The 144179-nt window shown below is 47.0% G+C and overlaps 3 protein-coding genes across 3 annotated transcripts; 2 read left to right on the forward strand and 1 right to left on the reverse strand.

The window, feature by feature from the left end:
* Positions 1-22188: 22188 nt before the first annotated feature.
* On the reverse strand, positions 22189-22593 carry LOC147971056 (uncharacterized). The gene has a single exon (XM_087523802.1). The coding sequence runs from the start codon at positions 22591-22593 to the stop codon at positions 22189-22191; it is 405 nt and encodes a 134-aa protein (XP_087379928.1).
* A 2497-nt stretch (positions 22594-25090) lies between these two features.
* LOC125555795 (uncharacterized) lies at positions 25091-27401 on the forward strand. The gene is made up of 5 exons (XM_048718639.2): positions 25091-25480; positions 25562-25639; positions 25740-25805; positions 25900-25965; positions 26545-27401. The coding sequence occupies exons 1-5, from the start codon at positions 25145-25147 to the stop codon at positions 27139-27141; spliced, it is 1143 nt and encodes a 380-aa protein (XP_048574596.2). The 5' UTR covers positions 25091-25144; the 3' UTR covers positions 27142-27401.
* A 7826-nt stretch (positions 27402-35227) lies between these two features.
* LOC147971057 (uncharacterized) lies at positions 35228-103167 on the forward strand. Its single transcript, XM_087523803.1, has 3 exons — positions 35228-36162; positions 41736-42084; positions 102928-103167. The coding sequence occupies exons 1-3, from the start codon at positions 35228-35230 to the stop codon at positions 103165-103167; spliced, it is 1524 nt and encodes a 507-aa protein (XP_087379929.1).
* The last annotated feature ends 41012 nt before the right edge of the window (positions 103168-144179 follow it).

Consider the following 144179-nt stretch of genomic DNA (forward strand, 5'->3'; position numbering starts at 1 on the left):
TCGCGGTCGCGGCTCCGGCGAACTCCGGCACTTCCGGCCCTCCTCTGCTGCTGGTGAGCACCGGGGAGGCCCCGGCCGCCCACGCTCCACCGCCCGTCGCCGGCCCCTCCGCCACCACGTCCCAGCCCCCTGCGGTCCCGCCGCTCCCCTACTGCCCCTCCTCAGTGAGCTCCCCTGCCACCCTGCCGCTCCCCCCACTGATGCCTTGATCCCCTGTCGCTACTGTGTTGCTGTGCTGCTAGATGAATGGATGGATAGATAGTTAGATAAATAAATTTTGTTTGTATGTTTTTTATTCTTATTGCTACTGTTTTTAGGTGGATGGATGTATGGATTAATTTTTGTTAGATGGATGCATAGATGTTGTTAGAATCATAGATGGTGGATGGATGGAATGTCGGTGAATTTTTTAGAAACTTTGTTTGTCATAAGTTTAATGTTAGGTCATGTTGATGAATGGATGTTGGTCAAGTTAATGATATATGAATGGATGGATGGATGTTGGACAAAATTTTGACACTTGACTGAGATGTGATGATCTTGCTATTTTTTTATACTCGTAATGATCTTGATAAAATAATTGAAGACAAAATTTTGAGACTTACTAAGATGTGATGATCTTTCTAAAAAATGATACTCATGATGATCTTGCTAAAAGAATAGAAGACAAAAGTTTGACACTTGACTGAGATGTGATGATCTAAGTTGTTCTTTTGGTGGAATTTGCAGGCTTTGTGGTGTCGCATTTCACCGGAATGGCCATTGTCCAACGCGTTGGTCCCTAAGCATCCCTTCGATGTTTGACTACTTCCTCTACAGCCGAGGGTGAGCTACAAATCCATCACCTCCTTTTTCACATGACTAGATTTCATTCTCAAGTCAAGTCACGTAACCTAGGCGTCTCCCATCCGAAAGGGTTGCATCGATAAATATGCATTCAATTGCATATTTATCACCGCAGCTCTTTCGGATTGTCCAGTGTTTTCCACGGACAGCCCGAGGATGTGTAGATTGGGTATGTTTCTCCATGCTCTACCCCGTTCTGAGAAAGGATTTCGGTGGTGCCTCCCCGTTGTTCTCCGGAGCACATTCTCTTGGATATTAGCTGAGACGTGTATCTAGAGAACAGCGGGGAGGTGCTGCCAAAATTTTGTCTCGGAACGGGGTAGAGCATGGAGAACATACTCAATCTACACATCCTCGGGTGTGATTTCGTTCAAGAGGAATGGACGGGGATGAATCCTCCTACTGAGGCGGAGGCACTTACTCTTCTCCGTCATGGAAACCCTGGACGTAAAAAAATTGTTGCTTGGTTCATGGAGAAAGTAATTTTCCACATTCCCCTATTAAATACCTAGTTCAACATTTATTAGTTAACCTAACTAATGCACGCAGCAATTTCAATTATACTTGTAGGGAAAAGATTCGAACATATCTATGGATGATGAATTGAGATGGGTTTCCATGGGTTTTGACCCTGCCGTCATGACATGTAAAAAGTATGATGTGAATGGGTATCGCTTCCATACAGAGGAGCACCAGAATAGCCGGCCTGATCGCAAAACTATAAATACCGGAGTGTACACCCCCGGTCAAAATTCAGTAGACTACTACGGAAGGGTACAAAATATATATATGCAATTAAATTCCGCTAGGGGCGTGAGACCCTAAGTCTGCCTGTGTTCAAATGCCGATGGTTTGATCTGCGGGAGGGGGTAAAACATAAGCCTTCCATTGGTTTGGTCGAAGTTAAACAATCAACCGTCCATGCCGGAGCCGATATCTTCATTGCGGCTACCCAAGATACACAAGTATATTATCTGCCTTGCCCATGCCAGAAAGAGTATCTAAAGGGTTGGGAAGTTGTGTTCAAGGTTTCGCCACATGGTAAGCTACCAGACCCGAATGAAGACGATTACTACAACATTAACCCCATGACATACGAGGGAGTGTTCTATCAAGAGCAACATGATGATGATGATGTGATTAGAAATGATGACACTAGAGCATTGGGTGATGATGATGTGGATTCAAACGGCGATGATGCACGGATCGACCCGAGCCTGAGCCAGCGCACGAGCACGCCCATGACCAGTGCACAGTCACAGTCCCTCTTTCAGGAGTGGCAATCCGTAAGTATTTTCCCTCTTATCTTCATTGCTCACTTTATTTTCCGCATTTAGTAGTTTTATGAGTTCCATCATGTCATACCGTAGGCCTACATGGAGTACACACGCCAGGAGACCATGGCGTGGCACGAGAGCCTTTATGCATACCATGAGCAGAACAATCACCAGATGTAGTATGCTCTTCAGGAAATGGTGGCCGGCAGGGTTCCTTAATTGCAACCAGCACCATCTCCTCCACCACAACCAAGGTTGCTTACCTTTGAGGAGTTTGTGGCACAGAACGATGGCCCCTCGCCGGTTAGTTCATCCCCAATCTATTCACCCAAAGCATATCATGCCTTTTAACACAGTCATATGTCCCGTTAATATGTCTTTTCAACATCCAGGGAACTGATGGATCAACCGTTGGTGGTGGTCTTCGCAGCACTCTCGAGTCACGGAGCCCGACCACTCCGATCCACGGAGGCAGAGGTGGAGGTGGTCTTGGCGGTAGCACTACCGCTAGCAGTGACGACCTGGGCTTCGGTGGACTTGGCGGTGACGACCTCCGCGGTACTCGACGTCCTGGCGCTTAAGCCTTTGGATTACTTGGATGTGGTGATGATGATAAACTTGTGGTCTTTGATGGTCCTTTAGATGACTTGTGTGCTTCTTTATATGCTTATGCTTTGTGATGATGGTTATGCTTATGTTTATGTTGATTGTGATGATGCTTATGCATATATTGTTATGACGGTGCCGGATGATACTTTGTGTTCTATGTGTCTATTTCCATCATATATATTTGTTGATATATGTTGTATATTTGAATTGAATTGACCTGAAAACAAACAGAAAAAAGAAAAAAAATAGATAAATACTATGCCGACGGCTAGGCCGTCGGCATAGAGCTGGCGTTAGCACCCAGTGGTTGACATGTGGCAGCTATGCCGACGGCCTAGCCGTCGTCATAGTTTTAAACTAAGCCGACGGCTAGGCCGTCGGCATAGCTGCCACGTGCCAGCCACTGGGCACTCCTGGGGTAGGGCTATGCCGACGGCCTAGCCATCGACATAGGTTAAAACTACGCCGACGGCCAGGCCATCGGCATAGCCCTGCTCCAGGAGTAACAACTACACGCCATGTGGCACCTCTATATATGTGGCTATTTGAATGTGTGGACTCCAAAAAATTGAGTCAGTTGTATGCGGACAGTGTTGGATGGCCGTCTTCCACATCAATCTTCATGGACTGCTCCATCTGTTCGTGGATAGACGCTGGAGAAAATTTATGTGTCGTCGTTGGAGATGCCCCTATAAATCATCGGATGGAAATGCTACGGACACACACCAATCAGTGTGTTGAGAAAAATAACATATCGTGATCGGGAAAAGTCTAGGCTTCCCCTGCCTCCTGCCGGCGCCACCGTCGGTTTGCCTCATCTCCATTGGTCTTAAGGCCATAGCGGCATGGTAGATCTCGACCCTTGCGGGCAGGCGGACTCTGTTTTCAGTTGTTGCTTCGCATTTTGTTAGGGTTGTATCCTACTCAAAAAGACGAGACGATGACGGCTCCCTGAAGATGGAAAAAGGTTCTCCCCGCCTAGCCCCTGTCTCAATGGTGTGTCTAGCATTATCGGTGGGCGTGAGAAGATTTGTGTCCAGTGGATCTGTAGTTGGTGGTTTTGCTCGGCTCTGGTTGCAGTTCGTCTACATTCATATGTTTTCAGGTTGGATTTTTCCGATCTACGCTATTTTCATTGACGGCGATTGTTGTTCTGCTGCGCTGGTCCTATGGGGCCTTAGCATGAAGACTTCCATACTACAACCAATTTTGCCTGGCTCTGACGAGGGAGGGATGAAGGAAATATTCCCTAGAGGCAATAATAAATTTGTTATTAATATTTCCTTATATCATGATAAATGTTTATTATTCATGCTAGAATTGTATTAACCGAAAACTTAGTACATGTGTGAATACATAGACAAACAGAATGTCACTAGTATGCCTCTACTTAACTAGCTCGTTGAATCAATGATGGTTATGTTTCCTAACCATAGACATGAGTTGTAATTTGATTAACGGGATCACATCATTAGAGAATGATGTGATTGACTTGACACATCCGTTAGCTTAGCACGATGATTATTTAGTTTATTGCTATTGCTTTCTCCATAACTTATACATGTTCCTATGACTATGAGATCATGCAACTCCTGAATACCGGAGGAACACTTTGTGTGCTACCAAATGTCACAACATAACTGGGTGGTTATAAAGGTGCTCTACAGGTGTCTTCGATGGTGTCTGTTGAGTTGGCATAGATCGAGATTAGGATTTGTCACTCTGATTGTCGGAGAGGTATCTCTGGGCCCTCTCAGTAATGCACATCAATATAAGCCTTGCAAGCAATGTGACTAATCGTTTAGTTGCGGGATGATGCTTTACGGAACGAGTAAAGAGACTTGACGGTAATGAGATTGAACTAGGTATTGAGATACCGACGATCGAATCTCGGGCAAGTAACATACCGATGACAAAGGGAACAACGTATCTTGTTAGTGGTTTGACCGATAAAGATCCTCGTAGAATATGTGGGAGCCAATATGAACATTCAGGTTCCGCTATTGGTTATTGACCGGAGACATTTCTCGGTCATGTCTACATAGTTCTCAAACCCGTAGGGTCCGCACGCTTAATGTTCGGTGACTATCGGTATTATGAGTTTATGTGTTTTGATGTACCGAAGGTAGTTCGGAGTCCCGGATGTGATCACGGACATGACGAGGAGTCTCAAAATGGTCGAGACATAAAGATCGATATATTGGATGACTATGTTTGGACATCAGAAATGTTTCAAGAGAATTCGGGCATATACTGGAGTACCGGGGGGTTACCGGAACCCCCCGGGGAGTCAATGGGCCTTAATGGGCCATAGTGGAAAGGAGGAGGAGGTGGCCAAGGTGGGGGCGCCCCCCCCCCAAGCCCAATCCGAATTGGGAGGGGGCCCGGCCCCCCTTTCCTTCTCTCCTTCTCCCCCTTCCTTCCCTCTCCTACTCCAACTAGGGAAGGGGGAATCCTACTCCCACCGGGAGTAGGACTCCCAACTTGGGCGTGCCTAGGAGACCGGCCCTCCCCCCTCCTCCACTCCTTCTTATACAGGGGGGAGGGGGCACCCCATAGACACACAAGTTGATCATTGATCTCTTTGACGTGTGTGGTGTGCCCCTCCACCATAATCCACCTCGGTCATATCGTAGCGGTGCTTAGGCGAAGCCCTCTTCCGGTAGCATCATCATCACCGTCATCACGCCGTCGTGCTGATGAAGCTCTCCCTCGACACTCTACTTGATCGTGAGTTCGTGGGACGTCACCGAGCCGAACGTGTGCAGATCATGGAGGTGCCGTACTTTCAGTACTAGGATCGGTCGATAGTGAAGACGTATGACTACATCAACCGTTTTGTCATAACGCTTCCGCTTACAGTCTATGAGGGTACCTAGACAATACTCTCCCCTCTCGTTGCTATGCATCACCATGATCTTGCGTGTGCGTATGATTTTTTTTGAAATTATTGCGTTCCCCAACAGTGGCATCCGAGCCAGGTTTATGCGTAGATATTATATGCACCAGTAGAACACAAAGGAGTTGTGGGCGTGGGTATATACATATTGCTTGCCGTCACTAGTTGATTCTTGATTCAGCGGTATTGTTGGATGAAGCGGCCCAAACCGACACTATGCGTACGCTTACACGAGACTGGTTCTACCGACGTGCTTCGCACATAGGTGGCTGGTGGGTGTCAGTTTCTCCAATTTTAGTTGAATCGGATTCAATTAATAGGGTTCTTTCTGGAGATCAAAAAGCAATCACTATACCGCGTTGTGGTTTTTGATGCGTAGGTAAGAACGGTTCTTGCTCAACCCGTAGCAGCCACGTAAAACTTGCAACAACAAAGTAGAGGACGTCTAACTTGTTTTTGCAGGGCATGTTGTGATGTGATATGGTCAAGACATGATGCTAAATTTTATTGTATGAGATGATCATGTTTTGTAACACAGTTATCGGCAACTGGCAGGAGCCATATGGTTGTCGCTTTATTGTATGAAATGCAACCGCCATGTAATTGCTTTACTTTATCACTAAGCGGTAGCGATAGTCGTAGAAGTAATAGTTGGCGAGACGACAACGATGCTTCGATGGAGATCAAGGTGTCAAGACGGTGACGATGGTGATCATGACGGTGCTTTGGAGATGGAGATCAAAGGCACAAGATGATGATGGCCATATCATATCACTTATATTGATTGCATGTGATGTTTATCCTTTATGCATCTTATTTTTCTTAGTTTGGTGGTAGCATTATAAGATGATCTCTCACTAAATTTCAAGGTATAAGTGTTCTCCCTGAGTATGCACCGTTGCTATAGTTCATCGTGCTGAGACACCACGTGATGATCGGGTGTGATAAGCTCTACGTTCACATACAACGGGTGCAAGCCAGTTTTGCACATGCAGAATACTCGGGTTAAACTTGACGAGCCTAGCATATGCAGATATGGCCTCAGAACACCGAGACCAAAAGGTCGAGTGTGAATCATATAGTAGATATGATCAACATAGTGATGTTCACCATTGAAAACTACTCCATCTCACGTGATGATCGGACATGGTTTAGTTGATATGGATCACATGATCACTTAGATGATTAGAGAGATATCTATCTAAGTGGGAGTTATTAAGTAATTTGATTAATTGAACTTTAATTTATCATGAACTTAGTACCTGATAGTATTTTGCAAGTCTATGTTGTTGTAGATAAATGGCCCGTGATGTCGTTCCGTTGAATTTTAATGCATTCCTAGAGAAAGCTAAGTTGAAAGATGATGGTAGAAACTACATGGACTGGGTCCGTAACTTGAGGATTATCCTCATTGCTGCACAGAAGAATTACGTCCTGGAAGCACCGCTAGGTGACAAACCCGCTGTAGGAGCAACGCCAGATGTTGTGAACACCTGGCAGAGCAAAGCTGATGACTACTCGATAGTTCAGTGTGCCATGCTTTACGGCTTAGAACCGGGACTTCAACGACATTTTGAACGTCATGGAGCATATGAGATGTTCCAGGAGTTTAAGTTAATATTTCAAGCAAATGCCAAGATTGAGAGATATGAAGTCTCGAATAAGTTCTATAGTTGTAAGATGGAGGAGAATAGTTCTGTCAGTGAACATATACTCAGAATGTCTGGGTACCACAACCACTTGACTCAGCTGGGAGTTAATCTTCCTGATGATAGTGTCATTGACAGAGTGTTCTTCAATCACTGCCACCAAGCTACAAGAGCTTCGTGATGAACTATAATATGCAAGGGATGGATAAGACGATTCCTGAGCTCTTCGCAATGCTAAAGGCTGCGGAGGTAGAAATCAAGAAGGAGCATCAAGTGTTGATGGTCAACAAGACCACCAGTTTCAAGAAAAAGGGTAAAGGGAAGAAAGGGAACTTCAAGAAGAACAGCAAACCAGTTGCTGCTCAAGTGAAGAAACCCAAGTCTGAACCTAAGCCTGAGACTGAGTGCTTCTACTGCAAAGGGACTGGTCACTGGAAGCGGAACTGCCCCCAAGTATTTGGCAGAGAAGAAGGATGGCAAAGTGGAAGATATATTTGATATACATGTTATTGATGTGTACCTTACTAATGCTCGCAGTAGTGCCTGGGTATTTGATACTGGTTCTATTGCTAACATTTGCAACTCGAAACAGGGACTACGGATTAAGCGAAGATTGGCTAAGGATGAGGTGACGATGCGCGTGGGAAATGGTTCCAAAGTCAATGTGATCGCCGTCAGCACGCTACCTCTACATCTACCTTCGGGATTAGTTTTAGACCTAAATAATTTTTATTTAGTGCCAGCGTTGAGCATGAACATTATATCTGGATCTTGTTTGATGCGAGACGGTTATTCATTTAAATCACAAAATAATGGTTGTTCTATTTATATGAGTAATATCTTTTATGGCCATGCACCCATGATGAGTGGTCTATTTTTACTAAATCTTGATAGTAGTGATACACATGTTCATAGTATTGAAGCCAAAAGATGAAGAGTTGATAATGATAGTGCAACTTATTTGTGGCACTGCTGTTTGGGTCATATTGGTGTAAAGCGCATGAAGAAACTCCATTCTGATGGACTTCTAGAATCACTTGATTATGAATCACTTGGTACTTGCAAACCATGCCTCATGGGCAAGATGACTAAAACTTCGTTCTCCGGAATAATGGAGCGAGCAACAGAGTTATTGGAAATCATACATACTGATGTATGTGGTCCAATGAACATTGAGGCTTGCGGCGGATATCGTTATTTTCTCACCTTCACAGATGATTTAAGCAGATATGGGTATATCTACTTAATGAAACATAAGTCTGAAACATTTGAAAAGTTCAAAGAATTTCAGAGTGAAGTGGAAAATCATCATAACAAGAAAATAAAGTTTTTATGATCTAATCATGGAGGAGAATATTTGAGTTGCGAGTTTGGTCTTCATTTGAAACAATGTGGAATAGTTTCGCAACTCACACCACTCGGAACACCACAGCGTAATGGTGTGTCCGAATGTCGTAATCGTACTTTACTAGATATGGTGCGATCTATGATGTCTCTTACTGATTTACCGCTATCATTTTGGGGTTATGCTTTAGAGAGGGCTACATTCATGTTAATAGGGCACCATCTAAATCCATTGAGACGACACCTTATGAACTATGGTTTGGCAAGAAACCCAAGTTGTCATTTCTTAAAGTTTGGGGTCGCGATGCTTATGTGAAAAAGTTTCAACCTGATAAGCTCGAACCCAAATCGGAGAAATGTGTCTTCATAGGATACCCAAAGGAGACTGTTGGGTACACCTTCTATCATAGATCCGAAGGCAAGATATTCGTTGCTAAAAATGGATCCTTTCTAAAGGAGTTTCTCGAAAGAAGTGAGTGGGAGGAAAGTAGAACTTGATGAGGTAATTGTACCTGCTCCCTTATAGGAAAGTAGTTCATCACTGAAATCAGTTCCAGTGATTCTTACACGAGTAAGTGAGGAAGCTAATGATGATGATCATGAAACTTCTAATCAAGTTACTACCGAACCTCGTAGGTCAATCAGAGTAAGATCCGCACTAGAATGGTACGGTAACCCTGTTCTGGAGGTCATGTTACTTGACCATAATGAACCTACGAACTATGAGGAAGCGATGATGCGCCCAGATTCCGCAAAATGGCTTGAGGCCATGAAACTTGAGATGGGATCCATGTATGAGAACAAAGTATGGACTTTGGTTGACTTGCCCGATGATCGGCAGGCCATAGAGAATAAATGGATCTTCAAGAAGAAGACTGACGCTGACGGTAATGTTACTGTCTACAAAGCTCAACTTGTTGCAAAAAGGTTTTCGACAAGTTCAAGGAGTTGACTACGATGAGACCTTCTCACCCGTAGTGATGCTTAAGTTCGTCCGAATCATGTTACCAATTGCCGCATTTTATGATTATGAAATTTGGGAAATGGATGTCAAAACTGCATTCCTTAATGGATATCTTAAAGAAGAGTTGTATATGATGCAACCAGAAGGTTTTGTCGATCCAAACGGTGCTAACAAAGTGTGCATGCTCTAGCGATCCATTTATGGACTGGTGCAAGCCTCTCGGAGTTGGAATATATGCTTTATAGTGTGATCAAAGCATATGGTTTTATACAGACTTTTGGAGAAGCCTGTATTTACAAGAAAGTGAGTGGGAGCTCCGTAGCATTTCTGATATTATATGTAGATGACATATTGTTGATCGGAAATGATACCGAATTTCTGAATAGCATAAAAGGATACTTGAATAAGAATTTTTCAATGAAAGACCTCGGTGAAGCTGCTTATATATTGGGCACCAAGATCTATAGAGATAGATCAAGACGCTTAATTAGACTTTCACAAAGCACATACCTTGATAAAGTTTTGAAGAAGTTCAAAATGGATCAGGCAAAGAAAGGGTTCTTGCCTTTATTACAAGGTGTGAAGTTGAGTATCCTTTTATGCCCGACCACTGCAGAAGATAGAGAGAAAATGAAAGGTGTTCCCTATGCTTCAGCCATATGATCTATCATGTATGCAGTGTTGTGTACCAAACCTGATGTGTGCCTTGCTATCAGTTTAGCAGGGAGGTACCAAAGTAATCTAGGAGTGGATCACTGGACAGCGGTCAAGAACATCCTGAAATACCTGAATAGTACTAAGGATATGTTTCTCGTATATGGAGGTGACAAAGAGCTCGTCGTAAACGGTTACGTCGATGCAAGCTTTGACACTGATCCGAATGACTATAAGTCACAAACCGGATACATGTTTTTATTAAATGGTGGAGCCTTCAGTTGGTGCAGTTCCAGGCAGAGTGTTGTGGTAGGATCTACGTGTGAAGCGGAGTACATAGCTGCTTCAGAAGCAACAAATGAAGGAGTCTGGATGAAGGAGTTCATATCCGATCTAGGTGTCATACCTAGTGCATCGGGTCCAATGAAAATCTTTTGTGACAGTACTGGTGCAGTTTCCTTGGCAAAGGAATCCAGATTTCACAAGAGAACCAAGCACATCAAGAGACGCTTCAATTCCATCCGCGATCAAGTCAAGGAGGGAGACATAGAGATTTGCAAGATACATACGGATCTGAATGTTGCAAACCCGTTGACTAAGCCTCTCTCACGAGCAAAACATGATCAACACCAAGACTCCATGGGTGTTGGAGTCATTACATGTAATCTAGATTATTGACTCTAGTGCAAGTGGGTTACTGAAGGAAATATGCCCTAGAGGCAATAATAAAGTTGTTATTTATATTTCCTTATATCATGATAAATGTTTATTATTCATGCTAGAATTGTATTAACTGAAAACTTAGTACATGTGTGAATACATAGACAAACAAAATGTCACTAGTATGCCTCTACTTAACTAGCTCATTGAATCAATGCTGGTTATGTTTCCTAACCATAGAAATGAGTTGTCATTTGATTAATGGGATCACATCATTAGAGAATGATGTGATTGACTTAACCCATCCGTTAGCTTAGCACGATGATCATTTAGTTTATTGCTATTGCTTTCTCCATAACTTATACATGTTCCTATGACTATGAGATCATGCAACTCCCGAATACCGGAGGAACACTTTGTGTGCTACCAAACGTCACAACGTAACTGGGTGATTATAAAGGTGCTCTACATGTGTCTCCGATGGTGTTTGTTGAGTTGGCATAGATCAAGATTAGGATTTGTCACTCCGATTGTCGAAGAGGTATCTCTGGGCCCTCTCAGTAATGCACATTAATATAAGCCTTGCAAGCAATGTGACTAATTGTTTAGCATTACGGAACGAGTAAAGAGACTTGCCAGTAACGAGATTGAACTAGGTATTGAGATACCGACGATCGAATCTCGGGCAAGTAACATACCGATGACAAAGGGAACAACATATCTTGTTATGCGGTTTGACCAATAAAGATCTTCGTAGAATATGTGGGAGCCAATATGAACATCCAGGTTCCGCTATTGGTTATTGATCGGAGACATGTCTCGGTCATGTCTACATAGTTCTCGAACTCGTAGGGTCCGCACGCTTAACGTTCGGTGACGATCGGTATTATGAGTTTATGTGTTTTGATGTACCGAAGGTAGTTCAGAGTCCTGGATGTGATCACGGACATGACGAGGAGTCTCGAAATGGTCAAGACATAAAGATCAATATATTGGATGACTATGTTTGGACATCGGAAAGGTTTCAAGAGAGTTCGAGCATATACCGGAGTACCGGGGGGTTACCGGAACCCCCCGGGGAGTCAATGGGCCTTAATGGGCCATAGTGGGAAGGAGAAGGCGGCCAAGGTGGGTCCCCCAAGCCCAATCCAAATTGAGAGGGGGGCCGGCCCCCCTTTCCTTCTCACCTTCTTCCCCTTCCTTCCCTCTCATACTCAAACTAGGGAAGGGGGAATCCTACTCCCACCGGGAGTAGGACTCCCCCCTTAGGCACGCCTAGGAGGCCGGCCCTCTCCCCCTCCTCCACTCATTTATATACGGGGGGAGGGGGCACCCCATAGACACACAAGTTGATCATTGATCTCTTTGCCATGTGCGGTGCCCCCCTCCACCATAATCCACCTCGGTCATATCGTAGCGGTGCTTAGGCAAAGCCCTGTTCCGGTAGCATCATCATCACCATCATCACTCCGTCGTGCTGACGAGGCTCTCCCTCGACAATTTGCTAGATCATGAGTTCGTGGGATGTCACCGAGCCGAACGTGTGCAGATCGCGGAGGTGTCGTACTTTCGATACTAGGATCGGTCGATCGTAAAGACGTATGACTACATCAACCGCGTTGTCATAACGCTTCCGCTTACGGTCTATGAGGGTACATAGACAATACTCTCCCCTCTCATTGCTATGCATCACCATGATCTTGCGTGTGCGTAGGAATTTTTTTGAAATTACCGCGTTCCCCAACAAGGGGCAATAACGGCAGCAGTCTTCGGCTCACTTCAACGCTTGTAGTCGTCGCTAGGTGGTCTACGGATCTAGATGTAATTTTATTATTTCTAATGTTCCTCGTACTGCCATGATTGAAAATGAATAGGAAGTTTTTTCACACAATAAAAAAATCAGCAGTCCTCACTCACGACCAAGTTAGGCCAACTCCAGCGCACGACCCCAAACAGACATCCGGTTTGGCCTGTTTTCGTCCATTTGGGACGGCAATGGGTTCGCCCATGTCCGCTTGGTGCCATTGGGTTGTCGGTGCGCCCAACGCGCGGCCGCACCCCAAATCATATCCGGGGTGGACGTGATTTAAAAAGAACACAAAAACTAAAATGAAATGCAGAAAAAAATATAAAAACGCAAACATAAACCATAAAACATAACTTAACCATCATGGCCACAAAACGGCCTAGTTCCACGGTCCAAATAGACATAATTAACATAAAAAGAAAAGAAAACCGCCGCCGGCGTGCTCCTGCCGTGGCAGTCACCGTCTTCAGTGGCCGGTGTTGTCGTCGTCGTCGTTGACGAGGTCGACGTAGTCCGGCGGCGTCCAGAGGTTGGACGGAGGTGCGGGGTAAACGTGGGCGGGCTGGAAGCCAGGAGGTGCCTACATCACCTCCTCCCATGGCGACGCCTCCTGCTCCGATGACCGCGGCGGCGTGGGGCATCTGTTCACGCCCCCCACGGCGTCGGCCATCTCCAGAGCCATGCAAGACCAGCTCCACTGCTGGTCCACGAGGCCCAGATAGAACGCAGCCACGTGCTCCTCCTCCATCACCTCCTCCGTCCTCGCCATCTCCAGCTCAGGGATGGCGACGTCGCCGTCCGTAGATAGGGCCATCATCTCCTCGATGCCCGCCCATTGCCGCTCATCATGCCTCTTCATGGATTCCTCCATGACGCATTGCATGAGCCGAGCCTCCTCTTCTGCTGTCATGCGAGGAGGTGGTGGTGGTGTTGGGGAACGTAGTAATTTCAAAAATTTCCTACACACACGCAAGATCATGGTGATGCATAGTAACGACAGGGGAGAGTGTTGTCTACGTACCCTCGTAGACCATTCGCAGAAGCGTTATATCAACGCGATTTATGTAATCGTACGTCTTCACGATCCGACTGATCCAAGTACCGAAAGCACAGCACCTCCGAGTTCTGCACACGTCCGGCTCGGTGACGTCCTCGCCTTGTCGATCCAGCAAGAGGGGCGAAGTAGTAGATGAGTTCCAGCAGCACGACAGCGTGGTGATGGTGTTGGTGAAGAACAATCTCCGCAGGGCTTCGCCTAAGCACTACAAAAACTACGACGGAGGATAAACTAGAGGGGACGGGGTTGTCGGCACACGACTTGGTGTTTCTTGATGTGTCTTTGGTGCTAGCGCTGCCCCTCTATTTATATGTTGAGCCCTGGGGTCGAAACTTGAAGCAAAAGCCTCTTCAAAGTCGGTTTTTCCCGAAATGCAAGAGTCCCACTCGGACTCCAGGACCAAACGCCACAATCGTTGGCATCTGGCCCAGACGCCATGGGCCTCGGCGTATGACCCAGGGCCAGACGTCAGGGTCTCCGGCATTTGGCCCCCTGGCCTCCGCAAAAATCCTTTTGCACTGACTTATAGCCATGTGCGCTTGACCCCTTGGCCTAACCATATCATCCGATATATGAATCTTTACCTCCGGACCATTCCGGAGCTCCTCGTCATGTCGGTGATCTCATCCGGGACTCCGAACAACATTCCGTTACCAACATACATAACTCATAAATACTATATCGTCAACGAACGTTAAGCGTGCGGAGCCAACGGGTTCGAGAACTATGTAGACATGACCGAGACACCTTTCTGGTCAATAACCAATAGCGGGACCTAGATGCCCATATTGGCTCCTACATATTCTACGAAGATCTTTATCGGTCAGACCGCATAACAACATACATTGTTCCCTTTGTCATCGGTATGTTACTTGCCCGAGATTCGATCGTCAGTATCTCAATACCTAATTCAATCTCGTTACCGGCAAGTCTCTTTACTCGTTCTGTAATACATCATCCCGCAACTAACTCATTAGTTGCAATGCTTGCAAGGCTTAAGTGATGTGCATTACCGAGAGGGCCCAGAGATACCTCTCCGACAATCGGAGTGACAAATCCTAATCTCAAAATACGCCAACCCAACAAGTACCTTTGGAGACACCTGTAGAGCACCTTTATAATCACCCAGTTACGTTGTGACGTTTGGTAGCACACAAAGTGTTCCTCCGGTAAACGGGAGTTGCGTAATCTCATAGTCATAGGAACATGTATAAGTCATGAAGAAAGCAATAGCAACAAACTAAACGATCAAGTGCTATGCTAATAGAATGGGTCAAGTCAATCACATCATTCTCTAATGATGTGACCCCGTTAATCAAATGACAACTCATGTCTATGGCTAGGAAACTTAACCATCTTTGATTCAACGAGCTAGTCAAGTAGAGGCATACTAGTGACACTCTGTTTGTCTATGTATTCACACATGTATTATGTTTCCGGTTAATACAATTCTAGCATGAATAATAAACATTTATCATGAAGTAAGGAAATAAACAATAACTTTATTATTGCCTCTAGGGCATATTTCCTTCGGACTCCCACTTGCACTAGAGTCAATAATCTAGTTCACATCACCATGTGATTTGACATCAATAGTTCACATCACCATGTGATTAACACCCACAGTTCACATCGTCATGTGACCAACACTCGAAGGGTTTACTAGAGTCAATAATCTAGTTCACATCGCTATGTGATTAATACCCAAAGAGTACTAAGGTGTGATCATGTTTTTCTTGTGAGGGAAGTTTAGTCAACGGTTCTTCCACATTCAGATCCATATGTATTTTGCAAATTTCTATGTCAACAATGCTCTGCACGGAGCTACTCTATCTAATTGCTCCCACTTTCAATATGTATCCAGATTGAGACTTTGATTCATCTGGATCAGTGTCAAAACTTGCATCGACGTAACCCTTTACGACGAACCTTTTGTCACCTCCATAATCGAGAAACATATCCTTACTCCACTAAGGATAATTTTGACCAATGTCCAGTGATCTACTCCTAGATCACTATTGTACTACTTTGCCAAACTCAGGGCAGGGTATACAATAGGTCTAGTACACAACATGGCATACTTTATAGAACCTATGGCTGAGGCATAGGGAATGACTTTCATTCTCTCTCTATCTTCTGCCGTGGTCGGGTTTTGAGTCTTACTCAACTTCACTCCTTGTAACACAGGCAAGAACTCCTTCTTTGACTGTTCCATTTTGAACTACTTCAAAATCTTGTCAAGGTATGTACTCATTGAAAAACTCATCAAGCATCTTGATCTATTTCTATATATCTTGATGCTCAATATGTAAGAAGCTTTACCGAGGTCTTTCTTTGAAAAACTCCTTTCAAACATTCCTTTATGCTTTGCAGAATAATTCTACATTATCTCCGATCAACAATATGTCATTCACATATACTTATCAGAAATGTTGTAGTGCTCCCACTCACTTTCTTGTAAATACAGGCTTCACCGCAAGTCTATATAAAACTATATGCTTTGATCAACTTATCAAAGCGTATATTCCAACTCCGAGATGCTTGCACCAGTCCATAGATGGATCGGTGGAGCTTGCATATTTTGTTAGTACCTTTAGGATTGACAAAACCTTCTGGTTGCATCATATACAACTCTTCTTTAAATAATCCACTAAGGAATGCAGTTTTGTTTATCCATTTTCCATATTTCATAAAATGTGGCAATTGCTAACATGATTTGGACAGACTTAAGCATAGATACGAGTGAGAAACTCTCATCGTAGTCAACACCTTGAACTTGTCGAAAACCTTTTTGCAACAATTCTAGCTTTGTAGATAGTAACACTACTATCAGCGTCCGTTTTCCTTTTGAAGATCCATTTGATCTCAATGGCTCGCCGATCATTGGGCAAGTCAATCAAAGTCCATACTTTGTTCTCATACATGGATCTTATCTCAGATTTCATGGCCTCAAGCCATTTCACAGAATCTGGGATCATCATCGCTTCCTCGTAGTTCGTAGGTTTGTCATGGTCAAGTAACATGACCTCCAGAACAGGATTACCGTAACACTCTGGTGCGGATCTCACTCTGGTTTACCTACGAGGTTCGGTAGTAACTTGATCTAAAGTTACATGATCATCATCATTAGCTTCCTCACTAATTGGTGTAGTAGTCATAGGAACAGATTTCTGTGATGAACTACTTTCCAATAAGGGAGCAGATATAGTTACCTCATCAAGTTCTACTTTCCTCCCACTCACTCATTCTCTAGAAAGGATCCATTCTTAGCAATGAATATCTTGCCTTCGGATCTGTGATAGAAGGTGTACCCAACATTTTCTTTTGGGTATCCTATGAAGACGCACTTCTCCGATTTGGGTTTGAGCTTATCAGGTTGGAACTTTTTCACATAAGCATTGCAACCTCAAACTTTAAGAAACGACAACTTAGGTTTCTTGCCAAACCATAGTTCATACGATGTCGTCTCAACGGATTTAGATGGTGCCCTATTTAACATGAATGTAGCTGTCTCTAATGCATAACCCCAAAACGATAGTGGTAAATCGGTAAGAGACATCATAGATCGCACTATATCTAATAAAGTACGGTTATGACGTTCGGACACACCATTACACTGTGGTGTTCCAGGTGGCGTGAGTAGTGAAACTATTTCACATTGTTTTAACTGAAGGCCAAACTCGTAACTCAAATATTTTACTTCTGCGATCATATCGTAGAAACTTTTATTTTTGTTACGATGATTCTCCACTTCACTATGAAATTCTTTGAACTTTTCAAATGTTTCGGACTTGTGTTTCATCAAGTAGATATACTCATATCTGCTCAAATCATTTGTGAAGATCAGAAAATAATGATACCTGCCACGAGCCTCAATATTCATCGAACGACATACATCAGTATGTATGATTTCCAACAAATCTGTTGCTCATTCCATTGTTCCGGAGAACAAAGTCTTAGTCATCTTACCCATGAGGCATGGTTCGCAAGCATCAACTGATTCATAATCAAGTGATTCCAAATGACCATGAGCATGGATTTTCTTCATGCGTTTTACACCAATATGACCTAAACGACAGTGCCACAAATAAGTTGCACTATCATTATTAACTTTGCATCTTTTGGCTTCAATATTATGAAAATGTATATCACCATGATCGAGATCCAACAAACCATTTTCATTGGGTGTATGACCATAGAAGGTCTTATTCATGTAAACAGAACAACAATTATTCTCTAACTTACATGAATAACCGTATTGCAATAAACATGATCCAATCATATTCATGCTCAACGCAAACACTAAATAACATTTATTTAGGTTTAACACTAATCCCGAAAGTATAGGGAGTGTGCGATGATGATCATATCAATCTTGAAACCATTTCCAATACACATCGCCACTTCACCCTTAACTAGTCTCTGTTCATTCTGCAACTCTTGTTTCGAGTTACTATTCTTAGCAAAACCAGTATCAAATACTGAGGGGTTGCTATAAACACTAGTAAAGTACACATTAATAACATGTATATCAAATATAGCTTGTTCACTTTGACATCCTTCTTACCCGCCAAATACTTGGGGTAGTTCTGTTTCCAGTGACCAGTCCTTTGCAGTAGAAGCACATGGTCTCAGGCTTAGGTCCAGACTTGGGCTTCTTCACTTGAGCAGCAACTTGCTTGCCGTTCTTCTTGAAGTTCCCCTTCTTCCCTTTGCTGTTTCTCTTGAAACTAGTGGTCTTGTCAACCATCATCACTTGATGTTTTTCTTGATTTCTACCTTCGCCGATTTGGCATCGCGAAGAGCTTGGGAATTGTTTACGTCCTCATTCCTTGCATATTATAGTTTATCACGAAGTTCTACTAACTTGGTGATGGTGACTAGAGAATTCTGTCAATCACTGTTTTATCTGGAAGATTAACTCCCACTTGATTCAAGCGATTGTAGTACCCAGACAATCTGAGCACATGCTCAATGCTTGAGCTATTCTCCTCCATCTCTTAGCTATAGAACTTGTTGGAGACTTCATATCTCCCAACTCGGGTATTTGCTTGAAATATTAACTTCAACTCCTGGAACATCTCATATGGTCCATGACATTCAAAACGTCTTTGAAGTCCCGATTCTAAGCCGTTAAGGATGGTGCACTAAACTATCAAGTAGTCATCATACCGAGCTTTGCCAAACGTTCATAACGTTTGCATATGCTCCTGCAATAGGTCCGTCACCTAGCGGTGCATCAAGGACATAATTATTCTGTGCAGCAATGAGGATAATCCTCAGATCACAGATCCAATCCGCATCATTGCTACTAACATCCTTCAACTTAGTTTTCTCTAGGAACATATCAAAAAATAAAACAGGGGAGCTTAATGCGAGCTATTGATCTACAACATAGATATGCTCATACTACCAGGACTAAGTTCGTGATAAATTTAAGTTCAATTAATCATATTACTTAAGAACTCCCACTTAGATAGACATCCCTCTAATCCTCTAAGTGATCACGCGATCCAAATCAACTAAACCATAACCGATCATCACGTGAAATGGAGTAGTTTTCAATGGTGAACATCACTATGTTGATCATATCTACTATATGATTCACGCTTGACCTTTCGGTCTCAGTGTTCCGATGCCATATCTGCATATGCTAGGCTCGTCAAGTTTAACCTGAGTATTCTGCGTGTGCAAAACTAGCTTGCACCCGTTGTAGATGGACGTAGAGCTTATCACACCCGATCATCACGTGGTGTCTGGGCACGACGAACTTTGGCAATGGTGCATACTCAGGGAGAACACTTTTATCTTGAAATTTAGTGATAGATCATCTTATAATGCTACCATCAATCAAAGCAAGATAAGATGCATAAAAGATAAACATCACATGCAATCTATATAAGTGATATGATATGGCCATCATCATCTTGTGCTTGTGATCTCCATCTCCGAAGCACCGTCATGATCACCATCATCACCGGCACGACACCTTGATCTCCATCGTAGCATCGTTGTCGTCTCGCCAATCTTATGCTTCTACGACTATTGCTACCGCTTAGTGATAAAGTAAAGCATTACAGGGCGATTGCATTGCATACAATAAAGCGACAACCATATGGCTCCTGCCAGTTGCCGATAACTCGGTTACAAAACATGATCATCTCATACAATAAAATTTAGCATCATGTCTTGACCATATCACATCACAACATGCCATGCAAAAACAAGTTAGACGTCCTCTACTTTGTTGTTGCAAGTTTTACGTGGCTGCTACTGGGCTTAGCAAGAACCGTTCTTACCTACGCATCAAAACCACAACGATAGTTCGTCAAGTTGGTGTTGTTTTAACCTTCGCAAGGACCGGGCGTAGCCACACTCGGTTCAACTAAAGTTGGAGAAACTGACACCCGCCAGCCACCTGTGTGCAAAAGCACGTCGGTAGAACCAGCCTCGTGTAAGCGTACGCGTAATGTCGGTCCGGGCCGCTTCATCCAACAATACCGCCGAACCAAAGTATGACATGCTGGTAAGCAGTATGACTTATATCGCCCACAACTCACTTGTGTTCTACTCGTGCATATGACATCTACGCATAAAACCTGGCTCAGATGCCACTGTTGGGGAACGTAGTAATTTCAAAAAATTCCTACGCACACGCAGGATCATGGTGATGCATAGCAACGAGAGGGGAGAGTGTTGTCTACGTACCCTCATAGACCGTTCGCGGAAGCGTTATATCAACGCGGTTTATGTAGTCGTACGTCTTCACGATCCGACCGATCCAAGTACCGAAAGCACGGCACCTCCGAGTTCTGCACACGTTTGGCTCGGTGACGTCCTCGCCTTCTTGATCCAGCAAGAGGGGCGAAGTAGTAGATGAGTTCCGGCAGCACGACGGCGTGGTGACGGTGTTGGTGAAGAACAATCTCCGCAGGGCTTCGCCTAAGCACTATGAAAACTATGACGGAGGATAAATTAGAGGGACGAGGTTGCCAGCACACGGCTTGGTGTTTCTTGATGTGTCTTTGGTGCTAGCCCTGCCCCTCTATTTATATGTTGAGCCCTGGGGTCGAAACTTGGAGCAAAAGCCTCTTCAAAGTCGGTTTTGCCCGAAAGGCAAGAGTCCCACTCGGACTCCAGGACCAAACGCCACAATCCTTGGCATCTGGCCCAGACGCCATGGGCCTCGGCGTCTGGCCCAGGGTCAGACGCCAGGGTCTCCGGCGTTTGGCCCCCTGGCCTCCGCAAAACTCCTTTTGCACCGACTTATAGCCCCGTGGGCTTGACCCCTTGGCCTAACCATATCATCCAATATATGAATCTTTACCTCCGGACCATTCCGGAGCTCCTCGTCATGTCCGTGATCTCATCCGGGACTCCGAACAACATTCGGTTACCAACATACATAACTCATAAATACTATATCGTCAACGAATGTTAAGCGTGCGGACCCTACGGGTTCGAGAACTATGTAGACATGACCGAGACACCTTTCTGGTCAATAACCAATAGCGGGACCTGGATGCCCCTATTGGATCCTACATATTCTATGAAGATCTTTATCAGTCAGACCGCATAACAACATACGTTGTTCCCTTTGTCATCAGTATGTTACTTGCCCGAGATTCGATCGTCGGTATCTCAATACCTAGTTCAATCTCGTTATTGGCAAGTCTCTTTACTCGTTCCGTAATACATCATCCCGCAACTAACTCATTAGTTGCAATGCTTGCAAGGCTTAAGTGATGTGCATTACCGAGAGGGCCCAGAGATACCTCTCCGACAATCGGAGTGACAAATCCTAATCTCAAAATACGCCAACCCAACAAGTAACTTTGGAGACACCTGTAGAGCACCTTTATAATCACCCAGTTATATTGTGACGTTTGGTAGCACACAAAGTGTTCCTCCGGTAAACGGGAGTTGCATAATCTCATAGTCATAGGAACATGTATAAGTCATGAAGAAAGCAATAGCAATAAACTAAACGATCAAGTGCTATGCTAATGGAATGGGTCAAGTCAATCACATCATTCTCTAATGATGTGATCCCGTTAATCAAATGACAACTCATGTCTATGGCTAGGAAATTTAACCATCTTTGATTCAACGAGTTAGTCAAGTAGAGGCATACTAATGACACTCTGTTTGTCTATGTATTCACACATGTATTATGTTTCCGGTTAATACAATTCTAGCATGAATAATAAACATTTATCATGAAATAAGGAAATAAATAATAACTTTATTATTGCCTCTAGGACATATTTCCTTCAGGTGGCGACGGAGATAGTGAAGGCGATGGCGTGGGCGTGAGGCTGCGCACCTGGGGAGCAGCCACTCCGCGCTCTCGACGTGGCCGCCGTGGCCCCGACGAGGTGCCGGCGAAGAAGAAGGCGCGTGCGCATGTCGTGCTCATCCCTTAACCACGTGTCCCAGAGCCCGGAGTCGGGGCGTACCTGGGGTCGTAGAAGATGTCGTCGGGGATGAGGCGGCGACGCTCGATCTCCTGGCGGCGGGTACATCCGCTCGTCGGGACCGGCGGGACCGGCACCCAGTCGGCGGAGAGGTGCCAGTTATTGGGGAGGTGCAAGTCGCTCCACGGAAGCGGCGTCCTCGTCTCCCAATAACGCCGACATATATCCGTGCTGATGTACTGCCGGCCGCGCTCGTCGCCGGCCGTAGGGCCGATGGTGAATGGGGCAGGCGCGGGGGCCCGACACGGTGGTGATGCGGGCTCCTCTTTCAAGGAACCGCGGCGGTGGCCCGAGGACGAGCCAGCATCGCGGTCGTGCTTCCCCTTGCGGCCGGAGTTCCAGAACCTCATGGCTGCGAGGCGGCCGGCCGGCAAGATCGAGAACGGGGAGAGGGAGAGCTAGGGTTTGGGGCGTGTCGGGTTTTGAGGGGGCAAAGAGGGCTGGAGTAGGGAGTGTAGACGACGACCGGTCCACGGCTTCCCGTTTAAGAAGGACGACGACCGTTCGCTGGGCGGATGACAGGTGGGGCTGGCCGCGCGTGCGCTTTGATGTTGGCATGTGGGAGGTAGGTGGGCGCCTGCCATGCGGCTCCGACTTGGACAAGCGACGCGTCCGTTTGCTATCCACCGCGACTTAAACCCGACGCATGTTTGCATTCGAAATAGATCGGCTCGCACACAAAACAACTCAGATGAGTTCAGACCATCGTGCGTTGGGCCATGGGGTCTGTCTGTTTTGCCCTAAACAGACGGGTCCGGAGGGGAAGGGGCCGCGCGAGTTGGCCTTAGAGCATCTCCAACAGGCGTGGCAAAAGGCGCGCCCGCGCCGTAAAGTTTGGTTTTAGCACGCGCCGGCTGGTTCCGCGCGCTCCAGCGGTGGCGGGAACTTACCGCGCGCGGGAAGCGTTTGCGCGCGCGCGGAAGAAAGCGGCACACGGCGCGATAGATTTGGCGCGCCGCTTCGCGCACGCCTATAAAATCCCGCGTTCACCACGCGCACAGAACACTGCCACGCGCCCTCCCCTCGCAACCTCACCGCTTCGCCACCTCGCCGCTTCGCCGCTTTCCGCGCCACCATGCCGCCGCGCCGCCGGGGTTGTTCGGGCTACCGCGGCGTCCGCAAGCGTCCCAACGGCTGGTACTCCACCGAGATCCGGTCCGGCGACGTCCGACTCGGTCTCGGGTCGTTCCGGAGCACGCACGAGGCGGCCCGCGCATACAACGCGACGGCGTGGCGCTTGGAGAGGCCCCGGTCGCAGATGAACTTCCGAGACATCTTCACGGTGAGGAGGCGTAGCGCGTCGCCCCTCCGCCGCGTCTCATCACCGACATGGACCGTGCCGACCACGCTCGGCGGCTGCGCCGCCTCGTCATCGCCGAGGAGGACGAGCGTGCCTACTGGGCGGAGATGAGGCAAGGCGCCGCGCGAAGCGGGCGGACCGGCGTCGGCGGAAGGCATTGGCGAATGCGCAGTCGGATATCGTTGCAGCAGGTGGGAGGTCGATCTTCATGGCAGACGATGAACGTTGGTTCGACATGTGGCTCGATACCTCGGACGACACCGACGAGGATGATGATGGTGATGATGGTAGCGACTTGGAGTAGTTTCTATCTATGTATGCCGTGGTAGTTTCTATCTAGTTGCACCGTAGTTTTATCTATCTATGCTTTCAAACTAAATATCTAGTTGCACCGATGTAAAATACCTTTGCATCGTTTTTTATTTATGCAATCTATCATTTTTTTATCTATGCTTCCGATGTAAAAATGTTGTAGAATGAGCGCGCGCTGCTGGAGCGGCGCGCGCTGCATTTTAACGCGGCTACTGTAGCCAGCGCTGGGCGCCGCACTAAATCAGACGATGGATGCGCGGCAAAGCAGTTTTTAGCGCGTGGCGCGTTGGGCGCCTGTTGGAGATGCTCTTAGGCTGCTTGTAATGGGCAGTTTTTAGCGCGTGGCGCGTGGCGCGTTGGGTACCTTAGTATCATGCACATGATACTAAGGTATGATACTACCTCCGTAATGCACAGTATCATATACTAGTACTGTCGGTAGCCTTATTTATTGCCATGCATGACACATATTAGCATAGTATTTAATATGATACGGTATCATAATATGATACTCAACGCTTTTTTTCATTTAATTTTATGCCACCTCAGCAAAATAGTCTAGTTGGCATGCATGATACTAGCTATGATACTACCATTACGACCAGCCTTAGCAGCCAGGTAACTTCTCCGACTCGGTGATACTCAGGGGGTGTTTAGTTTCAGGGACTTTTTTGTGTTGGGACTATAAAAAGTCCCAAATAAATCAAACAGGTTGGGATTTTTTTAAGACTTTTTGCTAAAAATCCTTATAAGCACCTCTTTAAGAGTTTTTTTTTCAAAAAATCCTACAAACTAAGAAGGCATAGGACTAGAGAACCAAACATCACCTCAACCGACTGAGCCAAGCGTGGTCTTCCAGGCCGTTGCCCCCCCGCCCGCAGCCTGTCATGTCCCGTTCACACGCGGCACCGTTTACTCCTCCTACTGACCGCGCGGCCCCATCTTTGCCCTTTGGGTCCCACACCCGTGGAGGGCACCGAGCTTCCACTGCTCCTCCTGGCTGTTCAGCGGTCCATGTGTAAGTCCGATGCGGCCATACTACCACACGGCGCCACATCCCACTGACGCCAATGGCCCACCGGGAGGAAGCGAGCGGACGGCTGACGCATGTCCGCCACGTGTCCGTGCTACCTACGTGACGTCCTGTGGCGTGGAGACGTGGCGGCCGGGCACGGGCCAGGGCAAGGTGTGTACTTGAGCAGGGCACCGGCCGCCGCCCTTCCCTTCGCCTTGGCATCAACTCCCACCCCGTGTCTGCTGCAGATGCCAAGATTGTCCCGGTTGCTCCCATGTCTGATCGTAGCGGCCAGCGGCAATGCCGCCGAGGCGTCTCGGGCGACGTCGAGCTCGACGCGGCCATGGCACTGGCCAACATGGCCGGCGTTTCGGGGCCAGCAGCTCTTCCCGCCGCGCACCCGGCGGCGCCGCAGCATGGCGCCAGCCGCGAGGAGGAGGAGGAGCTGGCGAGCACGAGGCTGAGCCTGGAGCTGGGCAAGGTCGGCATCCAGGCGTCGTCGTGCTCCAGCAGCTCCAGCGCCGGGTGTCCCTCGCAGCAGGCGCGGGTGGCCGCGGCGGCTCCAGGTGGAGGCGGCTACGGCCCAAGGCCCCGGCATACGCTCACCGAGGTAACTCAGCGGCTATGTCGCGTGGATGCAAACCTGTGCCGGCTCTCACTTGACCCCTAGTTTCTTGTGCGGATCCAACAGGCTGAGAAGGAGGCAAAGCGGCTGCGGCGCGTGCTCGCGAACCGGGAGTCTGCGCGCCAAACCATACTCCGCCGTCAGGTTATAATATCTTGGCTTTCACAGCGTTGGTATAAAACCATCTCTCTGTATACAATTCATGCGAGCTACTCCAGCTTTATATAGTGTTGTCTTAATTTAGGCGATCCGAGACGAACTGGCGAGGAAAGTTGCGGACTTGTCGTCACAAAACGAGAGCATGAAGAAGGTAATACCGATAGGTTTATGTAGCAGCAAGAATGGCAATTAGCAGGAACAAACATTAGGCTTAACCTATGTTAATTCTCCCTTTGTTTGCGCAGGAGAAGGAGACGGTGATGCAAGAGTATCTCACACTCCAGGAGACGAACAAGCAGCTGAAAGAACAGGCACGACATCATCTGCCGCTTCCATTATTTTAGTGATCTTTATTAGTAGGAGTAATTACTAGAGTCAGGGCAGAGAGAATCTAGCATGTTCGGAGCCTCCAGTTGTTCCCCTGAAAGCGAGCCACATGACTGCACTTTACTACTGTAGTACCCCAGTCCAGTAGTAGTCGCTAGGTAGGCCATCAAGCAGTCATCGGAAATACAAGTACAAGTCATAGTCGAATTGGAACCCAAGTACCGAGCTGGAGTACGTAGTTCTTGATGCCATATGTATGGATAAAACGACATCGGTGTTTTCTATATTTGGCTTTCTGCCAAGATTGCTTTCTTCTTTAATTTGTGGCCCAAAGTTGCCGCACACGCTTCTGCTGTTCTACCGCTCATGCCGACAAGAGACGTAGGAGTAGCTAGGTAGGTTGCCCTGCTTGTTGAGACGAGCTTTTTGCCAGCTTGTCCAGGTCTTTGGAGCTTTACCAATGGCGTTTTTGAATCGTCCTTCTGTGTGAAACCAGAACCAAACACCTGGAGCGAAAGCTTGCTGTGATCCTGACTATCGTGAATGCTTTTCTCCATCTACAGGTTATTGCGAAGACGGCAGAGAAGGCGCCGCCGCCGGTGGTAACGTCCATGGACACGACGCCACCAGCGGAGCAGCGGGCAGAAGCCACGCTGTCCACGGCGGCCCCGCTGGACGCACCCCCTGGGCCGGGCTTCCTTTACGCAACAGCTGGGCCCTCAGCCGTGCCGGTGCCGTATGTCTGGGGCTCTTGGCCGGGGTACAATCCGAACGCCAGCAACCCGGGCGGCGCCATCAGCACTGGACATGCCCCGCCGCTCTGCTTTCCGCCCTGCGCGTGGTACTACCCCGTCGTCACCGACCCACATGGTTCGCCGGCGACATCTTACGCGCAGCCGCTCCATGAGACAACGAGCGGGGGCGCCAGCCAGGGTACCTGCGGCGGAACGGCCGATGAGGACACCGACGACGACCCGTGCTCGCTCACGCTGGGGCTTGACGTCGACAGGAAGTGTGCGACGAGCGCCGAGAGCGGCGGCAGCCGTGCTGTGGCGGGAGACAGAGAGAGGGCGGTGATGGCAGCGGAGGCGAGAAAGAGGAGGAAGGAGCTGACGAAGATGAAGCAGACGCATCTCGGCGGCCGTCCTGGAGACGAGTAGGTCTCTGCGCCATTGACGGGGGGTGAGTGGGTGACACTTGTTGTTTTTTTAACTTTCTAGCTGGTCGTTTCATTTTGGTTGTTATACGTTGTTATATCTGGTTTTGTTTAGCCTTTTGCTCGTCCAAATGATTTCAGTTTTCAAATTATTTTGTGGTGCAATCTGTATACAAAAGATTAGTAGGTTTGATGACGTGCAACAAGAGTCATGTACTCCCTCCGGTTTTTTCTTCATATATGTATATATAAGACCATACATAAGATTTGTCTGATGTCAAACTTCGTATTTACCTCGCAAAAGAAACTTCACAAAGTTTGACATATTTGTATGAAAAATATTGAATCTACCCTAATAAATTATATAATATAAAATTAAATTCATAACGCATCTAATAATATTCATTTCATATTGTGAATGTTGATATTTTCATACAAATATGATCAAACTTCATGAAGTTTGAACGAAGTTTTATTTTAGCCAAATTTTATGTGCAGAATAAAATTGATCAAAGAGAGTACTAATAATGTTTAATGTAGCAATTGTACGATGCATTTTTTGAAGAAAATACTTAAACATAGTAAATCTTTTTAGGAGAACCTAGCTAGTATCTGCCCCAAGCTTTGTAGTATAAGATTTCCCTGAGTTATTGTGCAAAGGATGTTCAATCTTTTCACTAATAGAAAACCGGGTTTTGATTGAGGCCCGAGTAAGGTCATTAATCCCGATTCACTCATGAACCGGGACCAAAGCGTAACGCATGGATAATTATGCAACAGTAATCATGCTAATGGTGCCATCTCATCGATTTTTACTTTTTTAAGCTCACGTTGATTCGAAGTCGGTTCCAAATTCAAATTTAAAATAAAGAAAAAAGAAAAATCAAAAGTAAATAAAAGAAAGGGAGAAGCCAAAAAAAGGGGAGAGGCCCCATCCCCCACTTGGCATCGGCCCAGGTAACCCCCAGGCCAGCCCAATGGCCCACTCCCCCACCCCATCGGTTGTCTCGGTCGACCGTGCCGCTACAGGGGCATGGTCGCCACCGAGCCAGCTCGTCGTCGCCAGTGAGGGGATAAGGAACCCCCCTCGCCCCCTCGATTCCCTCTCTCGTTCTCATCCACTCAGCCTCCCCCTCTCTCCCTCGTCGCTCTCTCTCTCTCCTTAGATCCACCCGCGTCGTCGTCGCCATGGCCGAGCTCGCCCTCGCGCCCTTCGGCCTCCCCGCGGTCTAGCTGCGTGTCCGTACGCATCGCCGTTGTCGGCTACGTCGACCGCGTGGACCTCTTCGACCTCGGAGCCCCCTCTGCCTCGCCGGATCGCCATCTTCCTCCGCTTCGGTTGCCGCTGTGTGACGCCCGGGTAATTAAGCTACAGTAATCCTCACTAATGATGCCACGTCACCTCTGTCACTGTACTTAATCTCGGGTTAAATCAAAACGGTTTCGAAATTCAATTCAAAATTATGATGGTAATAAAAGTTTTCAAAAAAATAATCAAACTAAAATGTTCGGGGGTTGTCAAATATTACAAGGTTAATTATGGTGGGGTGCACACATTTTTATAAAGTATCTGAATATTTTAAAATGAAATAAAACAGAAGAGAAAATAAATTAAGAAAAGAAAAATAAAACAAAGGAGAGGAAAAAAACCCCCCTCTGGCCAAACTGGGCCAAGCCCACCTGGCCCAGCCGGCCAGCCCCTGGCCCGGCCCACCCCCCTCACTCCCATAACCCCCCCGGTCGGCGGAAACCCTAGCCGACACCCCATTCCCCCCCGATCCCCTTCTCCTCCCTCCCCCGCCGATCTGGATCGGGATCCGCCCGATCCCGTCGCCCCCGACGCCGGCGCCCCACCCCACCGGCGCTCGTCCTCCTCCCCTCCTCCCCGACCGGCCGCGCAGGACGCCCGAACCCCCCCCCCCCTCGTCGCCTCGGGACCGTCCCCGACTCCCACCTCGCCGGATCCGCATCGCCGGACGGCCGCCGCCTCGACCTCCTCCTCGCCGGTCTTCCCCGACCGCCCCCGAGTCCACTGCCCCGTCCCCTACGGCCCCAGTGAGCAGCGCCTCGCTCCCCCCTCTCTCTCGCGCGCTCGCGCTTGTCGCCGCCGCCCCCGTCCCCTTGCTGTACGCCGTTGCTCGCCATGGCCACCGGCCCGTGCTGCCACACCCCCACCCCCGCCTGCCTCTGCTCGTGGCCGACGCCCTGCTGCTGCTCGCCCGCGCCCCTGCCGTGCATCGCCACCACTCCGCATCGCCGCGCTCCGCCTACGAGGTCGCCGGCGCCTCCCCACTCCCTCTGACCACCGCACCCGTGGCGCTCTTGCCTGCGTCGACGAGCCCCTGCTCGGGTCGTCCTGGTCCGGCCGCACCGCCCACGGCCTCGGCAAGCCCCAGCCCTCCTCTTGCCGTGCTGCCGCGGCTCTGCCGCCCCCCCAACCGCGCTGCTGGCCCGCGCCGCGGCCAACCCCTCGCCGTACCGTCCAGCTCCGGCCACGGTCGCCGGCGATGGGTCACGTGCCGGCCCCCTTCCCCGCTGGCCACATCGCCCTGTTGGGTGGGCTGTCGCCCGCCTCCGCGCTGCGCTGAGAACCACTACCCGTATGCCCGTTAAGGGCCTTGGCCCTATGACAAGGGGGCCCCGCCCCAGAACGATTAAAAAAAGGAACTTAAAATTAAATAAATAAATAAATAAGTAAATAAAAATGTTAATTAATTAATTGACTTAATTAACTTAATCAATCATGTTTAATTAAACTAATTAAACATTAGGTACCTAATTAAGTAATTAAACTGATTAATAGATTAATTAGGTTATTGTACCTATGACATACGGGACCCACCTGCAGGGTTGACCTGGTCAACCTTTGGTCCTGCTGACATCATGCTGATGTCATGCTGACATCATAAATGCAATTTCTAAATTAATTTAATTATGCTAATTCTAGAAAATGATTTAAAATCTTTAAAAATTAATATAAAATAATCCGTAGCTCGGATGAAAATACTTTGTACATGAAAGTTGCTCAGAACGATGAGACGAATCTGGATACGCAGTCCGTTCGTCCGGCACGCATCCCTAACCTATCAAACTCGCAACTTTCCCCCTCCGGTTCACCGGTCCGAAAACGCGAAACACCGGGGATACTTTCCCGGATGTTATCCCCCTTCACCGGTATCACCTACTACCGCGTTAGGGCACCTCTAGCGCCGTAACTTGTCATGTCATGCATCACTATGCATATGCTTGCATTATATTTATTGTTTCTTCCCCCTCTTCTTTCTCTAGACACCGAGACCGACGCCGCTGCTACCCCGTACGACTACGGTGTTGACGACCCCTCTCTCTTGCCAGAGCAACCAGGCAAGCCCCCCCTTTTGATCACCAGATATCGCCTACTCTTCTCTTACTGCTTGCATTAGAGTAGTGTAGCATGTTATTGTTTCCCGTTAATCCTATACTGATGCATAGCCTGTCCTTGCTACTACTGTTGTTACCTTTACCTGCACTCCTAATGCTTAGTATAGGATGCTAGTTTATCATCAGTGGCCCTACATCCTTGTCCGTCTGCCATGCTATACTATCGGGCCGTGTTCACTCGGGAGTTGATCACGGGTAAATACTATATACTTTATACATGATACATGTGGTGACTAAAGACGGGTCGGCTTGAGGAGCACCCGCGAGTGGAGTTTTGAGGCGGAGCGACAGGGCAGGTTCCGACCACCTAGGAGAGAGGTGGGCCTGGCCCTGGTCGGCGTTCGCGGATACTTAACACGCTTAACGAGATCTGGGTATTTGATCTGAGTCTGGCCATTTGGTCTATACGCACTAACCATCTACGCGGGAGTAGTTATGGGTATCCCGGCGTTGTGGTATCAGCCGAAGCCTTCTTGACGTCAGCGACGGAGCGGCGCGTGCTGGATTGGACTGGAACGCCACTAGGCTAGGTCTGCTTCCGGCCGCCCACGCAACGTGCAGGTGTGCTAAGGGCGATGGGCCCAGACCCCTGGGCGCTTAGGTTTAGACCGGCGTGCTGACCTCTCTGTTGGTCTAGGTGGGGCTGCGACGTGTTGATCTTCCGAGGCCGGGCATGACCCAGGAAAGTGTGTCCGGCCAAATGGGATCGAGCGTGTTGGGGTATGTGGTGCACCCCTGCAGGGAAGTTAATCTATTCGAATAGCCATGATCTTCGGTAACAGGACGACTTGGAGTTGTACCTTGACCTTATGACAACTAGAACCGGATACTTAATAAAACACACCCTTCCAAGTGCCAGATACAACCGGTGGTCGCTCTCTCACAGGGCGACGAGGGGAGGATCATCGGTTAGGATTATGCTATGCGATGTTACTGGGTGAACTTACCTTTTCCTCTCTTCTGCATGCTGCAAGATGGAGGTGGCCAGAAGCGTAGCCTTCGATAGGACTAGCTATCCCCCTCTTATTCCGGCATTCTGCAGTTCAGTCCACATATGATACCCTTACTCCATTTGATACCCATGCATATGTAGTGTAGCTCCTTGCTTGCGAGTACTTTGGATGAGTACTCACGGTTGCTTTCTCCCCCTTTTCCCCCTTTCCTTTCATTCTGGTTGTCACAACCAGATGCTGGAGTCCAGGAGCCAGACGCCACCGTCGACGACGACTCCTACTACACCGGAGGTGCCTACTACTACGTGGTGCCCGCTGACGACGACCAGGAGTAGTTAGGAGGATCCCAGGCAGGAGGCCTGCGCCTCTTTCGATCTGTATCCCAGTTTGTGCTAGCCTTCTTAAGGCAAACTTGTTTAACTTATGTCTGTACTCAGATATTGTTGCTTCCGCTGACTCGTCTATGATCGAGCTCTTGTATTCGAGCCCTCGAGGCCCCTGGCTTGTAATATGATGCTTGTATGACTTATTTTAATTGTAGAGTTGCGTTGTGATATCTTCCCGTGAGTCCTTGATCTTGATCGTACACATTTGCGTGCATGATTAGTGTACGGTTGAATCAGGGGCGTCACACGCTGTCTTCTTCAACGCCGACGCCCACTGCAGCTCCTAAACCCACTGTCGGGCCCTCGTGCGCCCTCTCGGTGAGCCGCACCGATTCCCCACTCTCCCCTCTTTCGTCCGTCGCCATAGCCGCCACTCCCGCACTCGTCGTTGCCACGACCGAACTCCGCTCCCACTCCCACTAGCCGCTGCTGCTGCCTGCGCCACCCTCGGCTCCGCTGCTTGTGCCCTGGCTGGGCCTCGTGCGCGCGCGCCTATGCCCGCGGGCCTGCTGCCGCGTCGCTGGGAGTTGCTTTACTGCTACGGGCCTGCTGCTCGCCTGCTGATGTCTCAAAGTGCAGAGGTTTGTAGGACAGTAGCAAATTTCCCTCAAGTGGATGACCTAAGATATATCAATCCGTGGGAGGCGTAAGTTGAAGATGGTCTCTCTCAAACAACCCTGCAACCAAATAACAAAGAGTCTCTTGTGTCCCCAACACACCGAATACAATGGTAAATTGTATAGGTGCACTAATTCGGCAAAGAGATGGTGATACAAGTACAATATTGATGGTAGATATAGGTTTTTGTAATCTGAAAATATAAAAACAACAAGGTAGCAAGTGGTAAAAGTGAGCGTAAACGGTATTGCAATGATAGGAAACAAGGCCTAGGGTTCATACTTTCACTAGTGCAAGTTCTCTCAACAATAATAACATAATTGGATCATATAACTATCCCTCAACATGCAACAAAGAGTCACTTCAAAGTCACTAATAACGGGGAACAAACGAAGAGATTATTGTAGGGTACGAAACCATCTCAAAGTTATCCTTTCTGATCAATTTATTCAAGAGTCCGTAGTAAAATAACATGAAGCTATTCTTTCCGTTCAATCTATCCTAGAGTTCGTACTAGAATAACACCTTAAGACGCAAATCAACCCACACCCTAATGTCACCTAGATACTCCAATGTCACCTCAAGTATCCGTGGGTATGATTATACGATATGCATCACACAATCTCAGATTTATCTATTCAACTAACATGTAAGTGCATCTAGTGCCCCTTAGTGATTTTGGTGTATTGAAGACTTATAGGTTAAGGGACTAATGTGTTTTTGAGTGTACACAGGTCTATAAGTCTATGAGGAGTTTGATATTTACAGAGAAAGTCGACACCTAAAAATGAAGTTCTTCGACTGAAGACTTTGGATTTCTGAAGACTTTCTGAAGACTTTGAAAGTGAAGAAATTGGTGCAATCCTGAAGACTTGATATTCATTCGAGGAACATAAAGCATGAAGACTTTTGTTTTCGTAGTTTCATTTTCTCTTTCTTGAGTCATAGGAAACACCGTACTGTTAAAGGGGGTCGAGGAAATACTAAGGAAAAATTTCCATGTGATTCTCAACTCAAAATCCTACACCTACCAATCCCTTCGAGTGAAGCCATTGGAAATCTCATACAGTTCACTCATATTCTTCAGTGATAGAGACGAAGTTCTTCTGGTCTCTGAGGAATTTGTTCTGACTGAGGAGTTAGGAATTCGCCAGTGCGGATTGCCTACACAGTGAGTAACATGATAGCCCTGAGGAATTTGATACTCAAATTTCCAACCGTTGTTGTGCCATGCGCCAGCTGTCCCAAACTATCTACCCACCTAACAGTCATATCATTGAAGGACATTTATGTCTTATCATGTCGGGTTGCTCCGTATACTATAAATAGCCGCCCCCTCCAACCACTAGCTAGTTGGCTGTTCCGAGAGAAACTGACACTTGTCATTTGAGAGCATCCCATCCTCCGAGGACTTTGAGCGAAAATCATCAAGTGAGGAAAACCCAAACCCAAACACTTACAAACCCCAAGTGATTGAGCATCACTGAAGTGATTGATCCTTCGTGGATCCGATGCTTGTTATATTTGAAGATTGTGCTTCTTCCTGACGGTTAGGCGTCAAGGTCTAGAGCATCCAAGATGAATTGTGGATCGCCGAGTGACCAAGTTTGTGAAGGTTCAGAAGTCACCTAAAGACTTACCATGAGTGATTGGGTGAGGACTGTGTGTCCGGAACTGTGTGTCCTCAGGTTTAAATACCTAGCCACTCCAACTAGATGTACAACTGAGACAGCAGTTGGAACTGGTCTACCAAATCATTGTCTTCACCAAGCTCACTGGTTCTATTTCCTCAACTCTTTCATTTCCTCATAACTGTGTTGAGTGCTTGCTCGTATGTATGTTTGAAGACTTTGACTGAAGACTTTCTCAATTTCCTCAGTTCAATTTCTTCAGTCTGTTTGTCTTCATCTTGTGTTATCCTGTGTTTACGCTTTCTGTACTCTGTGCTTGTCTTCATTTCATCATGATGACTATGCTTGTGTTCTGTTATGTTTACTTTTGAGTACTTATTCTACTGCTAGTAGTTCTCCGCTAAGGAATTTCCTCACCTACAAATTCGTTAGTGAATAATTCATAAAAATCGCCTATTCACTCCCCTCTAATCGATATAACGCACTTTCAATTGGTATCAGAGCAAGATACTCCCTTGTTCTGTGTAATTTTGGTTTAACCTCCTGGAGTTTTAGTTATGTCAACCGCAGGTATGATCAAGGTCTTTGCTGGGTGTCCTACCTTCGATGGGACGGACTACCCCTACTGGAAGAATAAGATGTGAATGCATCTTGAGGCAATTGATAACGATCTCTGGTATGTTGTGAAAAATGGTGTTCCCTCAGTCACACCTTCTCTGAATGCTGCTGATGTGAAGAGATTCAAGCAACTCGACTCTCAAGCGAAGAATATCATATGTGGCCATCTGAGCAAAGGACAGTATGGAAGAGTGAGTGCATTGGAAACAGCTAAACTTATCTGGGATAGGCTTTCCAAGGTCAATGAAGCAGTCTCAACCCAGCGTGACTCTCGAGTTAATGTTCTTCGCAACCTCTTCAACCGCTTCAAAAGTCTCGACAATGAAAATGTTCACCAAACCTTCGATCGCCTCACTGACATCTCAAATGAGCTTCAAGCACTTGGTGCCACTCACATCACCGACCATGAGGTGGTGAAGAAATTGCTGAGATCGCTTGATTCCTCATTTGATACTCTAGCATTGATGATACAAGAACGTGCTGATTACAAGTCACTTGATCCTGCTGATATCCTCGAAAGGCTAAATACTCATGAGTTCCAGCTTGCTGAGAAGAGAGATCTCTATGGTTTGAGCTATGGCAGATCACGTGCCCTGAAGGCCAAGGCAGCGTCTGAATCTAAAGATGAAGATTCTGGTAGCAGCCTTGGTGATCCTGAAGAACTGAGCCATGAGCTAGCACTGCTCGTGAAGAAATTCCAGAAGTTCTCAAGACGTGGTCACTTTGGAAAATTCTCAAGGAGCAATGATTCCTCATCCAGTGACTACAAGAAGAGGCTTTGTCACAAATGCAAGAAACCCGAACACTACATTCAAGATTGTCCTCAGCGGGAAAAGGAATCAAATAAGAAGAAATACAAGAATTACAGTTCTGATGATGCGAAGAAAATGAAGAAATCCTCAAAATCTTCATCATCAAAATCCTCGAAGTCTTCATCTTACAAGAAGAGCAGCTCCAAGAAGGCTCGGGCGTTCATTGGCAAGGAAATGGACTCTGAGACTGAATCTGAGGAACATGAGGAAGAGGAGGCATCTGAGGAGTCTGAGTCTGGTGTGGCGAGCCTAGCTCTCGCTACTGCTTTCGTCAGCAAGTCCATCTTCAACTATGAAGAAAATGGCTTCACCAACATGGCTGATGGACACAATGACAACTACGCACCCACCTATTGCTTCATGGCAAAAGGTGCCAAGGTACTCAAATACCCCTCCTCTAAATCAAGTGAGAATGAATCTGATGAAAACCTCAAACCCAGCTACTCCAAACTTGCTAAGATTGCTGTAAAACAACAAAAGGCTTTTGAAAAGGTTCAAAACATGCTTGACAAAAGTGATGATATGTTGGGTGAAGAAATGGATCACACTAAAACCTTGACTGAGAATCTTCAGAGACTTCAGTCTAGGTTTGACAACCTTCAAGGTCATCATAACACTCTCTTATCTGATCATGAGAAGCTTTCATATGAATTTCTTCAAAGAAAGCAAGATCTTGAAAAGTTAAGAGTGAGTTATGAAGATCTTCAGAAGGAGCGCGATTCATTACTTGCTCAACAAACCAGCGATTCTCAGGAAGAATTTGTTCCTCCATGCTTGAAGTGCATTGAACGTGAATCTGCTAATTCTTCACCTGAATGTTCAAATGCTGCTAATGTTTCAAATTCTTCACTTGCCTCTGCTATCACTAATTCCTCATCTGAGGACATTGTTAGTATCACTGACGATGCAGAGCTGAAGGAATTGTACATGACAGGCATGTACAAAAGCCTCAAAAGGCATCAGACTCTTTGTGATGTGCTTAAAAAGCAGATCCTCAACAGGAACCCTAGGAAAGAGGGTATTGCCTTTGAGAGGAAACTCAATACTGATGGTACATATTGGAAGCCTGAGCAGTACCCCAAAACCTCATGGTTGCTGCAAAGGGACCTCCAGTTGATCCATCTAACTTATCTGGCTTTGCATGTGAATCTCCTCGTTCTTATGATGAGTCATTTGACTCCAACTATAAACTGTTCAAAAATCAGAATGGTGAAATATTTGCTAGATATGTTGGCACTAATTGCAGGAACGGTCCTCCTGTGAAGAAAATCTGGGTTCCCAAAAGGTGCCTTGAAAGTCTTCAGGTGAATGTCCTCAGGACACCACCTGTGAAAAATAGGAACCTCAGATCAAATTCTTCATATGGACCAAATTCCTCAAAAGGATCAAAGTCCTCATATGAATATCATCGTGCTAACTACTCTGTTTCGCAGGGAAGAGCTAAAGGCTATGAATATAAGCATTATTCTTCTAATCATTATGTTCATAAGTCCTCGAAGAATTTCTCTGCTTATTCATATGCTTATCCTAACCCCTCTTATGTGAAACAAAATGGACTGGCTTCTATGCCACCTTTCTCGTATGGAGCTCGCAGAGTGATGAACTCTTTGCCACCCCTTCAGATGTGGGTGGTGAAGAAAAAGAACTAATCTCTTCTACAGGGTCAGGTCTCCAGACGTACGTAATCGTCTGAAGAATTTGCTAGAGACCTGAATGTGCCTGAAAGGACGAATGCTAATCATGAAGAAATGAACTTCCATTTCTCACGTCCTCATACTGCTTTATCTGTTCTCTTGCTTGATGAAATTGATGTCATATTCTTCACTAATGAAGTATATGAGTTCATAAGTTGCACTAATTCATCAGCAGGATGATCAACCCAAAGCCACTGAGTGGGTCCTCGATAGTGGATGTACAAATCACATGACTGGTGACAAGAATCTATTGATGGTTGCTCCCTTATAACCATCGCATCTGAAGCATATCATCTTCGCTGACAAAGGCAAAAGTCAGAATGGCGTCGTGGAGCGCAAGAACAGAACTCTTGTTGAGATGGCTCGCACTATGCTTGATGAATACAAGACACCTCGTCGTTGCTGGATTGATGCAATTGATACTGCGTGCCACAGCATCAACAGAGTATATCTTCACAAATTTTTCAAAAAGACTGCCTATGAACTCCTCACTGACAAGAAACCCAATAGAGCACCTACCTTCTGTGATAGATGAACCAGCACCTGAGGAAACTATCAAGTTCAAGGCTACTGAGGATGTCATTCCTACTAAAGAATCTGCTGAAGAATTCATTCCAAAACATGAAGAACGTCGAGCTAATGCACATGAAGAAAATACTGAAGAAAATGGTGCTGAAGAAAATGCTGATCAAATTCCTCAATGACAACCAGCTCATCCTCGCATTGCAAAAGAAGTGCAAGTTGAAAAGATCATCAATGCCATTAAAGTGCCAGGTCCTCTCACACGCTCAAAAGCTTCACATTTATCTAACTTTTGTGGGCACTATGCTTTTGTCTCTATCACAGAGCCCACTAAGGTAGATGAAGCATTTCTGAAGCCTGAGTGGATTCAGGCCATGCAAAAAGAATTACATCAGTTCGAGCTCAACAACGTCCGGGAACTGGTCAAACGTCCAGATCCTCGCAAGCATAATATCATTGGCACAAAATGGATCTATCTCAACAAGCAAGACGAAAATGGCCTTGTGGTAAGAAATAAGGCACGACTTGTAGCTCAGGGCTACACACAGGTTGAAGGAATTGATTTCGATGAAACTTTTGCACCTGTTGCTAGACTTGAGGCTATTCACATCTTACTTGGTTATGCTAACCATCATGATATCACTCTATATCAAATGGATGTGAAAAGTGCATTCCTCAATGGTAAGCTTGAGGAAGAAGTATATGTTGCTCAACCCCCAGGTTTGGAAGATCCAAAGCATCCTGACAAAGTCTTCAGACTCAATAAGGCCCTCTATGGCCTCAAGCAGGCCCCACGGGCGTGTGATGAATTTGCCTATATGATGAGTGAAGAATATCAAATGTCTATGATGGGAGAATTGAAATTCTTCTTAGGTCTTCAAATTCGTCAATAACGCAATGACATATTCATATCTCAAGAGAAATACCTCAAGGATGTACTGAGGAAATTCGGCATGCAAGATTGCAAAGGCGTCAAAATTCCTATGCCCACAAATGGCCATCTGTGCACTGATGAAAATGGTATCGACTTCGATCATAAGGTATACCGCTCCATGATTGGTTCTTTATTGTACTTATGTGCATCTAGGCCAGATATTATGCTTAGTGTTTGCTTGTATGCCCGATTTCAGGCTACACCGAAGGAATCACACCATAAGGCTGTGAAGTATATTCTTCGATATCTAGCTGACACACCAACACTTGGATTATGGTACCCCAAGGGCTCGGCTTTTGATCTCATTGGATATTCTGACTCTAACTATGCTGGTGATCGTGTGGACCGCAAGTCAACATCTGGTACATGTCATTTCCTCGGACGATCTTTGGTCTGTTGGTCCTCAAAGAAACAGAACTGCGTATCACTATCTACTGCTGAAGCTGAGTACATTGCCACTGGTTCTTGTTGTGCTCAATTGCTATGGATGAAGCAAACTCTCAAGGACTATGGCGTCAACATGAAGAATGTGCCTCTCTACTGTGACAATGAGAGTGCCATCAAGATTTCTCATAACCCAGTTCAGCACTCGAAGGGCGACATTTCTATTGAGCATGTGAATACTGAAGAACAGCTAGCCGATATCTTCACAAAGCCCTTGGATGAGAAGAGATTTAGCATGTTGCGATGTGAGCTAAATATCTTAAAATCTTCGAATGTTCTTTGAAAAGGACACTCATCCTAACACTTGTGCAAAATTGATGACTTAGATGTGCAACACATGAAGAAACGTTTTTCTTCAATCAATGAAGAATAACACTCTTAGTGTGAAGAAATTAACGAAGAATTTGATTCTCAGAACCCTACGACAATTGTACGCGGTGTCTGAAATCATCATTCTTATATGGTGGGTCACGCCACCACCAAAAGTTGAAAATCCTCAATCTGAGTTTTTTTTTTGTGTTTTATTGAATTTCCTCGGTTGTTCAAATTCTTCAACTTTGCATTGTCTTCACTGTTTCCATCGTTTTTCTTCATTGGCTATATATATATATATATATATGAGTTCATGTCCTCTACAACATTCACTTATGGCTATTTCTTTAAGTTGGTTTTTCTGCTAAGTGAATGTGATCGGACCCTTCCCCCTCTATGCTATACTCAACCTAATCTGTTTATAAATTCTTCATGTGCGTTCTATTTGAAACTCGTTCAAAATCTTCACTGTGTCCTTATCAGCTGAAGAAATTGCGAACAGAACTTTAAAACCTGTCTTATCTAAATTTTCGGCTTTACCGCTCAAACCATTCCGCATCCCACGATATACTTATCCATTCACCCACGATCGCACACGATCTTCACCTCTCAGCATGTGGGTGACACATGTCAAGCGAATGAGAAGGGTCAGGGGCACGTTCGTCCAATTTCTTCGAGCGAACAATTTTCACCATGGCTAGAAATACTCCCCTTCCCCTTCCTCACTTTCTTTACTCCGCTCGACCTCTCTCCAGCTCGAGCTTCTCAAACCCTAGCGCCGTTGCTACATCATCATCGCTTGTGAGGAAAAGCTTCACTACCTCGACCTCATCGCTGTCGTACTCGCGCCGGCCGCGGAAATCTTCACTCCGCCGCCGCCATAGCTATCTTCCTCGGCCAAGTTAGGGCGTGGAAGATCTGCACTGACGAACTTCACATCTCCACATTTCAGTTCGTCGTGTTCTTCGTCCAGGGTAATTAAAAGTTACTTTTACTGCCCTCTTTGATTCAAATGTTTTCTACAAAATCATCAAAGGTGTTTTCCTTCATATCTTCACACACTAAAACACCTCACATGTCATCTGCTCTTGATTAGTTTCTCTAAGCTATGTTTTTCTTCAAGATTCCTCAAATGTGTGGATTTTCGATCTATACATCTCTGGAACCTAAGACAAAGAACGCTTAGTGAAATTCTTCAAGACTTATCTGGTCAAATTACTCAAACTTGTTCTTTATAAAAAGCTTCTGAGAACGCATATGACCTCTTCAAATTCCTCGCAACTATACTCTGTTCACAAGTACTCATGTCAGCTGCTGAATCACAAGGTTCTCATCAACTTAACTCATTTGCAGTGTTCCTCGAAGAAAAGTTGCATACCTCTTCAGAGAATTCAATTGTTCAAATTCCTCAACTGAAGAAAATGGCTGATGGTAAGAAGCCACAGAAAGGAGAAAAGAGGCCTGAGGTCAACACTGCCTTTGAAATCCCTGAGGACATCTATGTTGGGTACTGCACACCCCCTGAGGAAGATAAAAATCAGCGCAAGGTGCGCATTCAAAAGATTGAGAGGAGATGGGCAAGAGAGTGGACGGAGTACAGATATATCACTCCCAGATATATGAAGAAATTTGCACTAAATCCTCCATGCCCAAGACCTCCGTTGGCACATGGTCAAATAGCTGATCCCACCAGCCTCAAGCGTGGTGAGGATTATCCTGATGAATGGGCCAAGCGCCAGGCCAAGTTAGCCAAACAAGCAAAAGATGCAGTGAGGAAATTCAATGAAGACTCTGCTGCTGCTGCTACTGTTGAGGCCTCTGTAAAGCCGAAGAAGGCCATGCCAAAGAAGCCTGCTCACAAGCCCAGTGCTTCACCAGCAATGCCTTCACGGCCAAGTTCCTTAGCTATGCCCTCACGGCCAGATTCCTCAAAGCCCTCACGGCCAATTCCTCATGCTGCTCCTGCTTCTACAAAATCCTCACCTCCTCCGCCAAAGTCTTTGGCTGCTCCGACCAAATCCTCAGCACCTGTGCATCTCGCCACATGCCAAAGGACCACAATCATATCTATTGCCTTAGGAGCCTCTACAAGCTCCTCAGCTGGTCCAAGTTCCTCAGCTGCTCCCACTCTTCTGAAGAAGAAGACCACTGCTGGACGAGGTCCTCGACCAAGTCCTCACAAGAAACAAGTTGCTTTCCAAGTGCCCTATGATGATGCTGATGCTGATGATGAAGAACTTGCTGAAATCATCAGGGACATGCAACTCAGGGCCGCTAGAGCCAAAGGCAGTAATGTGCCATTAATGCTGGATCCAAAGTTGATCCTAGACTTCACTGACTTGTGGCACAAGGACCCGAACACACCTCTGTCTGAGCTGAGCCTCACTCCTGGTCAAAGTCATGTACTGACTCACTTCATTGATGAAGAGAAATGGAAATTTGAACAGGGAAGGAGGGTGAAGAAAGCGCAGTACAAGAAAGAGCGCTTTCTGAAGCAAAATGTTCTGAAGCTTTCACCTGAAGAACTTGTTGCTCTTCAATCTGAAATCAAGAAACTGAGTGATGAATTTGATCGCTATTATGCTGACTGGCTAGGAGCCAAAGTCAGATTTGTAAAGAAACTAAATAGTTCACTTCCAATGTTGCAGCCCCAATGCAACAGGAAATTCCTCAGGCTGAAGCATCTGCTCAGCCGACTGAAGAAAATGCCAGCACCGCTGATGACAATCAGGCTGCTGAAGAAAATGTGAGTTCCAGGGCTGATGACTGCATTCCAGCCGCTGAAGAAATTGCCAGGGCACCCACTAGTGGTGCGCTTGAAGAAAATGAAGAAGTCAGGGCAACTGCATCAGTTGTACCTGAAGAAATTCAACCAAATTCCTTTGCTCCTCCTGCACCTACACCAAATCCTATCCTTCCATCTGCATCAGATGTGAAGAAGACCAAGGCTGCAGAGCGTGTAGCGGTGAAGAAAAGGAAGGCATCAACTGCATCAGATTCTTCAGCTCAGAAGAAGATGAAGCCATTGACTAGCTCGTTTGCAAACCCCATTGATGTTGTTCCTATCTCAACCATGCCATCAAAGGACCTTGTTCCTTTTGATGAAGAATATGTGATTCCAAGTGAATCTGATAAAGAATCCCTCTTCTGCTTCGTCAGAGCAGATGGATGAAGAAATTGAAGTGGATACAATCCCTTCAACACCAGTTGTCTCCTTGCCTATGCCTCAGTTTATTGCTGAAGAGGCCGGCGTTGAAGAAATGGGAGATGAAGATGTGGACATTGGCTGTACCACACCCGTGCTAAGTGATGAATTTTGGGAAAGTCAGCACCCCAACTCTCCACTCTTCACACCATTGCAGCAAATTTCTCAGTCCCCAGTAACTACTGGACAAATGGGATCTGATGAATCACATGCCACACCGTCTGTCCATGAAGAAATTCCAGCCACTAGTGCTGAAGATCATGTAGATGAAGAATTGAAGTCCCAGGCTACCACTAAAGCATCACCTGAAATTCCTCAGCCTGTGGAACCTGAGATCGAGATCCCGAAGGTTGGGATGCAATTGACTGACACTCCTCACCCCAAGCCAAAGGATCCATTCTCAAAGAAGCAGAAATTCAAGGCTGATGATTTCTTCGGCGAGCACGTGTTCTTCACTAACTGCAATCCTTATGACTCTGCTCGTCTAAGGATGAAGCGTTTCTGGACTGCAAGCCAGGACAACTTCTATTCTTCACTGCTTTTCAACAAAGACAAAATCTTCTACCATGAGCATATTCCTCACGTGGACATGGAATCATTACCTTGCTTCTCTCCTGTGCTCAGTGTTCTTCATGATGTAGGCCTCCTCAACTTTTGCTCTGACATCGTTGATTGGAATGAAGAACTTATTCTTTAGTTCTACGCTACATTGCATATCACAGGTGATCCTGAAGATATCAACACCTGGGTCTTGGACTGGATGACCGAAAATACTCACTATAAGGCACCGGCCTCTGAATTGCTTCATGCCCTACCCATCAGTCCACCCAGTGAAGGAGCTCGCTGCCTGTATCATGAACCAGAACTCACAGCTCATTACATGCAAGTGTTAATGAAGCCTTTGAAGCCCGGTCAAGCCCCAAGGACCAAATTCCTCGTGAAGGATTTACTCTATGTGCCCAGAACCGTCTATCGCATTCTGACGAGGACAATGAGTCCCATCAAAGGCCATGACTCATCTGATGAAGAAATAGTTGGCATCATGAAGAATCTGCTATTCAACATTATTCATAGCATTCCTATCAACTATCATGATTTCTTCATGAGGACTCTGGCAAATGCTGCACTTTCTCCGTTTGAGCTGAAACCTTATGCACCTTGGATCATGAGATTCCTCAAGACAAGTTCTTCACTCAACTACAAGGCTAATTTTCAGAATCACCTTAGCTATCTGCCCCCGATTGAAGTCCTCAAGCAGGCTTTTACTTCAAATGATGAAAAGGGCAAGGCTCATGCAGTCATTGATGAAGGCATTCGTCCATTGGATGGTCAGTTTTGCAAAGCTGCATCTTATTCCACCAATGATGACTCTGCCACACATGACTCTGCTGCCAATGCACCCAAGTCTACTCCTCAAGCCACTGCTCCTCGTGTGATGACTGACCGTGAGCTTTTTCTTAGTCTTCACCAGAAGGTGGATCGAAACCATAAATGGGTTAAGCGTCAGTTTGGTTCATTTCTTCACAATATGACTGCTACACACAATGCAGTGAAGAAAAACTAGTACTACCTCCATGAAGTCTTTAGTCGCACCTGGGCCATTCTATCACATCTGTATGGTGAAGAAGATCTCAAGAAAATGGGTCTCAAGGAAGATTTTGACTGGTCTGCACCTCCACCGAAGAAATTCAAGAAGGTCAAGGTTCCTTCTTTGGTGTCCAGCTCATATTCTTCATCACGCGATACCGACAAGTACGAGGACTTGGACAACACTGCGACCCTTCAACGACAAATGACCCCAACAACGCTGGCGCTCCTTCATCAACTTGATATTCTTCAGGGGCATTAGTCCCCATTTTCGATCCTTTTGGTCATTCGATGACAAAGGGGGAGAATTTTGAGTTAGTCTTCAAGCGGGTCTGTCTATATGGGCGTTTTTTTGCTAAGTTACAACTCTCGTTCTTCTGAAATTTTATTGGATCAAGTTGTAAACTTAAACCCGATGGCGCTCTGATACTTTTGATGTTCTTTTTCTGCATGCTTATTCCTCATATATGTTAATGCACGCATGCTGAATTACATCAGTCACCATATTTCATCATGCATTTCAAATTCCTCATTATGATATGTCAAATGCGTGTATGAATTACAAGATATAGGGGGAGATCTCCATGATTCTACTCTTCAAGTGTGCAATGCTTCAAAAGCAAATTCCTCATCATGCACATCTTCAGGGGGAGTTCTTCTATATCTTGCAATCAGATTCCTCAATATCAGTATTTACACTTCATATGTTTATCCCCGTTGAAAACGTAACCTATATTGTCATCAATCACCAAAAAGGGGGAGATTGTAAGTGCATCTAGTGCCCCTTAGTGATTTTGGTGTATTGAAGACTTATAGGTTAAGGGACTAATGTGTTTTTGAGTGTACACAGGTCTATAAGTCTATGAGGAGTTTGATATTTATAGAGAAAGTCGACCCCTAAAAATGAAGTTCTTCGACTAAAGACTTTGGATTACTGAAGACTTTCTGAAGACTTTGAAAGTGAAGAAATTGGTGCAATCCTGAAGACTTGATATTCATTCGAGGAACATGAAGCATGAAGACTTTTGTTTTCGTAGTTTCATTTTCTCTTTCTTGAGTCATAGGAAACACCGTACTGTTAAAGGGGTCGAGGAAATACCAAGGAAAAATTTCCATGTGATGCTCAACTCAAAATCCTACACCTACCAATCCCTTTGAGTGAAGCCATTGGAAATCTCATACAGTTTAGTCATATTCTTCAGTGACAGAGACGAAGTTCTTCTGGTCTCTGAGGAATTTGTTCTGATAGAGGAGTTAGGAATTCGCCAGTGCGGATTGCCTACACAGTGAGGAACATGATAGCCCTGAGGAATTTGATACTCAAATTTCCAACCGTTGTTGTGTCATGCGCCAGCTATCCCAAACTATCTACCCACCTAACGGTGATATCATTGAAGGGCATTTATGTCTTATCATGTCGGGTTGCTCCCTAGGCTATAAATAGCCGCCCCCTACAACCACTAGCAGGTTGGCTGCTCCGAGAGAAACTGACACTTGTCATTTGAGAGCATCCCATCCTCCGAGGACTTTGAACAAAAATAATCAAGTGAGGAAAACCCAAACCCAAACACTTACAAACCCCAAGTGATTGAGCATCACTGAAGAGATTGATCCTGCGTGGATCCGACGCTTGTTATCTTTGAAGACTGTGCTTCTTCCAGACGGTTAGGCGTCAAGGTCTAGAGCATCCAAGAGGAATTGTGGATCGCCGGGTGACCAAGTTTGTGAAGGTTTGGAAGTCACCTGAAGACTTACCACGAGTGATTGGGCGAGGACTGTGTGAGCTTAGCTCAAGGAGAATACGGTGAGGACTGTGTGTCCGGGACTGTGTGTCCTCAGGTTTAAATACCTAGCTGCTCCAACCAGATGTACAACTGAGACATCACTTGGAACTGGTCTACCAAATCATTGTATTCACGAAGCTCACTGGTTCTATTTACTCAACTCTTTCATTTCCTCATAACTGTGTTGAGTGCTTGTTCGTATCTGTGTTTGAAGACTTTGACTGGAGACTTTCTCAATTTCCTCAGTTCAATTTCTTCAGCCTGTTTGTCTTCATCCTGTGTTATCTTGTGTTTACGCTTTCTGTACTCTGCGCTTGTCTTCATTTCATCATGATGACTATGCTTGTGCTCCATTATGTTTACTTTTGAGTACTTATTCCGCTGCTAGTAGTTCTTCACTAAGGTATTTCCTCACTTGCAAATTCCTAAGTGAAGAATTCATAAAAATCGCCTATCACCCCACTCTAGTTGATATAACGCACTTTCATAACACAAAGAACTTCTAAGAGTGTCCCAAAGTTTCTACCGGAGAGTCAAGATGAAATCGTGTGCCAACCCCTATGCATAAGTTCATGAGGTCACAGAACACGCAAGTTGATCACCAAAACATACATCAAGTGGATCATGTGATATCCCATTGTCACTACAGATAAGCACAGGAAAGACATACATCAAGTGTTCTCAAATCCTTAAAGACTCAATCCGATAAGATAACTTCAAAGGGAAAACTCAATTCATCACAAGAGAGTAGAGGGGGAGAAACATCATAAGATCCAACTATGATAGCAAAGCTCGCAATACATCAAGATCGTGCGAATCGAGAACATGAGAGAGAGAGAGATCAAACACATAGCTACTGGTACATACCCTCAACCCCGAGGGTGAACTACCCCCCTTCGTCATGGAGAGCGCTGTATGATGAAGATGGCCATCGGAGAGGGATTCTCCCCTCCGGTAGGGTGACGGAATGGGTCTAGATTAGTTTTCGGTGGCTACAGAGGCTTGGGCGGCGGAACTCCCGATCTAGGTTTCTTTCTGGAATTTTTGAGTTATATAAGAGGTGTTGGAGTCGGGGACAAGTCAGGGGGGTCCCCGAGGCGGCCACGAGGCAGGGGGTAGGGCACGCCCCCACCCTCGTGGTAGCCTCGGGACTCCTCTGGCCCACCTCCGGTACTCCGTGGGCTTCTTTTGGTCCAAAAATGATCTCCATGAAATTTCAGGTCAACTGGACTCCATTTGATTTTCCTTTTCTGTGATACTTAAAAACAAGGATAAAACAGAAACTGACACTGGGCTCTAGGTTAATAGGTTAGTCCCAAAAAAATCATATAAAATAGCATATAAATGCATATAAAACATCCTATATGGATAATATAATAGCATGGAATAATCAAAAATTATAGATACGTTGGAGACGTATCAAGCATCCCCAAGCTTAATTCCTGCTCGTCCTCGAGTAGGTAAATGATAAAAACAGAATTTTTGATGTGGAATGCTACCTAACATAATTTTCAATGTAATTTTCTTTATTGTGGCATGAATATTCAGATCCGAAAGATTCAAGACAAAAGTTTAATATTGAAATAAAAAACAATAATACTTCAAGCATACTAACAAAGCAATTATGTCTTCTCAAAATAACATGGCCAAAGAAAGTTCATCCCTACAAAATCATATAGTTTGTTCATGCTTCATTTTCGTCACACAAGAATGCTCTCATCATGGACAACCCCGATGACAAGCCAAGCAATTGTTTCACACTTTAGTAATCTCAAGCTTTTTTCAACTTTCATGCAATACATGAGCATGAGCCATGGATATAGCACTATGGGTGGAATAAAATATGATGATGGGGGGTATGTGGAGAAGACAAAAAGGAGAAAGTCTCACATCGACGCGACTAATCAATGGGCTAGGGAGATGCCCATCAATTGATGTCAATTCAAGAAGTAGGGATTGCCATGCAACGGATGCACTAGAGCTATAAGTGTATGAAAGCTCAACAAAAAAACTAAGTGGGTGTGCATACAACTTGCTTGCTCACGAAGACCTAGGGCATTTAAGGAAGCCCATTGTTGGAATATACAAGCCAAGTTATATAATGAAAAATTCCCACTAGTATATGAAAGTGACAAAACAAGAGACTTTCTATCATAAAGACCATGATGCTACTTTGAAGCACAAGTGTGGAAAAAAGGATAGTAGCATTGCCCCTTTTATTTCTTTTTTTCCTTTTTTGGGCCTTTCTCTTTTTTTTGTCCTTTCTCCTTTTTTATTTGGGACAATGCTCTATTAATGATGATCATCACACTTCTATTTATTTACAACTCAATGATTACAACTCGATATTAGAACAAAGTATGACTCTATATGAATGCCTCCGGCGGTGTACCGGGATGGGCAATGAATCAAGAGTGACATGTATGAAATTATGCATGGTGGCTTTGCCGCAAATACGATGTCAACTACATGATCATGCAAGGTAATATGACAATGATGAAGCGTGTCATAATAAATGGAACGGTGGAAAGCTGCATGGCAATATATCTCGGAATGGCTATGGAAATGCCATAATAGGTAGGTATGGTGGCTGTTTTGAGGAAGATATAAGGAGGTTTATGTGTGATAGAGCGTATCATATCACGGGGTTTGGATGCACCAGCGAAGTTTGCACCAACTCTCGAGGTGAGAAAGGGCAATGCATGGTACCGTAGAGGCTAGAAATGATGGAAAGGTGAGAGTGCGTATAATCCATGGACTCAACATTAGTCATCAAGTACTCACATACTTATTGCAAAAATATACAAGTCATCAAAAACCAAGCATTACGCGCATGCTCCTAGGGGGATAGATTGGTAGGAAAAGACCATCGTTCGTCCCCGACCGCCACTCATGTGGAGGACAATCAAAGAAACACCTCATGCTTCAAATTTGTCACACAACGTTTACCATACGTGCATGCTACGGGACTTGCAAACTCTAACACAAGTATTTATCAAATTCACAACTACTCAACTAGCAAGACTCTAATATTACCATCTTCATATCTCAAAACAATCATCAAATATCAAACTTCTCATTGTATTCAATGCACTCTATATGGAAGTTTTTATTATATCCCTCTTGGATGCCTATCATATTAGGACTAGTTTCATAACCTAAGAAAATTACCATGCTGTTTAATACTCTCAAAATAATATAAGTGAAGCATGAGAGATCAATAATTTCTATAAAATAAAACCACCACCATGCTCTAAAAAGATATAAGTGAAGCACTAGAGCAAACGACAAACTACTCCGGAAGATATAAGTGAAGATCAATGAGTAGTTGAAAATTATGTAACTATGTGAAGACTCTCTAACATTTAAGAATTTCAGATCTTGGGATATCATTCAAACAGAAAGCAAAACAAAACAAAATAAAATGAAGAAAAACATATATCATGTGGTGAATAAAAATATAGCTCCATGTAAAGTTACCGATGAACGAAGACAAAAGAGGGGATGCCATCCGGGGCATCCCCAAGCTTAGGATCTTGGTTGTCCATGAATATTACCTTGGTGTGCCTTGGGCATCCCCAAGCTTAGGCTATTGCCACTCCTTATTCATAGTCCATCGAATCTTACCCAAAACTTGAAAACTTCACAACACAAAACTCAACAGAAAATGTCATGAGCTCTGTTAGTATAAGAAAATAAATCACCACTTTTGGTACTGTTGTGAACTCATTATAAATTCATATTGGTGTAATATCTACTGTATGCCTACTTCTCTATGGTTCATACCCTCCGATACTACTCATAGATTCATCAAAATATGCAAACAACACAATAAAAACAGAATATGACAAAAATAGAACAATCTGTAGTAATCCGTATCATTCGAATACTTCTATCACTCCAAAAATTCTGAAATAAATTGGTGGACATGAGGAATATGTATATTAATCATCTTCAATAAGAATCAACCTAACCACACTCTCCAGTAAAAAATGTCAGCTAATCTCGTGAGCGCTAAAGTTTCTGTTTTTTACAGCAAGATCATAAAGACTTCACCCAAGTCTTCCCAAAGGTTCTACTTGGCACAAACACTAATTAAAACATAAAACAATATCTAAACAGAGTCTATGTGAATTATTTATTATTAAACAGTAGCAAAAAGCAAAGAACAAAAATAAAATTGGGTTGCCTCCCAACAAGCGCTATCGTTTAACGCCCCTAGCCAGGCATGATGATTTCAATGATGCTCACATAAAAAATAAGAATTGAAACATAAAGAGAGCATCATGAATAATATAACTAGCACATTTAAGTCTAACCCACTTCCTATGCATAGTAATTTTGTGAGCAAACAACTTATGGGAACAAGAATCAATTTGCATAGGAAGGTAAAACAAGCATAACTTCCGGATTTTAAGCACATAGAGAGGAAACTTGATATTATTGGAACTCCCACAAGCATATATTCCTCCCTCATAATAATTTTCAGTAGCACCATGAATGAATTCAGTAATATAACTATCACATAAAGCATTATTTTCATGATCTACAAACATAGAAAATTTACTATTCTCCACATAAGCAAAATTCTTCTCATTCGGAATAGTGGGAGTATCATAAGAAACTCGAATACTATAAATTGTTTCCACATTAAAAGAGTAATGTTTAGAAAAAGGGTAATCATAATCATGACAAGTTGTATGAATATAATCATCACTACTTTTTATAGCATAAGTGTCATCACAATAACCATCATAAGTAGCAACTTTGTTCTCATCATAATCAATTGAAACCTCTTCCAAGATAGTGGAATCATTACTAAATAAAAATCATGAACTCTCCAAATCCACTTTTATAATTATCACAATAAGATTCAACATCCTCCAAAATAGTAGGATCATTACTTCCTAAAGTTGACACTCTTCCGAACCCACTTTCATCAATATAATCATCATAAATAGGAGGCATGCTATCATCATAGTAAATTTGCTCATCAAAACTTGGGAGACTAAAAATATCATCTTCATTAATCATAGCATCCCCAAGCTTGGGACAAACATTAATTGTAGCAAATACATTCTCAAACATGTCATTCTCATCAAACATAGCATCCCCAAGCTTGGCCCTTTTCATATCATAAGCATAATCACTCTCATCATTAATAGTATGGATAGCACCAATAATATAACAATTATCATCACAATGAGTAATAGGAGCAACATCATTTGGGAGGAATACCTTATTACCTTTGCTTCTCCATCTTTTGTTTTTCTTCTCCACATCATGTGTGGGTTTAATCCTCTTTTTGGAGCTCATTATTAATGAGATTGGTTGGATAGAAGGCTCCTCCCCGTTACCTGATTCATCATAAGAAAAAATAAGAGGATATTGGGAAATCTCTTCCCTTTCATTAGTACTCTCTTCATCTTCTAATTGTTTTCTTGACTTTATGTAATTTGCAATATAAGGATTTTCAATGCAATTCACCGCACAATACATATAAATTTCCTCTAAATCAAAATCAAGAACTTTATCAAGGAGAAATTCTGGAAGATCCTTAGTTATACGTTTCATTTCTTCATAACCCACAAGCAAACTAAGTTCATTATGATGTGCAAGGGAAATCAAGTCATCACAATTTTTGGACACAATTCGATCATGAAACAATTGGCATTGGATATTTAAATGACCATGTTCATTGCAAAGTTCACAAGGATGGCTAAGAAAATTCAAATTTTCAGCACAAACATCTAGCCTTTCTTGCAACCATTTAGTTTCTAAACACTTATGCCTCTTGCAAAATCTATCTTCCCTATTTGGTGTGTACTTGCAAACCCAATCCACTCCACAAAAATTGACATGCTTATAAGAAACATTTTCATCATGACTAGTGCAATCATCATTAGTACTATGGATATTCAAGGAATTCATACTAACAACATTGCAATCATGCTCATCATTCAAATATTTAGTGCCAAACATTCTAATGCATTCTTCTTCTAGCACTTGAGCACAATTATCGGAATCCTTATTTTCATGAAAGATATTAAAAAGATGAAGCATATGAGGCACCCTCAATTCCATATTTTTTTTGTAGTTTTCTTTTATAAACTAAACTAGTTATAAGACACGAAACAAAAAGATTCGATTGCAAGATCTAAAGATATACCTTCAAGCGCTAACCTCCCCGGCAACGGCGCCAGAAAAGAGCTTGATGTCTACTACACAACCTTCTTCTTGTAGACGTTGTTGGGCCTCCAAGTGCAGAGGTTTGTAGGACAGTAGCAAATTTCCCTCAAGTGGATGACCTAAGGTTTATCAATCCGTGGGAGGCGTAGAATGAAGATGGTCTCTCTCAAACAACCCTGCAACCAAATAACAAAGAGTCTCTTGTGTCCCTAACACACCCAATACAATGGTAAATTGTATAGGTGCACTAGTTCAGCGAAGAGATGGTGATACAAGTGCAATATTGATGGTAGATATAGGTTTTTGTAATATGAAAATATAAAAACAGCAAGGTAGCAAGTGGTAAAAGTTAGCGTAAACGGTACTGCAATGCTAGGAAACAAGGCCTAGGGTTCATACTTTCACTAGTGCAAGTTCTCTCAACAATAATAACATAATTGGATCATATAACTATCCCTCAACGTGCAACAAATAGTCACTCCAAAGTCACTAATAGCGGAGAACAAACAAAGAGATTATTGTAGGGTATGAAACAACCTCAAAGTTACCCTTTCTGATCGATCTATTCAAGAGTTCGTAGTAAAATAACATGAAGCTATTCTTTCCGTTCAATCTATCCAAGAGTTCGTACTAGAATAACACCTTAAGACGCAAATTAACCAAAACCCTAATGTCACCTAGATACTCCAATGTCACCTCAAGTATCCGTGGGTATGATTATACGATATGCATCACACAATCTCAGATTCATCTATTCAACCAACACAAAGAACTTCAAAGAGTGCCCCAAAGTTTCTACCAGAGAGTCAAGATGAAAACGTGTGCCAACCCCTATGCATAAGTTTACGAGGTCACAGAACTCGCAAGTTGATCACCAGAACATACATCAAGTGGATCACGTGATATCCCATTGTCACCACAGATAAGCACATGCAAGACATACATCAAGTGTTCTCAAATCCTTAAAGACTCAATCTGATAAGATAACTTCAAAGGGAAAACTCAATTCATCACAAGAGAGTAGAGGGGAAGAAACATCATAAGATCCAACTATAATAGCAAAGCTCGTGATACATCAAGATCGTGTGAATCAAGAACACGAGAGAGAGAGAGAGAGATCAAACACATAGCTACTTGTACATACCCTCAGCCCCGAGGGTGAACTACTCTCTCCTCGTCATGGAGAGCGCCGGGATGATGAAGATGGCCACCGGAGAGGGATTCCCCCTCCGGCAGGGTGCCGGAACGGGTCTAGATTGGTTTTCGGTGGCTACAAAGGCTTGCGGTGGTGGAACTCCCGATCTAGGTTTCTTTTTGGAAGTTTTGAGTTATATAAGAGGTGTTGGAGTCGGGGACAAGTCAGGGGGGTCCCCGAGGCGGCCACGAGGCAGGGGGCGCACCCAGGGGGGTAGGGCGCGCCCCCACCCTCGTGGTGGCCTCGGGACTCTTCTGTCCCACCTCCGGTACTCCGTGGGCTTCTTATGGTCCTAAAATGATCTCCGTGAAATTTCAGGTCAATTGGGCTCCGTTTGATTTTCCTTTTCTGCGGTACTTAAAAACAAGGAAAAATAGAAACTGGCACTGGGCTCTAGGTTAATAGGTTAGTCCCAAAAATCATATAAAATAGCATATAAATGCATACCTAGATGGATAATATAATAGCATGGAACAATCAAAAATTATAGATACGTTGGAGACGTATCACCTGCCCCCGGCGACGCCCTGCCGGACCCGCCGGTCCTCACACCGCTCGCCGCCCTCCTCTGCTTCCGTCGCGGCCTACCCGCGCGCGCCTGCCCGCTTGACCCGCTGCTAGCCTCTGCCGCCCACGTCGGCGACCCCCTGGCCTCCCATGCCCGCGCGCTCGTCGCCCCGCTGTCGCGTTGCTGCCCCCACCTCGCGTGGCCGCCAGACCACGCGTCACTGGCCGCGCCGGCCGGACCGACCGACCGCACCCTCCTGGCCCCTCTCGTGGCCTCGCCATCTCCAGCCACTCTCTCTCGCTGCAGTCGCGCCGTCGCACGCCCTCTGCTCCCCTGCCGCCCCATCACCGCGACCGTCGCCTCCCTAGCACCGCTCTAGCCGGTGCCCCGCCGTGCCCCGGGTCCTTCGCCCTACGGCGCGTGGCTATGGCCTTGGGCATGAACGCCCAGCGCCCATTGCCCGTTAGGCCAGCCCCGCTAAGGCCACTTGGCCTATGACAGCGGGACCCATGCCCCCTTTTCTAAAAAAAGAAATTTTAAAATAAAATTAACTAACAAATTAAATAGGTAATTGATTAACCTAATTAACTTTGCTTAATTAGTCTAATTAACTAAATTAATTAATTTAACCCTGTTAAATTAGTGAGTTTAATGACAGATGGGTCCCCCTGCTCTGTTTGACCAGTCAACGCTCTGTTGAATGCTGATGTCAGGCTAACGTCATAATTCCAATTTTGAATTAGAGATAATTCCAGAAATGTTTAAAAACTTTAGAAATTCATAGAAAATAAACCGTAACTCAGATGAAAAAGTTTTATACATGAAAGTTGCTCAAAAGAACGAGATGATTCCGAATACGCGGTCCATTTGTCTGCCACATGCCCCTGACATAGCGAACATGCAACTATCCCCCTTCGTTTCATCTGTCTGAAAATGCCAAACTTCTGGAAAACTTTCCCGGATGTTTTTCCCCTTCGTCGGTATCGTGTAGTACCACGTTAGGTCGCATCTAGCATTGCGTTTCGTCATGTCATGCATAGTATTGCCCTTGTTTGCTCTGTATTTATTGTTTATTCCCCCTCTTCTCTCCGGTAGACCCCAAGACCGTTGCTGGTGCCACTGTGATCGACTACGTTGACGACGACCCTTCTTCCCTTTTAGCGGAGCTTCCAGGCAAGCCCCCCCCTTTGATCATCCCGATATCGCCCATTCCATTCTCTCATGCTTGCATTAGATTTTTCTACTGTAATTGATTGCTCCTATTCTGATGCATAGCCTTCTTTTGTAACCTGCTTATTGTTACCTACTTGCTTATCCTAAACTGCTTAGTATAGGTTGGTTAGTGATCCATTAGTGACCCCCACCTTGTACTTGTTTCCCCTGCTTCATCATCGACAACTTGATCAACGTGATCAACGACCAGAGCCCGACACCTCACATCACATCACACCCCTTTTGTTGCTCGACTCTGCTGAGCTACTATCGAGTGCCGAGGATGATACCTCGTAACGCACTCCTGATGATAATTCTGTAGTGTAGCTATTCGGTTGTGGTCAATGAGGGGTATTCCTCCTTCACCATTCCCGATACGGCTCTATCGTGCAACCTCTCAAGTGTGGACCTCGAGTGTGATTCCTCCAATGTTCACCTTGATGATTACATCGAGTGGAATCCACCGAGGGTGATTCCTCGGGTTTTCCCCCTTGATGTTTTGGACACACGGTTACCTGGACTTTACTTGAGACCATTATTGAAGTCTGGTCAGCCCCGAGGGGTACCCGCGAGTTGATGTGAAAGTCGGGCGGGCCCGTAGAGCACCCGTGAGTTTCCTACGAGGCACGGCCGGGAATTTTGGGCCCTTGCCGTAAGTCCATGAGACGGGGCGATGGGGTCACATTGTCATGAGTCTCTGCTCATCTCCATGAGCCCCCAATGCACTAACAGGTTTGGGTATTTGTTCTGAGTTGGCCTCTGGCCTTTACGCACTAACCACCACGTGAGAATAGTTATGGGCCTCGGCGTCGCAGTATCAGTTGAAGCTTTGTCAGACGTCTAGTTCAGCATTGCGGCACTGCTGGGCCGGCACCCCAGAGGTGGTGCCTGGTCTGCCCTGCTTGCAACAACCCGGAGTGCAACGGGCGATGGGCCCAAGACCCCGGAGTGCTTAGGATGTAGACCGGCTGGGACCTCTCTGCTGAACCTAGGTAGGGCTGCGACGTGTTGATCTTCCGAGGCCGGGCATTGACCCAGAAAAGTGTGTCCGGCTAGAGTGATCGAGCGTGTTGGGTAATGTGGTGCACCCCTATAGGGAAGTTATCTATTCGAATACTGTGTCCACGGTAATGGACGTTCAGACTTGTATCCTGATCTATTACAACTAGAACTGGTTACTTGAGATATGTGATGGAGATGTTGGCTCCGGGATTGCTTTCTCGTAGGGAGCCGACGAAGGATCCCTGGGCGTTAATGCTACAACATGCTTGTTAATTAAAATGCTATTCTTTACTCTTCTACATGGTGCAAGATGCTTAGAGCTGCTTGAAGATGCTAGTCTTTGATAGGCTAGGCATTCCCCTCTATTCTGGCATTCTGCAGTTCAGTCCACAGATACAACCCTTCCATTTGATACCAATGCATACTTAGTATAGATCTGATGCTTGCGAGTACTTTGGATGAGTACTCACGGTTGCTTTGCTATCCCTTTTCCGGTTGTTGCAACTAGATGGTGGATCCCTGGAGCCAGATGCCACCGCCGACGGATACTACTACATGGAGGCCGATCGAAGACCAGGAGTAGTTAGGAGGTCCCAGGCAGGAGGCCTTGCCTCTTCGATTGTTGTTGTTTTGTGTTTGCCTTCTTAAGACAGTCTTGTCTAACTTTATGTCTGTACTCAGATATTGTTGCTTCCGCTGACTCTTGTGTATTGAGCTTGTATTCGAGCCCTTGAGGCCCCTGGCTTGTAATATGATGCTTGCATTATTTCATTTTGTGTCTAGAGTTGTGTTGTGATATCTTCCCGCGAGTCCCTGATCTTGATCGTACACATTTGCGTGTATGATTAGTGTACGGTCGAATCGGGGGCGTCACAAGTTTGTATCTGAGCCGACTGCCTGTAGGATTCCCCCTTTCCAACTCCTTGGCCGAAGTTGAGTCTAGTCACTGAAAAACTATTTTACTAATATGGCTGTGTGGCTTACGGGCCAACGTCGTCATTGGTATTAGGATCTTTTATTCCCCATTCTTACTCCGGGACTTTGATCTCTCTCCTACTCGGGTTAAATTATTTTGCTAACTCTATCCTAGGTTCTCGTGATCACATCCATCCAGAAATTTGTAATACGCCTTTCTTGAATTGAGGGCCAGCATCTGCTTCACATTGTTCGCGGACCGCGTGATCCTTTTATCGAGGTCACCCTGCGTCGTCCTCTGCAGATCCCTCGCTCTAGTGGTTTTCTCCGACGATGATGTAGCCTTTGCTATGTCTCATTGTTGTATCCTTACATCGCGTGCATGTGTGCCGCCTAGTATGTCTAGGATGATTGTCTTGTCCGAACTCATACTAACAACGTGTAATTGGCTCTGTATATGTATATGTATGTCTTTAATGACTACTTCTTGTACATACTGCGCCTTTGCTCATTGTTCAAGTTACATCATGAATGACTCCATACACCCGCTCCATCCCTTGTTAAACTATTCCCTGATGTTTTTAGAGGGATGGCTGACGATCCTCCACCTCCACCTTATATTGCCGCAATGATGCAACTGTTTGAGCTGAATTGTCAGTTCATGACTGGGGTAATGGCCTAGTTTCCAAACCAGAATGCTCATTGTCGGTGTCAAAACCGGAGGATCTCGGGTAGGGGGTCCCGAACTGTGCGTCTAGGCCGGATGGTAACAGGAGGCAAGGGACATGAAGTTTTACCCAGGTTCGGGCCCTCTTGATGGAGGTAAAACCCTACGTCCTGCTTGATTAATATTGATGATGTGGGTAGTACAAGAGTAGATCTACCACGAGATCGGAGAGGCTAAACCCTAGAAGTTAGCCTATGGTATGATTGTTGTTCTATATGTTGTCCTACGGACTAAAACCCTCCGGTTTATATAGACACCGGAGAGGGTTAGGGTTACACAAAGTCGGTTACAATGGTAGGACATCTGCATATCTGTATCGCCAAGCTTGCCTTCCACGCCAAGGAAAGTCCCTTCCGGACACGGGACAAAGTCTTCAATCTTGTATCTTCATAGTCCAGGAGTCCGGCTGAAGGTATAGTCCGGCCATCCGGACACCCCCTAATCCAGGACTCCCTCAGTAGCCCCTGAACCAGGCTTCAATGACGACGAGTCCGACGCGCAGATTGTCTTCGGCATTGCAAGGCGGGTTCCTCCTCCAAGTACTTCATAGAAGATTTTGAACACAAAGATAGTGTCCGGTTCTGCAAAATAAGTTTCCACATATTGCCATAGAGAGAATAATATTTACACAAATCTAATCTGCTGACGTATTCCGTAGTGTGACATCGCACCACGGCCAAGCCTTTATTCGAATCGTTTTATTGTCCCACCTCAGCATGTCATGCGAGGCGGTTTTCTTGGCACGTCTTGTTAAAGCAGAGATCGTGTCCCCTTATTCCGGGATTCTCATCAATATGGGCGTGGGTAACCCAACCACTTCTAGGACTCCTAGACTATAGGCAAGTCCAAACGGCCACGGAGAGGACGCTTGATATTCACCCTATTTATAAAGGGACAAGGCTTTTATTTTTTCCCTCCCGTGCTCAATCGAATCCTTCCCCCATCTCAAGCTCAAACACCCAAGGTTCAGGTCAGGTGCTCCGAACCTTCAATCATGTCCGGATCTCGCCTTCAAGGTCGATGGATGCCTTCCTCCGTCACGGAAGAAGACATCAAAAAGTTGAGGGAGGCCAGATATCTGACGGCCGAGTTTTCGCATCGGCTGCCTGCCCGAGGGCAGGCCGTCCCCTCCCCCGAACCCAACGAGAACGTCGTGTTTGTCTCCCACTTCCTCCGAGGTCTAGGCCTTGCTCTGGATCCTTTCGTCAGGGGTTTGATGTTTTATTACAGGCTAGATTTCCATGATCTAGCTCTGGACTCCTTTCTTCATATCACGACATTTATTGTCGTGTGTGAGGCTTTCCTCCGGGTTACCCCTCACTTTGGCATGTGGCTCAAGACCTTTGAAGTAAAGCCGAAGATGATCGAGGGGCAACATGCAGCGTGCGGAGGTGCCTCAATATGCAAGATGACGGGAGCTCCATGGCCCAAAGGTTCCATTCCAGAGGTGTCTGAATTGTGGCAACAGGAGTGGTTCTACATCACGGCTCCTAGAAGTGCCAAGTGGGCGGCCGCCCCTGTTTTCCGCTCGGGCCCTCCACCACAATTGATGTCATGGATCAGCAGAGGTCTGAGCTGGGGTCCAACCAAGGATGTGCCTATACTGCAAAGCCGCATTTGAGATCTCTTCAATGGAGATTTTAGTTTGGTTGCGGTAATACAAGTTATGCTGGTTCATCAAGTCCAGCCTTGCAAACGCCGGCCCCTTCGCTTGTGGGAGTTCAATCCCAAGGGACCGCGTGTCATTCAAAATTTCCTCGGCCTGACGCATGAGGAGATGTACAAGTCATTCTTCGGACCTCAGGTAGAGTGTCCAGAAATCACCGAGGACGTGGGCCTGAGCAGTAACCGCGCCGCCGAATAGGTAAGGAATCTTCCGGCCGAACATACTATCTCTCATTTGTTACGAAATTATTTCTGAGAGTTCGCTTTTTGACCAGGACTGGATAACAAAGGCGAAGTTGATTCGGTGTTTGGCCCCCCTCCCCGAGGGTTTGGACAATCCGGTATTGGAAAACATGCTCCAGGTCGCACCTTGCCCGGAGCCCTTGAAGGAAGATACTGGGGAGGATAATACGGGGGGACGCGGGCCCCCAACGCTGCCCATTCTAACCAAGGGAGCGAGCGTCTCCATGAAGGAAGACGATCGGAGGAGGAAAAGGACTATGCCCGGGGATTCAGAAGCCGAAGCTTCCAAACGGGAGAAGAAGTCTCCCACAGAGGGTCCTACCTTGGGGGGTGCTTTTACCGCACAAAGTCCGCGGGGGGATCAATTCTCCCGCGAGTCGTAAGTGACCCGAAATACTTTAATAGTACATGTATGACATCTTCTTCTTCTGAGAAAATAACCACCGCATATATCTTTGCAGTTTGGGCCTTAGCCCCTCTCAAATGAGTTCGTCTTCGGGGGATCTTCTTCCAGAGATGATGGAGAGCGAAACGTCTCCTCCGGACTCCTCCGCTCCGGAAGCGGGCGACCCGAAGTGTTGTCGCGGAGGGCCTCTCCGAGTCCGGTGAGGCCAGAAGATAATCCCATTGACCCCCGATGCTCCCAGTGTCCGGCTCCCGAAGAGAGCAGACAAAAGAGTTCGGCACCGTCTGGTGTGCGATCGGATGTTCTGAGGGAGTTGGTGGGGCGAGCGGCCATCTCAGATGAACACCATATGCTGATGAATACGGTGATGGAGAGAATCTCGTCCGCCGAAAGCGGATTGCATGAAGCTTTTATGAGTCTATTGACAGGCTTTGAGGTACGTAAAATAATGTATGATAGTCCTGCACATGCTAGGTGTGCCCTGTGTAGATAGTAGCCCCTGAGACTCTGGTGGTCGTCGGAAACGATGACGAACAGAGGATCATATTCCCAGGTAATAACCATACTGCCTCTATGTGCAGGTGATGGAAGCTCCGGTGGCTAGCCGGACTAGCGAGTTTGCCCATTTAAAATGGCAGTTGGATGCGGCAGACGCCGACATCGAGCTTGTTAACAAAAGGCTTGACGAGGCGCATGGTAAGTGTCATTATCAGGTAAGCGCCACATAGTAAGAGCAGCATGATGCCAGTATCTTTAATATGTTGTGACTGTAGATGGAGCTGCCATTGTTGAAGCCTTGCGGGCAGAACTTGCCCGAGCCAAGGAACAAGCGAGGTTTGGTAATGCGGCTGCTTTGAAGGCGGCCGAAGAGTTGAAAGCCGAGAAGGCCGCGCATGGCGAGAGACGAGATAAGATGGCCAAGATGACCGTAGAATTAAAAGCCGCCACCGACCGTTGCCGGGTTCTTGAAAAGGAAAACCTAGCGAAGGCGTCAGACCTTGAGAAGGCTGCTGCGACGAGAAAAGACATCCGCTCTGCTATGAGGGCGAAGAAGGAGGAGCTGCAGGAAGCCGGGGATATTGTAGCTGGGAAATCCTTTATGTTGCGGAGGAAGTTCGGAGATCCACGGTATGCCCCTCTGGATCAGCTGTGGAGTTCGGAGGATGTGTATATGGATTTGGCGGCGAGCGCTGCCGATGCGGCCAAGTACTTCCAGGGTCAGACGGACCATGAAGTGGACCAGCTGTTTTGGACACAATTCCATTCTCCCGAGCGTCCGCTTTCATTGACTGACCAATTAGCCGAATGGGCCGAACTGAATAAGTTGTCTGGACGCGCCATGAGGCCTGTTGTGGATCAGCTGTGGTCGGAAAGGCCAAAACCAAACAGCTATTTTAGCTTGGTGCAGCAGTTCCTTGACGTGGTGCCGTGCATTAATGCGATGAAGAGGTCGGCGTGCATAGAGGGCTCACGGATGGCCTTTACCCATATTAAAGCATACTGGGCGGAGATGGATGCTACCACTGTTGCAGCGCGGGATTCGGCCATAGGCCGAATGGCTGCTGAGCACTACTTTGAAGAAGTTCTTGAGGGCGCTCGTTTGATAGAGACCCAGTGCTCGAAAAATATTATGTTTGAGTGATATGTAATCTCATTGTAAGCAGAATGCTTTTATAGATTTTTATAAGGCTATTTTTATACTTTTGCCTGAAAGTAATATGGTGCCTCCTGGGCGGCCGTTTATGTATACATGTGTATAACCTGAAAGATTGCAGCCGTCGGCTTCAACCCCCATGCATATAATGCGGAGGTGCTCGCAAAAAACACGCGTTCACACTTAACCCAACGTCTTGGTCCTATTAAGGAGGTGATAGCGTAGCGAGCAAGGCAACCGGACTATAATGCTTTAGCACTTTCACTTAGCCATAGGAGTTTGATAGTGGGGCTACTAGATAGCCCCTGGTGGCTCCGCACTCTCCCGATCCCGGGGTGCGTACATGCCTGGCCGAAAAACGGCCCTTCGTTAAGGCGGAGGAATTCTAACATTCCAATAGGTCATCGAGTGGTTGACCAGTCTCATGCTATATCATGACAGTCAGTTTTCGGCTTTCTCTACTAAGGTGCTCGTCCGGATGAACCAGGGCACAATCGCAGTAGTTCTCCTGGTGCTACCTTAGCCGGTAAAGCGAAATGTAAGGCACCAAAACACAGGAGCCGGGCAAACCCAACATTTTACCAAAGACAATGATTCGGAGCTGATGCATATAGGGCCAAACTCGCGATGCCGAACACTCCCTAAGGTATTCGGTCTTCGTGGTATAAACCGGGCGTAAATAATGGCCTTTGTAAGAAGCCCCTTGTGTCCAGGTACGTGCATTGTTCTGGCATGGCCACATGCCAAGACGTCAGCATCCTTCTCAACGGTGGATATGTATCAACAAGAGACAATAAAAAAGGTTTACATAGGGTCTTAATCTAAAAAGAATCCTTGGAGCGGGTCCCTGTTGCACGTCTGCGCCTGTGTCTCCGTTGTGCCGTATCCTGGATGGGTGTAGCACGATGATCGTCTGTAAAAGAGAGGAATTTAGGTGAAAAATTTGTCGTGCAAAAAGATAGTTTTTAAAGAAACCATGTATAATTTAAGATGAGAAAAAATTGCCACTTGTCTGCGCGCGTTGAGCCCCTTGTATTGACAAATAGGGGTGTGACCATTGAATCGGTATAAATAGCGGCACCGGACTTGATTAGTTGTGTATGAGGTCTTGACGACCTATTGGATGCTTTTGTTGGTCCGGGCGCCTTTAGTGTGCGGCTACCAAGGCAGCCGCACTCTCTTCGGCGCGCAGAGATCACTTGATATTTCCGTTCATTGAAATGATGCCACGTGGACCGGGCATCTTGAGTGTGAGGGAGGCATAGTGTGGTATTGCATGAAAGCGAGCGAAAGCTTCGCGTCCGAGCAGTGCTTGATAGCCACTTTGGAACGGAGCTATGTGGAAGGTTAAATGCTCGCGACGGAAGTTATCGGGGGAGCCGAATATAACTTGTAGTAGGAGGGAGCCCGTACAACGAGCCCTTGGGCCTGGCGTTACTCCTTTAAAGGTAGTATTGCTATGGCGAATTTTTGTTGGGTCGAACCCCATCCCGCGGATTGTATCCTGATATATTAGGTTTAGATTGCTGCCACCGTCCATCAAGACTCGTGTGAGGTGATATCCGCCAATTACTGGGTCTAATACTAGGGCAGCCCATCCTGCGCGTCGGATACTTGCTGAGTAATTGTGATGGTCGAAAGTGATCGGTTGAGACGACCAGTGGCAGGACTTCGCAGTGACAGGCACTTGGGTATATTTTCCTGGGAGTGCCGCGTTGTTTTTTCCCTTGATCACGTGTAACACGTTTACTGTTTTGACTTCTGGTGGAAATTTCTTTTATTCCCCAGTGTCTTGCTTGGGAGGCTCGTCCTCGTCTTCACTTGGTGTATCCTCCCCCTTGTGTACGGTGTTGAGTTTGCCGGACTTCTTGAAGACCCAACATTCTCTGTGGGTATGATTAGCAGGTTTACCAGGGGTACTATGGATCTGACATACTTGGTCCAGAATTTTGTTGAGGCTGGACAGTTCATCCCTGGTGCCTTTAGGGGGCGGCTTTTGCTGACCTGGCCGAGAGCTTTTGAATCCGGCGTTTACTGCCGTGCCCTTCGTGCTGTCTTCTTTATTCCGGCGTTTGTTATTGCTGTTGCGCCGTGATTTCTTGTTTCCATCTCTAACTTCAGATGTACTGGGGTTGCTGGTGCTGCATCTGGCTAGCCAGCTGTCCTCACCCGCGCAAAAGTGGGTCATGAGGTTTGTTAATGCGGCCATCGTTCTCGGCTTATTTTGGCCGAGGTGTCTGGCGAGCCATTCGTCACGGACGCTATGCTTAAAAGCTGCCAAGGCTTCGGCATCCGGACAGTCGACAATCTGGTTCTTTTTAGTAAGAAACCTATTCCAAAGCTTTCGGGCTGACTCTCCGGGCTGTTGAGTTATATGACTCAAATCGTCCGCATCCGGAGGTCGGACATAAGTCCCTTGAAAATTTGCCCGAAAGGCATCTTCAAGCTCTTCCCAACTTCCAATGGAGCTTTTGGGGAGGCCTTTAAGCCAGTGACGGGCTGGCCCTTTGAGCTTGAGGGGTAAGTACTTGATGGCGTGGAGATCATCTCCTCGAGCCATATGGATATGAAGGATGTAGTCCTCAATCCAGACCCCAGGGTCTGTTGTTCCGTCATATGTCTCTATGTTTACGGGTTTGAATCCCTCTGGAAATTCATGGTCCAGCACCTCATCGGTGAAACATAGGGGGTGTGCAGCACCCCTGTAGCTGTGTGTACCGCGTTGTTCGGATGTTTGTTGTGTTGCATTGTATGCTGGGGCGTGCTTGCGTGGTCCATAGATGGATCTTGTTGCACCATCCTTTGGGTGCGAGCCCTCGCATGGGTCGCATGTTGTATTGTGAGTGGCGTTGTATGCCGCTCCGTGTTAGTAGAGGGGTCGTCTATCCGGCCAGGTGGCTGCTTTGATGTTTGGTTGTGGAGGGTCTGAGGCCTCCTCATCGAATTCAGGTAGCAGCTTCCGCTTTGGGTAGCTCTTGGAGGGGCGATTGTCGCCGTACCTCGCTGCTGTGTTGAGTATTTTACTCCATCTGATTTGGAGTGTGTCTTGCGCAGCCTTGAGCCTTTGCTTCTGCTTTTTAAGACTCCCCGCGGTGGCAACAAGCCTTTTACGGGCATTCTGCTGCTCCGGGTGCCTGTCCGGCGCTATGTCATCCGGACTATTATCCTTGATAGAATTTGTTTATTCGGTTTGATTATCCGGATTGCCGTTGTCCGGCAGTGGTTCGCCCTGCTCCAGTGCTGGGTCTGTGTGATCGTTATTTCTCTCGAGGCGGGATTTGGGGCAGCGCTTGCGTCGCTGCTTTGACTGCTTTTCGAGGGAACAAGCCTTCAGTGCGTCCCTCCGCTCCTCGTCGTCATCTTTTGGTGCGTCCACCATGTATACATCATATGACGAGGTGGCTTTCCAGGGCCCAATAGGCGTTGGTTCTTCATCGTCTCCTGCATCGGCGTCCATACCGTCGATGTCTTCGGAGTCAAAGTCGAGCATGTCGGTTAAATCGTCGACAATGGCTACAAAGTGGGTGGTGGGTGGGCTTTGAACTTCTTCATCGTCCGTACCCCAACCTTGCTGACCGTAGTCCGGCCAGGGCTCTCCTGATAAAGAGAGAGACTTTAGTGTCTTCAGAATATCGCCGAAAGGCGAGTGCTGAAAGACGTCCGCGGCAGTAAACTCCATGATCGGCGCCCAATCGGATACGATCGGTAGGGGCGCGGAGGGTTCGGAGTCCGGAGAGGAGTCCGGCTCCTTGGAGTCACGAGTCTCGTGGAGTGCGGGGCTGGTGTTCGGCTCGATCGCCGTTGGGATCGCATCCCCCGAGGCGGCGTCCAACCATCCATCCTCGATCGGCGCAGTTGGCTTCAAATTAAGGGTCGAAGCCGATGCGGGTGCGGCCTCCAGGGCACTGTTCGGCGGCAGAGCTAGATCATGCTTGTCGTGACAGTGCGGCGCGCTCGGCAGTGGCTCGAATCCGTCGAAGATCAAGTCCCCGCGGATGTCAGCCGTGTAGTTTAAATTTTCAAACCTGACCTGACGGCCAGGGGCGTAGCTTTCGATCTGCTACAGATGGCCAAGAAAATTAGCCTGCAGTGCAAAGCCGCCGAAGACAGAGATCTGTCCGGGGAGACAAGTTTCACCCTGGACCGCATCACTATCGATGATAGTAGGAGCCATCAAGCCTGATGGCGACGACACAGAGGAACTCTCAATGAAAGCACCAATGTCGGTGTCAAAACCGGCGGATCTCGGGTAGGGGGTCCCGAACTGTGCGTCTAGGCCGGATGGTAACAGGAGGCAAGGGACACGAAGTTTTACCCAGGTTCGGGCCCTCTTGATGGAGGTAAAACCCTACGTCCTGCTTGATTAATATTGATGATATGGGTAGTACAAGAGTAGATCTACCACGAGATCGGAGAGGCTAAACCCTAGAAGCTAGCCTATGGTATGATTGTTGTTCTATATGTTGTCCTACGGACTAAAACCCTCCGGTTTATATAGACACCGGAGAGGGTTAGGGTTACACAAAGTCGGTTACAATGGTAGGACATCTGCATATCCGTATCGCCAAGCTTGCCTTCCACGCCAAGGAAAGTCCCTTCCAGACACGAGACGAAGTCGTCAATCTTGTATCTTCATAGTCCAGGAGTCCGCCTGAAGGTATAGTCTGGCCATCCGGACACCCCCTAATCCAGGACTCCCTCACTCATGAACAGCCTGCCCCAATAATACTACCAGAATTTGTGCACCTCAACCCCTCCATTTTCCGCAACTCCACTAATCCTATGGATGCTGATGATTGGCTTCGTGACATCCTATTTGAGATGGAGTCAGCTAATGTTGCCCCTGTGAAAGCACAAGTGCTGCCTGGGTGATTTTGGTAATTAATGTCAACATATCTCTTGTTGGACTAATGTTTTCATCTAGTATGTTTCAAATAAGCTCAACAATGGAGTGGCATGGACAGGAGGATGTGGAACCCCTTCAAGATAATGAGGACAAAGGATTGGCTCAAGCTCAAAGCTCAAGACTCTACATTTTCTATTTTTGTGATCCAAGATCACATTGAGTCCATAGGAAAGCCAATACTATTAAAAGGGGACGAGGTGTTGCTTAATGACTTCCTTGCTCAAAGTGCTTACTGATATACTCCAAAGCCCTCAACCACTTTCTCACATCCACATTTGTCCCAAACCTAAAGTCAAACTCGGCCCAACCGAAACTTTCTATCCGGCGCCACCGAGTTCTATTGGCATAGCCACTAACAAACCCGAGCCAATTCGGTCTCACTGATGGGATCTCGGTCTCACCGAGATGGGCTTGCAAACTCTCTGTTGCCTACTACAATAATTTCGGTCCAATTCGGTACCACAGAAGACTACAACTCGGTATCACCGATTTCACTGCAGAGAAGACAATTTGCCATATGTTCCTATAGTTTTATTCTAGCTCCACTCAATGATTATTGTCCTGTACCAGCATCACATTCTATATGCTGCTTTGCTTTGTGACTCAAGGACCAAACCTTTTGACTCACACTCCAGAAGGTCCCTTCTTGGAAATTGATGTCAAAGGGGGAGAGAGATCACATCAAAGTTTATTCTCTTCAAAGGGGGAGAGAGAGAAAAATGGAGAGAGAGGTAATCACGTCAAAGGCCCAAGATGCTTGGTGTTCAAGAGGAGAGAAGTCACATGTCTTTAAGAGGGGAAAGACATGTCTATGTCATGTTTATGTCTATGATCTGTTTTACTCTGATTTTGCTTCCCTATGTTCTCCCATTATCCAATACAAGATTCAAGGGGAGAAAGACTGCTAGGGAAGGAAATTATTGAATTCATTGCATATCTTTACCTTTGGGGGACATGTTTATATCCAATAGAGTATCCAGTACTCACATTCTACATGTCATCCCAATCTTGGTACTCTTGTGGTTTGATGTTCTTGCTCTACTCAGTAGATGTTTCTGTGTTATCTAACCTTGTTTACCCAGGTTCATCTCTTTCAAAACCAGCTCAAGACCACAAGGTAAGTATATGCATCACACTCATGTGCATGAGGATTTCTTGCTGATGTACATACTGTTTGCAAGGACTCATGAGCATGTAGGTGCATTTCCCATACTCACACCATTTGCTCTAATGCATATAGCCAAGATACATGTAACTCATGGCTTACTCTGTCATGCTTATGCATTCACATGCTCCTATATTCCATATTTACATGATTGCATACATGTAGGGGGAGCCTATGCATGTTACATGTCCTTCCAAAGCTTTACTTGTTATTCTTCATATCTTTATCTAAATCTTTGATGTATGTTGTCATCAATTACCAAAACGGGGGAGATTGAAAGCACAAGTGCTCCCTGGGTGATTTTGGTAATTAATGTCTCTCTTGTTGGACTAATGTTTTCATCTAGTATGTTTCAGATAAGCTCAACAATGGAGTGGCATGGACAAGAGGATGTGGAACCCCTTCAAGATGATGAGGACAAAGGATTGGCTCAAGCTCAAAGCACAGGACTCTACATTTTCTATTTTTGTTGTCCAAGATCACATTGAGTCCATAGGAAAGCCAATACTATTAAAATGGGATGAGGTGTTGCTTAATGACTTGCTTGCTGAAAGTGCTTATTGATATGCTCCAAAGCCCTCAACCACTTTCTCACATCCACATTTGTCCCAAACCAAAAGTCAAACTCGGCCCTACCGAAACTTTCTATCCGACGCCACTGAGTTCTGTTGGCATAGCCACTGCCAAACCCTAGCCAATTCGGTCTGACCGATGGGATCTCGGTCTCATCGAGATGGGCTTGCAAACTCTCTGTTGCCTACTGCAATAATTTTGGTCCCACCGAAATATGCAATCGGTTTAACCGAGTTTTCTTAGCCAACTCTCTGTTTCACTTATTACACAAATCGGTCCCACCGTGTTTGTGTAATCGGTCAAACCGAGATGAGGCTTTACCCTAACCTTAGCACATCGGTCGTACCGAGTTGATCATATCGGTCCCACCGAAATGCCTAACGGTCACATTATGAACTAAATTGGTCTGACCAAGTTTTCTGATTAGGTCCCACCAAGTTTGGTAAATTGTGTGTAACGGTTAGATTTTGTGTGGAGGCTATATATACCCCTCCACCCACTCTTCATTCGTGGATAGAGCCATCAGAACATGCCTACACCTTCATCATACATTTTCTGAGAGAGAACCACCTACACTTGTGTTGAGGTCAAGATATTCCATTCCAACCACATAAATCTTGATCTCAAGCCTTCCCCAAGTTTCTTTCCACTCAAATCATCTTTCCACCAAATCCAATCCTATGAGAGAGAGTTGAGTGTTGGGGAGACTATCATTTGAAGCACAAGAGCAAGGAGTTAATCATCAACACACCGTCTATTAACTTTTGGAGAGTGGTGTCTCCTAGATTGGTTAGGCGTGACTTGGGAGCCTCCGTCAATATTGTGGAGTTGAACCAAGGAGTTTGTACGGGCAAGGAGATCGCCTACTTCATGAAGATCTACCCTGGTGAGGCAAGTCCTTCGTGGGTGAGGGAGTCCTGGATTACAGCCGGATTATATCCTTTGGCCGGACTATTGGACTATGAAGATACAAGATTGAAGACTTCGTCCCGTGTCTGGACAGGACTCTCCTTGGCGTGGAAGGCAAGCTAGGCAATACAGATATGTAGATCTCCTCCCTTGTAACCGACTCTGTGTAACCCTAGCCCCCTCCGGTGTCTATATAAACCGGAGGGTTTAGTCCGTAGGACAACATACAATCATACCATAGGCTAGCTTCTAGGGTTTAGCCTCTACGATCTCGTGGTAGATCAACTCTTGTAGTACTCATATCATCAAGAACAATCAAGCATGACGTAGGGTATTACCTCCATCAAGAGGGCCCGAATCCTGGGTAAACATTGTGTCCCCTGCCTCCTGTTACCATCCGCCTTAGACGCACAGTTCGGGACCCCCTACCCGAGATCCGCCGGTTTTGACACCGACATTGGTGCTTTCATTGAGAGTTCCACTGTGTTGTCACCATAAGGCTTGATGGCTCCCTCGATCATCGGTAGCGATGCGGTACAAGGTGAGGTTTTCCTCCCTGGACAGATCTTTGTATTCGGCGGCTTCGCACTGCGGGCCAATTCGCTTGGCCATCTGGAGCAGATCGAGAGCTACGCCCCTGCCATTAGGTTAGATTCGGAAATTTAAACTACACTGCCGACATCCGCGGAGACTTGATCTTCGACGGATTCGAGCCTGTGTCAGGTGCGCTGCACAGTCACGACGAGGACGACGTAACTCTGCCGTCGGACAGTGTTCGGGAGATCACATCTACAACTACTCCGGCCGTCAACCCGGAGCAAATCACGCCATCCGAGAGCGGAGGGATAGACCCCGCCATGGAGGCTGCACTCTCAGTGGTGATAGAGCCGGATACTAACTTCACCTCTTAGGAGAGCCGTGCCGCCGAACCACTGGATTCACCTCCGGCCATGGACTCCGAGCTGCTTACATCCGTGCCCGTCGAATCCGACCGGGCGCCGATCATGGAGTTCACCTCCGTGGATATCTTTCAGCACTCGCCCTTCAGCGATGTGCTAAATTCATTGAGGTCCCTCTCCCTGTCAGGAGAACCTTGGTCGAACTATGTCCGTCTAGAATGGGATGCGGACGATGAAGAAATTCGCTGCCCACCCGCCACCCACTTAGTAGCCACTGTCGATGATTTAACCGACATGCTCGACTTTGACTCCGAAGACATCGATGGTATGGACAACGATGCAGGAGACGAGCAGGAACCACCGCCCACAGGGCGCTGGACCGCTACCTCATCATACGACATATATATGGTAGACACCCCTAAAGAAGGCAATGGCGACGAGACAGCGGAGGATGACCCCTTCAAGAAGCAACCCAAGCGCCGACGTCAGCGTCGCCGCTCTAAGTCCCGCCACAGCAAAAGTAGTGATACCGACACAGGAGATAATAACACTCCGGATAGTGCCGAATACAACCACAATCCCCCCCAGCACGATATAGAGCCAAAGGATGAACAAGCCAGCCCTCCAGAGTAGGCAGCAGATGGAGAACCATAGGAGGACAATTACATGCCTCTCTCCGAAGATGAAGCGAGCCTCGACGACGAAGAATTTATCGTGCCTGAGGACCCCGTCGAACAGGAGCACTTCAAGCGCCGGCTTATGGCCACAACAAATAGCCTGAAGAAAAAGCAACAACAGCTTCAAGCAGACCAAGACTTGCTAGCAGACAGATGGACCGAAGTCCTTGCGGCCGAGGAATACGAACTCGAGCGCCCGTCCAAGAGTTACCCAAAACGCAGGTTGCTACCTCACCTCGAGGAGGAAGCATTAAAACCTCACACACCAGTGTACGATGCGGCTGACCGGCCACTGCGTGGCCGAGCTAAAGAGGCGTTCCAGCCTGAAGTTCAGCCTGCACCCCGCCGCCACTCAATCCAAAATACCAAGGCTCGGGGCAACACACGGGACCTGCGAGACGTATTGGACAGTAAGGAAAAACTTGCAAGGTCAATATACGGGTCACGGGCATGCGCGCCAGCACGGGATGATGATCGTCGCGCCGGATATGCCAAAAGCAAATCCGGCCGGGCCGAATATAGCAGACAAGACTCATATGAACTGCGTCGGGAAATAGCCCGGCACAGAGGCGCCGCAGACCCCCTATGCTTCCCTGATGAAGTTATGGATCACGAATTCCCAAAGGGTTTCAAACCCGTAAATATCGAATCATATGACGGTACAATAGATCCCGCGGTATGGATTGAGGATTTCCTTCTTCACATCCACATGGCTCGCGGTGATGATCTACATGCCATCAAGTACCTCCCACTAAAACTCAAAGGACCAGGTCGGCATTGGCTGAATAGCTTGCCAGCAGACTCCGTCGGCAGTTGGGAGGATCTGGAAGACGCATTCCTTGACAACTTCCAGGGCACTTATGTGCGACCACTGCATGCTGATGACTTGAGACATATAACTCAGCAGCCAGGGGAATCGGCCAGATAATTCTGGAATCGGTTCCTGACCAATAAAAACCAAATTGTCGACTGTCCGGACGCAGAGGCCCTCGCGGCATTCAAGCACAACATCCGTGACGAGTGGCTTGCTCGCCACCTTGGCCAGGAGAAGCCGAAGTCTATGGCAGCCCTCACGACACTCATGACCCACTTTTGCGCGGGCGAGGATAGCTGGCTGGCTCGCAGCAATAACACATTGAGGAATTCGGGCACTTAGGATACCAAAGATGCCAATGGCAGACAACGTCGTAACAGACCAAAGTGCCGCAATAACGGCGATACCACCGAGGATACGGCAGTCGATGTCGGATTCAGGGGCTCTAGATCCGGTCAGCGGAAAAAGCCATTTAAAAGAAGTACCCCGGCTCCGTCCAGTTTGGATCGCATACTGGATCGCTCGTGTCAAATCCATGGCACCCTCGACAAGCCAGCCAATCACACAAACAGAGAATGCTGGGTGTTCAAGCAGGCCGGCAAGTTAAATGCTGAAAACAAGGACAATGGGCTGCATAGTGATGACGAGGAGGAGCCCCAGCCGCCGAACATGGGAGGACAGAAGGGGTTCCCCCCACAAGTGAAGACGTTGAACATGATATACGCAACCCACATTCCCAAGAGGGAGCGGAAGCGTGCACTAAGGGACGTCTATGCGATGGAGCCTGTCGCCCCAAAGTTCAACCCATGGTCTACTTGCCCGATCACCTTTGATCGCAGGGATCACCCCACTAGTGTCCATCATGGCGGATCTGTCGCACTGGTCCTAGACCCCATCATCGACGGATTTCATCTTACTCGAGTCCTTATGGACGGCGGCAGTAGCCTGAACCTGCTCTATCAGGATACAGTGCACAAAATGGGTATCGATCCCTTGAGGATCAAACCCACCAAAACCACCTTTAAGGGCGTCATCCCAGGTGTAGAGGCCCATTGCACGGGCTCAATCACACTGGAAGTAGTCTTTGGATCACCGGACAACTTCCGAAGCGAGGAGTTAATCTTCGACATCGTCCCGTTTTGTAGTGGCTATCATGCACTGCTCGGACGAACTGCATTTGCAAAATTCAATGCAGTACCGCATTATGCATACCTCAAGCTCAAGATGCCAGGACCTCGGGGGGTCATAACAGTGAATGGAAACACAGAACGCTCACTCCGCACAGAAGAGCACACTGCGGCCCTCACAGCAGAAGCACAAAGCAGGCTTTCAAGGAAAACCACTAATTCGGCGATACAGCCCCCGAACACCTTCAAGCGTGTCCAGAGTAAACTGCAACAGGATCGCCTGGCACGTTCAGAGCTCGCCTAGCAATTCGGCCCCCATCCCAGTCCCAGTCAAGTGACGAAATCCGTGCCGTGCGTACATAATTATGCACTGAAAATACCATGAACATAGGCGGGGGCACGATCAGGGCACGCCCCGCAATGCGGCTTAACCTCCCTAGGGGCTGTATATCTTTATCATTTCTTTTTCTCTTTCAGGGCCTAACTCTCTGGAAGCCCTTTCCGGCAGTATGATTGCCGGATACATTACGGGAAGGAACAACCAAGGCGACAAGAAGCCGGGATGTACACGGGAACCCCCAGGTGGTCTCTAATAATAATACCCTCTTTCTACTATCCATACGCAGCTTTCCCTTGGATAGGACATTTCGAATAGTCCTACTTTTTGCTTATTGCACTACCTGTACCGGTACGCTTCGACGTATTATTTAAATAACAATGCATAGCATTAGTCTATTATTGCACTATTCATTTTTCCCCTTATGTCCATTTACGACAATCCGAACCCGTAAATTCGGGTACGGTCAGTATGCCAGGGGCTTTCGTTTACCCCACAATACGACGCGAGAAGTCCGAACACTTTCGATAGTGCGGCACCCCGAACTTATAACATTATATGCATCAGCTCCGAATCATGTATTGGGTCAATAGTTGGGTTTGCCCGGCTCCCATGCTTTGGTACCTTACGTTCCGCTATATCGGCTAAGGTAGCGGTGGGAGAACTACTGCGATTGTGTCCCGGTTCTTCCGGACGAGCACCTTAGTAGAGAAAGCCGAAAACTGACTGTCATGATAAGGCGAGAGACTGGTCGTTGTTCAAGAGGTCTCAAGTCCCTAAAGACTTTTTACGCTTCGGGCGAGGAGTCGGCCTTGTCCGTCTTAGGCTTGTATAGCGCCCCTAATTCGGCCTTCCGAATACCACGGGCTTCGCCAAAAATTTAAAATTGTAGACTTCTATGGCTAAGTGAGAGTGATAAAGCATTATAGTCCGATTGCCTGGTTTGCTGCGCTGAACACCTCCCATGAAGGACCCAAAATTGGGGTAAAGAGTGCTCAGGTTTATCCCGAACACCCCAGTACTAGTTACATGTGGGCAGAAGCCGATGACTGGCCAACTCTCAGATTTTATAAATGGCGGCACAAAAGGTAATATTTTAAATTAAAAAAGCGTCACATGGCGCAAATGAAGTCATTTCATATTATAGGATCACATGAGCATGTTCATTCAAAAATTACATCCTTGGCACACTCATCCGCCACAAGGCGGGAACCCTTCAGGACACTCTCATAGTACATCCCGGGGCAGTGATGCTCCTTGCCCTCCGGCGGCCCCTCCTTCACCAGTTTCACGGCGTCCAACTTCGCCCAGTGCACCTTCGCCCGGGCAAAAGCCCTGCGCGCACCCTCAATGCAGATGGACCGCTTTATAACTTCAAGCCATGGGCAGGCATCCACCAGCCGCCTCAGCAGACCGAAGTAGCTGCCGGGCAGGGGCTCGCCAGGTCACATCCGGACTATTAGGCCCCTCATGGCTTGTTCGGCCGCCCTGTGAAGCTCGACCAACTACTTCAGCTGGTCGCTCAAGGGCACGGGGTGTTTGGTCCCAGTATACCGAGACCAGAACAACTTCTCCATCGAGCTCCCCTCCTCAGCTCCGTAAAACTCTGCGGCATCTAGTACACTGCGGGGAAGATCTACAAACGCTCCTGGAGAGCTCCAAACTCGAGTAAGAAAAAGGAAAGTTTCCTTCACGTGCTTGCTTTTCATAATGAATGCCTTACCCGCTGCTATCTTCTTCACTGCATCAATCTCCTGGTGGGCCTTGTGGGCTTCGGCCTTGGCGCTCCGGACGCTTTCAAGCGCCTGCACGAACTTGGACTATCACGTCTTAGAGTCAAGCTCCAAGGACTCGTGCTTTTTGGCGAGAGCTTCGAGCTCTTGCTGCACCTCGCCTACTCGGGCTTCTTGCTTCTCCCGTTCAATGCGCTCCTTGGCCGCTTTGTCTTCGGCCTCGGACAACGCCTTCCTCAGGGTTGCCACTTCGGTCGTGACCCCTGGCAAATCCATGATGATCCTATTACTTTACATCTGAACTTCTTTTTCAATATATAGACAAGGGTATTGCTTACCTTTGCTCTCCGCGAGTTGCCTCTTGGTAAGGCCAAGCTCATCCTCGGACCGCTCCAGGTCCTGCTTCAGCGCAGAGACCTCCGCAGTACGTGCGGCAGCGGCCAGCAGTGAAGCCTGCACATACACATAGATATTTTTCTGATTAGACTCGTGAGTTATCATTTGATCCTCTATCCGGCCTTTCTTTGTGAACACCGAACAGAGCATCAGGGGCTAGTATCCATGCGGGCTTATTTTCCTATATCTTCATTGCTTACCTCAAAGCCTGTTAGGAGGCTGGCGCAGGCTTCAGTCAGTCCTTTCTTGGCAGACTAAACTTTCTCGATCACCACACTCATGATAGTGAGGTGCTCTTCATTGATGGAAGCGCCGCAAAGCGCTTCCAGCAAGTTGTCTGGTGCCTTTGGATAGACAGAGGACACCGACACGGGCGGCTTTCCCCCCTTAATGGGGGGTCGCCCGCCGGAGTCCGGAGCCACCGAAGATTCCGGTGCAGTGTTCGGCTGGGGGCCGAACCTGGAGCCCATGGGAGTCCGGCTCCCTTTGGGCCCAGGGTCCGGAAGGTCGCCTCGAGGCGCCCCCAGGACTGCCTCCCTTTGGCCTGGTGCCTGTTGGGACAACACCTCGACGTTGTTCGTAGGGCAAGGAGTGGAGGCGGTCGGAAGAGAACCATTGTTCATATCCGACGAGTCCAACGAACCGCTTGACGAAGTTGCGTCTAGATGAGCTCGGGACGGACTATATAATTATGTTTGGCATGAGAAGAAGCAGTGCAGTAAAACATACCACGAATCACTATGGTGTCCGGATACTTACGACTTTGCCAGGGGCTTGACCCTGGGTAGCCACTCATCGCCGCTGTAGGCGGCCGTCGTGGAGCAGTCTGGAGGGAGGGTCCTGCCCTTCTTGGATCCTTCGGCCTCGCCGGTTGGGTCGGCCTTCCTTTTCTTGTCTCCTCCGGCTGGGGGGGGGGGGCGAACTTTCCTCTTCCTCCTCCTCGTCTTCGTGGGAGGAGTGCGTGCGTCGGAGTCATCGAACGATGAGTCCGATACAACCTTGTGCCGGAGACCCTTTCGGGTCCCCGCGGCCTTCTTCTTGGTCTTCTCCACCGGCACCTCGTAAGGTGCTGGAGTCAGCATCTCCGTTAGGAGAGCGCCTGCAGGATCTTCAGGCAGGGGGGCTGGGCAATCAAGCTACTCCACTGTCTTTATCCAGTCCTTTTAATGACATAGAGGCTTAGATCCTGCATATGACTAAGCCGGGGCAAATAAATACCCTGAGAGATATAATGTAACACCCCGGATGTAACTTTCCATATTTGTACTCCAACTCTTGCCGTTTCCGGCGTTAAGTTATTTTATTTTCTCGGGTTCGGGTCTTTCTCTCCGTGTGTTGTTGTCGTTGTCATGCATCTCATATCATGTCATCATGTGTATTCCATTTGTATACGTGTTCGTCTCATGCATTCGAGCGTTTTCCCCGTTGTCCGTTTTGCATTCCGGTGCTTCGTTCTCCTCCGGCGGTCATTTCTAGCTTTCTTTCGTGTGTGGGGATTAAACATTTCCGGATTGGACCGAGACTTTCCAAGCGGCCTTGGTTTACTACCGGTAGACCGCCTACCAAGTTTCGTACCATTTGGACTTCGTTTGATACTCCAACGGTTAACCGAGGGACCGAAAAGGCCTCGTGTGTGTTGCAGCCCAACACCCCTCCAATTTGGCCCAAAACCCACCAAACTCTGCTCCATGTCCTAGAGCATTCGATCACGATCGCGTGGCCGAAAACCACACCTCATTTGGACTCTCCTAGCTCCCTCTATGCCTATATATACACCCCCATTCCAAATTCGCGGATCCTCTCCCCCCTAACCCTAAAAATCCCAGATCCGCCGCCGCCGGACGTGTCCGGAGCGGGCCGGACAGCGTCCACCGCTGCCCGTGCCCACTAGCGCGCTGCCAAGTGGCAGCCCGTCGCCCCCGCACCGCGCGGCCCGCCGGAGCCCGCTTCGGGCCCCCGGAGCCTGCTCCCTCGCCCGACGCCTCCTCGTGCCCGAGGCGCCGCCCGGCCCCGCCCGGCCGGCGCGCGCCGCCGCCTCCGCCGCTCCGCCGCCGCACCTTTGCCTCGCCGGCCGCAGCCTCCACGCACCACCGCCGCCGCCTCCACGCACCGCCGCCGCCGCCTCCACGTCGCGCCGCCGCCGCCACCGCGCCGGGCCGGAGCCGCCCCGGCCTCGCCTCCCCTCTTCCCCGGCCGACGAACCCACTCCGGCGATGAGCTCCGGTGGGATCCCCGGCGAACTTCGGTTTTCGTGCCCGGATCTCAGATCTGAAATCCTAACCCTAGGTCGTTTTTTTTCACTAAGTCCCAGAATTTTTAGTTCATATGCCCATGTTCGCGGCTCCGTAACTTTGCATCCGTACCTCCGATTCATGCATGTAGGATATCAAAATGTTCATCTCAGAGAGTACATCATTACATTCCATTGCATCATTTTCATTTGAGCTCATCTTTATGCCCGAAATGCTGTTAGAAGAGGGCTACTTGAGTTAATTGTCAGATCTGTTACTCCGTTTAGCACTTTTGTCATTTTTGCCATGATTAATCTGTGCATGTTATGCCCGTGAGTTCTTCATATGTTTTGTTAAGGGTTTTGTCATCTTTCCAGAGGTGCAACCCATGTATTTTTAGGATGTGTGTGGTGACTTGTGCAAGCTTGCAAAGTGGTGCACTTGCTAATTGTGTTTACAGGGACTTAGTAATTTCACCAAGTCCTGGGATTGTTTAGTTCATGATGCCATATGTTCATGTTGTTTCCTAGCGATCCGTGCCTCTTTTGAGGATGATCAGTAAGGGAGTTTTGTTAATCTTGTAGTGCTCTATCCATCCATGTCTTTGTTTGCAATTATGGAGCAACCTAGCTTGAGTCAATCGAGCTCTACTTTTGCTTCATTGCGAATCTGGGCAGATCGTCAACTTGTTTGCGATTTTGCCGATGCTATTGTAGTTGATCCGTGCATGCTATGCCATTGTTCTTGCCATGTCTAGCTTGTATTTTGTGCCTTCTTTATGGGTGTATGCTTGCCTTGCCATGACTTGCACCGTAGTGAGTGCATCGAGCTCGTAAACATGCCTACTTGAGTTATATTTCAGCATGTGTCAGTTTTTCACTAAGTCTGAAACTGATTATGTTTTTGCTATGTTCGTGTGCTTGTTAGTATATTTTGTGATCCCTTTTGGCTCAAGGTCACTAAGGGACTTTTGTTAAGCTTATTGAGTAGCTCCATGCCATGTATTTCTTTGTCATGTAAAGGTCCTGTAGCATGTTGTTTTGTTGCTCCGAAGAGGGCTATATGATCTGAAATTCCAGACAAGTGTTAATTTCACTAAGTCTGAGATCTGTTTGTCATTTGCATTTTTGCCATGATTGTTTGAACCTCCTAATGGATGAATTGGCCATAGCTCAGTGCTAGACTTTTGTTAAGAATCTTGTGTGCATCCCTGCAATGTATTTTGTTGTCATGTTTGGGTGCTTTAGCATGTTCATTTCATTGCATTTAGATGGCTACTTGCTGTAAATCGCAGACCAGTGTCATTTTTGAATCACATGCCATTTCCAAACCGTAACTCCGATTCCGGCGTTCTTTATATCGTTTTCAAGCGATTTCATCTCATCTTTCCAGTGGCACCCTTGGAATTCCATGTTGAGGCCAGGTTCATGCATTTCCTGTCATATCTTGCATTTTGCAACCCGCATCGCGTCCCGCATAGCATATCATCGTTGCATCGTCTTGTTTGATTCTTGCACGTGGTTGATTGTATCCTTGTTGTTGTTTGTCTTGTTTGGGTAGAGCCGGGAGACGAGTTTGCTAATGAGGAGCCCATTGAGTTTGCTCTTGAGGATCCAGTCAACTCTGACAACTGTGCAGGCAAGATGATCATACCCTCGAAATCACTACTATCTTTGCTATGCTAGTTCGCTCGCTCTTTTGCTATGCCATTGCTACGATGCCTACCACTTGCTTGCCAGCCTCCTAAATTGCCATGTCAAACCTCTAACCCACCATTGTCCTAGAAAACCGTTGATTGGCTATGTTACCGCTTTGCTCAGGCCCTCTTATAGCGTTGCTAGTTGCAGGTGAAGATTGGAGGCCGTTCCTTGTTGGAACATTTTTTTTACTTGTTTGGTTATCATTATATTGCCATGTTATCTTAATGCATCTATATATACTTGGTAAAGGGTGGAAGGCTCGGCCTCTCGCCTAGTTTTTGTTCCACTCTTGCCGCCCTAGTTTCCGTCATATCGGTGGTATGTTCCCGGATTTTGCGTTCCTTACGCGGTTGGGTTATAATGGGAACCCCTTGATAGTTCGCCTTGATTAAAGCTTTTCCAGCAAAGCCCAACCTTGGTTTTACCATTTGCCACCTAGCCTTTTCTTTCCCTTGGGTTCTGCAGACTCAAGGGTCATCTTATTTTAACCCCCCCCCCCCCGGGCCAGTGCTCCTCTGAGTGTTGGTCCACCTGTCAGCTACCGGTGGCCACCAGGGGCAACTCTGGGCTGGCCTACCCGTACCTAAGACAATCTGAGTGTGCCCTGAGAAAGAGATATGTGCAGCTCCTATCGGGATTTGTCGGCACATTCGGGCGGTGTTGCTGGTCTTGTTTTAACCTGTCGAAGTGTCTTGATTTACCGAGATACCGAGACTGATCGGAACGTCTTGGGAGGAGGTCTATTCCTTCGTTGACCGTGAGAGCTTGTCATGGGCTAAGTTGGGACTCCCCTGCAGGGATTGAACTTTCGAAAGCCGTGCCCGCGGTTATGGGCAGATGGGAATTTGTTAATATCCGGTTGTAGATAACTTGAACCTTAACTTAATTAAAATGAATCAACTGCGTGTGTTACCGTGATGGCCTCTTCTCGGCGGAGTCCGGGAAGTGGACACGGTGTTGGAGTAATGTTTGTGCAGGTTATTCTCTAGTTTCTCGCTCGTGCTTTGCCTCCTCTTCTCGCTCTCCTTTGCGAATAAGTTAGCCACCATACTTGCTAGTCGCTTGCTGCAGCTCCACTCATATTTTACCTTGCCACACCTATAAGCTTAAATAGTCTTGATCGCGAGGGTGCGAGATTGCTGAGTCCCTGTGGCTCACAGATTACTATTACACCAGATGCAGGGCCTGATGATTCCGCTCCAGGAGACGCGTGTGAGCTCAAGTGGGAGTTCGACGAAGACTCTCAACGATACTATGTTTCCTTTCCCGATGATCAGTACTGGTGCCCAGTTGGGGGTGAACGGGACCGTTGTCGCATGTTGGGTTCTCTTTTATTTTCGCGCCGTAGTCGGGCCATGAGTGTTTGGATGATGTAATGTTATTTATGTACTTGGTTGATGTGGCGAGTGTAAGCCAACTATGTTATCTCCCCTTTTATTATTATATTACATGGGATGTTTGTGAAGATTTCCTAACTTGCGACATATGCCTTCAATGCGATTATATCTCTAAGTCGTGCCTCGACACGTGGGAGCCATAGTCGCATCGAGGGTGTGACAAGTTGGTATCAGAGCCTTCCCCGACCTTAGGAGCCCCATTGCTTGATCGTTTTTAGCGGCTGAGTTGGGTCTAGAAAAATGTTTTGAGTCATTTAGGAATTATATATCGGAGAGTTTAGGAATTCTTTTTACTTCCCAGTCTCCTCATCGCTCTGGTAAGGCATCCTGACGTAGAGCTTTGACTCTTCTCTTCTCAAATTTCACTAATTTTTTTTAGGATCACGCGGGTATCTTGGAATCGTTCCGATGGTTTTATGATGAGAACATTGACTTGGTGCCTCCTGTCAGGGGTTTAGTGGAAGTGTCCCGGGGAGTTGAGCTCTGAGGTGTTGTCATCATAATTTTATCGTTGCAGTTCTGGAATACCTGAGTCTAGTACGCCGACATCGAAAATCTCTTTTATGCTGTTCGTTGGTGAGATAACCTCGACGCCACCCAGTACTTGGGCGGGAGTTCGGGAGTATCGCCATAACTTGTATAACGGATGCTTTTCGAAGGTTGAGGTAGATGGTTTCCGAAGGTTTCTTGGTTATGTGTTGAAGAATGGATACAGCTGGATGCAGGATTTGCTAGTTTGGGTGAGATATTATGCTTCCCCTGTATCCCCAACACCTGATTGCATAACCGGAAAGGTTCGGGAGTTTCATAGATGGGAATTCTAGTAGCTCTAGTTCTTCTTCCACGGATATTGGTTTGAGATTGGGATTTCTTACCGATTATTCGTTCTTGATCCGTACCTTTTTGATTTATTTCTCTACCTTAATTCTACGTGGCTTCTCAATTTATGGATATGTGACCATTTCAAGAGGAATGCATTCGTTCATTTTGTTCGGATGTGCAGGCTATATGTTGCAATTTTCATTCCGTTGGATTCAGCTTCAATATTTATCTGTCAATGTGCTAATGGTGGTCAACCTCTTCAGGATGGCTCCTCCAACGCGCACGACTCTGAATCCTGATCCGCCACCACCTCCACCTCCTCCAGAGGCATGGCAAGCTGTGATGGCCGCAACCAATGCAAACACACAGCTGATCATGCAAATTCTTCAAGAGCGCAATCAAGGCAGTCATGGGAATCAAGGCAACAATCAGAGTCACTTTGCTACACTCAACCAGTTCCTTGCTAACGGGCCAAAGACTTTCAGCAATTGTGTTGAGGCAACCGATGCTGACGATTGGCTTGTGGATCTGTGTAAGCATTTCGAGTGCAGTAACGTCAGGCCTGAGGACTTTGTCAAGTTCGCTTCCTTCCAACTCAAAGATCAAGCTGCAGAATGGTTCCAGCAGTACAAGGACTCCAGAGGTGGACGTGTTATCACTTGGGATGATTTCCGTCGAGATTTCCGAGCTCATCATATTCCGCAGAGCGTGGTTGAAAGCAAGCGTGAGGAATTCCGCAATCTGAAGCAAGGCTCTTTGTCTGTCTATGACTACAACAAGTTGTTCCAGAAGCTTGCTTGCTTTGCCAAGCAGGACGTGCCTGATGAGAAGAGCATGATATATCAGTTCAGGGGTGGTCTCAGAGAAGATATTCAGCTCGCTCTTATCCTCTTCGAGCCTTTGAGATACGATGAGTTCTACAACATGGCACTGAAGCAAGAGGCTGCTCAGTTGAGGTGTGATGCTTCCAAGAAGTGAGTCAGAGATGTTACTCCTTCTTCCTCTACTCAAGTGGCCAAGCAGTAGAAGTTTTGGCTTCCTCCTCCTCCGTTCCGTCAGCCGTATCAGCAGAAGAGCAAAGGTGGTAGTGGTTCTTCCCACCCACCCAACCCTGGCTTTCAGAACAAGACTTTGTCTCAAGCTCCAAGATCGAGTGCTCCGTATCACCGTCCGCTTTCAGAGGTCACGTGCAACAAGTGCCAACAGAAGGGTCACTATGCCAACAAGTGTCTCAACCAGAGGCGTCTTCCTCCTCCTCCTCCTGTCAGATCGGCAAGTACAGCGGTGGTCAAGCATAATCCCAAGCATGCCAAGGTCAATTTGGTGAATGCAGCTCAGGCAGAGGACTCGTCAGATGTGATCATGGGTAACCTTACTGTTAATGATATTCCTGCAAAAGTTCTTTTTGACACGGGTGCATCGCATTGTTTCATCTCGAGACCGTTTTCATCTAAGCATGGTTTGCCTTTGCAAATTTTGCCTAGTCCTTTAGCAGTTGTCTCTCCCGGTTAGCGCATGCATGCTAACTCCATTGCTCCGGATGTTACTATCACTTTGGGTGACTACAAGTTTCTATCTTCTCCAACGGTTCTCGGTGACTCGGATATTGATCTTATTCTCGGAATGGATTGGCTTTCTAAGCACAAGGCTCAGCTTGATTGTGCTGCCAGGAAGATTCATTTGACTTATTCGTCTGAGGATGTAATTGTCTTTGCCGCTCGGGATAATACCATTCGTCTGTTTTCTCTCAATGAGAATGGTGAATTGGATGCCATCTCTCAAATTCTAGTCATTTGCAAATATCAAGACGTCTTTCCAGAAGAGCTTCCAGGAATGCCTCCGCACCGGCCAGTTGAATTCGTTATTGATCTTGAGCCTGGCACGGAACCTGTATGCAAGCGTCCTTACAAGCTCGGACCTGAAGAGTTGAAGGAGCTGAAGAAGCAACTTGATATGCAAGAGAAAATGGGTCTTATCCGGCCTAGTTCTTCTCCGTGGGGTTGTGGTGTTCTTTTTGTGAAGAAGAAGGATGGAACGGACCGACTTTGTGTTGATTACCGTCCAGTGAACAAGAAGACCATCAAGAACAAATACCCACTTCCCAACATCAATGAGCTGTTCGAACAACTCAAAGGTGCCCAAGTATTCTCCAAGCTTGATCTCAGTATGGGTTATCACCAGATTCGCATTCGTGAAGAAGATATTCCCAAGACAGCATTCAGAACAAGCTTTGGTTCATATGAATACACTGTCATGTCTTTTGGCCTCGCCAACGCTCCTCCGACGTTCTCTCGCATGATGAACTTCATCTTCAATGCCTACACCAATGACTTTGTTTTGGTCTATCTCGACGACATTCTGGTTTTCTCCAAGAACAAGGAAGATCATGCCAAGCACTTGCGTTTGGTTCTTGATAAGCTCAGAGAACATCAGTCCTACGCCAAGTTCTCCAAGTGTGAATTTTGGCTCGATGAGGTTCTTTATCTTGGTCATATCATCTCTGCCAAGGGCATTGCTGTGAATCCTGAGAAGGTGTCTGCAATTGTGAATTGGGAACCTCCTCAGAACGTGAAGCAACTCCGCAGTTTTCTCGGTCTCGCAAGCTATTGCCGAAGATTCATTGAAAACTTCTCTAAGATCGCGAAGCCTCTCTCAAATCTTCTCCAGAAGCACGTCAAGTACGTTTGGTCTCCGGAGTGTGATATTGCTTTCAACACTTCGAAAGAGAAATTGATCACTGCTCCAGTTCTGACTCCACCTGATGAATCCAAGCCATACGAGGTCTTTTGTGATGCCTCTCTCCAAGGTCTTGGCGCAGTATTGATGCAAGAGAAGAAAGTTGTTGCTTATACATCTCGCCAGTTGAAGCCTAATGAGAAGAACTACCCCACTCACGATCTCGAGTTGGCGGCAGTTGTGCATGCTCTTTTGACTTGGAGACATCTTCTATTGGGAAGAAAAGTGGACATTTTCACTGATCACAAGAGTCTCAAGTACATCTTCACTCAGCCTAATCTCAACCTCAGGCAAACTCGATGGGTCAAAATGATTCAAGAGTATAATCCGAGTATTGAATATACTCCAGGCAAGGCCAATGTGATTGCTGACGCTTTGAGAAGAAAGGCTTACTGCAACAGTCTTATTCTCAAGCCTTATCAACCCGAGCTTTGTGAAGCTTTCCACAAACTTAATCTGCAAGTTGTTCCTCAAGGTTTCCTCGCCAACCTTCAAATCTCTCCTACCTTGGAAGACCAGATTCGCCAAGCCCAGCTTCTTGATGCTATGGTGAAAAAGGTGAAGATTGGGATTGCCAAGAGTCAGTCCAAGTACAAGTGCTACCGCCTTGATGACAAGGACACTCTCTTCTTCGAGGATCGTATTGTTGTGCCCAAAGGTGAACTTCGTAAAGTGATCATGAACGAGGCTCACAATTCTCTCCTCTCCATCCACCCTGGGAGCACGAAGATGTATCAGGACCTTAAGCAAGCTTATTGGTGGACTTGAATGAAGCGCGAGATCGCTCAATTCGTGAATGAATGTGATGTCTGCAGAAGAGTGAAGGCAGAACACCAAAGGCCAGCAGGTCTCCTCCAACCTCTTGCCACTCCAGAATGGAAGTTTGACCACATTGAAATGGACTTCGTGACGGGGTTTCCAAAGTCCAAGCGTGGCAATGATGCTATATTCGTTGTCATCGACAAACTCACCAAAGTGGCTCACTTTCTGCCTATCAAAGAGTCGATCACTGCAGCTCAATTGGCAGAACTCTATACCTCTCGAATTGTCTCTCTGCACGGTATTCCACAAGTGATCTCTTCAGACCGTGGAAGCATCTTTACCTTAAAGTTTTGGGATTCTTTTCAGAAGGCCATGGGCACTAACATCCGCTTTAGCACAGCTTTCCATCCTCAAACAAGCGGTCAAGTCGAGCGTGTCAACCAGATTCTTGAAGATATGCTCAGGGCTTGTGTGATCTCCTTCGGCCTGAAGTGGGAGGATTGTCTTCCTTATGCTGAATTCTCCTACAACAACAGTTTTCAAGCAAATTCGGGAAAGGCCCCTTTTGAAATTTTGTATGGCAGGAAGTGCCGTACCCCTCTCAACTGGTCCGAAACCGGTGAACGTCAGCTTTTGGGTAATGACTTAATCATAGAAGCAGAAGAAATGTGCAAAGTCATTCATGATAACCTCAAAGCAGCCCAATCCCGTCAGAAGAGCTACTATGATAGTAAGCACCGTGATTTGGCCTTCGAGATCGGAGATCATGTTTACCTCCGTGTCTCTCCTATGAAAGGTACTCGTCGCTTCGGTATCAAAGGGAAGCTTGCCCCTAGATACGTGGGACCATTCAAGGTTGTCAGAACGAGAGGCGACCTCGCCTATAAACTCGAGCTACCTTCAAACTTTGCAAATGTTCATGACGTGTCCCATGTCTCTCAGCTTCGAATGTGCTTCAAGACTCCTGACCGCACCGTCAACTTCGAGGACATTGAGCTCCAAGAAGATCTCTCTTATCGTGAGCACCCAGTTGCTATTCTTGAAGAGACTGAATGCAAGACTCGCAACAAGTCAATCAAATTTCTCAAAGTCAAGTGGTCACACCATTCCGACCGTGAAGCTACCTGGGAACGCGAGGATCACCTCCGTTCTGAGTACCCGGTGTTCTTTCAGTCCTAGATCTCGGGACGAGATCCTTTCGTAGTGGTGGAGTGTTGTAACACCCCGGATGTAACTTTCCATATTTGTACTCCAACTCTTGCCGTTTCCGGCGTTAAGTTATTTTATTTTCTCGGGTTCGGGTCTTTGTCTCCGTGTGTTGTTGTCGTTGTCATGCATCTCATATCATGTCATCATGTGTATTGCATTTGTATACGTGTTCGTCTCATGCATTCGAGCGTTTTCCCCGTTGTCCGTTTTGCATTCCGGCGCTTCGTTCTCCTCCGGCGGTCATTTCTAGCTTTCTTTCGTGTGTGGGGATTAAACATTTCCGGATTGGACTGAGACTTGCCAAGCGGCCTTGGTTTACTACCGGTAGACCGCCTGTCAAGTTTCGTACCATTTGGACTTCGTTTGATACTCCAACAGTTAACCGAGGGACCGAAAAGGCCTCATGTGTGTTGCAGCCCAACACCCCTCCAATTTGGCCCAAAACCCACAAAACTCTGCTCCATGTCCTAGAGCGTTCGATCACGATCGCGTGGCCGAAAACCGCACCTCATTTGGACTCTCCTAACTCCCTCTATGCCTATATATACACCCCCCATTCCAAATTCGCGGATCCTCTCCCCCCTAACCCTAAAAATCCCAGATCCGCCGCCGCCGGACGTGTCCGGAGCGGGCCGGACAGCGTCCACCGCCGCGCGCGCCCACTAGCGCGCTGCCAAGTGGCAGCCCCTCGCCCCCGCGCCGCGCGGCCCGCCGGAGCCCGCTTCGGGCCCCCGGAGCCCGCTCCCTCGCCCGACGCCTCCTCGCGCCCGAGGCGCCGCCCGGCCCCGCCCGGCCGGCGCGCGCCGCCGCCTCCGCCGCTCCGCCGCCGCACCTTTGCCTCGCCGGCTGCCGCCTCCACGCACCGCCGCCGCCGCCTCCACGCCGCGCCGCCGCCGCCGCCACCGCACCGGGCCGGAGCCGCCCCGGCCTCGCCTCCCCTCTTCCCCGGCCGACGAACCCACTCCGACGACGAGCTCCGGTGGGATCCCCTGCGAACTTCGGTTTTCGTGCCCGGATCTCAGATCTGAAATCCTAACCCTAGGTCGTTTTTTTTCACTAAGTCCCAGAATTTTTAGTTCATATGCCCATGTTCGCGGCTCCGTAACTTTGCATCCGTACCTCCGATTCATGCATGTGGGATATCAAAATGTTCATCTCAGAGAGTACATCATTACATTCCATTGCATCATTTTCATTTGAGCTCATCTTAATGCCCGAAATTCTATTAGAAGAGGGCTACTTGAGTTAATTGTCAGATCTGTTACTGCGTTTAGCACTTTTGTCATTTTTGCCATGATTAATGTGTGCATGTTATGCCCGTGAGTTCTTCATATGTTTTGTTAAGGGTTTTGTCATCTTTCCAGAGGTGCAACCCATGTATTTTTAGGATGTGTGTGGTGACTTGTGCAAGCTTGCAAAGTGGTGCACTTGCTAATTGTGTTTTCAGGGACTTAGTAATTTCACCAAGTCCTGGGATTGTTTAGTTCATGATGCCATATGTTCATGTTGTTTCCTAGCGATCCGTGCCTCTTTTGAGGATGATCAGTAAGGGAGTTTTGTTAATATTGTAGTGCTCTATCCATCCATGACTTTGTTTGCAATTATGGAGCACCCTAGCTTGAGTCAATCGAGCTCTACTTTTGCTTCATTGCGAATCTGGGCAGATCGTCAACTTGTTTGCGATTTTGCCGATGCTATTGTAGTTGATCCGTGCATGCTATGCCATTGTTCTTGCCATGTCTAGCTTGTATTTTGTGCCTTCTTTATGGGTGTATGCTTGCCTTGCCATGACTTGCACCGTAGTGAGTGCATCGAGCTCGTAAACATGCCTACTTGAGTTATATTTCAGAATGTGTCAGTTTTTCACTAAGTCTGAAACTGATTATGTTTTTGCTATGTTCGTGTGCTTGTTAGTATATTTTGTGATCCCTTTTGGCTCAAGGTCACTAAGGGACTTTTGTTAAGCTTGTTTAGTAGCTCCATGCCATGTCTTCCTTTGTCATGTTAAGGTCCTGTAGCATGTTGTTTTGTTGCTCCGAAGAGGGCTATATGATCTGAAATTCCAGACAAGTGTTAATTTCACAAAGTCTGAGATCTGTTTTCCATATGCATTTTTTCCATGCTTGTTTGAACCTGTTAATGGATGAATTGGCCATAGCTCAGTGCTAGACTTTTGTTAATCTTCTTGAATGCATCCCTGCCATTTATTTTGTTGTCATGTTTGGGTGCTGTAGCATGTTCATCTCATTGCATTTAGATGGCTACTTGCTGTAAATCGCAGACCGGTGTCATTTTTGAATCGCATGCCATTTCCAAACCGTAACTCCGATTCCGGCGTTCTTTATATCGTTTTCAAGCGATTTCATCTCATCTTTCCAGTGGCACCCTTGGAATTCCATGTTGAGGCCAGGTTCATGCATTTCCTGTCATATCTTGCATTTTGCAACCCGCATCGCGTCCCGCATAGCATATCATCGTTGCATCGTCTTGTTTGATTCTTGCACGTGGTTGATTGTATCCTTGTTGTTGTTTGTCTTGTTTGGGTAGAGCCGGGAGACGAGTTTGCTAATGAGGAGCCCATTGAGTTTGCTCTTGAGGATCCAGTCAACTCTGACAACTGTGCAGGCAAGATGATCATACCCTCGAAATCACTACTATCTTTGCTATGCTAGTTCGCTCGCTCTTTTGCTATGCCATTGCTACGATGCCTACCACTTGCTTGCCAGCCTTCTAAATTTCCATGTCAAACCTCTAACCCACCATTGTCCTAGAAAATCGTTGATTGGCTATGTTACCGCTTTGCTCAGCCCCTCTTATAGTGTTGCTAGTTGCAGGTGAAGATTGGAGGCCGTTCCTTGTTGGAACATTTTTTTACTTGTTGGGATATCATTATATTGCCATGTTATCTTAATGCATCTATATATACTTGGTAAAGGGTGGAAGGCTCGGCCTCTCGCCTAGTTTTTGTTCCACTCTTGCCGCCCTAGTTTCCGTCATATCGGTGGTATGTTCCCGGATTTTGCATTCCTTACGCGGTTGGGTTATAATGGGAACCCCTTGATAGTTCGCCTTGATTAAAGCTTTTCCAGCAAAGCCCAACCTTGGTTTTACCATTTTCCACCTAGCCTTTTCTTTCCCTTGGGTTCTGCAGACTCAAGGGTCATCTTATTTTAACCCCCCCCCCCCCCCGGGCCAGTGCTCCTCTGAGTGTTGGTCCACCTGTCAGCTACCGGTGGCCACCAGGGGCAACTCTGGGCTGGCCTACCCGTACCTAAGACAATCTGAGTGTGCCCTGAGAAAGAGATATGTGCAGCTCCTATCGGGATTTGTCAGCACATTCGGGCGGTGTTGCTGGTCTTGTTTTAACCTGTCGAAGTGTCTTGAGTTACCGAGATACCGAGTCTGATCGGAACGTCTTGGGAGGAGGTCTATTCCTTCGTTGACCGTGAGAGCTTGTCATGGGCTAAGTTGGGACTCCCCTGCAGGGATTGAACTTTCGAAAGCCGTGCCCGCGGTTATGGGCAGATGGGAATTTGTTAATATCCGGTTGTAGATAACTTGAACCTTAACTTAATTAAAATGAATCAACTGCGTGTGTTACCGTGATGGCCTCTTCTCGGTGGAGTCCGGGAAGTGGACACGGTGTTGGAGTAATGTTTGCGCAGGTTATTCTCTTGTTTCTCGCTCGTGCTTTGCCTCCTCTTCTCGCTCTCCTTTGCGAATAAGTTAGCCACCATACTTGCTAGTCGCTTGCTGCAGCTCCACTCATATTTTACCTTGCCACACCTATAAGCTTAAATAGTCTTGATCGCGAGGGTGCGAGATTGCTGAGTCCCTGTGGCTCACAGATTACTATTACACCAGATGCAGGGCCTGATGATTCCGCTCCAGGAGACGCGTGTGAGCTCAAGTGGGAGTTCGACGAAGACTCTCAACGATACTATGTTTCCTTTCCCGATGATCAGTACTGGTGCCCAGTTGGGGGTGAACGGGACCGTTGTCGCATGTTGGGTTCTCTTTTATTTTCGCGCCGTAGTCGGGCCATGAGTGTTTGGATGATGTAATGTTATTTATGTACTTGGTTGACGTGGCGAGTGTAAGCCAACTATGTTATCTCCCCTTTTATTATTATATTACATGGGATGTTTGTGAAGATTTCCTAACTTGCGACATATGCCTTCAATGCGATTATATCTCTAAGTCGTGCCTCGACACGTGGGAGCCATAGTCGCATCGAGGGTGTGACATATAAAAACTTACCGGATTGGCGCGGCGCTTTCGCTGAGTCCGCGGTCCTCGGTGAGGGAAGGAGGAATCTTGGCGCCCTTGAACAGCACCCTCCAGATGTCCTCGTGCGTCGTGTCATAGAGCTCTCGCAGCGTTGAACTCCCACAAATCAAATGCCCATCGTTGACACGGGAGGATCCGACGGAAGAGCATGACCTGGCCACGTTGACGAGCTTGATCTTTTGCTCGTCATGTTCCTGATGCAGGTCTGGAGTCCGGTCAACTCTACCGAAGAACCCCAGGACAGGCCCTTCTCTTTCCAGGAGGTGAGCCGCATGGGGATTCTGGATCGAAATTTGGGGGCCGCCACCCAGTTGGAGTTGCGCGGCTCGGTGCTGTAGAACCATCCCGATTGCCACCCCTTTATGGTATCCACATAGGTGCCCTTGAGCCAGGTGACGTTAGGCACCTTGCCCACCATGGCGCCTCCGCATTCTGCTTGCTGGCCGCCCACCACCTTCGGTTTAACATTGAAGGTTTTCAGCCATAGGCTGAAGTGGGGCCTGATGCGGAGGAAGGCCTCGCACACGACGATAAACGCCGAGATGTTGAGGATGAAATTGGGGGCCAGATCATGAAAATCCAGCCCGTAGTAAAACATGAGCCCACGTACAAATGGGTGGAGGGGAAATCCCAGTCCACGGACAAAATGGGTAAGGAAAACTACCCTCTCATGGGGTTCGGGCATAGGGACGATCTCCCTGCGTCTGGCAGCCGGTGCGCGGTATCCGCGGCCAGGTATCCGGCTGCACGCAACTTTGAGATGTTCTCCTCCGTGACGGAGGAGACCATCCACTTGCCTCCTGCTCCGGACATGCTTGGAGTGGTTTGAGAAGTAGAACGCGAGCTTGGGCGCTAGAGCTCGAGTGCGTGAGAATGGATAAGCAAGGAGGTAGAAGGCGTGGGTAAAAGGGGGTAAATCCTTGTCCCTTTGTAAAGGCGAAAGAGGCGATGCGTCTCCCCACTTGCCTGGTAAAACCGCTTATTCCCCAGGCGCCGTAATTGATAGCGCGGTTGTGTTACCCACATCCGTATTGAAGAGAATCCCGTAATAAGGGGTACACGATCTCTACTTTGACAAGACATGTCAAGAAAACCGCGCCATGTTATGTGCGGTGCGGGTTGAGAAAAATGGTCCGAATAATGATCGAGCCATGACATGATGTCGTGCTGTCAGAACGCGTCAGCAGATTAGATTTGTGGAAATATTATTCTCTCTGCGGTAGTATGTGGAACTTGTTTTGCAGAGCCATACATTATTCTGGTGTTCAAAATCTTCTATGGAGTATTCGGAGGAGGAACCCGCCTTGCAATGCCGAAGACAATACTACGCGCCGGACTCATCGTCATTGAAGCCTGGTTCAGGGGTTACCGAGGGAGTCCTGGATTAGGGGGCCTCCGGACAGCTGGATTATATCCTTTGGCCAGACTGTTGGACTATGAAGATACAAGATTGAAGACTTCGTCCCGTGTCCGGATGGGACTCTCCTTGGCGTGGAAGGCAAGCTAGGCAATACGGATATGTAGATCTCCTCCCTTGTAACCGACTCTGTGTAACCCTAGCCCCCTCCGGTGTTTATATAAATGAGAGGGTTTAGCCTATAGGACAACATACAATCATACCATAGGCTAGCTTCTAGGGTTTAGCCTCTACGATCTCGTGGTAGATCAACTCTTATAATACTCATATCATCAAGAACAATCAAGCAGGACGTAGGGTATTACCTCCATCAAGAGGGCGTAACCTGGGTAAACATCGTGTCCCCTGCCTCCTGTTACCATCCGCCTTAGACGCACAGTTCGGGACCCCCTACCCGAGATACGCCGGTTTTGACACTGACAGTGCGCGATGGCCATGGTGGGATAGACAAGGTTGCTTCTTCGTGGACCCTTCACGGGTGGAGCCCTCCGTGGACTCGCGCAACCGTTACCCTTGGTGGGTTGAAGTCTCCATCAACGTGGATGTACGGTAGCACCACCTATCGGAACCACGCCAAAAATCTCCGTGTCTCATATTGCGTTTGCACATCCCATCCCTTTACATTTTTGCAAAGTTGCATGCTTTACTTTCCGCTGCTCATATACTCTTGTCATGCTTTCTTGATATGTATTGTGAATGGTTAAACATGTGCTAAAATTCCACCTCAACTTGAAGAAATTAAAAAACTGCCACTTTTGTTTGCTAAGAGTCTATTCACCCCCCTCTAGACACCTCTTCTCGATCCCTTTCAATTGCTATCAGAGCTTTGGTCTCCATTGATTTGGTTTAATCACCATTGGAGGAAGATGGATGAGTCTATGTTGGGGAGTCATAGATGTAGAGTGCCTATTCTTGATGGAGATTATTTTCATGAGTGGAAAATTGAGATGCTTGAGATTTTCAATGAATATCATTTGAACAAGCACATTACTAGCCCTTGTGCACCTCATGTTGATCCTTTGCATCTTACTCTTTATGAGTCTATTGACATGATCCGTAATCTTAGAACTGCCAATTTAATCACTAGAGGTTTGCCTAGAAACTTGCTTGCTAGCTTGCCCATTCTTGATTGTGCCTACACCAAATGGAGATTCCTTGGGGAACGATTTCCAAACTATTCCTTGAAAAAGATGAGATTCTTCATAAGTCTATTGCCTTGAGCAAGATGAGTTCCAATGATCCCAAATTTGGTGATTTTCTATTTGAGCTTACTAATCTTACGAGTGCCGAAGGAGATGTTGGTATTATTAGCAATATCATTTCCAAAGTCATTAAAATTCATAGAGATGAACATTGTTACGGTCATACTTCTAATGAATCACTCTCTCTAGGAATTGATCCACCAATTGATGATGTTGAACATGGATACTATGATGAGGATGATGATAGTGACTATGATCTTGATGATGCAATGAAACACTTTGGTCTTATGGCTAATCTTCGCGGCTACATGGCTGGAGGAAAGGAATGGGTCCTTGATAGTGGATGTACTGATCATATGACCGGAGACAAGGATATGTTCATGAGCTTGCTAAAAACGACGGCCCTCAAAAGTATGTCACTTTTGGTGATAACTCAAAGGGTAAGGTGGTTGGCCTTGGTAAGGTGGCCATCTCACATGATAGCTCTATAAAAAATGTTATGCTCGTTGAATCTCTTGGCTACAATTTACTTTCCGTATCTAGACTTGCTGACTTTGGTTTCAATGTCCTATTTACTGAAGTAGCTTGCCAAGTATTTCGTAGAGATAATCATAAAATGGTCTTTACCGGTACATGTAGATGTCACAGCCCTAGAACACCTGAGTGTAATAATTGCATCAGTGAGCATGCATCATGTTTAAATTCAAGAAACTTAAATTGAGGAAAGTGAAAGCCTCATAAATCAATTTAAAAGAAGGGCAAGAACCCTTTAAATTGCATTCATTGTTTCCAAAATGCCTTCATAAATGTTTGATAATGTTGGCCCGAGTTGTACCGAGTTGATCATATCAGTCCCACCGAAATGCCCAACGGTCACATTATGAACTAAATTGGTCTGACCGAGTTTTCTGATTAGGTCCCACCGAGTTTGGTAAATTGTGTGTAACAGTTAGATTTTGTGTGGAGGCTATATATACCCCTCCACCCACTCTTCATTCATGGAGAGAGCCATCAGAACATGCCTACACTGTCATCATACATTTTCTGAGAGAGAACCACCTACACTTGTGTTGAGGTCAAGATATTCCATTCCAACCACATAAATCTTGATCTCTAGCCTTCCCCAAGTTGCTTTCCACTCAAATCATCTTTCCACCAAATCCAATCCTATGAGAGAGAGTTGAGTGTTGGGGAGACTATCATTTTAAGCACAAGAGCAAGGAGTTAATCATAAACACACCGTCTATTACCTTTTGGAGAGTGGTGTCTCCTAGATTGGTTAGGTGTCACTTGGGAGTCTCCGTCAAGATTGTGGAGTTGAACCAAGGAGTTTGTACGAGCAAGGAGATCGCCTACTTCGTGAAGATCTACCCTAGTGAGGCAAGTCCTTCGTGGGCAATGGCCATGGTGGGATAGACAAGGTTGCTTCTTCGTGGACCCTTCATGGGTGGAGCCCTCCGTGGACTCGTGCAATTGTTACCCTTCGTGGGTTGAAGTCTCCATCAACATGGATGTACGATAGCACCACCTATCGGAACCACGCCAAAAATCTTCATGTCTGAAATTGCATTTGCACACTAAAATCCCATCCCTTTACATTCTTGCAAAGTTGCATGCTTTACTTTCCGCTGCTCATATACTCTTGTCATGCTTGCTGGATATGTATTGTGAATGGTTAAACATGTGCTAAAACCCCACCCCAACTTGAAGAAATTAAAAAACTGCCACTTTTCTTTGCTAAGAGCCTATTCACCCCCCTCTAGACACCTTTTCTCGATCCCTTTCACCCTGCTAGTTATGTCACCTTTGCGACATTCCACTTGAAGGGTCCAACTGCTCAATGGTCGGAAAGCCACAAGAGTATGTTGCCTGCAGAGACTGCAATCACTTGGCAAGAATTTCAGTTAGCCTTTCATGCACGACACAATCCTCAAGGTCTGATGGACCAGAAGAAGGAGTTCCGAAAACTCTCACAGGGCACAATGACCGTGGATGAATATCAGAGGAAATTTCTTGAATTATCCCGCTATGCTGCTGATGACGTCTGCACTGACGCTCGCAAGCAGGAGAAATTCTGGGTAGGATTGCGTCCCTATGTAAAGCTTGCACTTCACTAGTACAACGATGTGCTATACAAACGATTTTTAACCCCTTTCCGCGACGGTATTTGGAACCGCCACCAAGTGAGTGTGGGCGATAGGGGGTCCTTCCCACACGACCCAGAAACCGTAGGGGATAGGCCCTCCAGGGACACCAAATGAGCTCGTGTGCGATCGGGCGCGGCATCGAAACCCAATCATTTCCGTAGGTATGTACATACCACATGGTGAATCCCATAAAATCATTTCCGTAGGTATGTACATCCCACACGGCGAATCCCACAAAATCATTTACGTAGGTATGTACATCCCACACAGTGAATCCCAGAAAATCATTTCCGTAGGTATGTACATCCCACACGGTGAATCCCAGAAAATCATTTCCGTAGGTATGTACATCCCACATGGTGAATCCTAGAAAAACATTTCCGTAGGTATGTATATCACACACAGTTCTTTGTGTGGAAACGTTTATGCAAGGTGGCCTAACGCAAACAGTTCGCTGCCGGAAGTCGTGTGTGATTGTTAGTTGTTCGAGCACGCCTACTTTCTAGAAACCGTGCGGGTTGTTTGAGTTCATCGCCCACGGTGCTGTCTGAGTAACCGTCTACAATAGAAAACCCCAATAAGCAGGGTAATTAGCCTATTATTGATAATCCATGTACTAACCAATATGATATTTCTTATAAAACACGCCAGATATTCCATATCCGTATAAAAGCAACCAGGATTTCATAATCGAATTACATCAGATAGCTTCGGCACTCAGTTACGCCATTACACAACAGCACCAAGTTTCACATGCAGCATCAAAAACCTTTGGAAAGTAGCATCATACACGGTAAATAGAAAGATGAATCTCATCTGGGAAATTGCAGAAGCAGAAGGCAAATATTGAGCCTTTAGTGATGTTGAATGTCCTTGCAACTTTAGGCCAGTGGCTATGGATAATTGCCCGTCCAACCTTTGTCCTCTTCAGCAAGACTTCAATATTGTACCATGGGTGTTGAATGAATACCTTCCTCTCCTCTTGACCATGCAGTTGGTTTGAGAGGTAATCATCGGTGAACTGCTTTGAAAAGTACTGAAAACAAAGCTATGCATAAATCCTTGTTGTAAATTTTGAAATGGCGCAAGGGGTAAAAAGAAGGTAAAATAGTTGGTACCATCCTATAGTTGACTAATGTCTTCTTCATTGTGAAAACAAAGATCTTGCTGTTATTCGCCGCAAGTTTCTTCATCCTAACAATCTTTCTGAGTTTCTCGAGTTGACTGATATTCAGGGACATGTCATTTCCCCATATGCAAAATGGGTCGAACAATGGGTCTAAGCCTCTGACAGCACGACCTACATGTGCAAGAGCAAATTCTAAGAAACCTAAATATTAGAATGATTCCCGCAACTGCACAATAATGTGCTATTAGCCAAAGGACCCTTCTTGAACAAACCTCGATGGTAAACCGTACTGTCTCACATTGTTTCCCTGCGACACACATAATGAAGATCTTGATTAGGTTAACTGAGAGTTGCCATATTATCAGTAGAATATGTATTGAGTATAGGCAAATTCGATTGGTGTCACAGGCATAGCAATACAAAATTGTACCCACAACAAATGTAAATCAAATTGCAGAACTGAACCAAACAGTTAAATGGACAGAAGACCAAATGAACCAAAATATTTAACTAAGCACGACATTGCAGAATAGAAACATGTACTAGAAGATAAGACAATTAACAAAACAAAGAATGCTTGAGAACAGTACTATGAAATTTAGCAATTGTTGGACCAAGGTGTTAACTGAACATTACATTTCAGAGGACCAAACTGTTAACTGAAGATCAGATTGCATATTAACATTACAGAGGAGAAATCACTAGAAGGCACTGGCGGTGGCCTCGACAAAACAACACGCACTGTATTTTAAAGTAGACAACCGCGTGGCGGTGTCGACTCGAAGACGAGGTGCTCCTCCAAGATTTGGCGGTCGACACACATGGCAGCTATAGTGACCTCGTGCGTGCATGTGGCTGCATGCTACTGAGCTCCATGTTATACTGCATGCAAAATGGTTGTGGGGGGCGCTTCATTGGAGGAGGGGGGCAGTGATTTCGATGGATGATGTTGCACCGTCGGTCGGGGCATGTCGGACGGGAAAGGAGGAGGATGGTGTGGGTGGGTTGTGGATTACCTGACCATATCGACAAGGCCGTGCAGCAAGAAGAAGGGTCGCCGGCGAGGAGGCCACGCTGCAAGAAGAAGGGTCGCTGGCAAGGAGGCGGTGCTGCAAGAAGAAGGGTAGCCGGCGAGGAGGCGGAGCTGCAAGAAGAAGGGTCGCCGGCGAGGAGGCTGAGATGCCAGTAAGCAGCAGTGAAGGTTTGAACTTGGAAAGCAAGGAAGAACAGTGGAAATGTGGCTTTTGGTAGGAGGGAGGGGCGGGGAGATAGATATTTCCGCGGTGGAAAAAAATTCGCTCGGTGCCACGAGAAACTGGCGCGCAAGTGTGGTTCAAGCGGGGGCGGTGGACTGTAGATGAAGAAGCTTCCTATGTAAGCCAGACAAGAATGTGCTGTAGCGACCAGACCTCAGACGGTCTGATCTCTGCGCTTCAGTGTCATCCCTGGATCAGTAATGCTGACACACACAGTACTTGAATGGATTTATAACAGTGTAGCAATCACACACTTAGTACATCGAATGTCTCAAAAGAGAACTTATTACAATAAATATGGCTTCAGGCCATCTAATAACGATAACAGCGGAAGGCTTGGAAGATAAGTGAGTCCATTAACTCCAACAGCATCACTGAGTATAGAACCACGACCTAAAGGCACCTTACTCGTCGTCTGAAAAGTCTGCAACATGAACGTTGCAGCCCAAAACGGGTCAGCACATGGAATATGCTGGCAATGTAACACATAGAGAGTAATGAAAGAATAAGGCTATACTACATGCATATTTGGCTGATGGAAAGCTCTATGGTTACAGTTTTGCGTAAAGCCAATTTTTCCCTACTACAAAGGAATGCATTTCTATTTAACTATCATGGTAGTTGTTAAACATTGAGAGTGTAGACACCCTCTCAATCCCAATTTGAGCATCATATATATAAAACCCAACAATATTAATTTGAGTAACATGATGAGATTCACATGATAATCCAAGTACTAGATACTCAAGCTGTCCATAATCAGGGACACGACTAACCATGATTAGTTTATACACTCTGCAGAGGTTTGCGCACTTTTCGCCACAATACTTGATCTCCTCCGTTGGGATTCTTGCACCACATAGTCTTTCAGAAGTGCTAGCACCTTACGAACGGGTAGACCGTTACACCTACTTTCCCCTACATCTGCTAGTCTACCACTGTAAGAGTTCGCACGACTTAATCAACTATGCTAGAGCCCATAGTAGCTTGTGGCTGCAGACAGAAGTTTCTAGTATGAATAATCTCATGATCCCTTTGAGCCTGGGTGGCGGTCCATAAAGAAAACAGGCAATCGCTGGAATACCCAGGTGCCTCAATCCACCCAGATGTGTGTTTACGTTGCCACCTTAAATAAACCATTAATTTAACAATCTCACATCTGTCATAGATATACTCACCGAATCCACGTCTACTAGCATAGCATGGAATATAAGCAATGTAGCAGTAACTCCCAGGGGTTTGATAATAAAACAGGTAATAGGTACCACCTCATCTACTTACCAACCCACAATTTAATTAGATCCTAATCATGCAATGTTTGAGGATTGATCTAATGCAATAAAACTGGGTAGTAGGAGGTATGATCAAAGTGTTACTTGACTTGCTGATGATCCGCGAAACCTAGCGATTTGAATTAGCAAGCGGCGCACTCCGGGTACTCTATCACAAACAAACAAGCACACAATAAGTACTCATCAAATGCACGGGTAAAACTCAAATAAGAGATCTAACCAGAAAGTTTCAACTTAAGAACTCCGGTTTGCAAAAGGAATCAAATCGAACAAAGCAACGAGAGTCAAACGGTGAAAGAAACAAGCTTCGTTTACTAATGTGGATCTAAGTCAAATTTTACAGAGGCAAAAACTTGTTTGAGTTGGTTAAACGGAAAAAGGTTTCGAGAGAAAACTCCAGGCTCTTGAATCGCCTGATTCCGATAAACGAGCGAAAAGTTATACTAGAACGAAAATCGGATCAGGAATCGCGATTAGAAATAATTGCGGAAAATCCAAGAAAAAGAAAAATGACGAACAGATTAAGGAACGAACGTTCGTTATCTGGAACTAAACGATGATCGCGTTCGTTAAAACGAACGAACGAACGAACGCTTGCTAAATAAACTAAACCGAAAAAACCGATCTATCTAAAAACGGATCTAAACAAAACCGATCGAAAACCGGCAAAAACCGAATGGTTTTCTAGGAAAAACTGGCGGCGGCGGCGGGGTCAACCTCGGCGGCGGCGGCGGCGGGCGGCGGCGGGCGGCGGCGTTGGCGGCGGCGGCACGGGGCGTGGGGCGGTGTGGGGCGGCGGTGCGGCAAGGCGGCGGCGCGACGTGGCGGGGCGATGGCGCGCGACAGCGGCGGCGGCGGCCTAGGGTTAGGGTTCCGGTGCGGGGCGGCAGCTTGGGCTAACGGGCTCAGGGTCGGCGCTATATAAAGGCCCGGCCGGAGGAGTCCTGGCCGAACACGGCCCAAAGTCTGTTTTGTTTTTTTATAATTATGCGCAAAAAAATACTAAAATATGGAAATCATGAAATCCCCAACTCTCTCTGAGGGTCCTTGAGTTGCGTAGAATTTCTATGATCAAGCCAGAAGCAAATAAAAATATGATATGCATTGATGATCTAATGTATAACATTCCAAATTGAAAATTTGGGATGTTACAGGTGCGCCAAGATATTTTATATCGCATCCCACACGATTCTTTCTAGTAAATTGTTTGTGGTATAGCTGATTTTTTCATTATGTTTTGAAAGACAAAATGGTGTTATGGAGGGAAAGAATGGTGTTTGAATTGCTAGAACATTTACGAACAGTGAACATGCAACTAGTACATGATGTCGTGTTTAAATTTGGAATTATTCCGGGTTCGTTTGGCATTTTTAAGCATTAAATGAGTTTCTGGGCATTTAATGTGCATAATTCAAATTTGAACTAGAAGCACATGCTCCAATGCACCAAAGTTTGTTGAAAAATCACATGTGTGTCTTTGGATGAAATTTATAGTTCCCATGTAAGAAATGGGAATGAAATTCAAACATTTGGGCGTCGTGGCTCGGCCGGAAAGATTGGTAAACTTGGTTTTTTTAATTCCTATAAATCCAAAACACACGTGAAAATCATGAAACTTGGCATGATGTCATGACATGGCACCAACATGTTGCATTAAATTTTTTGGACGAATTAGGACAAGCTTTGGTGTAAGCGTCTTGCAAACCGGAGCTTCCCTCAAGAAGGCTCGTGGCTTCTCCCGCCTTAATTTTTGTACACTGGCAGATTAGACCAAATAGAAGTATCGTGCTAAATTTTGGAATTATTCCAGGTTCGTTTGGCCTTTTTATACATTAATTGAGTTTTTGGGCATTTAATTTGCATAATTCAAATTTGAATTACAAGCACATGCTCCAGTGCACCAAAGTTGGTTAAAAATCACATGTCTGTCTTTGCGTTAATTTACAGGTTCCATGAAAGAAATGTGAATGAAATTCAAACATCTGGGCGTCGTGGCTCGGCCGGAAAGATTGAGGAACTTGGTTTTTTAATTCCTGTAAATCCAAAACACGCCTGAAAATCATGAAACTTGACATGGTGTCATGACATGGAACCAACATGCTGCGGTAATTTTTTTGGCCGAATTGGGACAAGCTTTGGTGTAAGCTTCTTGCAAACTGGAGCTTCCCTCAAGAAGGCTCATGGTTCCGAGAGGGAACGTGTCACCTCCGTGTGCGAAATGAGATATGTCCACTGCCTTCTCCCACCTTAATTTTTTACACAAGCAGATTAGACCAAATAGAAGTATCGTGCTAAATTTTGAACTACAAGCATGTGCTCCAGTGCACCAAAGTTGGTTGAAAAATCACATGTGTGTCCTTGAGTGAATTTATAGGCCCCATGCAAGAAATGGGAATGAAATTCAAACATCTGGGTGTCATGGTTCGGCCGGGTAGATTGAGAAACCTGGTTTTTTAATTCCTGTAAATCCAAAACACGTCTGAAAATCATGAAACTTGGCATGGTGTCATGATGTGGCACCAGCATGCTGCGGTAATTTTTTTGGTCGAATTGGGACAAGCTTTGGTGTAAGCTTCTTGCAAACTAGAGCTTCCCTCAAGAAGGCTCGTGGTTCCGAGAGGGAATGTGTCACCTCCATGTGCGAAACGACATACGTACACTGCCTTCTCCCGCCTTATTTTTTTACACAGGAAGATTAGACAAAATAGAAGTATCATGCTAAATTTTGGAATTATTCGGAGTTCGTTTGGCCTTTTTTATACATTTATTGAGTTTCTGCACATTTAACGTGCATAATTCAAGTTTGAACTACAAGCACATGCTCCAGTGCACCAAGGTTTTTTGAAAAATCACATGTGTGTCCTGGGGTGAATTTCTAGGTCCCATGCAAGAAATGGGAATGAAATTCAAACATCTGGGTGTCGTGGCTCGGCGGGAAAGATTGAGAAACTTGGTTTTTTTAATTCCTATAAATCCAAAACACGCCTGAAAATCATGAAACTTGGCATGGTTTCATGACATGGCACCAACATGCCGTGGTAATTTTTCTGTCTGGTTTGCGAAGGCGCACACATTAACAATCAATAAAGTCATTTTAGAACAAGTGATGTCACGTTACAAATCAGAAACACAAGTATTATTGAAACCGTGGGCGTTCTACTTACCAATTACGTGCCGCCATGTGTCCCCTTTTTTATTGGCTAGGAGGTGTCGTGCGGGGTAGCTATTTGAGTACGGGAGGCATGCGGTCAGACCCCTGTGCATGCTCATCGGGAGGAGAGCCCTTTGACCGCTACCCGTCGCGCACGTCCCTCCCAACGTCTCCATTAATGGTGCCCGAGCCCCTGTTCTACAGCGTGGCTATATGTCTCACTGGACTAAGATTTAATAGAGAAAAATGAAAATCAGAAAAGAAAGTATTGCACGGATCTTGATGTAAGATCTGACGGACCTATATAGCATCGACTGTGACTTATAGCAAGCATGATGAATATAAGGACAATGAAAGTGGATAAAATTTGTCTTACATATTTAGGAACATAATTAAAAAAGCCACATACGACAACACCCAAAATACACAAGGGCAAAAGAAGAAGGAAGACAACGATCTGGCTCGCTGATCTCTATGTTGCTGTAGGCCGCGGGAACTAGTGTCCGCGGCGAGCGGCGATGAGCTCTTTCTCGTCCTCAAGATGCTGCTTGAGAGCATCCACGGATTCCTCCACCAGCCTTGTGCGCTCGATGTGCAGCATGGCGTTCCCGTCCATAAGTTTCTCGACGATGACACCGGTCGACTTCAACAAGGCTCCTCCGCACTTCTGATGATGTTCGCCCTCAGCAGGTCGTGCTCGGCCTGGAGCTTTGCATTGCTCTCATTTAGTTGCCGGATGACACCGGTAGCCTCTTCAAAAGAGGCTTTCATGTCGTCCTGCAACCTTGCCCAGCCGGAGATCTGATCCATCTGGCTATGGACAATCGCAATTATGCGCCTGTAAGAGTCCTCGCCTTCTCACGAGACATTTTCCCAGGCTGCCGCGGCGCAGGAGGACATCTTTGCTGCATTCGTGGTGCAGCGGGACATCGCTTCTGCTTCCGCGGCGCGGCCGGACCAGTCTTCCGCATCGACGGTGCGGTGGGCCCTGCATGCTGCTTCGGCGGTGTGGCGCGACCTCTATGCTGCTATGGCCGCGCGGTGGGACATGCCGGCTGCGTTCGCGGTGAGGCAGGACATCTCTTGTGCTTCTACTTCCATGCTTGCATCTCCCTAGTGGCAATCTCTCGATCCAAAACTCACGCTGGCCATGGCGGATGCAAAGGGAAAGATGATGAATGACTTGTTTGTTTTTGTGGATGAGGAGTTGAGGAGGTATGTGCAGTCATCTTGTAGTAGTAGTATCTATAACCGAGTAGTAATACGCTCCTAAGTGGGAAACCGTTTAGGTTTTGATCGGTGTGAACAGGTTTGCAATTTGGAATGTGACGGGACGCTTGCTCAAAATTTACTGATGGTTATAAGTGCGACACTATTCCCGGAAGGCGTAATGTGGGCACGTACGCCTTCTCGGCCGCGTACGTGGCGTTTTCACCGTAGGGTGCATGATAACCCACAAGTATAGGGGATCGCAACAGTTTTCGATAAGTAAGAGTGTCAAACCCAACGAGGAGCTAAAGGTAGAACAAATATTCCCTCAAGTTCTATCGACCACCGATACAACTCTACGCACGCTTGACGTTCGCTTTACCTAGAACAAGTATGAAACTAGAAGAACTTTGTAGGTGTTGTTGGATAGGTTTGCAAGATAATAAAGAGTACGTAAATAAAAAGTAGGGGCTGTTTAGATAAAGAAACAATAAAGTAAATATAGCGAGTGTGGAAAAGTGGTGGTAGGAGTTGTGGAATTGCCCCTAAGCAATTGACTACTTTACTAGACCGATAGCAAGTATTATGTGGGAGAGGCCACTGCTAGCAAGTCATCCCTGACTTGGAATTCTATGCACTTATGATTGGAACTATTAGCAAGCATCCGCAACTACTAACGTTCATTAAGGTAAAACCCAACCATAGCATTAAGATAAATTGGTCCCCCTTCAATCCCGTATGCATCAATTTCTATGCTAGGTTGAAGCTTTTGTCACTCTTGCCCTCCAATACATAGTCCTATCAACATACAACTAACCCTAGGGTGTGATCCACGCGCGCAATCATATGATGGGCACCAAAGGACATCAACATAACCACAAGCAAATTAAATCAATCATAGCAATTCATCAACCACCGATAGGACAACGAAAATCTACTCAGACATCATAGGATGGCAACACATCATTGGATAATAATATGAAGCATAAAGCACCATGTTCAAGTAGAGGGTACAGCAAGTTGCGGGAGAGTGTACCGCTGTAGATAGAGGAGGGAAGGTGATGGAGATATTGGTGAAGATGGCGGAGGTGTTGGTGAAGATCACGGTGATGATGATGATTATGGCCATGGTGGCGTTCTGGCGCCACCGAAGGAGAGGGGGAGAGGGGCCCCCTTCTTCCTCTTCTTCCTTGACCTCCTCCCTAGATGGGAGAAGGGTTTCTCCTCTGGTCCTTGTCCTCCATGGCATGGGAGGGGCGAGAGCCCCTCCGAGATTGGATCTGTCTCTCTGTCTCTCTCTGTTTCTGCGTTCTGTTCTGTCTCCGTTTCACCATTTCGTGTATATATGGAGATTCGTAACTCCGATTGGCCTGAAACTTTCGCCGTGATTTTTTTTTCTGGATATTAGCTTTCTTGCGGCAAAAGAAGAGCGTCAACCGCCTTACGGCGGGCTCACGAGGGTAGGGGCGCGCCATGGGGGGGTGCGCCCCTGCCTCGTGACCACCTCGGGCACTGGTTCGCGTTGATTTTCCCTCCGAATTTTCCATATTTTCCAAAAATAAGCTCCGTCCGTTTTTATCCCGTTTGGACTCCATTTAATATGGATATTCTGTGAAACCAAAAACATGCAACAGACAGGATCTGTCACTGGGCACTGGATCAATATGTTAGTCCCAAAAATAATATAAAAAGTTGCCAAAAGTATATGAAAGCTGTAGAATATTGGCATGGAACAATCAAAAATTATTGATACGATGGAGACGTATCAGCATCCCCAAGCTTAATTCCTGCTCGTCCTCGAGTAGGTAAATGGTAAAAAAGATAATTTTTGATGTGGAATGCTACCTAGCATAATCTTGATCATATGTCTAATCATGGCATGAATATTAAGACACGAGTGATTCAAAGCAATAGTTTATCATTTGACATAAAAACAATAATACTTCAAGCCTACTAATAAAGCAATCATGACTTTTCAAAATAACATGGCCAAAGAAAGTTATCCCTAAAAAATCATATAGTCTGGCTATGCTCCATCTTCACCACACAAAATATTCACATCATGCACAACCCCGATGACAAGCCAAGCAATTATTTCATACTTTTGATGTTCTCAAACCTTTTCAACTTTCACGCAATACATGAGCGTGAGCCATGGACATAGCACTATAGGTGGAATAGAATATGATGGTGGAGAAGACAAAAAGGAGAAGATAGTCTCACATCAACTAGGCATGTCAACGGGCTATGGAGATGCCCATCAATAGATATCAATGTGAGTGAGTAGGGATTGCCATGCAACGGATGCACTAGAGCTATAAGTGTATGAAAGCTCCAACTGAAACTAAGTGGGTGTGCATCCAACTTGCTTGCTCATGAAGACCTCGGGCATTTGAGGAAGCCCATCATCGGAATATACAAGCCAAGTTCTATAATGAAAATTCCCACTAGTATATGAAAGTGATAACTCAAGAGACTCTCTATATGAAGAACATGGTGCTACTTTGAAGCACAAGTGTGGAAAAAGGATAGTAGCACTGCCCCTTCTCTCTTTTTCTCTCTTTTTTTTATTTTTTTTGTTTTTTTGGTGGGCTTCTTTGGCATCTTTTATTATTTTTTGTAAAGTCCGGAGTCTCATCCCGACTTATGGGAGAATCATAGTCTCCATCATCCTTTCCTCACCGGGGCAATGCTCTAATAATGATGGTCATCACACTTTTATTTACTTACAACTCAATATTACAACTCGATACTAGAACAAAGATATGAATCTATATGAATGCCTCCGGTGGTGTACCGGGATGTGCAATGATCTAGCGTAGCAATGACATCAAAAAATGGACAAGCCATGAAAACATCATGCTAGCTATACGATCATGCAAAGCAATATGACAATGAATGCTCAAGTCATGTATATGATGATGATGGAAGTTGCATGGCAATATATCTCGGAATGGCTGTGGAAATGCCATAATAGGTAGGTATGGTGGTTGTTTTGAGGAAGGTATATGGTGGGTTTATGGTACCGGCGAAAGTTGCGCGGTACTAGAGAGGCTAGCAATGGTGGAAGGGTGAGAGTGCGTATAATCCATGGACTCAACATTAGTCATAAAGAACTCGCATACTTATTGCAAAAATCTATTAGTCATCAAAACAAAGTACTACGCGCATGCTCCTAGGGGGATAGATTGGTAGGAAAAGACCATCGCTCGCCCCGACCGCCACTCTTAAGGAAGACAATCAATAAATAAATCATGCTCCGACTTCGTTACATAACGGTTCACCATACGTGCATGCTACGGGAATCACAAACCTCAACACAAGTATTTCTACAATCCACAATTACCCACTAGCATTACTCTAATATTACCATCTCTATATCGCAAAACTATTGCAAGGAATCAAACATATCATATTCAGTGATCTACAAGTTTTATGTAGGATTTTATGACTAACCATGTGAATGACCAATTCCTGTCATCTCTCTAAATAGATATAAGTGAAGCAAGAGAGTTTAATTCTTTATACAAAAGATATGCCCGTGCTCTAACAAATATAAGTGAAGCAAAAGAGCATTCTACAAATGGCGGTTGTCTATGTAAAGAGAAACATGCAATCCAAACTTCAAATGATATAAGTGAAGCACATGAAGCATTCTATAAAGCCATACTCAAAAGATATAAGTGAAGTGCAAAGAGCATTCTATAAATCAATCAAGGACTATCTCATACCAGCATGGTGCATAAAAAGAAAAATAAAAACCTAAATGCAAAAGACGCTCCAAGATTGCACATATCGCATGAACGAAACAAATCTGAAAACATACCGATACTTGTTGAAGAAAGAGGGGATGCCTTCCCAGCATCCCCAAGCTTAGACGCTTGAGTCTCCTTGAATATTTACTTGGGGTGCCTCAGGCATCCCCAAGCTTGAGCTCTTTCCTCTCTTCCTTCTTCTCACATCGAGACCTTCTCGATCATCGAACACTTCATCCACACAAAAGTTCAACAGAAAACTCGGTAAGATCTTTTAGTATAATAAAGCAAATCACTACTCTAAGTACTGTTGCAAACCAACTCATATTTTGTTTTTGCATTGTGTCTACTGTAGTATAACTTTTTCATGGCTTAATCCACTAATATAAATTGATAGTTTCATCAAAACAAGCAAACTATGCATCAAAAACAGAATCTGTCTAAAACAGAACAGTCTGTAATAATCTGAACATTCACCATATTTCTGATACTTGAAACATTCTACCAAAATTAGGAAAAATAAAAAATTTGTATAGGAATACAGTTCAAAAAGAATCAGAACCATTTGACATTCCAGCTAAAAATGTAAAATTTCACACTACAGCCAAAGTTTCTGTCCTGCACCGCACAAACCATCAAGCAATGTAAACATCCTAAAGGCAAACCTTGGCACATTATTTTTATAATACAATGGAATTGTACAAGGGGATAATTATTTTTGTTGAAAATTTTCTGTAATCAAGATTCACAAAGTTGTCGTGAGCATGAACAAAGTTCAAGGAGCTCTCCCACTTCAACAGTGCTTGTCTTTCTCACTTTCACTTTCCTTTTTGAAATTTTTTGGGTTCCCCTCTTTATTTTTGTTGTTTTTAAACTATATGAAAGAACTCAACAGAAATAAATGACTCTCTAAAACTTCCGGGTTGTCTCCCTGGCAGCGCTTTCTTTAAAGCCATTAAGCTAGGCATATAGTGCTCAAGTAGTGAATCCACCCGGATCCCAAGGTATATCAAAGCCAAATTTAATTAACAATGATTTGTAATTTAGTAGTGAGAAGAAAGCAACATATATCAAGCAATGACGAAGTCTAACTCTCTTCCTATGCACCGGCATTTCATAAAAGAACAATTCATGCACACCTAGTAAAGGCCAATGCATAGTATAAACAGTTTCTTGCAATTTTATCGTATTGGAAACATAGAGAGGTGGAGATATAGTTCCTCTCTCATAATAATTGCAAGTAGAAGCAGCAAGCACATGCATATTATATATATCAAAATCATCATGTGCAACAGTAAAAGGCAACCCATCAATGTAATCCTTAATAAGTGCAAACTTCTCCGATATAGTGTCGTTTGGAGAATTCAAAAAGATAATAGGACTATCATGCGTGGGTGCAATAGCAACAATTTCATGTTTAACATAAGGAACTATAGCAAGTTCATCTCCATAAGCCTAATTCATATTGGCATCTTGGCCACAAGCATAGCAAGCATCATCAAAAAGGGATATTTCAAAAGAATCAAAGGGATCATAACAGTCATCATAGCAATCATCCTTCGGTAAGCACGAAGGGGGATTAAACAATGTATGAGTTGGAGAGTTACTCTCATTAGAAGGTGGGCACGGGTGATCAATCCGCTCTTCCTCCTTTTGTTCTTCGCTCTCCTCCTCATCTTTTTCATCCAATGAGCTCACAGTTTCATCAATTTCTTCCTCCATAGATTCCTGCAAAATATTAGTCTCTTCTTGGACAGCGGAAACTTCCTTAATAAATGCATTAATATAGTAATTATATTCATAATTTTCATAGCAATATCTAAGTATAGAAAGACTTTCAGGCCTATGAACACCATCATCATCAAAAGCTTCATACTTTTCAAACAAAGATTCTATTTCATAAGCAGCCTTAAAAGCAACAAATTCTTCTATTTGTTCAACATCATAATAATCATATATACCATTAGCATAAGAAGCTAAGGTTTCATTATCATTAAATTTGCATGAAAAGGGAAGGTGTGGAGCCTTCATCCTAGAGCAACAGGTAATATCATATCTCAAGCATAGATTCCAGGCATACCAACACAACATAATAAATTGATCCCATAATAGTTTCCCTTTTTGTGTCAAGCGATAATCCCTAAAGTATTCACATTGATCGAACATGTCTCCCATTATAAAGTTGAATGGGGTTTTCTCAGGATTATCAAAGTAGTACTTAATATATTTCACATAATGAGAATCGAGGGTTTTAGGAGTTACCCCATCTCCATGAGTAGCAAGTACACCTAATTTTTTTGTTATTTCGTGTTCCATATCCATAACTAAAGATAAAGAACAACTAAGAACAGCAAATAAAAATTACTTAGTGATAAAGCAAACAAGCACATATGAGAATATTCACCCCATGCTATTGCTCCCCGGCAACGGCGCCAGAAAAAGGTCTTGATAACCCACAAGTATAGGGGATCGCAATAGTTTTCGATAAGTAAGAGTGTCGAACCCAACGAGGAGCTAAAGGTAGAACAAATATTCCCTCAAGTTCTATCGACCACCGATAAAACTCTACGCACGCTTGACGTTCGCTTTACCTAGAACAAGTATGAAACTAGAAGTACTTTGTACATGTTGTTGGATAGGTTTGCAAGATAATAAAGAGTACGTAAATAAAAAGTAGGGGCTGTTTAGATAAAGAAACAATTAAGTAAATATAGCGAGTGTGGAAAAGTGGTGGTAGGAGTTGTGGAATTGCCCCTAAGCAATTGACTACTTTACTAGACCGATAGCAAGTATTATGTGGGAGAGGCCACTGCTAGCATGTCATCCCTGACTTTAAATTCTATGCACTTATGATTGGAACTATTAGCAAGCATCCGCAACTACTAACTTTCATTAACGTAAAACCCAACCATAGCACTAAGATAAATTGGTCCCCCTTCAATCCCGTATGCATCAATTTCTATGCTAGGTTGAAGCTTCTGTCAGTCTTGCCCTCCAATACATAGTCCTATCAACATACAACTAACCCTAGGGTGTGATCCACACACGCAATCATATGATGGGCACCAAAGGACAACAACATAACCACAAGCAAATTAAATCAATCATAGCAATTCATCAACCACCGATAGGACAATGAAAATCTACTCCGACATCATAGGATGGCAACACATCATTGGATAATAATATGAAGCATAAAGCACCATGTTCAAGTAGAGGGTACAACGGGTTGCGGGAGAGTGGACCGATGTAGATAGAGGGGGGGAAGGTGATGGAGATGTTGGTGAAGATGGTCGAGGTGTTGGTGAAGATCACGGTGATGATGATGATGATGATGGCCACGGTGGCGTTCCGGCGCCACCGGAGGAGAGGGGGAGAGGGGCCCCCTTCTTCCTCTTCTTCCTTGACCTCCTCCCTAGATGGGAGAAGGGTTTCCCCTCTGGTCCTTGTCCTCCATGGCATGGGAGGGGCGAGAGCCCCTCCGAGAATTGATCTGTCTCTCTGTCTCTCTCTGTTTCTGCGTCCTGTTCTGTCTCTGTTTCACCGTTTCGTGTATATATGGAGATCCATAACTCCGATTGGCCTGAAACCTTCGCCGTGAATTTTTTTCCGAATATTAGCTTTCTTGCGGCAAAAGAAGAGCGTCAACCGCCTTATAGTGGGATCATGAGGGTAGGGGCGCGCCCTAGGGGGGCGCCCCCCTGCCTCGCGACCACCTTGGGCACTGGTTCGCGTTGATTTTCCTTCCGAATTTTCCATATTTTCCAAAAATAAGCTCCGTCTGTTTTTATCCCGTTTGGACTCCGTTTAATATGGATATTCTGCGAAACCAAAAACATGCAACAGACAGGAACTGGCACTGGATCAATATGTTAGTCCCAAAAATAATATAAAAAGTTGCCAAAAGTATATGAAAGTTGTTGAATATTGGCATGGAACAATCAAAAATTATAGATACGACGGAGACGTATCAGTGCACCACAATATGCAATGTCAGCACACGTCTTGTTCCAACAACCGTGCGCGCTCGTTATTACCATTGTGCACGCTTCTTTTAATTAGAATGTGTGTGCCCGTCTAGCGCACACACACGTTGATCCATCTAACTGTTTCAGTTTGTCGTGGCTAATGGCAAATAGTTCATCCATGTGAAGTGTATGCCATCAATCGCAGACACTTTGATCTGGCTGGCCCATTTCTGTTCTGTTGCCTAATAAAAAACAGTTAATCCTTCTGAAGCGTATGCCCTCAATCACACACACCTTGATCTGGCTGACCATTTTCTTTTGTGTTTCCTAATCACAAACAGATCATCCGAGTGAATCGTATGATGTATATCGCACAGGCCTTCATCAGGCTGCTCGTTCTTTATATTCTGTCTCATCGCAAACAGTTCATTGGACTGAACTGTATGCCCTGCATTGCACATGCAACTAAAAACTGAACCGTGTTTGATGGCTCCGCCATCACAAACGTTTGGCACCTTTTTTGACGGTTCTTTTACACCATCGTTTGCGATTATTGCATCACACATAGTTTCGTCGAAAGGTCTCTGATCGTAGTGTCGCATTAGCAGCATCCCGCGGTAGTGCTTGTTGCTCATGATTGCGCAGACTTTGCGATGCTTGTCAGCCAAGCTTTCTGAACTGAAACTGGTTTGAGCGAGTACCAGGAGTCGCTCAAGCGTACTCGAGATGTGGGCCCATCCTTGAGTCAGCCTGCTCAGAAACATCGATTCTGGATCCCACACAATGTTCATCACCGACCTTCTCTAGTACCAAGGCCATCTTATGTTGCACCTCATCTGCCTTCGCCATCGACAAAACTAACGATTCAGGGTGAGCAGTGCAATGATGTAGCTCCTCGCCATAATGATGGTTTATGCCGCAAGTGTGGACAACCAGGGGACCTTGCTCTCAACTGTCGCCAGGGTCAACTACAAAATGCTTCACGTCCTCCTGTTGGCCATGGGAAGGGCCGTCGAAACCATCCTAGCAGAAATTGTAGTGCCAGGCCGCCTACTATGAGTGGTGGTCAAGTCACCCATGTCAAGATTGAAGATGCTCGTGAGTTCCCAAAAAATGTGATGGGTACCCTTTGCATTAATTCAGTGCCAGCTTCTGTCCTCTTTGATTCAGGAGCCTCACATGCTTTTGTGTCCCAACAGTTTGCTCAGTTGCATGGGCTAGGCATGGAACAATTACCAACTCCTTTAGCGGTTCAATCACCGGGATCCAAGTGGAAAACCACAATGTTAATCCCTCACAACCAAATAGAAATTGGATATCTACTATTTCTGGCTTCTCTCATTATACTCGGACCTTCCAACATAGACATCATTCTTGGTATGGATTGGTTGACAGCCCATAATGCTTTGATTGACTGTGCTACCAAGATAGTCCAGCTCACTCACCCTTCTGGCCAGATAGTCCAATACTCAGACCAAGCAGCTCAGGATGCCGAGAATCAGACATATGTACTGAATGCATTGAATGCTTCACCTCTTGAGGTAATAGAGAACATTCCAGTTGTTCGTGATTTCGAAGATCGCCAAGCCCCTGACTAGTATGCTTCACAAAGGCGTCAAGTTCGAGTGGACAGAAAAGTGTCAGGAAAGTTTGCAAGACTCAAAGACAAGCTGATTTCTGCCCCAGTGCTTGCTCCTCCAGATACTAAGAAGGATTTCGTCATTTACTGCGACGCTTCATGTCAAGGATTATGTTGTGTCCTAATGCAAGAGCGTAGAGTGATTGCTTATGCCTCTCATCAATTGCGCCCTCACGAAGAGAATTATCCAGTTCATGACCTCGAGCTTGCTGCTGTTATACATGCCCTTAAATAGTGGCAACATTACCTGCTCGATAATCGTTGTGAGATCTTCACCGACCACCAAAGTTTGAAGTACCTGTTTACCCAACCAGACCTGAACCTCCGTCAGCAGAGATGGATGGAGACTGTAGCAGACTTTGACTTGGGTATTTCCTATACACTAGGCAAGGCTAATGTAATGGCTGATGCTTTGAGCCACAAGTCATATAGCAACCATCTCGAGGTTTGCAAAGTTCAGCCCTTGCTTGTTGAAGAATTCAGAAAGCTGAACCTCCATATTGTTCCTCCGGGTGCACTCACTCCCCCTCCTAAGGAGTTCCGCAAGATGAACCTGATGACCCACAAGTATATGGGATCAATTGTAGCTCTTTTCGATAAGTAAGAGTATCGAACCCAATGAGGAGCAGAAGGAAATGACAAGTGGTTTTCAGCAAGGTAATGTCTGCAAGTGCTGAAATTGTAAGTAGTGGAGTAGATTGATAGCAAGATAATTTGTAACGAGCAAGTAACGTTAATAGTAACAAAAGTGCAGCAAGGTAGTCCAATCCTTATGAGGCAAATGACAGGCCAAAATGGTCTCTTATGATAAGCAAAGCGTTCTTGAGGGTAAACGGGAATTTCATCTAGTCACTTTCATCATGTTGGTTCGATTTGTGTTCGCTACTTTGATAATTTGATATGTGGGTGGACCGGTGCTTAGATGCTGTTCTTACTTGAACAAACCTCCCAATTATGATTAACCCTCCCGCAAGCATCTGCAACTACGAGAAAAGTATTAAGAATAAATTCTAACCATAGCATTAAACTTTTGGATCGAATCGGTCCCTTACGGATTAGCGCATAAACTGGGGTTTAAGCTTCTGTCACTCTTGCAACCCACCATATAATTGCTACTCCACAATGCATTCCCTTAGGCCCAAATATGGTGAAGTGCCATGTAGTCGACGTTCTCATGACACCACTAAGGGAATCACAACATACATACTATCAAAATATCGAACACATATCAAGTTCACATGATTACTTGCAACATGATTTCTCCCGTGACCTCAAGAACAAAAGTAACTACTCACTAATGATAAACATGTTCATGATCAGAGGAGTATTAAATAGAATAATGGATATGAACATATAATCTTCCACCAAATAAACCCCATAGTAATCAACTACAAGATGTAATCAACACTACTAGTCATCCACAAGCACCAATCTATAGTTCCGGTAACAAGATTGAACACAAGAGATGAACTAGGGTTTGAGAGGAGATGGTGATGTTGAAGATGTTGATGGAGATTGACCTCCCCAAGATGGGAGAGTTGTTGGTGATGATGATGACACTGATTTCCCCTTCTGGGAGGGAATTTCCCCCGGCGGAATCGCTCCACCGAATGGCAAAAGTGCTCCTCCCAAGTTCCGCCTGGGGGCGGCGGCGCTCCGACCCGAAAGTCTTCTCTTTATTTTTTGTAGGTCAAAATGACCTATATAACAAAAAAGATGGGCACCGGAGGTGGGCCGAGGAGGCCACAACCCACCAGGACACGCTTGGGGGGCCTGGTGCGCCTAGGTGGGTTGTGCCCACCTTGTGGCCCCCTCTGGTGTTTATTGGTTCCAATATTTCTTAAATAATCCATAAAAAATCTCCGTGAAGTTTCAGCTTATTGGGAGTTGTGCAGAATAGGTGGCCTGACGTAGCTTTTCCAGGTCCAGATTTCCAGCTGCCGGAATTCTCCCTCTTGGTGTGTTCCTTGCAAATTATGAGAGAAAATGCATTAGAATTACTCCAAAAAGCATTATTAAGGATAAAAACATTATAAATAACAGTAAGAAAACATGATGCAAAATGGACGTATCAACTCCCCCAAGCTTAGACCTCGCTTGTCCTCAAGCGAAAACCGAAATCGAAAAACATGTCCACATGCTTTGAGAGAGAGGTGTTGATAAAAACAAAATACGGACATATAAGCATGATGTTGATTATTATAACAGCAACAAAATTTAACATAGGACGTTTATCATATAACTTGCATCATATACTTCCTATGAATAAGTAACAGTTCATCACACAATCGAAGTATAAAGCAAAAACTCTATTAGAAATCAACAAACTATGTTCTTAGTCAACTTTGCAACTACAATTCATCAGTTTTTCAGGAAGAGTCACGTGTCGGAGCCTTTAGGGAAGTCCACCTACTCAACCATCATATAGTCTTCTATGATTGCTAACACTCACCTTGTACCCATGAGCAAAACGTTTCAACCAGACACATAGAAAGATAGGGGTTTATAGTTTCTCCTCCCAACATGCTCACCTCAAGGGTGATGTCAACAATAATAACTCATGCTATCTATATTCAACTGGATATATGTGCCTAGATCTTTCCTCACCACATGATGCTTGCCAAAAGAGAAAATAAAAAGGAATAGAAGGAAAACTTTGACTCTTTGCATAAAAGTAAATACATAAAAGTAAAAGATAGGCCATTCGGAGAGGGAAGCAGAGGTTGCCATGCGCTTATTTGTTTGTATGCTCAATCCATTAGTGAAAGAGAATGTCACGTTGTTGTCCGAGTAAATGACCATGGGTAGCCTCATCGGCCCCCCTTGGTATTTCAAGACATCAGGGCAGACTGCGCCCCTCACATCTCCCGGACGAACGACTGCCTCCTTGGGCCGGCTGGTCCAAGCAGCCGGCTGCTAGAAGGTGGCAGAATACCAGAAGGCAGCTACAAGGCAGCCGACTTCTAGCAGGCGGCCCCTTGTGCCCTCAAAGTTTGCACCCACATAACCGCGACGGGACGAGGCGTAGCTACAGTGCAACCTGCCACCCCGAATACCTGGCTGAGCGCGGCTACAGTACGAGCGTACCTGGCCAACGACACCCATCCGGCGGGGTACTGTAGCCACATTGCCCTTGACATCACCTACTACCCAGGGAGCTACGCTCCCATGACGGCCTATCGGTACGGCCTACAGGTAGCGGGCCCTACCTATCAGCGAGCCCTAGAAGGCGGCGAAACCCTAGCAGGCGGCGACGGGAGCCGGCTGCCTGCTAGCAGGCGGCCCACTCCCCTCCTTAAAGTTTGTGCGTCATTAACCAGAAGAGACGGGGAATGGCTGTAGTGAACGCCCACTAGGCGGCGGTATTATAGCCACGCTTCCCCCGACAAAGCATCCATCATCAGTAGCAAGGCTACAGTGCGGAGTGATCAACCAGACCCGCGAGCGATGGGCACGGCCTCTCGGCCGAGTACACGACAGTCGGCGGGACCCACCAAGCGGTGGGCCCCAGCAGCCGGCGGAGAAGCCAGCGTCTAGAGAGACTGACGGCCGGGTCCTACACCCGACCGGATTACCATTGTACCCCTGGGGGTAGGCCTATATAAACCCCCCAGGCCACCCATGCAAAGGGTTCAGAACCTTAGTAGACACACATAGAGAGAGGGGAAGTAGGGCTAGCCTTGTTCTTCTTCCTCCTCTAGCTACACAGCTCAAGGAGCAACCTTGTACCTACCATTGTTGAGATAGTGATCATGCGGAGACCCCACAGAGCAGGACTAGGGGTGTTATCTCCTAGGAGAGCCACGAACCTGGGTAAGATTCACAGGCGTATGCGATCTCGCTCACTCCCGCTTCTAGAGCCCGGCGATGTACTCTTGTCCCTCTCCATGATTAGCCATCCTTTGGCATATGTCGCTCCACAACCCCGACATTTGGCGCCCATCATGGGGCAAGCTGCATCGTCGTCCGGAAACACATTCTGGACGGGAACCCTTTTCCTTCCCAGCGAACGCAGCCAGCCCGACACGCCGGATGACGTCTGCATCGACACACTACGCGGTGCACAAGCCACTTGCGCCGCGAGCACTCTCGCCAACCTTGTCGGCGGGATCCGTCTCTCCGACGAGCCTGTGCCTTATGAGGGAGCAGCCCGCTCCGAAAGCTGCCTCATCGACCTCCTTGGCAATATCGACGGAGGTGCTGGTCATCAGCCACGATGGAGCCTTCGTTGGGGCCGCTCACAACCCACTGTAGGCGGCAGTGCGGGGCTTATCCGCGCCCGTTGTGGAGAACGTGGATGGAGTGGCGTTGGAAGCCTTCCGCATCTCACTCCTCGAGAGTGCCTAGAAGCTGGAGGCCATGAGGCACCTCAGCAAAGCGTACCAGCGTGAGATTGACCGCGTGGTCTGCGGCACACCAACGGCTGGCGAGCCAAGCCAGCTGGGCACCGTTCGGCGGCATGGCGTGGCCGTCGCCAGCATGCTCGGAGCCAACCGCCCCGTCTACGCCACGCCTTTGGAGAATCTGTGTGCAGCCTAGGCGGCAGCAGACGAACTGGATCACCTGGAGGGTGATGAGCGACGCTGCATGACGGGGCGCGTCCAGCAGCTCCTCGACGCGGCCGCACAACAACAAGCTCGCCGCCGCATGGTGGAACCCGACCTATATGCCAAGAACCCCCCCCTCCCCCGCGCGCAGAGAACACGACGCGACCTCCCGGACACCAACGGGCGGCGCCCGCGATCGAAGAGACCAAGAGCCGACTGCTAGCCTCAGCCGGACACGCATCACCATCGAGCGCGGCCAAGATGGCCGCCCACGAGTAGTCGAACATCGGGGCGATCGCCCACCTCCCCCGCGCATGGAGAGGCGCCTCTCCCCGCTGGCTATTGAGCACTCGACTCTTGGAGACCGGCTAGGCCCCCGTGAAGGAGTCGGAGAAAACGATGCCCGCCATCAGATCGACCGACTGGCTCGATCCCTGGCAGTAGAAGAAGAAGACGCAATTGGCCCGCCTTATTTTGGCCCTCGCATTCGCGACGAGCCCTTCCCCAAAGGGTTCTCACTCCCTCGAGATACGCCCAAGTACAACGGCTCCATGAAGCCGGAGGATTGGTTGGTTGACTACTCCACCGCCATCAGCATAGCAAACGGCAACAAGCTCGTTGCCATAAAGTACATTCTGCTCATGCTAGGGCACGACCCGGACGTGGCTGAACAGCCTCAAGCCCTATAGCGTCAACAGTTGGCTGAATTTCACTGAAGTCTTCATCCGCAACTTCACCAACACTTGCAAGCGGCCGCCCAAGCCACGCCAGCTCTCTCTGTGCGTCCAAGGCCCGACCGACTCCACCCGCGAGTACCTGAGACGGTGGGCCGAACTACGCAACTCCTATGAAGGGGTGCACGAGGTGCAAGCCATAGAATACTTCACTGCCGGGTGCCGAGAGGGCACCCTACTCAAGCATCGACTCCTCTGCAATGAGCCGGGTACACTCGACGAACTGCTGATCATAGAAGATAAGTATGCCACTGCCGACTCCTTCATGAAGTCAGAGCTCCAGGTGGACGCATCTAGGAAAATGCTCCCTCCAGCTCCTCAGACGCCGACAGGGGACAACAGTTGGCGACAGCAACAGAACGACAACAAGCGCAAGGCCCAGCAACCGACTTTAACCAACCGGCAAGTGGCAATAGTTGACGATCAGCAGCCGGAGGGTCAACCCAGCCCCAAGCGTTAGAAGGGCGGCAAGCCTGCTTGGTTGCCCGCCTTCTCCTACGAGCAAACCCTTGATGCCCCCTGCAAGTTCCATAGTTGCGGGAAGCCATCCAACCACACATCTCGGAAATGCCATTGGCTCACCCGAATCGCCAAGGGCGAAGGACTTCCACCTCCACCTGCTGGCCAGCCGGCTCCGCCTCCTCCGCAGCCGGCGGTCCATCTTGTTGCCGCTGTCCAAGATGAATTCCCTGAAGAACACGGGGCCTACATCGTCTTCACCAGTGTGGCTAACGACAAGCATAGTCGACGTCAACAGCACCGTGAGGTGAATGCTGTCACTTCAGAGGCCCCAGAATTCATGCACTGGTCTGAGAAGCCCATCAGCTGAAGCCGTGCAGACCACCCGGAGGTGATGCCTTCTCCGGGTTCCTATGCCTTGGTGTTGGATGCCACCTTTTCAACAGATAGGCGAGCTGCTCGTTTCTCCCGAGTCCTGATAGATGGCGGCAGCAGTATCAACATCCTCTACCGTGACACCATGGAGAAACTACACATCAAAGAGAGACAACTCCAGCCTAGTCGGACTGTCTTCCATGGCATTGTACCTAGCCTTTCCTGCTCACCAATCGGCAAGATCAAGATAGATGTTCTCTTCAGAGACAAAGATCATTTCCGCCGCGAGTCAATTTGGTTTGAGGTGGTTGACCTGGAAAGCCCTTACCACACGCTCCTAGGCCGACCAGCTCTAGCCAAGTTCATGGCGCTGCCGCACTATGCCTACCTCAAGATGAAGATGTCGGGTACCAAGGGCATTATCACTGTAGCCGGCGATTACAAGAAGTCGGCCGCCTGTGCTACTGCTAGTAGCCGGCTGGCTGAGTCCCTTATGATTGCTGCCGAGAAGAAGCTCCTAGGCCGGGTTGTGGCCATGGCCAGCAAGCAGCCGGACCTGTCACTAGATCCAAGGAGTCGGAGACCCAGGGTTCCTTCCAGCCGGCTAAGGAAACAAAGAAGATCCCTTTGGACCCGGAGAACCCTGAGAGGCATGCTGTCATAGGGGCCAACCTTGACAGCAAATAGGAAATCGAACTCGCGATTTCCTCTGTGAGAATCAGGACATCTTCGCATAGTCTCCCAAAGACATGCCGGGTGTTCCGACGGATTTCGCTGAGCACAAGCTACATGTCAGATCAGATGCAAAACCAGTCAAGCATCCCCTACGCTGCCTGTCAGAAGAAAAAAGAAGAATTGTTGGTGAAGAGATAGCCCGACTCCTAGTAGCCGGCTTCATTATGGAAGTGTACTTTCCAGAGTGGCTTGGCAACCCAGTCCTTGTACTGAAGAAAAATAACAAGTGGCGCATGTGTATTGACTACACCAGCCTCAACAAAGCCTGCCACAAAGATCCATTTGCTCTACCCCGGATTGATCAAGTGATAGATTCCATAGCCGGATGCGAGCTGCTGTCTTTCCTTGATGCCTACTCCGGCTACCACCAGATCAAGCTGAACCTGGCCGATCGGCTGAAGACCGCCTTTATCACACCATTTGGAGCCTTCTGCTACCTGACCATGACATTCGGCTTGAGAAATGTCGGTGCCACATTCCAGCATTGCATGCAGAAGTGCCTCCTCAAGCAACTCGGCAGAAATTCCCACGTCTACGTAGACGATATTGTGGTGAAGACGGAGAAGCGTGGCACCCTCTTGGAAGATCTCAAGGAGACTTTTGACAATATGTGACGTTTTCAAATAAAGCTCAACATAGAGAACTGTGTCTTTGGAGTTCCAGCCGGCCAACTCCTTGGCTCCCTTGTCTCAAAACGCGGCATCGAGTGCAACCCTGTGAAGATCAAGGCCATTGAGCGGATGGAGAGACCCACCCGACTACGAGACATCCAGAAGTTCATCGGCTGCTTGACGTCCATCAGCCGCTTCATCAGTCGGCTGGCAAGAAGCTCAAGCAATATTTCCAAGGGCACTCCATCATGGTCATCTGCACTGCTCCACTGGCCGAGATCATAGGAGACGGAGATGCATCAGGTCAGGTGGCCAAGTGGGCCATCGAGCTGGCCCCCTACACTATTTTCTACCAGCCATGCACCGCCATCAAGTCCCAAGCATTGGCCGACTTCCTCGTCGACTGGGCTGAGACCCAGTATCTGCCGCCAGCTCCAGACTCCATCCATTGGCGGATGCACATTGATGGCTCAAAGATGCGAACCGGTTTGGGAGCCGGCATCGTCCTCACCTCTTCCAAAGGCGACAAGCTCAAATACACATGCAAATTCACTTTGCCGCCTCTAACAATGTGGCCGAGTACGGGGCGCTCGTACACGGACTCCGACTAGCCAAGGAGATTGGCATCCGCCCGATTCTGTGTTACGGCGACTTGGACTAGGTAGTCCAGCAGTCATTCAACGACTGGGACGCCAAAGATGCAAACATGGCAAGCTACCGCTTCCTCGTCCAGCAGATCAGCAGATACTTTGACAGGTGTGAGTTCCTTCACGTGCCACGGGCCGACAACGAGCAAGCTGATGCCCTAGCACGGATCGGCTCCACCCGCCAAGAAATACTAGCCGGCGTCTCCATCTAGTGCCTCCGCAAACCGTCTACCAAGCCTTCACCAGAATCAGAGTCCATCTTCGTGCAGACTGCTGCTGGAATAGTCAGATCCGGCTCGGGGGCTGCAGCAGCCGGCCCGGGACGTCAGCAGGCGGCTCAGGGACTGCTGCAGTCGCACCCGGCCAGGGGACTTAAGAATCCAGCCCATGGGCTGTAGCAGGTGGCCCGGGGACTTCGGCAGGCGGCACGGGGACTGCAGCAGTCGCACCCGGCCCAGGGATTCCGGAACCGGGCCCGGGGGATGCAGCAGTCGGCCCGGGGACTTCAAAAACACAGCAAACGGCGACCGGCTCCAACCCACCGCCTCCCAACCTAACTGCCCTCGTACCAGTGGCCGTGATGACAGTGGTAGAAGCACCATCATGGGTGCAACCCATCCTCAACTTCCCGGTGAGCCGCGAGCTACCAGTGGACGAGATCCTGGCACGACAAGCACAATGTCTAGCAGTAGCATACACAATAGTAAACATAGAGCTTGTCAGGCGCATCGTGACTGGGGTTTTCCAACGTTGTGTCGAGCCTGAGAAGGGCAAAGCAATCCTCAGAGACATTCATCAAGGCGAGTGCGGCCACCATGCGGCCTCCAGATCCCTTGTCGCCAAAGCTTTCCGCCACGGTTTCTTCTGGCCGACTGCTTTGGATGACACAAAAGACTTGTTCAAGAAGTGCAACGGGTGCCAACGTTTCAGCTCCAACCAACACCTACCGGCTTCTGCACTCAAAACCATCCCCCTCACTTGGCCTTTTGCCGTTTGGGGGTTGGACATGGTGAGACCATTCAAGACACCATGCGGCGGCATGACTCATCTGTTGGTCGCCGTGGAAAAATTCACCAAATGGATTGAAGCAAAGCCAATCAAGAAACTGAATTATCCAACTGATGTGACCTTCATTGCAGATATCATTGTCCAGTATAGTGTACCGCACAACATCATCAACCGACAATGGCACAAACTTTGCCAAAGGCGCCTTGGCCCGTTTCTGTGCAACGCAGGGCATCCGACTGGACTTAGCATCTGTTGCCCATCCATAGTCAAACGGCCAAGTCGAATGAGCAAACGGCCTCATCCTGTCCGGCATCAAGCCCTGACTGGTCGAGCCACTGGAGCGGTCGGCCGGCTACTGGATTGACGAGCTGCCGGCCGTCCTTTGGAGTCTCTGGACCATGCCGAACAAATCAACCAGCTTCACTCCTTTCTTCCTTGTGTACGGGGCCAAGGCCGTCATCCCAACTGACATTGAGTTTGACTCACCTCTTATCACCATGTACACGAAGGTGGAAGCAAAGGAAGCACGAGAAGACGGCGCCGACCTGCTGGAAGAAGGCCGGCTGTTAGCACTCAGCCGGTCCGCCATCTACCAGCAGGGCTTGCGCCGCTATCACAGCCGAAAGGTCAGGCCTCGATCTTTCCCAGAGGCAGACCTTGTGCTCCGACTTATCCAGCGAATAGTCGGCCAGCACAAGCTCTCGGCCCCATGGGTGGGCCCTTTTGTCATCAGCAAATCTTTGGGCAACGACTCCTACTACCTCATCGACACGTAGAAGCCTAGGGCACGCAAGAGGGACGATTCCAGCAAGGAGACAGAGTGCCCATGAAACACAAATCTCCCTCGAAGATTTTACAGTTAATGCAGTATGTACCACACTACCTTTTGTATTAAGAGCAAAGACATCGGGTCCCTCGAGGAGCACTCAGGGGCTACCCTTTTTATCTATATGATAAGATTATTCCTATGAATGCGTTATTCTTTTTCTTTCTTCTGCCTGGCACCGGGCCTGACCAGTCGGTCCGGGGGCTTGCCGCCTTTTCCTAAGACCCGCGGTTGGACAAATAGTGTGCCGACATCTAAGCCCTCTCTTGCCATAAGCCGCAGCTTGCAGAGCGACTATCCGGCTGGCAAGAGCTAAAGGCGGGAAAAGATGTCCACACGAAAAAAGACCAAGGAAAAAATCGGCATAGGACAAGCCGACTCCTTACCTCACCGTCCGGTTGCTGAGCAACCGGCCGTCCGACTTCTCATTTGAATTGGTACATTTTAGGCGGCCAAAGTACTTGTTTATCCCAAAAAACTGCCAAGTCCCTGACCCAGCCACAGGCCGCAGAGCGGCTGTTCGGCTAGCAAGGCGGCAGCCAAAGGGAAGACATCAAAGGAAAAAAAGGCCAAAATAGAACAATGAAGCAAGACAGTGTAGAACCTGGCAAAGCACACATTTTCTGCAATAATTAATTTAAGAGCAAGGCTCACAACCAGAATTCAATAAAGTTTGAATACACCCCCAGCGGATGGAACTACGCCAATTTAACAAGCTTGTTCGAAAGATTACAAAAGCAGGAAAAAAAAGATAAAACTGGCACCTAGGCGAGAGGAGCAGCAGGCGGGTCTGGCAGGCTGGTGGAGGTAGTGGCGCCGGCTGGTGGAGTGGCCGACTGGTGAGTCTCAGCCTGGTCAGCGTCAGCAGCGGTCGCACGCGGCTCGTTGCTTGAGGCTCGATCGGGCTGAGGCTGGCCGCCCGCTCCATCCTCCGGCACGTCGTCTTCGCCATGCTCGCCCTCCTCATCTTCGCCCTCGTTGCTGGAGGTGATCTCCTGCGCTGAGTCGTCCTCATCGTTCGAGTTCAGTCCGAACCAGTCGGGCGGCACTGCAGCGCCCCGCTCATCCATCTCGGGGACGAAGACATTGGTGTCGGCGTACTCGGCAAGCGCCGCCGCGCGCTGAGAAAGCTCGTGGTCCACCGCCACCAGCTCCATTCTGGTTTCAGCCCGTAAAGTGGCCAGCTGGTCCAGATTCATCCCAGGGTACCATGCCTTGACAAACTCCAAGGCCGTCCGCGCACCCGCCCGAGCTGCAACGCCCTTCCAAGCCTCGAAGCGGCCGACTGCTACCTCCAGCCAGTCGGCAGTCCGACTAGGAGTGCACGGCACTTGGGCGTTCGGCCAGAGGGCGGTCAGCACTTGGGACCCAGCGTGCTGAAGGCGATGGAGCATGCAATGGGCCGGCTGGAGACGTGTCCTGACGGCGAGAAGCTACTCGTTGAGGTTTCGAGGCGCGTTGGACGGAATCTCCGCTCCAACCCTCCTATGCCGCTCGCGCCGTGCCCCAATGGCCTGGCTCACGGTGACGGCGTAGCCGGGGAAGAACTCTGCGCAAGAAAAAGATCAAAAATCAAAAGTTGACAGCCAACTCCTGCCATAGTTGGCGGCACTTCAAAGGGAAAAAGGGACTTACCGTCGATCATGTCCTTGATCTCGCCGTAGCCATCGGCGAGAATTTTTTCCTTCTCAGACCAGTGCGAGCGATGAGTCTCGAACTCGGTTGTAAAGGATTCTTTCGCCTCCTTCAGCTTTTGGAGCTCCGCCTTGTGTCGCTCCGCCTGGTCCGCCAACTCCTTGGTCAGGCGGTCGCACTCCTGGGCCGCCTTGCTGCGCTCCTCCTCCTTGGTGCGCAGGTCGGTCTGGGCCTCTCCCAGGAGCTGCTGCAGGTTGGTGTCTACCCCTGCAGAGATAAGAAAGAAAATACGTCAACAATCAACAAACAAGACAAGTAGTTGCCGGGAGATCCGACCCGACTGCTCAGCAGTCGGCACGAATCTTGGGGGCTACATCCTGCGGGTGCACTGACATGCCCCCACAAAAGAGAAGACGGAGTTTTTACTCTGGCTCTCTGCCAAGTCAGTGTTCCGCTTGGCCAGCTCCTAGACATGGGAGTTGAAGGCGGCTACGTGGATGTTGTGGTAATCCCGCAACAAAGACAACAGAAGAGAAAACAAGTCAGCACTCAGAACTTATCTTTAAGTTTCGAGCCGTCTGCTCAGCAGCCGGCCCCCAGAACTCGGGGGCTACAACCAGTGGGTGCGCTGGCGCGCCTCCACGAGAGATTACAGGAATAAAAAACAAGAAGCAAGAAACATACCCGGACGGCCGTCCGGGTCGCCAAGAACGTCTACGTGTTCTGCTGGAGGGCGGCGCCTTGGGCCTGGAACCGGGCCTGGACGTCCTGCGCGGCCGTGTTTAGAATACCCGTCCCACCTCCATGCGTCCACTCCGGAGGGACGGCGCTAGTAGCCTCGGCATCAGGGGCTGATGAGCTGGCAGCCCCTATCTCCAGTGGCCGTGGCGCCGAGGCCGCCTTCTCCGCATGATGATGCACTAGAGTCCGGACCGTGGGGGTCAGACCCCCCACCAACTCGCCACCGACTAGTGGCACCAGCGGTGCGTCTGGCCGACTGCTCTAGGTGTCGGCAGTCGGCGTATGCGGGGGCACCTCTGCCCCCAAGACAATGGGGCCTCCGCCCTTCCTCTCCAGGGCCGGCTGGTCGCCCCCAACCCCTCCAGTCGGTGCCTGGTCCTCCTGCGCCGGTGGCTCCGCACGCAGCGGGATGACGAGCTCTATAGTCCGGCAGCGGGACTTCTCCTCCGCCTATGCCTTGGCGGCTGCGTCCGCCTGCGCCCTGGCCGCCGCATTGGCTTGGGTCTTGGTGGCGGCATCAGCCTCTACCTGTGCCGCCTTGGCCACCTTCGCCTTGGTTGCCTCCGCCTTCTCCTTCTCCGCCTGTTCCCACTCCTCGCGCGCCTCCCACGTGTTCCTCTTTGTCGCCTCCTGGAGGTCGGCAAGCGGGTCCATGCGGCGGGGTTCCGCGGAGGTGCCTGCCGCCCCAATCACCGAAGCGGACAGGGCCCGCTCGAGAAAGAGAGAGGGGCCCTGTTCATACCAAACAAGAAGAATTAAGGAAAAAATTTGCAAGAAAATAAGAAAAGCAAATGCAAAGCAACAACGGAAAGGTTAAAATACTTATGTAGACACCACAGAGTGTTGCTTTGGAGCCCCCTGGAGTTGGGCCGCCTTCGTGGCGGCCTCCTGCCGCCTGGTCGTGGCAACCGAAGACTTGGGCTTCTTGGGCCGATTGCCGTATAGCCCGGCGTCGGGTCAGCGCTTCGGCGCGCATCCTACTGTAGTCAGCGCGGCCGAAGAGCTCGCGCTCGCCTTGCCGGTGCCGTGAGAACGGCGCGGCTCATTGTCCTCCTCGTCATCATCCGGCCATTCCTCAAGGCCGCTTGTTGAGGAGCCTCCTGTTACACCACTACCACCGCCTGTGGCGTCGTCATCTTCCATGGCGGCCGCCCCCAAGTCGGGGTCGTCCACGTCGCTCACCGCCCGGTTCGGCTGGTATTGACGGCCTGGCTCCAGGGCATCGGCGGCCGACTGGGTCGAGAGGATCTGCACCATGGCTGACTGGTCAGGCGACAGAAGAGGAACACGGACAAATGAAGGGAAAATAATCAAAAGACTCACTGCAGGCGGAGGGTGTGCGCGACTGGACGACGGCTTGCCAAACCGCCACTCCTTCTCCGAGAGCTTGCAGTTGGAGAAGTAGTTTACCAGCCGGATGGCGTCCACGTCCAGCATCTCCTTGGTGCTCATCCGGCATGGATCCTGGTGCCCGCTCATACGGCAGATAATGTGGGGCCGGGACTGGAGGGGAAGCACTCGTCGAGCCACAAAGGCGGTCAGCAGATCCGTCATCACCTGAAGTCGGGTGAGAGCGGCGGAGGAGGTGGCCGACAGGGTCTTCGGCCGAAATTGCCAATTGGTGCGAGGCTCGGCCGGTGGCCCAGCTGTATAAGCCGACAGGTTGATGTAGTCCTCCATTGGGTGGACGTTCTTGACGTAAAAGTAGGATTTCTACCACAGGTTGGCCGACTGCAGGAGAGAGAGAGAGAGAGAGAGAGAGAGAGAAAGCCGGAAGCGGACCCCTGTCCCCGAGGGGTGCACTGCGATGCAGGCTCTGCGGTACCCAGCTTGAGGTAGAACCCCCGCCCCCCCAGAGCTCAAGGGTGGGGAGTATGCCGAGGTAGCCTTCCCAAAGAGTGACGAAGGTGGCCACCAACACCATCGTGTTCCGTGTGAGGTGGTGAGGCTAGACTTTGTAGAAAGAAAGAAAAGAGCCGAAGAAGCTGCTCGTCGGCAGGTCGAAGCCGCGAAGAAAGTGTGACCGGAAGACGACACGTTCGCCGTCCTCCGGCACTGGCGAGATCTCCACCTCCGGAGGAACACGCGCCTTCACTCGTGCCTCATGAGGCAGCCGACGCGTCTGGTGAAGGAAGGTGAGGTGATCTTCATGAATGTTGGAGCCGTCCCAGTCGTTGTCCCATTCGCGCGCCATAAGTGTGGATGCTGGACGGAGGCGCACCACGGCGACAAGTGGGCAAGCCCGCGGTGGAGGAAGGAAGCTTCGAAACGAGGGGGCCCGGCGACGGCGAACTGCTGCAGCACGTCGGCTAGAGGAAGGGGCGCGACGGCAGCAATAAGGAGAGGAAGGATAAAGGCAGCAACGGGAGAGGAGGGTGCGCATCCGTTCTGCCGCCCCTCCTCCCCCTACTTATAGCCCCCTGGCGGCGGAGCCGAGGGGGCATGATGTGGGGGGTCGTGGGATTAACTGCGCCCACTTCCCCACGACCCCACATTTATCGCGCGGTAAAAGCGTGCATTAACTGCATGCGGAAGTGCAACCACTCGCCTCAGCCGCAGCGGATCCACTCGTGTGCCGAGGCCTTGTAGTGGCGGGCCCCGGCCTGCGGCGACGTCCTGTCGCGCGTGTGGGATGGCAGGCCGGCCCGGCCTGCTGGTGCCACATGGCGGGAAAGCAATGAGCGTTAAGCCTATCACCCGGCAGGCGTGCCACTCGACCCCCACCATGATGTTTCGAATTCACCAGGCAGCCAGCCTGGTCATGGCCGGCTCCTAGCTATCGGCGCCTCAAGAAGACGGACAAAGCAAATTGACCAGACAACTCAGAGTAGGAAGCTGCTGGGGCTCCTCACTTTTTCAGCCACGACACCCCCACCAGCTTCGGGGACTACAGTCGGAGTAAATGACCACGGGTAGCCTCATCGGCCCCCTTGGTATTTCAAGACATCGGGGCCGACTGCACCCCTCACATCTCCTGGACAAACGACTGCCTCCTTGGGCCGGCTGGTCCAAGCAGCCGACTGCTAGAAGGCGGAAGAATACTAGAAGGCGGCTACGAGGCGGTCGGCTTCCAGCACGCGGCCCCTCGTCCCCTCAAAGTCTGCACCCACATAACCGCGACGGGACATGGCATGGCTACAGTGCAACCCGCCACCACCGAATCCTGGGCTGAGTGCGGCTACAGTACGAGCGTACCTGGCGGACGACCCCAATCCAGCAGGGTACTATAGCCACGCTGCCCTTGACGTCACCTACTACCTTGGGAGCTACGCTCCCAGGACGGCCTATCGGTACGGCCTGCAGGCGGTGGGCCCTACCTATCGGCAAGCCCCAGAAGGCGGCGAAACCCTAGCAGGCAGCAATGGGAGCCGTCCGCCTCCTAGCAGGCGGCCCCTCCCCTCCTCAAAGTCTGTGTGTCATTAACCAGAAGAGACGGGGAATGGCTACAGTGAACGCCCACCAGGCGGAGGTACTGTAGCCACGCTTCCCCAGACAAAGCATCCATCATTAGTAGAAAGGCTACAATACGGAGTGATCAACCAGACCCGCAAGCGGAGGGCATGGCCTGTCGGCCGAGTACACGACAGCCGGCAGGACCCACCAAGCAGCGGGCCCCAGCAACTGGCGGATAAGCCGACGTCTAGAGAGACTGACGGCCGGGTCCTACACCTGTCCGGATTACCAGCGCCGTACTCTTGTCCCTCTCCATGATTAGCTATCCTTTGGCATATGTCGCTCCACAAACCCGACAGTTCTATTGCGCCTTTATATGACAGCCTTTATTATGCATTCTGTCGCTTTTATTCTTTGTCATCCAAGTTCGTAAAATGCTCAATTTTCTCTTACACTAAATGATCTCACACTTTTAGAAGCAATTTTTATTGCCTTTTTGCACCGATGACAACTTACTTGAGGGATCTTTCTCAATCCCTAGGTAGGTATGGTGGACACTCAAAAAAGGTTTGGGTTTAAGGGTTTTTGGATGCACAAGTAGTATCTCTACTTAGTGCGGAATATTTGGCTAGCAAAGATAGGGGCAAGCACCACATGTTGAAGGATCTATGACAATATGACTTCTATGTGAATATAAACAAACATAAACCATTAAGTTGTCTTCCTTGTCCAATGTCAACAATTTTGGCATATAATATTTTGATGAGGGCTCCCAATCACAAAAGATTTCTAGGATAGTATATTTATATGTGAATCTTCTCTTTCCTTATTATTTCTTTCATGAGTTGCATCATTGACTAATGCTATGTTTGTCAATCTCTAATAAAATTTCCTACTTATACTTTTCCTTATGTGGTGCTATCACCTATCATAGGATTAGTATATAATCTCATTGCGTTATTTCTTTCCTTTTATTTATTTCCTTTCTCTTTTTCTTTCTTTCTTTCTTATTTCTTTTCTTTATTTGCAACATGAAAGTAAACAAAGCAAAAACTCAAACTAAACTTTTTTATATAACTTGCACACGATTACAATGATAGATCACTAACACTATTGCATGATGCTGCTAATGCGACACTACGATTAGAGACCCTTTCACGAAATTGTGGGCGATGCATCAATCACAAACGGGATGTAAAAAACCATCAAAAAAGGTGCAATATATTGGCAATGGAGGATGCATCAAACACGGTTCAGATTTTAGTTGTGTGTGCAGTCCAGGGAATACGGTTCACTCCAATGAACTGTTTGCGATGAGGCCGAACAAAAGAAACGGGCGGTCTAATGAAGGCATGTGCGATTCAGAGCATATGGTTCACTCGGATGAACTGTTTGTGATTAGGCAACACAAAAGAAACGAGCAGCTATATGAAGGTGTGTGCGATATACAACATATGGTTCACTCGGATGAACTGTTTGTGATTAGGCAACACAAAAGAAACGGTCAGCCAGATCAAGGTGTGTGTGATTAAGGGCATATGCTTCAGAAGGATTAACTGTTTGCGATTAGGCAATAGAACAGAAATGGGTAAGCCAGATCAAAGTGTCTGCGATTGATGGCATACACTTCACATGGATGAACTGTTTGCAATTAGCCACAACAAACTAAAACAGTTAGATAGATCAACATGTGTGCGCTAGACGGGCACACCCATTCTAATTAAAAGAGCGTGCGCGATGGTAATAACGAGCGCGCACGGTTGTTGGAACAAGACGTGCGCTGGCATTGCCTATTGCGGTGTACCCTATGGTGCAAACGCCACATGCGCGGCAGAGAAGGCGTACATGCCCATGTTACGCCTTCCAGGAATAGTGTCGCACGTATAATCGTCAGTAAATTTTGAGCATGTGTCCCGTCACATTCCAAATTGTGAACCTGTTCACGCCGATAAAAACCTAAACAGTTTCCCCCTTAGGAGCGTATTACTACGCGGTTATAAATACTACTACTCCAAGATGATTGCACATTCCTTCTCAACTCCTCATCCACAAAAATTCAAAAACAAACAAGTCATTCATCATCGTTCCCTTGCGTCCGCCATGGCCAGGGTGAGTTCTGGGTCGAGAGATTGCCACCAGGGAGAGGCGAGCCTGGAAGCGGGAGCACGAGAGATGTCCCGCCTCGCCGCGAAAGCAGCCAACATGTCCCGCCGCACGGCCGTAGTAGTAGAGAGGTCCCCCTGCGCTGCTGAAGCAGCACGGTGGACACGCCGCACCGTCGATGCAGCAGACTGGTCCGGCCGCACCGCGGAAGCAGAAGAGATGTCCCACCGCGCCGCGAATGCAGCAGAGATGTCCTCCCTTGCTGCAGCGACCTGGGAAAATGCCTCGCGGGTAGGCGAGGACTCTTACAGGCGCATGCGTTCCCTCATCCTTAGGTAGATGGATCAGATCTCCAGGTGGGCAAGGTTGCAGGATGACCTGCAAGCTTCGTTTGAACAGTCTACTGACGTCATCCGGTGTCACAGCCCTAGAACACCTGAGTGTAATAGTTGCATCAGTGAGCATGCATCATGTTTAAATTCAAGAAACTTAAATTGAGGAAAGTGAAAGCCTCATAAATCAATTTAAAAGAAGGGCAAGAACCCTTTAAATTGCATTTATTTCCAAATTCAAAAAGAATAGTGATTTAAATTCAGTGCCCAAAATATTCCACAAAAATGTTCACTATTTTTGGTTTGGTCTCAAGGCCTTGCCAAAATTATCAAACATTTATGAAGGCATTTTGGAAACAATGAATGCAATTTAAAGGGTTCTTGCCCCTCTTTTAAATTGATTTATGAGGCTTTCACTTTCCTCAATTTAAGTTTCTTGAATTTAAACATGATGCATGCTCACTGATGCAACTATTACACTCAGGTGTTCTAGGGCTGTGACATCCGGCAACTAAATGAGAGCAATGCGAAGCTCTGGGCCGAGCGCGACCTGGTGAGGGTGAAGATCGTCGGAAGTGCGGAGCAGTAGGAGCAGAGCACTGCCTTGTTGAAGAGGACCGGAGTCATCATCGAGAAACTTATGGACGAGAATGCCATGCTGCGCATCGAGCGCAGAAGGCGGGTGGAGGAATCCATGGATGCTCTCAACCAGTATCTTGAGGACAAGAAAGAGCTCGTCGCCGCCCGCCGTAGAGGCTAGTTGTCTTCCTTCTTCTTTTCCCCTTGTGTATATCAGGCGTTGCCGCATGTGGCTTTTTTTAATTATGTTTATAAATATGTAAGACAATTATTATCCAATGTCATCGTCCTTATATTCATCATGCTTGCTATAAGTCGCAGTCGATGCTATATAGGCCTGTCGGATCTTACATCAAGATCCATGCAAAACTTTCTTTTTGGATTTTCATTTTTCTCTCTTAAATCTCAGTCCAGTGAGACATATAGCCACTCCATAGAACAGGTGCTCAGGCGCCATTAATGGAGACGTTGGGAGGGAGGTGCGCGGCGGGTAGCGGTCAAAAGGGCTCTCCTCCCGATGAGCAAGCGCAGGGGTCTGATCGCACGCCTCCCGTACTCAAATAACTACCCTGCATGGCACCTCCTAACCAATTAAAAAAGGGGAAGCGTGGCCGCACGTAATTGGTATGTCGAATGCCCACGGTTTCAATAATACTTGTGTTTCCGATTTGTAATGTGCCATCACTTGTTCCAAAATGACTTTGTTGATTGTTAATGTGTGCGCCTTCGCAAATCGGACAGAAAAATTACCACAACATGTTGGTGCCATGTCATAAGACCATGCCAAGTTTCATGATTTTCAGGTGTTTTGGGAATTACAGGAATTAAAAAACCAAGTTTCTCAATCTTTTCGGCCGAGCCACGATGCCGAGATGTTTGAATTTCACTCACATCTCTTGCATGGCACCTAGAAATTCACCCAAGGACACACATGTGATTTTGCAAACAACTTTGGTGCACTGGAGCATGTGCTTGTAGTTCAAATTTGAATTATGCACATTAAATGCCCAAAAACTCAATTAATGTACAAAAAAGGCCAAACGAACCCGGCATAATTCCAAAATTTAGCACGGTACTTCTATTTGGTCTAATCTGGGTGTGTAAAAAAATTAAGGCGGGAGAAGGCAATGTACGTATCTCGTTTCGCACACGGAGGTGACACGTTCCCTCTCGGAACCACGAGCCTTCTTGAGGGAAGCTCCGGTTTGCAAGAAGCTTACACCAAAGCTTGTCCCAATTCGGCCAAAAAAATTACCGCAACATGTTGGTGCCATGTCATGACACCATGCCAACTTTCATGATTTTCAGGCGTGTTTTGGAAATAAAGGAATTAAAAAACCAAGTTTCTCAATCTTTCTGACCGAGCCACGACGCCCAGATGTTCGAATTTCACTCCAATCTCTTGCATGGGACCTAGAAATTCACCCAAGGACACACATGTGATTTTTTCAAACAACTTTGGTGCACTGGAGGCTGTGCTTGTAGTTCAAATTTGAATTATGCACATTAAATACCCAAAAACTCAATTATTGTATAAAAAGGCAAAATGATCCCAGAATAATTCCAAAATTTAGGAAGGTACTTCTATTTGGTCTAATCTGGCTGTGTAAAAAAATTAAGGCGGGAGAAGGCAGTGTATGTATGTCGTTTCGCACACGGAGGTGACACGTTCCCTCTCGGAACCACGAGCCTTCTTGAGGGAAGATCCGGTTTGCAAGAAGCTTGCAACAAAGCTTGTCCCAATTCGGCCAAAACAATTACCGCAGCATGTTGGTAACATGTCATGACACCATGCCAAGTTTCATGATTTCCAGGCGTGTTTTGGAATTACAGGAATTAAAAAACAAGTTTCTCAATCTTTTTGTCCGAGCCACGACGCCCAGATGTTTGAATTTCACTCCAATCTATTGCATGGGACCTAGAAATTCACCCAAGGACACACATGTGATTTTTCAAACAACTTTGGTGCACTGGAGGCTTTGCTTGTAGTTAAAATTTGAATTATGCACATTAAATGCCCAGAAACTCAATTAATGTATAAAAAGGCGAAACGAGCCTGGAATAATTCCAAAATTTAGCACAGTACTTCTATTTGGTCTAATCTGGCTGTGTAAAATAATTAAGGCGGGAGAAGGCAGTGTACGTATGTCGTTTCGCACACGGAGGTGACACGTTCCCTCTCGGAACCACGAGCCTTCTTGAGAGAAGATCCGGTTTGCAAGAAGCTGCTACCTCTTGAGCACTATGTTGGTTTTCCCCGAAGAGGAAGGGATGATGCAGCAAAGTAGCGTAAGTATTTCCCTTAGTTTTTGAGAACCAAGGTATCAATCCAATAGGAGGCTATGCGCGAGTCCCTCGTACCTGCACAAAACAAATAAATCCTCGCAACCAACGCGAATAGGTGTTGTCAATCCCTACACGGCCACTTACGAGAGTGAGATCTGATAGATATGATAAGATAATATTTTTGGTATTTTTGTGATAAAGATGTAAAGTAAAATAAAGGCAAAGTAAAAAGCAAAGGAAATAACTAATTAAGTAGTAGGAGATTAATATGATAAAGATAGACCCCGGGGCCATAGGTTTCACTAGTGGCTTCTCTCAAGAGCATAAGTATTCTACGGTGGGTGAACAAATTACTGTTGAGCAATTGACAGAATTGAGCATAGTTATGAGAATATCTAGGTATGATCATGTATATAGGCATCACGTCCGAGACAAGTAGACCGACTCCTGCCTGCATCTACTACTATTACTCCACTCATCGACCGCTATCTAGCATGCATCTAGAGTATTAAGTTAAAAACAGAGTAACGCCTTAAGCAAGATGACATGATGTAGAGGGATAAACTCATGCAATATGATGAAAACCCCATCTTGTTATCCTCGATGGCAAAAATACAATACGTGCCTTGCTGCCCCTACTGTCACTGGGAAAGGACACTTCAAGATTGAACCCAAAGCTAAGCACTTCTCCCATTGCAAGAAAGATCAATCTAGTAGGCCAAACCAAACTAATAATTCAAAGAGACTTACAAAGATAACCAATCATACATAAAAGAATTCAGAGAAGATTCAAATATTATTCATAGATAGACTTGATCATAAACCCACAATTCATCGGTCTCAACAAACACACCACAAAAAGAAGATTACATGGAATAGTTCTCCACAAGAGAGGGGGAGAACATTGTATTGAGATCCAAAAAGAGAGAATAATCCATCTAGCTAATAACTATGGACCCGTAGGTCTGAGGTAAACTACTCACACTTCATCGGAGAGGCTATGGTGTTGATGTAGAAGCCCTCCGTGATCGATGCCCCCTCCGGCGGAGCTCCGGAACAGGCCCCAAGATGGGATCTCGTGGATACATAAAGTTGCGGCGGTGTAATTAGGGTTTTGGCTCCGTTTCTGGTCGTTTGGGGGTACGTAGGTATATATAGGAGGAAGGAGTACATCGGTGGAGCAACAGGGGGCCCACGAGGGTGGACGGCGCGCCTGGTGGGGGTTGGCGCCCCCCTACCTCGTGGCCTCCTCTTTTGTGTCTTGACGTAGGGTCCAAGTCTCCCGGGTCTTGTTTGTTGAGAAAATCATGTTCACGAAGGTTTCATTCCGTTTGGACCCCGTTTGATATTCCTTTTCTTCGAAACCCTAAAACAGGCAAAAACATTAATTCTGGGTTGGGCCTCCGGTTAATAGGTTAGTCCCAAAAATAATATAAAAGTGGATAATAAAGCCCAATAATGTCCAAAACAGTAGATAATATAACATGGTGCAATCAAAAATTATAGATACGTTGGAGATGTATCAAGCATCCCCAAGCTTAATTCATGCTCGTCCTCGAGTAGGTAAATGATAAAAACAGAATTTTTGATGCGGAGTGCTACTTGGCATAATTTTTAATGTAATTCTTCTTAATTGTGGTATGAATATTCAGATCCGAAAGATTCAAGACAAAAGTTTAATATTGACATAAAAATAATAATACTTCAAGCATACTAACAAAGCAATTATGTATTCTCAAAAGTACATGGCCAAAGAAAGTTATCCCTACAAAATCATATAGTCTGGCTATGCTCCATCTTCACCACACAAAATATTTAAATCATGCACAACCCCGATGACAAACCAAGCAATTGTTTCATACTTTTGACATTCTCAAAACTTTTTCAATTTTCACGCAATACATGAGCGTGAGCCATGGACATAGCACTATAGGTGGAATAGAACGGTGGTTGAGGAGAAGACAAAAAGGGGAAGATAGTCTCACATCAACTAGGCGTATCAACGGGCTATGGAGATGCCTGTCAATAGATATCAATGTGAGTGAGTAGGGATTTCCATGCAACGGATGCACTAGAGCTATAAGTATATGAAAGCTCAAAAAGAAACTAAGTGGGTGTGCATCCAACTTGCTTGCTCATGAAGACCTAGGCGATTTGAGGAAGCCCATCATTGGAATATACAAGCCAAGTTCTATAATGAAAATTCCCACTAGTATATGAAAGTGATAACATGATAGACTCTCTACTATGCATATCATGGTGCTACTTTGAAGCACAAGTGTGGTAAAAGGATAGTAACATTGTCCCTTCTCTCTTTTTCTCTCATTTTTTTATTTGGGCGTTTCTCTTTTTTATGGCCTCTTTTCTTTCTTTCTTTTTCGTCCGGAGTCTCATCCCGACTTGTGGGGGAATCATAGTCTCCATCATCCTTTCCTCACTGGGACAATGCTCTAATAATGATGATCATCACACTTTTATTTTTCTTACAACTCAAGAATTACAAGTCGATTCTTAGAACAAAATATGACTCTATATGAATGCCTCCGGCGGTGTATCGGGATATGCAATGAATCAAGAGTGACACGTATGAGAGAATTATGAATGGTGGATTTGCCCCAAATACGATCTCAACTACACGATCATGCTAAGCAATATGACAATGATGGAGTGTGTCATAATAAAAAGAACGGTGGAAAGTTGCATGGAAATATATGTCGGAATGGCTATGGAAATGCCATAATAGGTAGGTATGGTGGCTGTTTTGAGGAAGGTATATGGTGGGTGTATGATACCGGCGAAAAGTGTGCGGTATTAGAGAGGCTAGCAAAGGTGGAAGGGTGAGAGTGCGTATAATCCATGGACTCAACATTAGTCATAAAGAACTCATATACTTATTGCAAAAATCTACAAGTTATCAAAGCAAAGTATTACACGCATGCTCCTAGGGGGATAGATTGGTAGGAAAATACCATCGCTCGTCCCCGACCGCCACTCATAAGGAAGACAATCAAAAAATAAATCATGCTCCGACTTCATCACATAACGGTTCACCATACGTGCATGCTACGGGAATCACAAACTTTAACACAAGTATTCTTCAAATTGACAACTACTCAACTAGCACAACTTTAATATCACCATCTTCATATCTCAAAACAATTATCAAGCATCAAACTTCTCATAGTATTCAACACACTCATAAGAAAGTTTTATTATTAATCTTGCGTACCAAGCATATTAGGATTTTAAGCAAATTACCATGCTATTTAAGACTCTCAAAATAATCTAAGTGAAGCACGAGAGATCAATAGTTTCTATAAAACAAATCCACCACCGTGCTCTAAAAGATATAAGTGAAGCACTAGAGCAAAACTATATAACTCAAAAGATATAAGCGAAGCACATAAAGTATTCTAACAAATTTCAAATCAAGATGGCTCTCTCAAAAGGTGTGTGCAGCAAGGATGATTGTGGTAAACTAACAAATAAAGACTCAAATCATACAAGACGCTCCAAAAAAAACACATATCATGTGGCGAATAAAAATATAGCTCCAAGTAAAGTTACCGATAGAAGTAGACGAAAGAGGGGATGCCTTCCGGGGCATCCCCAAGCTTTGGCTTTTAGGTGTCCTTAGATTATCTTGGGGGTGCCATGGGCATCCCCAAGCTTAGGCTCTTGCCACTTCTTGTTCCATAATCCATCAAATCTTTACCCAAAACTTGAAAACTTCACAACACAAAACTTAAAGTAGAAAATCTCGTGAGCTCCGTTAGCGAAAGAAAACAAAAGACCACTTCAAGGTAATTTAATGAACTCATTCTTTATTTATATTGGTGTTATACCTACTATATTCCAACTTCTCTATGGTTTATAAACTATTTTACTAGCCATAGATTCATCAAAATAAGCAAACAACACACGAAAAATAGAATCTGTCAAAAACAGAACAGTTTGTAGTAATCTGTAGCTTAGCACAAGATCTGGAACCCCAAAAATTCTAAAATAAACTGCTGGATGTGAGGAATTTATCTATTAATCATCTTTAAAAGAATTAACTAAATAGCACTTTTCAATTAAAAATGGTAGTAGTTATCGTGAGCGCTAAAGTTTCTGTTTTTTACAGCAAGTGTAACAAGACTTTTCCCAAGTCTTCCCAACGGTTCTACTTGGCACAAACACTAATTAAACAAAAAAAAACAACCAAAACAGAGGTGTAACATCCCAAATTTTCAATTTGGAATGTTATACATTAGAGCATCATGCATATCATATTTTATTTTTGCATTTTGGTTGATCCTAGAAATTCTACGCAACTCAATGACCCACGAAGAGAGTTGGGGATTTCGTTATTTTCATATTTGAGTTTTCTCAAATTTTGAGAATAGGATCATTTGATTTTATTTATTTTATCATCAATTATTTCTATTACAAAAATATGAGAGAGGGAATAAAATGACTTTCCCAAAATAAAGAAATATTGAGGATTTAATAATAAAATCAAATAAGCTTTTATTTCAGAGTTTTTCAGTGTTTTATTTGAATTTAGGGAAAATGTGCATTTTTCAAAATTGCATTTAGGGCCCAAATAAATGTTCACCTTGTGCGGCTTGATTTTAGAAGCCCGTGAAAATTTATTTCGGAATTTTTGGAGTCCGTTTAGTATTTCTTTTTATTTTTCTTCCAAGCGGAATAATTAAAAAAAACGAACCGACTTCGGGCCGTACCCGAGCGGGACACCGCCCGGGGGCAGCCTTTAAATAGCGCCGCCCCGAGTCGCCCCAGCCCATCAGCCCCACCTCGATCCGCGCGTGCCGCCGGAGCCGCCGCCGACGATCCCGCCGCCCGAGGTTCGTCGCGCCTCGATTTCCGTTCGTCGTTTTTCTTTTTCTCGGATTAAATCCGCGATTTTTCTGATCGCGATTCCTGATCTGATTTTCGTTTTAGTTTAACTTTTCGCTCGTTTATCGGAATCAGGCGATTCAAGCGCCTAGAGTTTCGTCTCGAAACCCTCTATCCATTTAACCAACTTAAACAAGTTTTTGTTACTGTAAAATTTGCCCTAGATCCAGATTACTAGAACGAAGTTGTTTTCTTGCGCCGTTTGACTTTCATTGCTTCGTTCGATTTGATTCTTTTTGCCAACCAGAGTTCTTAAGTTGAACCTTCTGGTTAGATCTATTATTTGAGTTTTACCTCTGCATTAGATGAGTACTTATTGTATGCTTGTTTGTTTGTCTGCGATAGAATACCCGGAGTGCGCTGCCTGTTACTTCGAATCGTTAGGTTTCGCGGATCATCAGCAAGGCAAGTAACACTTTGATCATACCTTTTCTACTACCCAGTTTTATTGCATTAGATCAATCCTCACACATTTCATGATTAGGATCTAATTAAATTGTGGGATGGGAAGTAGATGAGGTAGTACCTATTACCTGTTTATTTTCAAACCTTTGGGAGTTACTTCTACGTTTGCTTATTATGCCATGCTATGCTAGTAGACGTGGATTGGGTGAGTGAAATCCATGACAGATGTGAGATTGTTAATTAATGGTTTATCTAAGGTGGCAACTTAAACACACATCTGGGTGGATTGAGGCACCTGGGTATTCCAGGACTTGCCTGTTTTCTTTGGACCGCCACCCAGGCTCAAAGGGATCATGAGACTATTCATACGAGAAACTTCCGTGTGCAGCCACAAGCTATTATGGGCTCTAGCATAGTTGACTAAGTTGTGCGAACTCTTACAGTGGTAGATAAGTAGATGTAGGGGATGTAGGTGGTACGGTCTACCCATCGTAAGGTGCTAGCGCTTCTGAAAGACTATGTCTCGGTCATCCGTCTTCTCAAACACCATGTAGTGCGAGAAACCAAACGGAGGCGATCGAGTCTTGTGGGGAAAAGTGCGCAAACCTCTGCAGAGTTTAATAAACTAATCATGGTTAGCCGTGTCCCCGGTTATGGACATCTTGAGTATCTAGTACTTGGATTTTCATGTGAATCTCAACATGTTACTCTAAATTAATTTTGTTGGGTAATGTTTAATGATGATGCTTAATTGGGATTGAGAATGCTGTCAACCATTCTCAATGTTTAACAACCACCATGATAGTAATTAAATTTATTCCTTTGAAGTAGGGAAAAATTGGCTTTACGCAAAACTGTAACCATAGAGCTTTCCACCAGCCAAATATGCATATAGTATAGCTGTTTCATTCCATTATCCTCTATGTGTTACCTTGCTAGCATATTCCATGTGCTGACCCGTTTCGGGCTGCAACATTAATGTTGCAGACTTTTCAGACGACGATTAAGGAGTTTTTAGGTCGTGGTTCTATACTCAGTGATGCCGTTGGAGTTGATGGGCTCACTTATCTTCCAAGCCTTCCGTTGTTATCGTTATTAGATGGCCTTAAGCCATATTTATTGTAATAAGTTCTCTTTTGAGACACTCGATGTAATAAGTGTGTGATTGCTACTCTGCTATAAATCCTCCGAGTACTATGTGGTGTCAGCATTACTGATCCAGGGATGACACCAGAGCACAGAGATCAGACTGTTTGAGGTCTAGTCGCTACACGAGGCTAGATAAATTATTTATTGCTAAACAGGAGCAAAAAGCAAGGAATAAAAATAAAATTGGGTTGCCTTCCAACAAGCGCTATCGTTTAATGCCCCTAGCTAGGCATAACCAGCAAGGATAGATCTAGGTATTGCCATCTTTGGTAGGCAATCCGTAAGTGGCTCTCATAATAGATTCATAAGGTAATTTAATTTTCTTTCTTGGAAAGTGTTCCATGCCTTTTGTCGGTGTCAAAACCGGTGGATCTCGGGTAGGGGGTCACGAACTGTGCGTCTAAGGCGGATGGTAACAGGAGGCAGGGGACACGATGTTTACCCAGGTTCGGGCCCTCTTGATAGAGGTAATACCCTACATCCTGCTTGATTGTTCTTGATGATATGAGTATTACAAGAGTTGATCTACCACGATATCAGAGAGGCTAAACCCTAGAAGCTAGCCTATGGTATGATTGTCTGTTGTCCTACGGACTAAAATCCTTCGGTTTATATAGGCACCGGAGGAGGCTAGGGTTACACAAGGTCGGTTACAAAGGAGGAGATATACATATCCGTATTGCCTAGCTTGCCTTCCACGCCAAGTAGAGTCCCATCCGGACACGGGACGAAGTCTTCGATCTTGTATCTTCATAGTCCAACAGTCCGGCCAAAGGATATAGTCCGGCTGTCCGGAGACCCCCTAATCCAGGACTCCCTAAGTAGCCCCTGAACCAAGCTTCAATGATGATGAGTCCGACGCGCAGTGTTGTCTTCGGCATTGCAAGGAGGGTTCCTCCTCCGAATACACCACGGAAGAGTTTGAATACATGGATAGTGTCCGACCCTGCAAAATAAGTTTCACATACAACCGTAGGGAGAATAATATTTCCACAAATCTAATCGGCTGACGCGTTTTGGCAGCATGACATCACGCCACGGCTCGGTAATTATTTGAACCGTTTTTCTTTAACCAGCCCCGCACATAACGCGAGGCGGCTTCTGGACACGTCTTGTCAAAGCAAAGATCGTGTCCCCCTTATCACGGGATTCTCATCAATACAAACGTGGGTAACCCAACCGCTCCTGTTGGTATGATTCCTAGATCTTAGGCAAGTCCCAAACGGCCACGAGGAGGACGCCTGATATTCGTCCCCTTTATAAAGGGACGATGCCTTTTCTTTTTCCTTCCTGTGCTCAATCGAATCCTTCCCCCGCCTCGAGTTCTAACACCCAAAGCTAAGGTCAGGCGCTTCAGACCATCAATCATGTCTGGATCCAGCCTTCAAGGCCGGTGGATGCCTTCCTCCATCATGGAGGAGGACATTAAGAAGTTGAGGGAGGCCAGATATCTGACCGCCGAAATTTCGCATAGGCTGCCTGCCCGGGGGCAGGTCGTCCCTACTCCCGAACCCAATGAGAGCGTTGTGTTCGTCTCCCACTTCCTTCGAGGACTAGGCCTCGCTCTAGATCCCTTTGTTAGGGGTCTTATGTTCTATTACGGATTGTATTTTCATGACCTGTCCCGGATTCCTTTCTTCACATCTCGTCATTTATTATCGTATGTGAGGCCTTCCTCCGCATTACCCCTCACTTCGGCCTGTGGCTCAAGACCTTCGATGTGAAGCCAAAGATGGTTGAGGGGCAGTACGCAGCGTGCGGAGGTGCTCTAGTAAGCAAAATTGTTGACACTCCATGGCCAAAGGGTTCTTTTCCAGAGGTGTCCGGACTGTGGCAACGGGAGTGGTTTTACATCACAGCTCCCCGAAGTGCCAAATGGGTAACTGCCCCCACCTTTCGCTCGGCCCCCCCACCACAACTGATGTCATGGATCAGCAGGGGGCTAAGCTGGGGTCCAGCCAAGGACGTGCCAATACTGTAGAGCCGTATCCGAGATCTCTTTGAGGGAGATTTCAGTCTGGTTATGGTAATGCAAGTTATGCTGGTTCGTCAAGTCCATCCTTGCAAACGCCGGCCCCTCCGCATGTGGGAATTCAACTTGGAAGGACCGCGCTCTATTCAGCATTTCCTCGGCATGACGCACGAGGAGATGTACAAATCGTTATTCGGACCCCAAATAGAGTGTCCGGACACTACCGAGGACGTGGGCCTGAGCTGCAACCGCCCCGCTGCCCAAGTAAGTAATCCCCTGGCCAAACATACTGTCCTTTTGTTTATCATGACATTATTCTGACGAATCGCTCTTTGACCAGGGTTGGATAGCAAAGGCGAAGATGATCCGGTGTTCGGCCCCCCTTCCTGAAGGCTTGGACAATCCGGTGCTGGAAAAGATGCTCGAGCCAGCACCTCGTCTAGTACCTGCAAAGGAAGATGAAGGGGAGAATAAAGAGGGCGGAAGCGAGCCTCCATCGCTACCTATTCCAATCGAAGGAATGAGCGCCTCCGCGAGGGAGGATAACCAAGGGGAAGAATCTGACATTCTCCCTCCCCGGGGAAGTAAGAGGACTACCTCTGAAGATCCGGAAACTAAGGTTTCCAAACGGGAGAAGAAATCTCCGCTAGAGGGTCCTACCTTGGAGGGTATTCTTGTCGCACAATGTCCGCGCAGGGATCAGCCCTCTACCGAGCTGTAAGTAATCAAAAAGTACTTAATAGTGAAGATATCCTACCTTATTTCCAAAGACAATAACCGATGTTTGTAAATTGTAGTCCGGATCGCAGCCCCTCTTGACAGAGTTCATCTTCGGGGGATCTTCTTCCGGAGATGATGGAGAGCGAAGTGCCTCCCCCGTACTCCCCGGATCAAGAGGCGGGCGACCTTGAAGTGTCGTCGTGAAGGGTATCTCTGGATCCAATATCGCCAAAGGATAACCCTTTGGCTGCCCGGCATCCCTAGTATTCGGCTCCTGAGGAGAGCGACAACAAGGGTCCGTACTGTGTGCGGTCGGTCGTGCTGAAGGATCTTCTGGGGCAAGCTGTCGTCTCAGAAGCGCATCGTACACTAAAGGGTACGGTAATTGAAAGGATATCATCCGCCGAAAGCGGTTTGCACGAAGCTTTTATGAGTCTGCTAAAAGGCTTCGAGGTACGTGGAATAATGTATTCCTTTAACAGTGTCGCATAAGCTAGGTATGCCCATGCAGATAGTAGCCCTTGAGACTCTGGTTTTCATCGAGAACGGTGGCAAACAAAGGATCATAGGCCCAGGTAATAACCAGACCGCCTTTATGTGCAGGTGGTTGAAGCTCCGGTGACTAGCCGGACTGATGGGTTTGCCGAACTAAAGCGGCAACTGGATGCGGCAGATGCCGACATCGTGCTTGTCAACAAGCGGCTTGACGAGGCACAGGGTGAGTGTTTTTTCCGGTGATCGTCACATAGTAAGAGCAGCATGATGCCAGTATCTTTAATATTTTGTGACCGCAGATGGAGCTGCCACCGTGGAGACCCTTTGGGCGGAGCTTGCCCGAGCCAAGGAGCAATCTAGGAGTAGTAATGTGGCCACTTTGAAGGTGGTCGAAGAGTTAAGGGCCGAACAGGCCGCGCATTGCGAGGCAAGGAAAAAATGGCCAAGATGGCTGTAGAGTTAAAAGATGCTGCTGATCATTACCAGCTTCTTGAAGAAGAAGACCGGGCGAAAGCGACGGACCTGGAGAAGGCCCGGGTGGCTGCCAAGGAAGCCCGCTCCAAAATTAGAGCGATGAAGGAGGAGCTGAATCAAGCTGCAGATATCGTGTCTGGGAAGCCCTTCTTGTTGCGGACTAAGTTCGGAGATCCGAAGTATGCTCCTATAGACCGGCTATGGAGCTCTGCGGACGAGTACATGGATTTGGCTGCAAGTGCTGCTGATGCCGCCGAATTCTTCAAGGATCAGAAAGGTCCCGAAGTGGAGAAGTTGTTCTGGTCATAGTTTCACGCTCCAGTCCGTCCGCTGCTGCTGAATGAGCGATTAACCGGTTGGGCCGAGCTCCATAGGTTGTCCGGACTTGCCATGAGGTCCGTTGTGGATCACCTGTGGCCGGAAGGACCAA

Source organism: Triticum urartu, chromosome 5A (genome assembly GCF_056163025.1).
Source record: "Triticum urartu cultivar PI428250 chromosome 5A, HENAU_Tu73, whole genome shotgun sequence".
Taxonomy (NCBI): Eukaryota; Viridiplantae; Streptophyta; class Magnoliopsida; order Poales; family Poaceae; genus Triticum; species Triticum urartu.

Excerpts from the sequence above, each read along its gene's own strand:
- LOC147971056 (XM_087523802.1), bottom strand. The coding sequence starts at position 22,593 with ATGAGGTTCTGGAACTCCGGCCGCAAGGGGAAGCACGACCGCGATGCT.
- LOC147971057 (XM_087523803.1), top strand. The coding sequence starts at position 35,228 with ATGATACAAGAACGTGCTGATTACAAGTCACTTGATCCTGCTGATATC. Across the intron at positions 36,163-41,735 it reads CTTCAGAGACTTCAGTCTAG|GGACATGCAACTCAGGGCCG; the intron begins GTTTGACAACCT and ends TGAAATCATCAG. Across the intron at positions 42,085-102,927 it reads CTGACTGGCTAGGAGCCAAA|GCTGCCGCGGCGCAGGAGGA; the intron begins GTCAGATTTGTA and ends ACATTTTCCCAG.
- LOC125555795 (XM_048718639.2), top strand. The coding sequence starts at position 25,145 with ATGTCTGATCGTAGCGGCCAGCGGCAATGCCGCCGAGGCGTCTCGGGC. Across the intron at positions 25,481-25,561 it reads CCCGGCATACGCTCACCGAG|GCTGAGAAGGAGGCAAAGCG; the intron begins GTAACTCAGCGG and ends CGGATCCAACAG. Across the intron at positions 25,966-26,544 it reads ACAAGCAGCTGAAAGAACAG|GTTATTGCGAAGACGGCAGA; the intron begins GCACGACATCAT and ends CTCCATCTACAG.